General features: G+C 43.1%; 2 protein-coding genes and 1 long non-coding RNA gene across 3 annotated transcripts; 1 reads left to right on the forward strand and 2 right to left on the reverse strand.

Moving 5' to 3' along the window:
• Positions 1 to 8,207: 8,207 nt before the first annotated feature.
• LOC146075689 (uncharacterized) lies at positions 8,208 to 84,927 on the forward strand. Its single transcript, XR_014473615.1, has 4 exons — positions 8,208 to 8,839; positions 37,340 to 37,402; positions 82,161 to 82,255; positions 84,529 to 84,927. It is a non-coding gene; the product is annotated as an uncharacterized LOC146075689 (long non-coding RNA).
• LOC146028698 (cyclin-dependent kinase 4 inhibitor B-like) lies at positions 54,756 to 74,061 on the reverse strand. Its single transcript, XM_083158320.1, has 3 exons — positions 73,936 to 74,061; positions 61,217 to 61,414; positions 54,756 to 55,995 (listed from the first exon to the last, which is right to left on the reverse strand). The coding sequence occupies exons 1-3, from the start codon at positions 74,059 to 74,061 to the stop codon at positions 55,678 to 55,680; spliced, it is 642 nt and encodes a 213-aa protein (XP_083014446.1). The 3' UTR covers positions 54,756 to 55,677.
• On the reverse strand, positions 84,423 to 103,312 carry LOC146075685 (cyclin-dependent kinase inhibitor 2A-like). The gene is made up of 2 exons (XM_083185166.1): positions 102,908 to 103,312; positions 84,423 to 84,791 (listed from the first exon to the last, which is right to left on the reverse strand). Exons 1-2 carry the CDS (start codon positions 103,031 to 103,033, stop codon positions 84,525 to 84,527), a joined length of 393 nt encoding a protein of 130 aa, XP_083041292.1. The 5' UTR covers positions 103,034 to 103,312; the 3' UTR covers positions 84,423 to 84,524.
• Between the last annotated feature and the right edge of the window lie 40,867 nt (positions 103,313 to 144,179).

The following is a 144,179-nucleotide window of genomic DNA, read 5'->3' on the forward strand; positions in this document are numbered from 1 at the left end:
ATTAAGTGATAAAGAAACTTATCAAAAATGAAGGTCCGATCCCACAAAGAAAATCATGGACAATCTGAGAATCTTATTGGATACTTACCATCAAAACGGTACCATAACTGATAAGGAATTAAAATTCTTGTGGATTGCGGAGCCAGTAATCCCGGTCATCTATGTTTTACCCAAAGTGCACAAGGATCCCCTGGCACCACCGGGGCGTCCCATAGTGGCCGGGATAGAGTCGGTAACCTCTAATATATCAGAGTTTATCGACTATTATCTCCAACCGTTGGTCCTCAAGAATCCTTCCCATTTACGTGATACAAAAGACCTGTTACAAAAGATACCCCAATTAGAGTGGGAGGAGGGATACTTTCTCATAACAGCGGACGTAAAGTCCTTGTACACGATTATTAATCATAAACATGGGATTGATGCCATAAAAAGCACTTTATGCAGCAGCACTTTAGATACTAATCTCCAGGAATTTTTAATACAAACAGTGACTTTTATCCTTAACAACAACTATTTTATGTTTAAGGGGGATTTCTATGTACAGCGGGTCGGGACAGCAATGGGCACCAGGTTCGCCCCAAGTTACGCTAACCTATTCATGGGTGGATGGGAGCGTGACTTTATATGGAATAACAATCCATTTGGGGCGAGCCTGGTGTCTTGGACCCGCTACATAGATGATGTGCTGTTTTTATGGAAGGGAGGACGGATTTTATTGGACCAGTTTTGTACTTATTTAAATTCGAACAATTTGAATATAGAATTCACATTTTCTATCAGTGAGGTTACAGTTAATTTCTTGGACTTAACGATCTATGTCGAAGAAGGTCAATTAAAAACAAAGACATTCACTAAACCGACTGATTACCAAAGTTACATCAGTATAGACAGCTGCCACCATAAAAATTGGTTAGACTGCATACCTCAGGGGCAGCTTAAGAGGATAAAGAGGAACTGCACTGAGGATGCAGTGTATAAAGAACAATCTCTCACTATGATGACTAAATTTAAAGAAAGTGGATATAGTACTTCCATTATAGAAAGAGACAGAGAAAAAGTGGATTCTATTGATCGAAATACCCTTTTACAGGATAAAAAACAACCAACACAGAGTGACTTGAAGAAATATGCCTTCATTACGGATTATAGCTGCCAACACAAGAAATTAGAAACCTCCTTTAAAAAAAATTGGAACTTATTAAGAAAAGACCCAATTATAGGGATGGATCTACCAGCAAAACCCTCCTTCATCTACAGGAGAGCTGCTAATTTGGGGAATCATCTAACCAAAAGCATGCATCCCTCAAACACAGGGAGGAGGGAAATAAGAACAAAAGGGTTCCACAGGTGTGGGACCTGCAGCGCCTGTATTAATATAAAAGGAGAAAGGAAGGTAGAAAAAGTCCTTATCAACGGAATTGAGCACCACATAAAGGAGTTTATCACATGTAATGTGAAAAATGTAGTTTATTTGGTGGGTTGTACCTGTAACCTATTTTATATAGGAAGAACCTCTCGACCCCTAAAAATTAGATTAAGTGAACATATCAGGAATATAAAAAAGGGGGTTGAGACCCATTCACTGTCACAGCATTTTAAAACACATCACGGCAGCTCCCCCACACATATAAAAATATTTTTGGGTATAAAATATGTGGAGGGACACTGTCGTAGGAGAGATATGGATGTACAGTTAGCTAAGCTGGAAATGCAGATGATCTACAATTTTAATACTTTAAAACCTCATGGTATCAACTCTGATTTTGAGTTGAAGTGGTTTCTCTAAAGTTTTGGAAGTTTCCTGTATTTTGATGAATTTTAGCTTATGATGCATGTATTTTAACTTATTTATGATACTGATTTTTACTATTTATGTTTTCCCTTAAAGGTCATTAGCATTAGTATTGCTACAAGGTGAGGGCGGAAATGCCCACAAAAAACAACCTATCAGGATTGTAAACGCAGTGATCAGGTGACCCCATGTGGGGCAAAACCTATTATCTCCTATGGACATGGACAGTGGCATTTACTCCTGATCATGTGACTCGTGTGCGGTCACATGACTGAGTCCATAGAGAAGCCCATAGCATCAGCCTGTGGAGGGCGCGATGACGCAAGGAGCGTACGCGTCATCGCGCTAACGACGCGACTGTTGTGGGAAACCCGGAAGTGCCGGGCGGAGCATCAACAGTACGCGACGCCGTGGGACTCCTTCTAGTGACCTGGACAGCGCGATGACGCGGGGAGCGCGCGCGTCATCGCGTCGATGACGCGACTGCTTGGACAAACCCGGAAGTGCCGGGCGGAGCCGGAACAGCGCGCGACACTGCGGGACTGCTATAAAAGAACTCCGGAGATGCACACTCAACATGCCTTGAAAAAGGACCCAGACAGGGTCCGAAACGCGTCGGCCAAGCAAGGGGGACTGGACAGATCGTGGAGGACGTTTTGCCTACTGCTGTGTGCTGATCCTGTTGGTGCCCGGGCCATATGGTGATTATACACATGCGCAGACTGAACTATATTTTATATGGTTCACACTACATCTGGTAATTCCCTTCATGTATTTTGCCACTCTGCACTTGCACTTTGGATTTTACTGTGTGTGCATACATTGATTTCATTGTAATTTTTATGTTGATGTAATTTTATGTTATGTGATTAAATACTGGTATACACTATGTGGATTATGTATTCTCTCCACATGTTCATCTGATTTGAGAGTTGAAGGATACACCAGTATTACTGATACCCCGCAAGGAGGAATCTGATATATTACAAGGGAAGTAAAAACTCTCTATTTTTATAGCGCTGGTGGAGGTTAATCCCACTCCCTTCTTTGCATTCAATAATCCTCCACCTTGTGAAATCACAGGGCTGCTATCAGATCTGAATACATATAACCTCAATAATATAGGCTTTCATAGTCATGTGTACAAAACAAATATTGTGATCTGTAGTTTCCCGCTAATCCCATCTGCAGGAAATTATTTTCAATGTGTCATTAAAACTACAATGTAGCCAAGAAGAAAATACTGAAACAGTGCAAAAAAAATATAAAACTATAGATGCATACAAATTATCTGTGGTAAGACAAATATAAAATTGCATAAATAATAAGTAACAATAAATGCAAGCATTTATGGTCTCACAAGATGTGTGTCCAGTTATAACCCATTTTCCACCTGAAAATATTATTGTTCTATCTCATGTAAACCGCATGTGGGTGACAATTCCACTTATTTGGCTTGATTAAGAGTTGATAGCTAATTAGAAAATTTGCAAAGAAAGCAATTATCGAATGACTATGAATGCATACCATACTCCCTGCACATGTGCGGGCCGATAAAATGCGTATGTTTTGTAAACGGTAAGGGGCCAGAGCTCAACTACCAGGAAGCTGGTTTTTGAGGGTGGTAACTGGCAGTTTTTCTGGGAGTTTCACAAAAAAACACTGTTGTTCCCGTGTTTAGGACAGGCTGATTGAGGCCAGTGCTGACGTCACAGACCCTCCTTTAAGTTGTAGATTAGTGGAAGAGTCAGAGCTACTCACATTTGCACAGACTGCAAAAACCTTTTGATGGTTCGGGAATAGCGTATGGATTTGTGAGGCGATGCCGGTTAGCAATCCTGAATTCACCTGCAAATTTTCACAGGACTGATTTTCTCTCTGATTAGCCTGTGGCTATCTACTCACAGTCGTCTGCCAATTTGCAGATTAACCACTAGGTCAGAATCAGGCCCATTGCTTGGTCTGTCGTATTCCTTTTGTGAAAAACACTGTTCTTCTTCTTTGTGATGACTGCAATACTCAGCATATAATCAGAGTATAATGTGCAGGATTATGGTATAGTGCTGGGGTAGCCAACCCTAGCCCTCGAGAGCTACCAACAGTGCATGTTTTGCAGGTCTCCTCACAGAATCACAAGTGAGCTAATTAGCTCCATCTGTGTATCTTTTAAAATGTGCCAGTGATTAATGAGTGCAGCTGTGCAGCAGCTAGGTTGTCTGGAAAATGTGAACTGTTGGTAGCTCTCGAGGGCTAGGGTTGGCTACCACTGGTATAGTGGGTTGACAATGTCAAGTTCGACATTCACTTGGACGACCTAGTGATGTTGCCAGAAGGTCAACACAAGCTTAAGGTCGACATGCTTTTGGAGTCCATGTCAACATGCACACTGTAAAAGTGTACAGCATCTCCTCGCATGGCTTGCTGGGCTCCGCACAGTAAAGTATGAACCCAATCGGTCTACACCAAAAAAAAGGGAGAAACTCGTGTCAACCATTTGAGTGTCGACTATGTTAACCTTAAGCTTGTGTCGAACTTCTGTCAATACCGACTTATGGTATGTCGACCTATTGATTAATGCCTAAGACCAGGCATGTCCAAACGGATTCAGTACTGAATCCCGGCGTTCAGAATCCCGACGCTGGAATCCCGACAGCCGAAATGCCGACAAGGGGGGGACGTGGATCGCCCCCCCTTGCGGGCTCGCTGCGCTCGCCACGCAGCGGGCCCGGTGCTTCGCTACGCTCGGCACACTAATTTATTCTCCCTCCAGGGGTGTCGTGGACACCCACGGAGGGAGAATGTTTCAGGATTTCGGCCGTCGGGATTCTGAACGCCGGGATCCCGAACGCCGGGATTTTAACTGCATCCCGTCCAAACTGTGCCCTCCAGCTGTTGTGAAACTACTAGTCACATCATGCCTTGCCATAGTTTTAGCATTCCCTAAAAGCAAAAACTGTGGCAATGCATGATGAGACTTGTAGTTTCACAACAGCTGACGGGCCATAGTTTGGACATGCCTGCTTTAGACATTGTCGACCCAAGGACACTGAATTTCTATGTGTTTATTTTTTCTGTATGCCAGGCTTGTCATTACGAGATTTGAATCTGTGTAAATTTTGTAACTATAAATTTCCAGTCTTAGTTTGTTAAACTTGGTAGTAATTGCATTTTGCCCTGCCTTGTGGGCTACCTGTTTTCCATTTATTGTTTCCTTCTCTAGGTGCAGCTCATTATCTGTAATCTTCCAAAAACTGCAGTCCGCATATTGGCACATTTGTGAGTTTGCAATTATTTATGCAAATAAAATGTGTTTGTGTGCTTGAGCATCAGGAATGTGACAATGAATGTCTGTCATGCAGTGCTGCAATTGGAGGGTTGCTGCCTAACCCATCAGCTGTTGCTAGGTAACCATCTTATTTCCCAGTAACTTTGAAGGTCATAGATTCTTGTAAACTTGTATGCACCGTAGAAAAAGAAACAAAAACTCTCTTGAATCATGGTGCCCAGAGTTTCAGAATCTTTTTCACAACGCACAAAAGTTTGTATTCAGAAATTCAGGAGGGAAAAGTTACGTAAGTTGTGTTTTATACTGTATGTCATCCGTAGGGTCAGTTACGTGGTGAGGGCAGTGGTGTAACTCATAGCCCCGGTGCCCCAGCGGTCGCTTGGGGGCATGGTTGCTTACATGCAGGACCAACTCCAGACATATTTGACAATTCAAATGTGGTGAAGGCCGCCAGTTTATCAGAGCTCGCCAATCACTAACCATGGCTGCCATGCTGTGAGCTCTGATTGGCTCACGAGCTGGCCCCATGTTTGAAATGGCTACTGTAGTCAGCAAAGGGTGGGAGAAGTGCACTTTCTGCACTCCTCAGAGACAGCAGGAGGTAGCTGCACCATCAGCCTGACATCAGATGCTGGGCCGTGACGGTCCAAGGTGGATTTACCTGCAAATATCTGAGGGTTTGTTCAGACCTGGTCACAGCTTTGCGAAATTGCAGAGCCCTGGGATCAGATAGTCATCCCCCTGCCAGAGAGAAAACACATCTTGTGCAAGGCTGGGAATCGCTTGCCAAACTCACGCAAATCGGTGATTACAGTAGCTGCAAATACATTTGCAACTCACTCACCATCGAATGATTTTCCCCAGTCTGTGTGTAATAGCAGGTACACACGGTGAGTTATGCACTGTGGGGGTGATTCTGTGAACTTAGCAGCTTTGCGTGTCATCTATGCGCTGCCTGCACGAACAGCCGCCCCTGCTCGCACGCTGAATATCCCTGCACACATGCAAATGGATGTTTAGCATAAATATCCATTCGCAGCCTTGCATGCGGGGACAAAATCATTTGATGGTCGGCGACCATCGAATGATTTTGCAAGCGCTTGCAGATCTAAGACACCAAATGGGTGTGGCGAATTCGCCACACCCATTTGCACCAAGTGGCTGACTGCGAACAGTGGCGGGAGTTGCTCACTCACCAGGCAGTTCGCAGATGGGAGGGAGGGACTGGGGCGGTAGTGGTGCTGGGCCATGGGAACACCCTGTGTTAAGGTTATCCCCATCAAAACTCTGGGCGTTCCCAATGGGTATGCGGGTGGGCCGATGCCCGTCCTGTCTTTGTCCCTACTTATATTTGCAAAGGCAGGGAAAAATCATTCAGTGGTCCCAACCATCTAATGATTTCTCCTGCTGCGGGTACATGCGAGGGGATCTGTCTTCCTAACACATCCCCACACATGGCTGGGGGGACGGCTATTCACTAGGGCGGTGTCACAGGGACTCGGTATACTGCGAGCTTTGCAGCTTGCCAAGTAAATCAGAATGACCCCCTTAGTGTGTGCTTGCGTTTTTGTATGTATTTTGCATGTATGTGAATAAAGTTGTACTATTCTGTGTGTGTTTGTGCATTTATTTGTATATTGCTTATGCAGTGGAACTAAAAGTCCCAGCGGCCCCTTTTATGCCCTGCATGCTGTGACATTTCACCGCTGGCTGTAACCGGCGCTCTAACGCTTGCGTGTAACTTCCGTTACTGTAGATCTAGATGCAGTCGTCTATCTTTAAGCATCTAACCAGATGGGTTTGACTAAAGGTGGTCGACAACAACATGTTGCATCTAGACAGCGTTGGTCTGCTATATTATAACCAAATAATATCCATTTCCATGTTTTACAACCATACTATAGGCAGTGGCAGATTAAGCCTTTGGGGGGCCCGGGGTACTTTAGAGCGGGGGGCCCCCTTGCACTTGTCATTACTGGCCGCACACTGCATGGGCAAATATTATACTGTCAAAACATAGAGTAAAGGCAGAATAAACTTGGTCAATGGTTACCTGCAGGGGATATATATATATATATATATATATATATATAGACAGGGGGTTGGCGGCACTCGGAATAATAATAGACACCATATATATATATATATACACACACCACATGAAAAGCCTGTGTTTGTCCCTCTGCCCCTTACTCTGGAGGTCTCCTAGTGCTGCCTCTGATTAAAAACCCTCCTATGACTAAGCTGCTGCTGCTGTTCTCCATGGACCTGAGAAGCATGTAATGAGCTCCACCAATCAGAGCTCAGCACAAACTTCTCAGCCTCTGTCCTCTGGTGCAAAGTGTCATGGGACTTAGTCAACTCCCAGAAATGCACTGCACACTTGTGCAATCAGTGTGCCTTGCCTCCCGATGCTCAGCACCATAAATCATTGTCACATTGGCAGATAGGTGAAGCTGCAGCACTACCCCACCCATGCACAAAACATTTAGCTAAAAAAGAAAAAAAACAACTTACACATTTTTTTGGTCAAAAATACATGACAACCACAGGGGGCCCCTAGCTAGAGGGGGGCCCAGGGGCACTGACCCCTTGTGCCTCCATTATAATCCGGCCCTGACTATAGGTCTCCCTGGAGATCAGCCAAGATCAAGACAGACAGAAATCCTATAGCAGAAACCTCTGATGTAATGCTTCCAACATTCTTTCCCCTAGCAAAAAGTACGGGGCTTCCCTGGATTAAAAGAAAAAGACATAAAGTACATTAGTTATGTGTTCCTCCCTCAGCCCCCCTCCCCCCACACACTACAACATAGTATTTATACTTTGTATATTATCATGTCATTCCTCACTGATGATCCATACTGTTATGTGGCACTTGCATTTCTGTATCACACACACTATTGCACGGCTTTAGCATTTGGTAATTTACAACCGTTAATAACTGCAACATCTACAGTAGTTACAGTGTCGGCTGCAAGAGAATTGAGTCATTCACTTTGGAGAATGCAGCAGCAGCAGTATGGTACGTATCGCTTATTTGATGTCATTGTATAAATGTGGATACACGTCCAGTATATGATGTGTCAGTGCAGCACCATCCACTCATGGATTGCAGGGAAAGAACAGAAGAATGACTGCTCATGATGTACTAGTTATTTTTGGTGTAAAAGATTATCTGTGAGAGTTTGTATGGAGAAGTTACTTTATGAAATGCTATATTTATAAATGATGGGTTAGATTATTTGTACAGTAATTCCTGTTAACTAAAACTTTATGACTGCAACATAAATTTGATGTGAGCAAACAGTTTAACTGTCATCCCAGACCAGAATGAAGCAAGTTTGCAACAATTGAGGAACTCCAATAAGATCTTGCAATTTTTTTCTATGATGACCTTTGCTACTGCTGCAATCCGAGAACTGTGAGATATAGAACAATTTCGTATTTGTTGCACTCAGAGGCACAGGTCGTGATGTTAGCCAGGAATGCACCTCTCATCGGAAGTGTGGATCGGACTTAATTCATTTTATAGAAAGATTCTCTTAACCAATCAGTGGTCGACACATAACGTATATACTCCCAGTGACTGGCTAGAGTTTGTTTATTTATCTATTTATTTGACTCTGCAACGATGACCAACAAGGAAGGTCTGTCATCTTATAACTTTGAAAAAACTCTGAAGAAAAAGAGAAATAAAAACTGTCAAGAATTAACTACTGAACATCTAGCAATGCTGAGCAGTATGCAAAACCAAGGTATTGTACCATCATCTTTATATGTTCCCAATTATTTGCTGAGGATAATGCATACCTCCCAACATTGAGGAGGTAGGAGGAGGGCGACGTGGCCTGTACTCCTGACGCTCCGTCAAGGCCATGTTCCATTTTCAGCACTGTGGGGGCATGAATAGACGCTGTGCACATGAACACAGCATCTATTCATGGGTGACAGGGGGCTCCCTACTGCCCCCTCCGCTGCAGGACACTGCAGGCCCGGGGTGAGACGTGGGAATGTTTCCAAAAAATGGGACATTCCCACAGAAAGCGTGACAGTTGGGAGGTATGGATAATGTCAAAAAATTGAGTTATTAATTAGGATCAGAAATTCTTTCTGTGTACATATTAGATGATATCGTCCACATATACATATGGATCTTGTAGTACTAAAATATGCAGATAAAGCCAAACACATTACTATAGACACAAGAAAAGTTGTCTCCACACTAAATGTAAATACTCACCCAGATACTGCCATTCTTATTATACAGCAGACACTGAATACATACTAAATCCACAGGAACATCTGGGGTTTTTTATGGATTTTTTTTTCATGTGAGTGTGAAAACATCATAGTCACCATTAGAAATATTTAATCCAGTGGGGAGAGGGCATATGTCCCATCTGAATCGATGTGGATATTTGACTGTAATTTGTTCACGCTACTGCAGAAGGGGTCATAATAGCACCCCATACAGGCAGGACTACACCTCTATGGTAATTATGGGCCACCATGCAGCAACAAAAAAAGCTAATTTAGTAAGCTTGCACATACCTCCCAACATTACCCTCTCCAGGAGGGACACATTGCTCTGTTTCTGGACTTCCCTCATAATGTATGATTGCTATCACCTGTTTCACACAGGTTAATTGATAAGAAAGGTGCTTCAACACAGGTGATAGCAATCGTTAATTAAGAGGGAGAAGTCCAGAAACAGAGCAATGTGTCCCTCCTGGAGAGGGTCATGTTGGGAGGTATGTTGCAGCAGGGCCCTCCTACCTCCAAGTTTGTCTGTTGTTACCCAGTTTGTTCCATCGCTATCTACTATTGTAAAATGCAATGGAATTTGCTGCGCTATAAAAGAAACTGTAAGTAAATAAATAAATATAACATACTTGCCTACCTGACCCTCTCCGTGGGGGAGAAAATACTCTGTTCCTGGACTTCCCCGGTAACGTATGATTGCCATCACCTGTGGTGAGCTAGTTCATCAATAGGAAATGTGTTTCCCCACAGGTGATGGCAATCACACATTACCAGAGAAGCCCAGGAACAGAGCATTTTCTCCCTCATGGAGAGGGTCAGGTAGGCAAGTATGAACTATAGGGCCAAATGTAATAGGGTGAGAGTTTCAGAAAGTGAGAGTTTTTCCCATTTTTTTAAAGCAGCAATCAATTACATGGCAAAATCAACCTGGTTTTGCAGTGTAAATGATTGCCACTTTAAAACAAATGGGAAAACTCTCCCAAAATCTCTCACTTTCTGAAACTCTCACCCTATTACATTTGGCCCATAAATCTCCCTGAAACTAGTTTTTAAAAGTAGGCAAGTATGGTCCCACCTCCCATCTCTGTCTTCACAGCTCACTCTCTACATATACAGCACATTTTAAACAGATCATTTTGCTTTAATTTTCTGTTAAGGAGTAAATTGGTACGCGGAGTGGCCTCTAGTGGTCTTTGGGGGTACTTCACCTCAGAAGTGAGGCCCTCCAACCTCTATAGGTGGCCATACACACTCAGATTTATCTTCAGATCTGGCTGGTTGGAACAAAAACATGGTTATGGATGAGAGCAAATTACAGTTGACCATTTGCTTGGACATGCTGGAAAACTGACAAACTGTCACTCATCCATAAACATGTTTTTGTTCCAACCAGCCAGACTCTGCTCTTCTCAATCTATACCTCCTCTCTTGGCAAACTAATCAGCTCTTTCGGATTTCAGTATCACTTGTATGCTGATGATACTCAAATCTATCTATCAACCCCAGAGTTGTCACCAGTGGTTTTGGGTCGAGTTTCTGATTGTCTCTCTGCCATCTCATCTTGGATGTCTTGTCGCCAACTCAAACTCAATATTTCCAAAATGGAATTACTTATATTCCCGCCAACTAAGAACAGTTACCATCCTGACATCTCCATCACTGTTGACAACTCGATAATCTACCCTACCCCACAAGCTCGTTGCTTAGGGGTCATCCTCAACTCTGAACTGTCCTTTCTTCCCCACATTCAATCTGTCTTCAAATCATGTTACATGCATCTAAAAAACATATCCAAAATACGACCCTATCTCACACAAGACACTACCAAATCTCTTATCCATGCACTCATTATATCCCGCATTGATTATTGCAATAGTCTCCTAACTGGTCTTCCCAAGAACAGACTCTCACCACTGCAATCAATTTTAAATGCTGCTGCTAGGCTGATCTTCCTTGCAAGACGCTCATCGTCTGCTGATCCGCTCTGCCAGTCCCTCCATTGGTTGCCTGTATATTACCGTATTCAATATAAAACACTTCTACTTGCTTATAAAGCTATTAACCATACTGCACCAGCATATATCTCTGCACTTATCACAAAATATCTCCCATCTCGACCACTACGCTCTACACAAGATCTGCGTCTCTCTTCTGCACGGATCACCAGCTCCCATTCATTATTACAGGACTTTTATCGGGCTGCTCCCATCCTATGGAATGCCCTTCCACGCACATTAAGACTCTCCACCAGTCTCCAAACTTTCAAGTGTTCCCTGAAAACTCACCTCTTCAGGCAAGCCTATCATATTTAAGTCCTACATGCATAACCCTCCGAGGCACTTATGTATTATATAGCTTCCCTTCTGGACTTGTAACTGCTATGCTATTACTGGTGCCTGTCCTTATGTTTCCCCCCTATATCCCTATAGATTGTAAGCTTGCAGCAGGGCCCTCCTACCTCCAAGTCTGTCTGTTGTTACCCAGTTTGTCTTATCACTGTCTACTATTGTAAAGCGCAACGGAATCTGCTGCGCTATATAAGAAACTGTAAATAAATAAATAAATAAATCTGAAGATAAATCTTACTAGTGTATGGGCACCTTAAGTCTGTCTGTATTCACCCAGTTTGTCTTATCACTGTTGATTTGAATTGTAAAGAGGAATATGCTGTGCTATATAAGAAACTGTAAATAAATAAATGTATTTTATTTTTTTAACTTTTTCATACTTTACCATCCACGTGGACTACAATCAGGAATGGTAAAGCATATGTCCCAACTTGCCCGCTTTCCGCAGGAACGTCCCAGTATTTTCCTGCATCCCGCCCAGGGCTGGCACTGTCCCGTGGCTGGGGGGGGGGGCAGTTGGGAGTCCTTCCTGTCAACCGGTGACCAGCGGTGAATAGACACTGTGCACATGCACACAGCGTCTAGTCAAGCAACCAGAGGGGCTGGGGGCATGGCTAGAAGCTCACAGAGCCTCTGGGCCATGCCCCAACAGTGTCAAATTGGGGGCATGGCCTAGCAAAATGATGAGAGTTGTAAGCCATGCCCCCTTTCCAGTAGGCCACGCCCCAAATTTCGGGATGTGTCCCGCTGCGGCGTGTCGAACAAAGTTCCATCGGAGCGAGGCACCTGGTCCGAAGCATGGTGAGCAAAGCAAGGGTATGCTTTACACTAATTAAGGTCCATGTTGCCAGGTGTTGACCTTTTCACGTGTCAGCCTTTGCCATGCCGACCTTTGGCTTGTGTCAACATTTCCACCATGAAGACCGATTGCATGTTGACCTTTTGTCTGTGTCGACTTTTCTCCTGTCAGACTATTGACTGTCTATCTAGACACTGTAGACCTTTCAATCCACACCCGTCTCCTTACTGGTCTTCCCTTAATACAGACTCTCACCACTACAATCCCTAATGAATGCAGCTGCTAGGCTAGTTTTCCTCGCCAGATATTCATTGTCTGCAAAACTGCTCTGTCAGTCCCTCCATTGGTTACCTGTGTTCTACCATATTAAATATAAAATACTTTTTTCTTATACACAAGGCCAGAAACCGAACCACACCAACTGCTGCATTACAAATTTGTTTCCAAGTCCTAGTCAGGTCCAATGAGTCTGGTAAAGTACCCATTTTTTTCCTGCTTCTACTACTAGTCTACCCTTGCTTCTGTTACAAGGTTTAAATCATCTGTGCATTAACCTGTGCCCTATTTAATACACGTTAAGTCTGGTCCAGTGTGACCTGTGAATTGCCTGGATCACGTCTTTCCCTAATTAACTTTAGTTTGCTATCTGTGTATTATACGTCTGCTTCAGCCTGAATCTTCATTCAAGTTCAGTCATTTTATACAGGCTTGCCTACGCTCCCGTAATGGCCGGGAGCCTCCCGAAAATCAGGTCCTTCTCCCGGACCCCCCGGGAAGGTGGGCAATTCTCCCACTTTCTGGTGATTACCCCCGCTCCCCCCTTGCCCGCTGGTTTAATTACTGTAAAATTGCGGGTCCATGGGGAGGGGGCGAGGCTTAAATGACGCAATTGCAGCATTTCACGTCATTTAAGCTCCGTCCCCGCTTCACTGCTTGAGAATCACAGCGTTTTCCAGCATGGGGGGCGGGGCCAAGTGATGTCAGCCTTGCCCCCACACCCCTGACGGGCTTCTCCTAGAGAGGTGAAATCCAAAGTAGGCAAGTATAATTATATATTTCCTGCTTGACGCATCATTGTCTTATTTCTGCAATTCACCTGTATATACATTAACATTGTCTATGAATAATAGCTGCATTCAGCCAGATAGATTTTGTATTCTTTCTGCTGTCACTTTTGGTAGCCTCAGCATCAGTCACCAGACCATCAAGTTCACGACTGAGTTCACAAACTCCCAGTCGTGACATTCCTAATCCTGGATTAGGACTAACCCACCGGCTGTTGTTGCACTCCCACAACAAAGCCACTTTGCCAATTCACCACAGCCTGGCTGAGAGCACTCTCTAATCGATCTACACATACATTCATATAAACAAATTCATATTTATTTTCCTTGATCTTTAAGGACAGGGGACCAAACTCCAACTTGCCTCCAGGCTACTAGGATGAATTTACATCCCTGTGTAGCACTACAATGCATAGGCACCAATTGCATGGGTGCTCCAGGGGCTAAGCACCCACAGTAAATGTTAAGCATCCGCCAGGCCCATCAGCACGTCAGCGTGGTGGGCAGGTTGAAGGGAGCGCATGCTGATGTCAAACCACGCAGAAGTACAGCCTGTACAGGGCATAGCGCAGCGGGACATCGGGAGGGAGCTGACCTTACGCCGTGGGTAGAAGTACAGGGCAGAGTGCAGCGGGAGAGTTATCACTATATATGCGTTCACTATGTAAGCAGGGTCTCACAGCCATGCTGGTAAAGAATTGTGCATTTGGTCTGTTATGTACAGTATAGTCATGTGAGTATTAATACTAAATCATTTTGGTGGCATCGATTACTTTTAATGCATTTCATGGTGTGTATCGTTACATTGTGCCGTAAAGTGTAAAAAGGGGGACGATGCTGCCATAATTTGAATATTGAAGACAACTGTGCTGCGTAATATAAATTTGTATTATTTTGTGGCCACGCCCCTTATTATTATACTTTTATTTATAAGGCACCACAGGTGGTACGCAGGGCCGTACATACTGAACACATTAGAACAGTACAGGGTATACAGAACTAGACATAACAGCTACAAAAGAACAATAACAGAGCACAATTGACAGCACAATTCAGCTGAGATATAGGGAAGTGAGCTAGAAGAGATGCAGGTATAGATTGTATGTAAGAAAGCTGTAAGTGAAATGCAAGAAGGGTGCTGTGAGAACAGAAGGGAAGAGGGCCCTGCTCCAAGGAGCTTACATTCTAGAGCAGGGGTAGCCAACTCCAGTCCTCGAGAACTACCAACAGTTAACGTTTTCCTGGTCTCCTCAGAGAATCACAAGTGAAGTATTTAGCTCCACCTGTGGATCTTTTAAAATGTGATAGTCAGTAATGGGTGCACCTATGTACCTGCGAGGTGAGCTGGAAAATGTGAACTGTTGGTAGCTCTCGAGGAGTTGGCTACCACTGTTCTAGAGAGATGGAGGGACAGACAGGTGACATGAGGTGCAGGTAAGGAAACCTGAAGGCAGGAAGTGAGGATGGCAGGGAGGATCAGGACATGAGGCAGCTGGTAGAGAGAATGGGCAAAGTAGTCCTCTCCCTCCTCATATCCTCCTCTCCACCCTCTGCCTGCACCTATGACCCCTAACAGCCCTGCACTGTAGCCCATGCCACAATACATCCTGTTAGGAAGAAGAAAGCATGCAGAGTGAATAGGTATAGCACATGATTGAGGAACCATGGCTCTGGAACAGTGAAGACACTTCCCTATATTTTTGGCTTGAGCACCCACCAGCAAATACATAAATCGGCACCTATGCTACAATCTATGCATATAGCAGACATTGTGGAAATACAAGTGGCATAAAATAAACTGGTGGCACTGTGTGGTACAAATTAAACTAGGGGACATCTTTGAGCTATAAAAAAAACTAGGGCACTACAATGGAATGAAAATTAACTATTTATGCAAGGTGTATAAAACATCCATAGGTGTGCACAGCACATTTAATTAGGTGGTGCACTGTCAAAGGGGTGTGTCAGCACCACCTATGGGCGTGTCTAACACCACCAATCAGGCATGTCTATCAACATCTATTGGCACTCAATACAATATAAAAAGTCTCTAAGCCACACCATAATCTCCTGCATATTTCAGTTTAATCTTCTAATTCAGGCATGTCCAAACTGTGGCCCTCCAGTTGTTGTGAAACTACACGTCCCAGCATGCCTTGCCATAGTTTAAGCATTCCCTAATAGTAAAACCGGTGCAAGACATGATGGGACTTGTAGTTTTACAACAGCTGGAGGGCCATAGTTTGGACATGCCTGTTCTAATTACACTGTGTAGCAAAACATGCAGCTAAAGTAAAAAATATCAATGGATGATGCAGGTATGTAGTGATATGACACAAAGACCAGTCACGCCGAAGCGTGTGAGCAGCGCTAAATGAGGGTGACACACACCAAGCTACAATATAATAAATGTTTTTACTTGTTAAAAATCAAACATATAATAAAGTACAGTACAAAATTCACAATATAAAAACAGTGTAGGTACCATAAAGCCGATTCTTCACGTCACAAGCAGGGGTGGACGTGACAGTTTTTAGTCCAGTTTAGGACACGGGATGTAAACAGTGTGATGAATGGAAAAAAGGAAGGTGGGTGAGCATTTGATCACAGGTAAGTGCACATTACCATTTGGTGGATGATCTGAGTGAGACCACAGGTGGTAGTTGGAATCCTCACCTCATCCTCTACCAGGGTGAGGATTCCAACTACCACCTGTGGTCTCACTCAGATCATCCACCAAATGGTAATGTGCACTTACCTGTGATCAAATGCTCACCCACCTTCCTTTTTTCCATTCATCACACTGTTTACATCCCGTGTCCTAAACTGGACTAAAAACTGTCACGTCCACCCCTGCTTGTGACGTGAAGAATCGGCTTTATGGTACCTACACTGTTTTTATATTGTGAATTTTGTACTGTACTTTATTATATATTTGATTTTTAACAAGTAAAAACATTTATTATATTGTAGCTTGGTGTGTGTCACCCTCATTTAGCGCTGCTCACACGCTTCGGCGTGACTGGTCTTTGTGTCTTCTTGCGGTGGGGACTGACTATCCCCCCATTGAGCAGCAGCTAACACCCCGAAAAACATATCCTGTCAAGCGCCTGATTTTTTTCCCTTGGTCTAGGCCCTGGGAATTCTTTGTTTCTCATGTAGTGATATGACAATGGTCTAGTGCAATTAACAATGCAAAACCCACATAATTGATTGATGGGTGCTTCTTTTAATGGAATACACTTCTAAAAAGTCTTTGGTAAAAGGTAGGGAGGTGTTCATAAGGGTGCGCACAGCTTTAGGGTGTGCCTGTGCACCCCTAACACTCAATGTGTGCAGGCCTATGATTCTTGATGACTTTTGGCTTCTCTTCTGCGAATGAGATGTGACAATTCCTGGTATTATCTCCACATCCTGCCCACTTGCTTAACAGCTGTTTAGCAGTGATCAGTGTATACTCACACCTGCTGTTTGTACTGTTTTATATAGACTAATAAAAACTCTGGGGAGAATATATCTCATCATCCAATATACAAAGCTAGAAATCATATGCATAGGGATAACATTTTATATAAATTGTAAATTCCATATTAGCATGCACAAGCTATTGTTAAGATTTACAACCTATCTGTGAGCATAACATGTCTATAAATTAGCCTAATTCTAATGGCAATTAACTCTAGATATATGTATACAAACTGCTATTAAGGTAACCATACCTTAATAGGCTGATAGACAATGTTTAGGTCAACACCAAAGGGTCCATATTGGCAAAAGCAAAAGGTTAATATGGTAAAGGCCAACACATGGGCAATAATTTTTTTTCATGATTTCAAAAAAAAAAATGTTTTTAAAGGTTTTCATACTTTACATACACATGGAGTATGATTGGGACCAATACAGTGTTCCAAGCACAGTCAGGGCAGGAGACAGTCAGGGCAAGCTTGTGAGGGGCCCCAAGGTTCTGAGGGGTCATAGGCTGTAAGCATGGCTGCGGCAGTGCAGTGCCTAGCAATGGTTTATAAAGGCACGTGCCTGGATTCCTGTAAGGGTACTTGCCTAGAACCCCCTCTGGTATTAGTGACTAGTAATTATGTTTCTTTTGTAACAATGAAAAAACATGTTCAATATGCAGTGTACTAAAAATATTGTGCTCAAGGGGGCGGGGTAGTGGGCCCCCAAAATATATCAGTGTACCGGGCCCCGAGATTTCTGTTGCCAGCCCTCAGCACAGTGGTACTGGAACCTGTGTACCAGTGTACCTGGCCCGAAGCATGGTGAGCCAAGCAAGCTATACGAGGGTAGATGGTACGCTAATTAGGGGACCAGGTGCTCAGGTGCTGACATTGACACCGAAATAATGTGAAAAACATGTCAACCATTTCCTTGTCAACTTTTGCTTGTGTCAACATTTTGTCGATGTTGACTTTGCATGCTGAACTTTTGATATCAACCCAATGACTGTCAACCGCCCTAGACAATGCCTGTGAGCTATATCACGCCTCTTTTGGCTGTATTAAAATCCCCATTGTGCTAATATCATTGACTATTTATTACGAATAACCCTAGGACACTACATATCATAAAAAGGGAAACCATATTTGAGAGCATAAGAACCTTTGGGGTAAAGTGTATCTGTGCATGCCAAAGCCAGGTTAATATTGGCATGAAAATAATCACCGGTTTAAAAACATTGGGCAACTCCTGGTTCTTGTAGACTATTTCTTTTACCCCAGGTTTTAAACCTTTCATATATAATTATATAGACAGTATGCTGTCAGTGTCGCTCGTTTCCCTCAATGGATTTACCTATAAAGGAAATAATGAAATATAGGAGGTCATTCTGAATGACCTACAAAGCTGCAAAATTCACAGCTTTGCGGGTCATCTAAACACCGCCCGCATGAATCCCCCCCCCCACACACACACACACACTTTGATCAGGGACGAAATCATTCGATCATCAAATGATTGTGCAAGCGCTCGCAAACCTAAGTCAGCCTCTGTTGACCTTAGATCTGCGACGCCCTTGTAAGAGAAGAGGGCGGGTGGTTGACATCTACTGACATCAGCTGCCCACCCCCCACACCCGCATCATGGCCGCATTAGCATGGGAACACCTAGCGTTTTTATGGGGATACCCAGGAAACACTGAGCGTTCACATAGGCCAGTGGTTCCCAACCCTGGTCCTCAAGTACCCCCAACAGTGCACGTTTTCCAGGTCACCCGGCAGGTGCACTCATTATTCAGACACATTTTAAAAGATCCACAGGTGGAGCTAATTATAGCACTTGTGATTCTGTGTGGAGACCTGCAAAACATGCACTGTTGGGGGTACTTGAGGACCAGGGTTGGGAACCACTGACATAGGCGCTACCCCTCACCACTGCCCCACGCTCCCCCCCCCCCCCCCATTCGCACTGCACGGAGGTGTGAACGGGACGGCGATTAATCAATTTGCCGCACCCACTCGCAAACGGAGCCTGCACATGCGCATACATGTGTATGGGCATGTGCAGTTCAAAAACATTGCTCCCCTGTGCAAACGTGCAGGGGAGCAAATGAACTAGAATCATGCACATAGTGTAATACTGTCAAATAATGAACAGTTTCAGCATTAAAGTCCCACACACTTTATACGTATGCTTGTACCACAGATGTTGGTCTACAAAATAAATTAAACCAGGAAACGATTACTGTATGGTACATACTATGAACTAGGACACTATTACCAAAGGGGCCACTTCAAATTGTTGCTGTGGGATTCCATATAAAGTAAAGGCAACCATTCAGATGCTAATTGTATGCAGTGACCAAAATAATGATTGCATCCCTCAAAAACATTTTAAATATATTATCAAAAACATTGTTTCCATTGTACAAAACAATTATGAATCTAAAAACATGAAAAAGGTAATACTCAAGTTAGATATATAAAATGTTCATTTGAGCACCATCTACAGGATACAATGAGAATTACATCTTGTTAAATCCAAAGTAGAAAGATTTCTCTATTCTTTTGCCAATCTACCACAACTTCTTTCTTGTGTGTAAAGCCAGAGGCGTAGCTACCGTAAGGCAGCCACCGCGGCTGCTTGGGGAAGCAAGCGCCAGCGGGGCGCCCCCGGTGCCCGGGCACTCTGGTCAGACCCCCCCTAACCCCTCTGCATGCCGCCACCACCGCATTCAGTCCGGCACCGCAGATAGCCTCCGGGCTCCGTCTCCTGCAGTAATGAAAAATGACACGACAAAATGGCTGCCCCCTAATAGCAGACAGTTTTTACGGATGCTAGAGGAGGCCGTCGCCTCCTCTAACATCCCTAAAAAAACTGTCTGCTGTACGGGGACAGCCATTTTGTCGTGTCATTTTCCATTACTGCAGGAGACGGAGCCCGGAGGCTATCTGCGATGCCGGACTGAATGCGGGGCCGGCGGCGGCGGCATGCGGAGGGGTAAGGTAATTTTTTGGCGGGGGGGCGCCACAATATTAGTTACGCCTCTGTGTAAAGCCCCATACACACTAGATGACCCACACCATTGCCGAGAGCGTTAATGCTATTGTCCGTGGAGGCAGTGACAGAATTGAGCATACACACTGAACTATATCGGTAAATTATATTGTTCAGTGACTTCACCAGGACCCGGATTAAACATGCAGGCAGTGGCAGTAGACATTTTTCTCCCCCCTGCCAAAAAGATTCCCACCACAGACCCCGCTTGCGCTGCTCCCCCAAGCCACCATGAGGTCTGCCACATATGCAGCTACGCTACTGCATGCAGGGGGGATTTTAAATGATGCGTGGGAGCATTGTCACAGGGGGTGAATTGGGAAGAGCTTATACCTCTTGAAGATTTGGCATTACTATACCCCTTTCACATTGCACCTCAGACCCAAGTATTACTGGGTTGGTGACGTATGGACCTGGGTCGAGGTGTGGTGTCGACCAACCCAGCAATTCGACCCGGGTTATAAGAAGGGTTAAACCCGGATTCCCTCTTTAGCATAATTGCCTACACTCCTGCATTCTGCGGGAGACTCCCTGAAATAGCAGCAATCTCCCTCTCTCCCTCATTAGTCTAATAATCTCCCTCATTTCACCTAGCCCACATTACACTTACATTTTGGGGGAAAAAACGAATGAGGGATAGATACATTTACATTAGATCATCTGCACCATTTCCCAGCACTTTATCAAGTAGAGTATCTCTTACTAACTGCTTTGGGGCTCATCTACATTTGGATATAAATTATTTGAAAAGATTCCTCTTAGATGTAGCAGTACACACCACGCTTCTAGATACCATGTTCACAATCTCTTGTCACAATCACTCCATATATGGAACTAGACACGCCCTTTGGGTGGAGCATGACACGCCCCCACAATGGGGCGCTGTGCAAAATTTTACTACCAACTATAATCTCCCTGAATCTAGTTTTCAAAAGTAGGCAAGTATGCTCTTTAGAATGGGTGACCCCAGTTTAATGCGAAAGTGCCGGGACCCGGATTCCCGGGTCCAAACCGGCTTTGTGATGTGAAAGGAATATATAAGTAGCTTGTGGTGCAGCAGGAACACATATGTATATCCCGTTTCAGTATCTACCATAACAACTGTTGCTTCAGCCACTGTATTCTGGTTTGGAATGACTTGGAGAGGAACTTTAGTGTGGGGTACAGTGCATTGTATATAAGGCACATTTTCTAACCTATGTAGTATTTATTTAATTCTCTATCCTTGTTCCCATACTTTTATGGTTCTCTTAGTTTGCAGTAAATTTGCAGCAACCAAACACAGCAATAACCTGGAGCACTCACAGACTTGAGTAAAAGTGTTTTCATCATACTGGATACCACAAATATGGCGCCGCAGAAGGCTGCCTCGGAGCTGTGCAGCTCAACCAAACTACATGTCTCCCCTTGTCTCCCCCTGTCCTTGTCCTCGAGTGTGATGACCCTGCCAAGTGTGGTAACCAAGCACAGCAGAGAAGCCCTTCTGAAATGGAGCTCACCCCTGGTGCAGACCACCCATATGAGCCTGACGGAGCGGGACGTGGGCAGATCGGCAGCCCTCACAGTCCATGCTGCCCTTGCTGCCCTGTGCAGAAAGGATGCAGCAAAGTTGAATGGCAGTTGCTGGAAAGTGGACCGGCGACCATGGAGAACCATTCACAGAGGTAGCAGAAAAGTAAACCCCCAGGGCCTACTTATGGGGGCCCAAAAAGGAAGTGGTGTGACTCAGTGCCCACCTGAGAAGATAGCCAGAACTGAGCCCCTGACAACAATGAGGCCAAACCCAGCCAGGCCGCTGGCTCCCTCCAGTAGGAACAGACATGCCCCTACCACCGCCAAGTGGCCTGGAGGGGCCCCCCACCTAACAGCTAGGCTGACAGGAAGATATGTGAGGATCAGGACTCGCAAGAGGGGCCGCCGTGCTGGGGCCCTAGTTAAGTGGAGACGCAGAGGTCACAGATCTGCACTCCCAGCTATCCTACTCTCGAACACCCGATCCCTTGTAAACAAGATGGATGAGCTGTCCCTGCTCATAAATGATGCAAGATCAGGCACTGCTGGCTCATCTATCCTATGCTTTACTGAGACATGGCTAGATGAACTCATTGCCGACTCCTCGGTGATGCTGCCGGGCTACAGTCTCCTCAGGGCTGACCGCGACAAGGAGCTCACCGGAAAAACCAAGGGAGGAGGTATCTGCTTCTTCATAAATGAAGGGTGGTGCACCGACGTAAAAACTCTGAGTAAATCAAGCAGCCCTCAACTAGAGACACTCATCATTAAATGCAACCCATTCTACTCCCCCCGGGAATTTGCCTCAATAGTCCTGGTGGGGGTGTATATACCTCCCCAAGGAAATGCGAAAGAAGCCCAACTCCAACTGGCCACCAGGATAACAGACACAGAACTCAAACATCCGGAAGCACTGCTTATAGTGATGGGCGACTTCAACAGTGCCAACCTGTCCCAAGAGCTACCGAAGTACAGACAGCAAGTCAGATGCCACACCAGGGAAGGACGTACCTTAGACCACTGCTACACCACTATCAAGTCTACTTACCGGGCTATCCCCCGGGCAGCTCTGGGCCTCTCTGACCATTGCATAGTCCACCTTCTACCAACTTACACCCAGAAGCTAAGGTCAGCTAAACCAGTGGTCAGATCAGTCAAAAGCTGGACAAACGAGGCAAAAATGAAGCTTCAGGCCTGTCTCGAATGCACAGACTGGGGAGTCTTTGAATCCTCCGCTACAAACCTAGACGATCTGACCGACACAGTGACAGCCTACATCAGTTTCTGCGAGGACCTGTGCGTGCCAATCAAAACAGCACGCACCTTCAACAACAACAAGCCATGGTTCAGCGGTCAACTCAGGAAGCTCCGTCGGGCAAAGGAAGAAGCCTATCGCAGTGGTGATATTGTCCTGTACAAACAGGCCAGGAACTCCCTAACACGGGAAATCAAGCTGGCAAAAAAAAGATTCTCAGACAAGCTGGCGAACAACCTGTCAACCAATGACCCCGCGTCAGCTTGGAGAGGCATGCAAGCTATAACCAACTACAAGATTTCTCGAACCCCCTCCACCATGCACCAGAAACTAGTGAACGAGCTGAACGATTTCTACTGCAGGTTCGAGAAGGAAGCTACCTGCATCAGTCCTACCCCTGACCGGGGCAAAATGGCTTGCCCACCCTCCTTCCAAAACTGCCACCCCCAGACTCTCCAGGTGGACCAAACAGAGGTAGAAGGAATGTTCAAGAGGGTCAACCCTAGGAAAGCTGGAGGCCCAGACGGAGTGTCTCCATCTGCCCTCAAGACCTGTGCAACACAGCTAGCCCCTATCTTTACCAGGATTTTCAACACTTCACTAGAAATGTGCAAGGTCCCCACCTGCTTCAAAGCCTCAATTATCGTCCCGGTTCCCAAGAGCTCAACTGCGAAAGACCTCAATGACTACAGGCCGATTGCACTAACATCAGTGGTCATGAAAGTGCTTGAACCACCTGAGAGTTGTTACAAATGCTCACCTCGACCCCCTGCAGTTTGCCTACCGAGCAAACAGAAGTGTCGAGGATGCAGTCAACCTAGGGCTGCACCACATTCTACAGCACCTGGACAGTCCAGGCACCTATGCAAGGATACTATTTGTTGATTTCAGCTCGGCATTCAACACTATCATCCCTCACATCCTGGAGCCAAAACTCTGTTCACTAGGAGTCCCAGAACCTACATGCTCCTGGATCACTGACTTCCTGACTGAAAGGAAACAGGCGGTGAAAGCAGGCACATTCATTTCAAACACATGCACAATTAGCACCGGTGCCCCTCAAGGATGTGTCCTCTCCCCCCTGCTCTTCTCCCTCTACACAAACGACTGCACCTCAGCAGAACAGTCAGTAAAAATTATAAAATTTGCAGACGACACAACGGTTATCGGCCTAATCATGGATGGAAACGAGTCGGCATACAGACGGGAGGTGGATCGGCTAACTAAATGGTGTAGCGGAAACAATCTTGACCTCAACCCCCTCAAAACGGTGGAGATGGTGGTGGACTTCAGAAGGAAACCAAATGCCATGCACCCACTCATAATATCTGACAGAGTAGTGTCGAGGGTCGACTCCTTCAAATTCCTAGGAACAAAGATTTCCTGCGACCTCAAATGGGGTCCCAACATCATTACAACTGTCAAGAAGGCTCAGCAGCGGTTGTTCTTCCTGAGGCAACTCAAGAAATTCAACATCCCGCAGGAGCTGCTGCTCATCTTTTACACTGCCATAGTAGAGTCTGTCCTTTGCTCCTCGATCACAATCTGGTTCGGAGGAGCAAACGAGAATGACAGACGAAAGTTGCAAAGAGTGGTGAGGATGGCAGAAAAGATCATTGGGGCGGAGCTCCCCACTGTCCAAGAACTATACCTAGCCAGGGTCAATAAGCGTGCAGGAAAGATCTTGGCGGACAAGCTACACCCTGGCCACAACCTGTTTGAACCCCTTCCGTCAGGCAGACGTTTTAGGTCCATCCCAGCAAAGACGACGAGAACTACAAAAGGCTTCTTCCCAATAGCTGTCCACCAACTAAACCGTATTGAACATACCAAATACTAACTCGAACTTTTCTAGATACATGTGAAATGTATGTGATATATGTTTTTGCCTCTCTTCCCACCCCCTTTGTGTTCCCTGATTGATGCTGCACTGTTACCACAAAAAATTCCAAGCATACGCAAGTATACCTGGCCAATAAAGATGATTCTGATTCTGATTCTGATTGTATAAAAAAAAATATAATTTTTATTATAGATCTGAAAGTGAAATTCAATTGTGACCAATAATTTTCTGGGTGAAAAAGGGGTCTGTTTGCATGATGTTTGCCCATTTTTCATGTTTAAATTGACAGATTTTTACACAAAAACACATAGATACAGGATAATGTACAATGGCTAATTGAATTTGCCCATAATCTATTATTTTTATAAATGATTTTATTGTAGCAATAACATACTTCCCAACTTTATCCAGTGGAAAAGTGTGACCTGCTGCATCGGAGGCACAACTGCGTCCAAAAAAGTGACAGGGCTTCGCAGGGCCTGATTAAGGGTTCCAGCCACCCTAGGCGGTACTTGTTTCCTAGCACGGCCACAATCGCGGGCATCGTGTGTCATTTTTAGTGGTATACGACGCGACCGACGCAATGCCCCCGATTTTCCCATTGAAATGCATTGAAAATAGTCAAAATCGCGTCGGTCGCGTCGTATGCGGCTAAAAAAGCCTTAAATGGTCCAGACGCGATGCCCACGATTTCCCCATAGGAAACAATGTTAAATGGCTCAATGTACCCGCGATGCCCCCCATTTCTCATAAGGGAACAATGTTAAATACCTCAATTTCACCAAATCATCATAGGGAACAATGGTAAATGGGCCAGAAAGCCCCAAAAACACCCCAGAACAGTGAAATGTCCCCCCAAAAGTACTTTACGCCACCCCACGATCAACGCGAACCCTAAGCGTGGCGAGCGCAGCGAGCCCGCGAGGGGCGGCGGTACGCGTCCTCCGACCTTTTCATACCCCCACTATCCACTAGGGCATGGAGTTGAGAATAGAACCCGAAGCGTGGCGAGCGCAGCGAGCCCCGCGAGGGGACGCGGATACCTTTACAGGTAAACGCGTCCCTTCGCGGGCTTCACAGGTATCCGCGTCCCCTCGCGGGGCTCGCCACGCTTCGGGCTCGGTGGCTCGCTGCGCTCGCCACACTATTCTATTCTCAACTCCACGCCCTAGTGGATAGTGGGGGTATGAAAAGGTCGGAGGACGCGTACCGCCGCCCATCACGGGCTCGCTGCGCTCGCCACGCTTCGGGTTCGCGTTGATCGTGGGGTGGCGTCAAATACTTTTGGGGGGACATTTCACTGTTCAGGGGTGTTTTGGGGGGTTTATGGCCCATTTAACATTGTTCCCTATGATGATTTGGGTAAATTGACCCATTTAACATTGTTTCCTATGGGAAATCGGGGGCATCGCGGCTAAATTGAGGCATTTAACATTGTTCCCTATGGGGAAATCGCGGGCATCGCGTCGCGACCTTCGCACCCGATTTTTTTAGTGCTTGCGTTGGACGCGATGCCCCCGATTTTTCCTCACGATGCCCACGATCATGATCGTTGTGGCCGTGCTAGGAAACAAGTACCCCCTAGGCTAATACAGAAGTGGTTACATCCCCTCCCCTTGCCAACCACCAATATTTTCACTCATATTCAGCTAAAAATATGTAAATAGCTTGGGCCTCTGCTCCATTCATATTGCCAATTACCACTTCCTAGCAGTGCTGGCAATGGAGACAGTGGCATCAATCACCGCCTTGGCATTCCTGCTTTGGTGATGCTGGCAATCCCAGCAGGCAACGCTGCTCCCACAGTTCCCCGGGAAGATAGCATGATGCTCGGCCCCACTCCAGCAGCACACAGGAAGCACTCCCAACCCAGGGCAATCTAATATGCTGGTGCTGCAGCCTAATTAGCCTATTGGTTAATCAGGTCCATGAGCCTCGCATGGGATCGCCATGGCATCGCACCATGACCCATTTTTTCATAATTTTGAGATAATGCTCAGCGCTCTATGAACATTTGGGTATGGCCTGGTGTCACAAGCCATCACAACCAGTGTTTTCATCATTTTGGGATCATGCCCATGAGCAGCTAGTCAGCCCTGATCATCCTCTCTGTTAGATGCCATGCATGTTTGAGTTACATCTATTCTGTGATCACTGGCTGCTTTGTAGAAAAGCAGTGATTACTGGCTTTCCAAGCCTGCCACCCCACCCATGGGACACTGTGGCCTACTATTCCAGTAGCAACACCATAGTAAGCTTAAAACCCATTTATGTCTCCCAAGCATTGTCTGGGTATAATTTTGGTACAGGCACAGGGATTTTACTCCTTTTTAATCACCTTTTTTTATTCTTCAACACCTATTTTATATTCAACATTTAGCTATTTATATCCAGTTTATTTGGAATTTGTTTTTATTATTAAATTTATTCCAAACCAGATGAATCATTATATTTAAGGATAAAGGGTTAAAGAAGTATGCACGTTAGGGTGAAAAGTGTATTATCTGTATTTCTGCAAATGCAAAATGCCATCTTGTTACTATGTGATAGTGTTTATTTGTCCCTCTAGGGAGCATGAGACATATCTGCACACCAAAATTATTCAGTCTTTTAGGATAAAAGGAACCCATAATTTCATAGACTGACAGTGGGGGTTCTGTTTCCAACAGCCAAAATTAGACCAAGTTTCAGGAAAAATGAAAGGACTGTTATGGAGAACGCACTAATGGTTATTTTAAATTGTAACTTTTATGAATAAAAGTTACATTTTAAAATAACTATTAGTGCATCCCCCATAACAGTCCTTTCATCTTTCCTGATACAATGGAGTCCATTTATCATTCAATATTTTCAGCTAATCCTCAAACACCAGTTTTCTGGGGTTAGACGCAAATATGAAGTATCACAAGAATGTATCAGACGGGACCGCGGCAGGAATCTCCAATCCCTCCTGCACCATTGTTGGCCGCATCCCCCATTGGTTCCTATGGGGGATGTATCAATATCGCGCAGCAGCACTTTGCATCCCTGGGCTACCGCCTATGGGCTACGGATCGCACTCTCAGTCCAATGTTTTTTATGAGACAGTATGGCACGATCACTATGATCTTGTTATCCCTCTAGGGACAAGATTAAAAGGACAGAGCTTAAACATGTGAATAAGGACTTCTATGATTACACCTGAAACTGGAATTGAATGTACGTAATGTCTATGGTGTGATCTGCTTGAGTAAATCTCTAATTGCAAAACCACACCAGGGCCAATGTTATTTGTGCAGTTAATTGGTGCCAATATTGTTTACAACATATTGGTTGTGACAGAATTTTTGGACAATAATATTATTATTGTTACTATTATTCGTTATACGGTCTCTCAGGGAATCTATAGGATTTTTATCATGAGCAAAACAAGACAAATAATTTACAATCCAAAACATTGAAGAATATACCTAGGGATGATCACCATTGCTGAATCAGCAGTCATACTTGCCACATAAGCAGCGTGTCGACAGAACCTGAATGCTTGCTGCTGTTGGGGGCGTTAGGGAGGAGGCAATGCTAGGGCCCATTTATCATTCAATATTTGCTGCTAATTCCCCCCAAACACCCGTTTTTGGGGGCTAGCCACAAATACTATCACCTGAATGTATCAGGTTATAGTAATGGGGCAATGGTATGTTATTTGATTAAATTAAAGACATAGGCTGGACTTCCGCTTCCGGCTCATGTCTGGAGCAGCCTGAACGGCACAGCTCCGTTACCGTACCCGCATAATTTTACAATTAGGGTCGGCACACAGCCTCCCGCCCACCAGCTGACCTTACCTGCAGTCACAGGGAAGAAAATGGACACATCTCTAGCTCCGGGGACATCAAAGAAGCCCCAGCAACAGAGATCAGAGAAACGCAGGGCTGAAACCAACATGGCGCCGGAGCTGGACTCGGCGCCCCCCTCCCCAGCGGACAGATACAGTGAAGGTAATCTGATGCACCCAGATACCCTGCTAAATAGAGACCCAGCGTCCCCTGCAATATATAAGGATATTATAGACACAATACAGGCTGCTATGGCTCCCTTACTGAATAAAGCTGTTGCTGAAATAACACAACAGCTACAGCTTCTCAATGTCAGAGTCACTGACACTGAAAATAGAATGGGAGTACTCCATCATGATATGCACCTAGCCCAGAGAGACATCATCAAGCTGCAGAAAGAAAACCATCAGCTATGGGATAAGCTTGATGATATTGAGAACAGGTCGAGAAGACACAATATTAGACTTGTGGGTCTCCCGGAGACCATCAAAGGTCCAGCACTCGCAGCATTTGTTTCTACAACACTACCGCAGTTATTAAATATACAAGCGGAATGTAAGGATCTTGTGGTAGAGAGAGCGCACAGAGTGGGACCCTCTCCCAGACAGAATGACTCCCGCCCCAGGGTGGTTCTTTTTCGCTGTATGAATTACCTGCACAAGATGGCAATCTGGAAGGCGTCCCGTAAAATACCTAACCTCACATGGGAGGGGAAAACCCTACGCCTTTTTCAAGATTACTCTGTGGAGTTATCACGCATGAGAAGGGCATTTTCTCCTATCTGCTCCAAGTTGGTAACAGACAAACGCAAATTTGCGCTGCTCTACCCTGCACGCTTACGTATTTTCACTGATGATTCACACCTGGATTTCGCTACACCTGGAGACGCGGAGGAATTCCTGAGGGAACAAAATTCTGGAACACCAGCAGACATCTCAGACCATCAGCCATGATCTCAAATATTACCCCTCCATGTCCGCAAGACCCGAAAAAAATTTTTTTGCCCATCACACTCGCCAAGATGTCAGCTCTGACCCCCAAACTCCCAAAATACCAAGCACCACCACCTGAGGATTTTTCATAACGAAATCCCCTATATATGGGAACTAAAGTGTCACTGACTATATCTCTTCTCTCCATGCCTAAGATTGTTAAAAAAAAAAAAAAAAAAAAAAAAAAAAATCTCAGATTATCACTCCTTCTGATAATATTACTTCATATTTCTCTATTTCTGTTCCTAGTAATTACTATTGTTTATACTTCCATTAAGACCTCCATTCAATTCCATCTAGAATTAGGATATAAATGTTTAATGGTCACTCCTATCTACCCCCCTAGGGTTACGGTTCAAAGATTATGTACCGGTTTAGTTACGAAATGTTGTGCCACAATAACTGGCACGTTACTAATTTACATTTTTTTATCAGCATTGTGCGGAATGTCGTTTTCTCCGTAATATTAGATAGTATGTTATGCATACCCTTTTCATGTGATTGTCAGTCCCCCTTGTCAGGCCATTGTTTGTCTCCCCTTCCCCAATTCCCCTCTTGTTTTCCTAGCTCAACCCAAAGCAACAGATTGAAGTCGTCACATCCTGTTTTCGGTGGACTTAGATTAACCCATCCTGACTCGCATGACTAATCTGAAGATTGGAACCCTAAACGTGGGCGGCTTCCATTCCCCCATCAAACGGCGCAAGGTACTGCTCTATCTCCAGAGGCAAAACTTAGATTTGATATGCTTGCAAGAAACACACCTCCTCCCCCCAGAAGTCCTTAAATTGCAGATGTACAATTGGAGGCTGATAGCCTCGGCCCCTTACTCTAGTAAATCTAGGGGAATAGTTATTTTAGCTTCAAAATCACTCCCTATAGAAATTATCTCAGCACAACCAGACCCAGAAGGACGATTCCTCCTGACCTCCTTAAAAATTCATAACGATGTATATGTGGTATGTACCATATATGCACCCAACAAATACTCAAAACAATTTGTCAATTCAATTATAGGATTACTCACTCCACACTTGGACTCCCACATCATACTTTGTGGTGATTTTAATATGACCGCCCATCCCACGCTTGACAGATCCTCCAGAACCCGCACACAGAGACATAACCCCAAACTAGGCATCCCATATATTCTCCAAGCGCTACATTTAGTTGACACCTGGAGAGCCCTTCACCCTACCGAGAGGGAATATATATGTCTATCCGCAGCACACCATACTTTCTCGCGCATCGACTACATATGTACTTCTCTTTCCATCTTCCCCCAAATTAGAGACTCTGATATACACCCTATTATAGTGTCGGACCATGCGCTGTCCCACATTGTAATACAGACCTCAAAAGAATTATCCCCATACAGATCATGGAGATTTCCTGCCCACCTAGCCCAAAACTCCACATTTCAAAATAAACTACAATCAACGTGGGATGATTTCCACTCTCATAACAGCTCTACATTAGCTACCAATCCCGCTCTATATTGGATGACAGCAAAGTCGGTCCTAAGAGGCTTTATCCTATCTCATGAAAAACAACAGAAGAGAGCCACATATTCACTATATATTCAGCAACAGACTACTTTAACAGAAGCCTACTCCGCATATATGACACAATCCTCCACCACAAACAGAACTAATTATCTACAAGCTAAGGCCATATTCGATGCTACCCTACAGAATATGTCAGATAAACATCAATTTATCTCAAATTACCGCTATTATAAATATGGAAATAAGACTAGCAAGCTATTAACTAATGTTCTGAACTCCACCCGCCCTGCTATGGCTGTAAATCATCTCCGTCTCCCATCCGGCTCCCTTACCACTTCTAATGCTCAAATATCCCAAGCCATGTCAGACTACTACACCTCGATTTATTCAGAACCCACACCAGTTTCCCCCCCCTCAGATAACAATACTCAAGCCACAGACATTGATCACCCAACCCAAGACTGGTCTTCTCTGCAATATACGCAACTCCCACCACAACTCAGCTCTCAACTCACAGCCCCCATATCCCTAGATGAAGTCATCAAAGCCATCAAATCCCTGAAATCCGCCAAAGCACCTGGTCCAGACGGTTTCTCTGGAGATTTCTACAAAATGTACCCAGACAGAATAGCCCCCATCTTAGTTTCAGTTTTTAACTCCATACTAGCCAACAACACAATCCCGCCCCATTTTAACTCCGCCATAATAAAGGTCCTCCCAAAACCAGGGAGAGATCTAACAAAACCAGGCTCATACCGCCCCATTTCCCTTCTTAACTGTGACTATAAACTACTCACCAAAATCCTAGCTGACAGACTAAATCCCGCTCTTCCTTCTATCATACATAAAGACCAGACAGGCTTCATTAAAGGTCGCCAGTCTACATGCAACATCCGTAAACTACTAGCTGCCACCCAACCCCATTACTCAAACGTTCCATCAGACTCCCCTAATCTACTCCTGGCCATAGATGCAGAAAAGGCCTTCGATTTAGTTTCCTGGCAACATCTCTATCATACTATGACTCAATTTGGCTTTCCCCAAAAATTTATCTCATTCCTAAAAACCTTGTATACGAACCCCACATCACAGATAGCTTGTAATGGCTTTTTATCACCTCCTTTTCCTATACAAAGAGGTACTAGGCAGGGATGCCCCCTCTCCCCTCTATTATTTGCCATTGCAATAGAACCTTTAGCCATGGCCCTCAGAGAATCCCCAGACTTTACGGGAATTAGAGTAGGGCGAGTGGAGCTCAAACTAACATTATTTGCTGATGACATGATTCTACTGATATCTAACCCTTTATCTTCCATCCCACATATCCTAAGAATAATTAAATCATTCGGTTCTATCTCAGGATACAAAATTAATATAGATAAAACAGAGATACTCCCACTCTCACCTCCCTCACAGTCATTTTCTACCCATCAGTTAATTTCCAAGTTTAAAATTCAAACAACATACATCAAATATCTAGGAGTCTTAATTACCAGCGACCCTCTCAAACTATACAGGACTAATTTGCCACCCTTACTATCCAAAATAGAATCTCAGTTAGAAAATTGGACCAAACTTCCGCTGTCATTACTGGGCAGATCTGCAGTATTAAAAAGTGTGGTCTTCCCAAAAATCTATTATATATTTCAAATGCTTCCTATTATTATATCCAAACAAGACGTATTACGTATCAATACACTAATGAACAAATTCCTCTGGAACAGTAAAAAACCGAGGATGTCCATTTCCAAACTAACAAGACCCAAAATTGATGGAGGTCTGGGACTCCCAGATTTTCAACTTTACTCCTGGGCTTCTCATTTCCGGATCATATCTGACTGGTTAATGGACAACTCCACTTTCACGAACCCTACAGTAGAAAAAGAGATATTTCACCCCTTCTCTCCTAGTGCTCTTATTCACTCACATATAAAAACGATCCCCTCACACATTCTCAATCATATATTATTTAAGGGCACATACAACTCTTGGATCCAAATAAATAAAACTCTCGACAGGAAACCACATATCACACAATATATACCTATCTGGGGTAACCCTCAATTCCCTCCCTCGCTGACTAATAACATGTTTCTAATATGGAAATCCAAAGGTCTGGACTTAGCAACCAAGTTGTTTGACCCAGGAGGCACTATACATTCCTTCGATACTCTAAAACGAAAATACAACCTTCCGAATTCAAACTTTTACATGTACCTACAGGCCAGACATTTTATAACACCTTTCATCCCTGATATAATCTCTTCTGTAGAACCTGACCCTCTACTACCTCTATTCAATACCCTAAGTATCACCAAATTTAGAACATCTCTTATAATAAACATTCTATTGGAACATAAAAAACAGCTTCCGACATCTCCTCTTACAACACACTGGAGCACTGACCTATCGACAGAGATAGACATGAAATCTCTAATTGGTCACTTTACTAACACAATGAGTATACTTCAGTCTTCCTACCTCCAAGAGGTTCATTTCAAAACAATACACAGGTTATACATAGCCCCTGCCCAGAGTAAATACATGTCTCCTGAAGCTAACGGGGAGTGTGTCAAGTGTGGGATGGCGAACGCAAAATTCTTCCATTGTTTCTGGTCATGTAGGAAAATTCTGAAATTCTGGAGAAAGGTTGTGCAATACATTAATGCCTTATTCTCAACATCAGTTACCATAGATCCACTCGCATGTCTATGTCTTAATTTCCGAAATTGGCCCTCTCTCTCCTATCCTAGTAGTAACCTCCCCTTCCTTACAGTTATACTTACTTTGTCTAAGAAACTAATACTGATCCACTGGATCAAACAATCAACACCCACCATACGTGAATTAAAAGATAAACTCCTGCAACTTCTTCTATTTGATATTAGAGCAATTAAATTTAGCCCCTCACCTTCTCAGAAAAAATTTCACCAAAAATGGAACTTATTCATAAACTCACTAGATCCAGAATTAGTGAAATCAGCCAATATCCCGATCCCTAATGACAAATGATCTATTCATAGAGGATTCGTGGGGACGGAGGAGGGTGAGTTCTCTATGCCTCTGGAGATGAGAGTAGTGACCCTCATAAACAAATCTTTCCTATGTGAAGCAATCCCGAAGCCCTCATGTCGATATTATTGATAGACCTCCTACTGAACTCCCTTCATAATAGTTCAGATACCCACTAAGATCTGGTTCCTGAAGCCCCTGGACGACAACCAACATCTTTCATATATCCGAAATAACCCTTCTCCTTCCCACCTCCCCCTCATGTTCTCTTGTCTTGTCTCCCCCCTCCCCCCCCCCACCTCAGTACAACAGTACTCATGCCGAAAATTCCCCCTTGTTTGACTTTAGTAATTTATATACTGTTGAATGAAAGAACGGGAATATTGTACTTTTTCATAGATGTTGTATGAAAATTTTCTTCTATTCATTACTCCCTAAATATAACTCAAGGTGGACCTAATATTCAATATACTTTAAGTCTACTCATGTTAAGACAATTTGTTTTCGTGCATGTTTATATACATATTTCCTATTATATGCAAAAAAAATCAATAAAAACTATTGAAACCAAATTAAAGACATAGGCTTAAAATGGCTGTACAATACTAGGTGATATGTATGCAATTGGACACTTTTGATGCGGTTGTGGTGATAAATCACATAGAAAGTGTGCAAATTGAATGCATTTGACAACAGCTCGATGTGATGAGCAGTCTTGTGCACATGGCACCGGAGCCTGCGAGTTGCACCTGCTGCAGAAGCGATCTGCTTGATGGCATCTGAGCCGGGCAGGCTTGGCTGGGATCGCATACGATATATTGTATATGAAAGGGCCACATAAGATATATCGGTACTTGTGTAATATCTGGGCGCCTGATTTTTTGATCGGGTCAGAAAAATCAGGTCGATCGCATTGCATGCAATGCGATCAACGTGATTTTTACATAGGATTCAAAGTTAAATGGTCCTGTTCATACCCCCACCATCCAAGTGGAAATGGAGTTGATTTTATATAGCGTGGCAAGCGCAGCGAGCCACCACGTCCTAAGCGTGGCGAGCGAACGCGGAATACATTTTAAGTAATCCGCATCCCCTCGCCACGCTTCGGGCTCGGTGGCTCGCTGCGCTCGCCATGCTATTAACCTTTAGTTAACAAATCCGGCGCCCAGATATTACACAAGTACCGATATATTGCATGCGATCCATTCCTGCCACAGGAAGATAGCGGGCTGCTCAAGGGGGCAACTTCTCCACTCAGAGAAGTCACCTTAGTGTATGGGGTACATAAGTTTGTCCTTGTACAGTTTATGTGATTTATATGTAATTGCATATATAAAATGAATATCTAAAATGTGTAGTGTAGATAGCTAAAACGCGAATCAGCCCGGCACTCTCCTATGTGCATCTACGCCTCTAATGGCTTGTGAACAAACAGCTGCACTCCTCATATTTTTTAGATAAAAAAGTTTACTGATGTGGATACTGACGTTTTGGAGCCTGATAATCCCTTCATGCACACAAGGTGTACAATATATAGTTATATACAGACCAACTAAGCCTTTGTTAACATTTATACACTTGGGAGGCGGATATACCCTTACTGCAAGATCCTGTAGGAACTGCTAGGAAAATCATCCTATGCCCCTACATTTTTCATCAGAAATATATATATATATATATATATATATATATATATATATATATATATATAACCACACAAATGAAACAGCACTCTCGGGTCTTGTAACGATAATAATAAATGGCAGGACCCGAGAGTGCTGTTTCATTTGTGTGGTTATGTTATACGGACTTGTCCGCGTCCCTGGCACCCGGGCACATTGCTCCTTGAAAGAACTCTGAGTGCCGGTACCTGGATTGATCTATCTATATATATATATATATATATATATATATATATATATATATATATATATATATATATATATATATATATATATATATATATATATATATATATATATATAACATATAACGTTAAAAGCACAAAAGAGACCAACAATTGATCAATACTGTGCGATTGTCAACAAGATAATGGCGTTATTTTCTCCCAACTGTTGTTGGAATACGGAAACACTCCAAATCACGAACACGCGCATAATGATCCTGAATAGAGCCCTTTATCAAAACACATTTTTTTTTGTTTTGTATGTGACTTTTATATTTGTATTATCTAACACACTAACACACTTGAGCATCTACTGCTCTAAAATGTTCTGTGCTAGAAAGTTTATTGTATATACCTGTCTACACTATATGCAATAAAGGAAAAGGTAAAATACCAAAAATAAAGAAAACTTTGTCCTGGTGTCAAATGTTTCTCGTTTTAGTCAACTATATGTTTTTTTTTTAAGTTATTTTTTGTTAACAGTCTTTTTATTTCTGACCTGTTCGCGTTGTAATTCGTTAACTTGCATAACCTGCCATTTTAGTTAGAACTGTTCATTGTTCATTAAGAAATACGAATTATTTTATTTTTTATTTTTTTATTTTGTGTGTGTGTGTGTGTGTGGGGGGGGGGGGGGGGTTGTGTGTGTGTGTGTGTGTGTTACATTTTGGTAATGCACATAATACGTTTATTAAAGCTTTATATCGCAATACAGTTACCATGCCACCTGCAATATACTTTATATATAAAGTAACGGCAGAAAATATAGATCTATTTTCTTTTTTAACGAAACAAAATCAAGTTATAAAGGTAAATGGTATTTTTTATTTTTCCATTCAAAATACAGTACTGACAGACGTCAAAAAGTCATGAAATAAGTGGTTGAAGTAATTGAGATTAATATGGAGAGAAGAGTTCAGACAACGTATTTGTGGTTTGCGTGTGTTAGGTATAACGAGTAGGAAAGTGTGTTCGGCACTGTTAATACTCATCACACGAGCACTATCCCTATGTAATGAGTGTGCGTTGTATTTGCTATGTCCGGTGTGGTCTGTGTTTGTCTATCGAAGTTATTACATTTTAGATTTGCAATATTGTTTCCACTATCCATTGTACACTGACTTTTGTTGCACATCAATACTTGTCGGGGTATACTTAAGCATTAATGCCGAGCCATAAATATCTATTGCACATTCATATATTTGTAACTGTGCTGAAGTATGTACTGAACCGATCATGCACACACTCTATGTCCTATTATTATTATTATTATTATTATTATTATTTTTATCAGTGACATATTTGTACATTGGATGCAGATTTCACCACCATGTCACTCCCCCCTTGATAAATGCGGCCCTATGTCTAGCAGTGATCTCGTGTATTATTACTCTCATTCACTCTCCAACGATGTCTTGTCATTTCCAGAACCGTGAGATCCGAGGCTTATCATACACCCGCCCGCATAGAGGAATCCTCAGGACGGGGACGGTAAGAATTCTCAGCACATAAAATCTATCGATATGTTTGTACCCCAATATGAATACGGACTGCATATCAGGTCAGCTGCATTACTTCCACCATACAGTAACTGAATAATAAATATGGCTATCCAATACATACATTTATATATTATTACATTCATATCACATCCCACGGGGTTTAATAATATGCCGCACATTGGCTCTCAGAGCACAATAACTAAAATAGTCACTAGAAAGTGTGTCCCCCCAAAAAAGAGCAACTTATTATAGTTATATATATATATTAATACCAACTTATTCTTCAAATAATGTAAAAGGAGTGGTTCAAAATACGAGTTTCCTTTTAAAGAGCAAACAGTCCACCGTTATATATACAAAATAATATAACATATAGTTTTTCAGCTCAGAATACAATTCATTCTAGGCTGTCAAATATTGCAGGTGGGTTTAAACAAATAAACTATAATAATGAATGCAATGTGTCACCAAACACATTCTGATATGTGAAGTATTATGGATATAGTAAGTAGGTGCAGTATGCAGAAATGTAGAAGACTGGGAAGTGCATTGTATTCATTGTATCTGCTCAAACCAATGTTATGATTTGATCGGATCTCATTCTCAATCAAAATATCAGTTACCGCCATGGACCCTATTTATATATCAGTAAATAGGTGTGAATAACATATCTATTCGATAGAAGGTTACTGCAGAGAGATATGGTGCACTGCTCACTGTCTTTTGCCGCAGATCCATTATGGCTGAACTACTGTATCTCACAATAAATTACTGTACAAGCCAAAAACGGTCTTTCATATCATTGATACTATATTTACCCTGGTCATTACACGCCATTTTCAAGTGAGCACCACCTATCAACCAGTCACTTACCAATAATAGCATAATACCATCACCTATCAGCAAACTCATGGGAACAATTTTTGCACCACTAATGGTATCTGTCATTTGGCACAGACTTATTGGTGACTGTGAATTGCTTAGATCATCAGCAGACAGGGAGGTCTCTTCAACATCTAACTGATTGTAAGCACAGCCAGCAAGGTCAGAAGTGCACTCACAGTATACTTGACAATGGAGTGCATCCAGGAGATAGGATTGCATATTGCAATGCGATCCTGGGCGATAAATTTTGCCCAGATCACATTTCATATGAAATCCTATATTAAATGGGCCCCTAATACATTTAATTCTTATAGACTAATGTATTTTCTCACTGTGAGACACTCACTTTTTTTTGTTAATTAACCATTTCCTGTATGTGTGTAAATAATGCATTATCGGATTTATGCGTAGAATAAAATATCCTATTTTACACACTGCCGTGCTATATCTATATTATGAATTCTTAGATACTTTGGGCCTTATTCTGGTTCACTCTTAGAGGCAAATTCCGTCTCAAATGGACAAAACCATGTGCACTGCAGGTGGGGCAGGTGTTACTTGTGCAGAGAGAATTAGATTTGGGTGGGGTTTTTCTTCAAAGTGAGATCTATATTGCAATGTAAAAATAAAGTAGTCAGTATTTTCCCTGCACAGAAACAAAATAACTCACCCAAATCTAATTCTCTCTGCACATTTTACATCTGCCCCCCCTGCAGTGCACATGGTTTTGTCCATTTGAAAAGGAATTTGCCTCTGAGAGTGTATCAGAATAAGGCCCTTTATCTGCAACATTTGGCAGTAAACATAGTCTTCCCAGCTATTAAACCAGAGATTTGATACATTGTTGACTGGTTGTTACTCTGATTTATTTTAGCAGTTACATTTATAACAGTGAATACAGGGTAGATGGCGCAAAGGGATACTGTGGATACTTGTTACAGTAAAAAATCAATATAATTTTATTTATTTTTAAAAAGAATTTCATAAATTTCATAAAAAGCGAAGGCACCGGCCGGTGAAATTTACATATAATAAAAAAAATATATCATATAAAAAAAACAATTCCACTAAGCATGCTTTTTACACTTTTTTTGATGTGCTTGAAATATTTTTTAGCACAATGTGGTAATTAAAAGGTTAATAGCCACACTTTTTCAATCTTTCACACTTAGAATGCGGATGAAGAGCAGAGGTTAATAAGCTGCAGTTATTAGACTTTGTTAGGCATGCAAGGTGTTAAGTCTCTGTAAAGCAGGGATCAATTGACAGTCTTGTGTAAGACACTATTTAGCTGTGGGTGTAGCTGTTAATTAACTTCCAACAGTCATACTCCACTGCAAAAGGGCTGCTGATTCCCAGCCAAGTATTAGTGGTCAGTCATTTAACCATATCATTTCAAGCTTTCAGATGTTAGTAAGCTTTAAGATTTATAGGTATTGAATAAAGGGGTATACTTAAGGGCCCTACATACGCAGAGATGTGTGCCAGAGATACATAACGGGAGATTCAGCACAAGAGATTTCACTCTTTCAGACAATGGGCCACATACAGAGAGATTAGTGTCAGAGATTCATAATGGGAGATTCAGCACTGGAGATTTGAAATCTGTCACAACTGTCACTACTGCACAGGAATACGGCTTCTCATTAAAAACAGCCATCATTAATGCTGGGATGCAGAACTGTCCACTGAGTACCTGGTTATCAAAACTTGACCCATGAGCACACAACTTTCAAAATCTGCAGCACAAATGTACATTCATAGATGCCCAAGTCTGTACACTTCTGCAGGGTAGTTCTGGCAATGAATGCACCAGATTTTCCTGCTCATCGGTGCTGAAGTAGGGCACAGGATGGCAGGGCAGCCACTGTCATGGGTGACAATATTTAAAAATGAAAAATAAATGTCTGAAAGGGGAAAAAAGAGGAAAAATGGGGTGGGTGGGGGAGATTAAGAGAGAGGGGGTGATGGGAGGGTTATAGAGGGATGGGGTGGGGTGATGGGGTGTGGAAAGCAAAAGTTTCAAAGGATTCTGATATTAATTATTTTGTCCCTTCTAATCCCCCCCTCCCCCCCCTCCCTGCATTTACCGGCTCTGGAGGCACTGGTTCTCCCGGACGCAGCTACTGTAGGTCTCCTGCAGAGCGCTGCTGGATGCTGTGTCTCCCGCTCATCAGCGGCAGGCAGCAGCAAGGTCTCCTGCACAGCGTCATCAACCCCAGGCAGTTGCAGAGTCTCTGCACTTTGGGGCTAGGCTCGAGCTGCGTGGTCTCCTGCGCAGCGTCTCTGGTTCAGAGTTCCCAGCAGCAGCCAGCCAGCGTATAGCGGCGCTTCACCTTGATCACCCCTTAACCTTGCGGCAGCCTGTCAAGCATCAGCCCAGCAGCTCAGAGACAGCAGCGCTTCAGAGAAGCGAAGCATACCTGGGGGCAGTAGTAGTCCGGGTGACTGACCAGGTAACCCAGCAGTGTAGGGTGATTGCAGGCTTCAGGCAGCTTCAGTGTTCGTTCAGAACAGCCCTGCTCATCTGCCCGTGGCCACACACATGGGAGAGGAGCAGGAGCTTTCTGAGCGACTGTTCTCAATTGTACAGCCCGCCCGTTCTGAATCTTTGACAGATTCAGAACGGCGGGTGCGCGCATGTAAATCGCTGTGGGGGCTATATACACAGCGATTTACATGCATTTTCAGGCATTTTCTGAGCGATTTAGTAAAATCGCTCAGAAAATGCCTGAAAATTGTGCTGTGTGTGGGGCCCTTTATACTCCGGGATCCTTTTTGTAATCCAATTTGAGGAGAGGTTTGTAGCAATGCTCACGCCGTGAGCGGGTCCCCGGCCGCTCTGTTATTGTGGTCAGCCTTTTCCAGGACACTCAGCTCCGGCTTCTGGGTTCTCTCACTCGGCGGTGCTTCACGTGTAGCAGTGAGGGATCGTTTAGATGACGCGTTTCCCCGCCTCCTATGGTGTCAGCGGCTTCATCGGATGACGTACGTGTGTCTTATCCCTGTTATTTAACGGGGCATGCGCCGCCCATCTGGGCGTATATTTCTCTTGTTTCATTAGTTCTATGTGTATTTCTATATCCTGCACATGCGCCTTTACTCACTGATCCAAGCCTCGGTTTGGTATCCATTTTCACTTCCTTATAAATCTTTCTTATAAAACCAGGGCTTGGTCTTAACCTAGTAGATTCATTTTATTCAACACAAAAGTGTCATAGATATATATAACGGTATGTACAAAACATTTAAAAGAAACCTTGGTCATTTATTCATTTATATAACAAGTTTATATGTCGCCACTATATCACTATGCCTATTATAGACAATATAGTTGTATGAACACACAGCTAATTGAAAAAGGGGATCAATTAGTACAGAGGAGATTTTTTTATTATTATTATTTGTTCTTATATATATTATTATTATTATTATTATTAATACCTTATAAATATACGCAGACCTGCGCACACATACACACACCCCTTTAACGGGCTGTATATATATGCATGCGCATATCTACACAACTAAAATGGGCAGAGATAATACATGTATCAATAATGAATGATTCGATTTAATAAACCATATATATAAAGAAGTATATATATATATATATATAATCAAAATAAAAATAGAATAACGATATGTGATGGGAACCATCGATATATAGCTAATCCAACTCAGAGAAACATTTGCACACATATATGTCTCAACAAAGATATATAATCACAACCACTTAGGATCAATAAGACAAAATGTGTGCACCAGAAAGGTGCTCTGCTTCCTATTGTTATGCAATATCTGCATTTTTTTCAATATAAACACTTTGAGGTGGTTAAGATGATATTCAACTCTTAAAAGTCTGGTGGTAATTTAAATCATGAGAGCATAAGAGGAAAAAGGGAAATACGGGAAGGGAACGGAAAGGAAGGGGGGGGAGGGTTTCTTTGAGGGGGGGGGGGTTTGAAGGGAAAATCCATAAAAATGAGGACATATACCTAAAGCACCAAAATGAATGTGAGGGTATGGAGCTTAAGGTTAACCAGTCATGGGGTGAGTGTGTATACAGGCATATCCAGGAGAATCATAGGGAGATATTTATCAAACATTATATGCACAGGTTCTAAATTTCGCTAGTAGGGATTATATATTATTTTATTTTTTTATTACAGTTCTTACCAGTTCCATTTTTTCATTTTTATTTTTATTATTTATTTATTTATTTCATCTTGTTTTATATTTTTCATTTTTTATTTTTTATGTTTATTTTTTATCTTTTATCTAAGAAAACTATTTTCATATGGTCAACACAGTCGTAAGTTGTTTAAATCAATAGTGACCCAAGGGAGCAGCGTGGGTGTAGTCTATGAGGTCAGATGTTATTCAATTCGATGGTATCATTTAGGCCATTGGGGACCATCGTTCCTAACTGGAAGATCCAGTAGGCCTCTCTTCTACATATTAGTCCAAATCTGTCTCCCCCTCTTTGTGTTGGTTTGATATGTTCTATTGCTCTAATGCGTATGTTTTTAATGCATTGTTGTTGACAGTGGGATATGTGTTATCACAATTTGTTGATAAATTTATCACAATTTGTTGATAAATTTATCACAATTTGTTGATAAATTTATCACAATTTGTTGATAAATTTATCACAATTTGTTGATTACTATTTACAAGGTCAAGTAGAGGGCCTGAAATCATACATTAGAGATACCAAACACTTTCTCAACAAAATAAAAGAAATAAAATGGAAAGATGGCTATCATCTGCTCACTTGTGATGTTGAGGCCCTGCATTCTAACATACCCCAAAAACAGGGGGTAAAGGTCATCAAACAAATTCTAGAAACAGATAATGGGATCTCGGACCCTCTGCGTGACCTGATCATACAGGCAATCACGTTTATTTTAGAGCACAATTATTTTCTATTTGATTCACATTATTATTTACAGACACGGGGGACTGCCATGGGTTCGCCCCGAGCTTCGCGAACCTATACATGGGTGCCTTCGAGGAGGAGCATGTGTGGGGGAACGGGCTCAGGGGGAACCTGGTCCTCTATGGCAGATATATAGATGATTTATTTATAATTTGGGATGGGGATGAATGCTCACTTAACCAATTCACTAATAGTTTAAATATTAATAACTACGGTCTTAATTTCACCTCCACTCACAGTACATCCACCATCAACTTCTTGGATATTGCGCTCTCCATCAGGAACAATAGAGACTGAAACCTATATAAAATCAGTCGATCAGAATCGATATTTAAATTTTGACAGTGCGCATGCAAAGGGTTGGAAGAACAACATTCCAAAAAGCCAACTAGTAAGGATAAAGAGGAATTGTTCCTCAGATGCTGCCTTCCAAAAACAGTGTAAAAATATAATACAGGCCTTTACGGAACAAGGGTATCCACAGAGTCTGGTTCAAAAAGCATACAGCGAAGTAACTAAGATAAATAGAGAAAGCCTTCTAAAAATAACAACATCTAAAAAGAAACAATGTCAAACAGAGTCAGAAGACAGAAATGTAGCGTTCATAACGCAATATAATAACTGTGCACACAAAATTAAAAAAATTATCAATAAAAATATGTGTATTTCGAAACAGGACGACCTATTAAAGGATGTATTAGGAACAAAAAACAAACTAATTTTCAGAAAGGGAGAAAATCTAAAATCAAAATTAGTAAGTAGTCATTTTAAAAATAATAAGAAAGAAAAGAACAGCCAAGAACCTGCTAAAGAAAACAAAAACTGGTTACCAATCTTACCAGTAGGGTTTCATAAATGTATAAATGGAACTATAAGTGCCAAACCTGTATGTATGGCGACCAGAAAAGTACTGAATTTAGGTCTTTTCATAATAAAAATATATATAAAATAAAGGAATTTTTGAATTGTAAGACCACATACGTCATCTATTTAATAGACTGCGGGTGCGGCCTCCAATACGTTGGCCGGACCACGAGGAGTTTACACACTCGCTACATGGAGCACAGGCGCAACATACTAGGGGGAATAAGAACCCACCCCCTGTCAAAACACATATCCCACTGTCAACAACAATGCATTAAAAACGTACGCATTAGAGCAATAGAACATATCAAACCAACACAAAGAGGGGGAGACAGATTTGGACTAATATGTAGAAGAGAGGCCTACTGGATCTTCCAGTTAGGAACGATGGTCCCCAATGGCCTAAACGATACCATTGAATTGAATAACAATTCATCTAAACGATCCCTCACTGCTACACGTGAAGCACCGCCGAGTGAGAGAACCCAGAAGCCGGAGCTGAGTGTCCTGGAAAAGGCTGACCACAATAACAGAGCGGCCGGGGACCCGCTCACGGCGTGAGCATTGCTACAAACCTCTCCTCAAATTGGATTACAAAAAGGTTCCCGGAGTATAAGTATACCCCTTTATTCAATACCTATAAATCTTAAAGCTTACTAACATCTGAAAGCTTGAAATGATATGGTTAAATGACTGACCACTAATACTTGGCTGGGAATCAGCAGCCCTTTTGCAGTGGAGCATGACTGTTGGAAGTGAATTAACAGCTACACCCACAGCTAAATAGTGTCTTACACAAGACTGTCAATTGATCCCTGCTTTACAGAGACTTAACACCTTGCATGCCTAACAAAGTCTAATAACTGCAGCTTATTAACCTCTGCTCTTCATCCGCATTCTAAGTGTGAAAGATTGAAAAAGTGTGGCTATTAACCTTTTAATTACCACATTGTGCTAAAAAATATTTTCTAAAAAAAGTGTAAAAAGCATGCTTAGTGGAATTGGTTTTTTTATATGATATATTTTTTTTTATTATATGTAAATTTCACCGGCCGTTGCCTTCGCTTTTTATGAAATTTATGAAATTCTTTTTATGAATAAATAAAATTATATTGATTTTTTACTGTAACAAGTATCCAGAGTATCCCTTTGCGCCATCTACCCTGTATTCATTGTATTTTTTCTTTTAAAGAGGGGTTGAGTATCCCCTTTAGACGGCTGCAGGGAAAAGTAAATCTTCCAGCGCTTCTCTATTACCTCTTTACATTTATAACAGCTTTTGTGTTACATTTTGTTTATGATTTGTAAACATTTCAAACTTTTTTCAAAACTATATTGCAACATTGTATTTTAAGTCAATGAAGAGCCAAATTATTGATGTTTAAATGATGTATATGTGTTTTTAAAGCTTTTATTTTTCTCAACAGTTGTTAATCTTAACATTACTTATTAAAGGTTTCTTTTGACTCTGGTTGGTGCATTTCTACAAATATTGATATTAGCAGGGTAACTTTTATTTCAAAACAATTGTGATTATACCTGTGATGCTTCAAGTAGATCAGTTTATGCTAATGAGGCCTACACAAGTCGCGATTTAGGGGCATTTTCTTAGCAATCACACTAGATCACTGAGATCGCTTATGCTGTGTACACACGGGGGCGATAGGGGCTGAAATCGCTGAAAATATGGTCGCTGAGCGACCATATTGCCAGTGATTGGAGTGTGCACCAGCGATAAATCTCCCGGGTGCGCGCTCCCGTTTTCAGCCCCTGAATGGTCGCTGGTCGGAGGAGCATGCTCCTCCGACCAGCGACATCCCCTGCCTCTTCACCCAGCAGTGTTTAAATTTTCATCTGCGACCATCTCTGGTTGCAGATGAAAATGGGACACGGGGCAATATGATTGCTGAACAATATTCCCCTGTGTGTACGCACCTTTAGAAATACCCCTACATCACTATGGCCTTTATTCAGATCTGATCGCAGTACAAATTTGTTTGGAAAATGGGCAAAATCATGTGCACTGCAGGTGAGGCAGATGTAACATGTATAGAGAGAGTTAGATTTGTGTGAGGTATTTTGTTTCTGTGCAGGGTAAATACTGGCTGCATTATTTGTACACTGCAATTTACGGTACTTATGTAATATCTGGACTCCCGTTTTTCTTATGAGACCGCGTCCCCTCGTGGGGCTCGCTGCGCTCACCACGCTTCGGGCACGGTGGCTCGCTGCGCTCGCCACACTATATAAAATCAACTTCATGCGTAGTTGGATAGTAGGGGTATGAAAAAATGGGGTGCATTTAACATGGGAGTCCAGATAATACATAAGTACCCAATTTACATTTCAGTTTCAACACACCCCACCCAAATTTAACTCTCTCTGCACATGTTACATCTGCCCCACCTGCAGTGCACATGGTTTTGCCCATTTTCCAAACAAATTTGTACTGCAATTAGATCTGAATAAGGAGAGAAGGTGGAGAATCTTTTGGACTCTGACTGGTTTGGACTGTGGGCTCCGGGGACGCCTGGGAATTCTATCTATGCTTATTTGTCTGCATTGTTTTTGTAGACCATTCCATCCGGTGAGAGGCTGATGTTTTACACCATTGTTTTATTGTGTTTATATGTCAAATAAACAAAGCGGTATCACACTATACCAGCTTTTAAAAACTTTCTTGCATGTACACTTGATTGCAATTGGACATCCTTGATGACGATTCGGTGACGTTACCGCCCCTGCATGAGCGCCATTGTCTGCTTATTCAAAGCAGACCACTCTAAAGGGTACGAGTCTAAACGTCTCAGAAACATCATATAATTTTTATCTATAACTTGTGTCTATTTAAAACAATATTATACTATTGTGTGTCCCCCCCTCTGTTTTATTTTTTCGGTTAAACATCCTGAAAAAGGGGAGAAACTGTGGGGATCACTACGATCAGCGCCCAGGATTAAGTTGGTATTTTTTCTTTTACTGTACGTTTATTCTGTATGATAGGTGATTCATACGCTACCAACCAGATCCTTGGCTGCAGATAGCGCAATTAACCTCAGAGAATCCTTTTGTTTTTAGATCTGAATAAGGACCTATGTGTGTAGTGGCCATAGTGATAACAATGTGCGGGCCCAGTGTGTCACTTTTGCCCGGCGATTAATATCTAACATGTTGGAGAACACTGGCCCTGACAGATCAGTCAGCACTCAGCCTTGACACATGGCTGTCTGCTGAGTGATCTTGCTGAAGCATTCTGAGCAATCTAATATCACTCAGAACCCTGCAGCATCTCTCCGTGAGTATTCCCCTTAATTTAAGCCCCATACACATTAGACGAGATAGTAAAAGATATCATTAAGGAGGACCCTTCTGAATGATATATTTTAATATGTTGTCTAATGTGTACACTCAATATGATTAATGATGCATGCTCCCGTGCATCAATCATGACCCCCTCCCTCATTTGAACATGTTTAGACAAGGGATGACCCACGCTCCTCATTTTGCTCCCTCCCTGCCGGCATCGGCAAATTTGCATGCTCTTGCCGATGCCGGTACCGTGGCAGATCCCAGCCACTGCTGATATCAGCATTTATGGGGATTGTGGCTAATGTGAGTATATACATCTATGGATCACTATTTATCAAATATAGATTTAATAATAGTGCCTACATCTGCCTAGAGTTATTTTCACTTTATCTTACGACTTTTTTGTATGTTGACTAAAGTTTTTATAATTATTATTTTTACAGTCTCAATGTATTGCTTTTGTGAACATGTTCATACCTAACCTCTATTTAAAGTGTTAATATTAATAACTAAGTTTCAGAATATATTTTCTTGACCATTTATTTGAACATAAGTTTGCACGGTACTTGTTTCCTAGCACGGCCACAACGATTTAGATCGTTGTGGTCGGAAGATAAAAAATCGGATCGATCGCATCGCATGCGATTTGGTCGCATGCGATGCGACCGATCCGACCGACCGATTTTTCACCCGATTTTTTTTTTTTTTCACCCGATTTTTTTCAATTGCCCCCCCAAATGTTACTAAGTGGGCTAGACCCCACGATAGACGTCAACCCGAAGCGTGGCGAGCGCAGCGAGCCCGCGTGGGGCGGCGGTGCGCGTCCTCCGACCTTTTCATTCCCCTACTATCCACGTCGGCGTGGAGTTGAGAATAGAATAGTGTGGCGAGCGCAGCGAGCCACCGAGCCCGAAGCGTGGCGAGCGCAGCGAGCCCCGCGAGGGGACGCGTATAACTTCACAGGTATACGCGTCCCCTCGCGTGGCTCGCTGCGCTCGCCACGCTTCGGGCTCGGTGGCTCGCTGCGCTCGCCACACTATATATTCTCAACTCCACGCCGACGTGGATAGTAGGGGAATGAAAAGGTCGGAGGACGCGTACCGCCGCCCCTCGCGGGCTCGCTGCGCTCGCCACGCTTCGGGTTGACGTCTATCGTGGGGTCATGGCGGGCACATAAAAAATGTGAAATGGGTCATATTGGCCCATTTCACCTTTTTTATCATTTTTCCCTATGTGAGATGGACTTAATCAAGTCCATCTCATCTTGTGCCATTATAATGGCACAAGACCGACGCGATCCTCCCGATTTCAATGTTAAAAGATTTTTTAACATTGAAGTCTATGGAAAAATCGAGTGAATCGGTCGGTCGCATCGCGGCCGATTTTAATTGGTCGCGACCGACCGATTGACCCGATTTCTGTCATTCAAAGGGAAAAAATTGTAAAAAATCGGCCACATCGTGAGGATCGTGTCCCTTAATTAAGAGCCACGATCACTCACGATTGTGGCCGTTCTAGGAAACAAGTACCGTTTGCACAAAAAAAGTTTTTCTGCTTTTGCTTCTACAGTATGTAACTTTTTTTTCTCAGCTTTTTTCTCAACTGTAGATTTGGCCACTCCTAATATTCCTGCTATCTCTCTGTCTCTTAATGTGCATACACATGGGGCCCGATTTTGATTGACTCAAAAAGCTGCGAAAGATCGCAGTTTACTGAGCGCCAGAGAGCCCGTCCTACTGTGTAATACTGCTTTATACTGATAGAGTCAGAATTTCAATACATTTACACATCTTTAAACAGCCATTTATTTAGGAATACAGACAACTGATATTTAGAAGGGAGACACACCCTGGGGCCCCATGGAGTGAGGATTTTTATCCTTTTTACTTCCCACTGTTTGTGTCCTATATGTATGTGTGTCTTTTATATTTCGCAGTATTTTTAATAATATATGAATAAAAGTTACATTTTATAATTCTCTAGGTGCACCACAAAGAGACATTCTTTTCTTTCCTTGATACTCTAAATCTATTGTGTCCTGTGGTAGCACACCCCTAATCTGATACATGTCTAATTGACTAAGATTAACCTACGAGGGGTCCACCCATAATAAACCTCAGATATTTTCTGTGCGACTGGTCACCCCAAAAAACTCTTAGTTTCAATACTAGCGGACTAGTGAGGCAGTATAATCGGAAAAATATTCAAGAGATCATCCGCGTATAAACACACTACATCTCTCCCATCCCCCAATTTAAAGCCACTAATTTCTGGGTGTTGTCTAATGATGCTTGGCAAAGGTTCGATTGCCAGTGCGAAAAGAACAGGGGAATAGTTACAGTCCTTACTGGCGGTAGCGGCGGTGGCTGTCCCTGTTAGGGGGGGTGGGGGGGAATGTGTGTCAGGAATGACAGGGTCTGTATGAGTCTAAACACCTCTGATCCTTTCCTTGTTTCAGCAAGACAATTATGTTCACCTCTGTCATAGAGCTTGGGCTAGTGTTTTGCTCAAAACTCGCACTCAGTGTTTCGTATAGTAAAGGGGCCAGAGTGTCTATATATATTTTTTTTATATTTCTAAAGGTATTCCATCAAGTCCAGGGGCTTTCCCTGATGGGAGCTCTTTTATTATTGAGATCACCTCATCCATAGTTAAGGGAGCCTCGAGACTTGTGCTATCTACTGTGTTTAGCGCGAAAATCGAGAATCGAGAAAAATATAGTGGCCACTGGTATCTATTTTTACCTTGTGGCAAACAAATTATACATTTTTTTGGCTAGGATTGAAACGCCGCTGAATGAAGACATGAAGGGGGCATGACAGGCATATCAAACCCAAGGTTTCCTGAGGGACATCAGTTCCCCCTGACCAAATGGGTTTCGACCAAACAGATAATATCTGCATTATACTGCCTAAGTTGATTTATCATGAGCTACCTCTTGATCTTATCATTTATGCCCCTTATGTTCCAAGACAGTAATTTAATCACCCCACTTTAAACCTATTTTGCCAGCCATGTCTCACCTCATTCCCCATCCAGCCACCACTGTCCGTCAATTTTACCAAGAAGTCTGCCTCCACAGCATAACAATATAAAGTACACACAACACAAATCCCCCCAAAAAGAAAAAGCCCTCCCTGTACACCACCCTCCCAATGGCATACCTATCCCTTCCCAGAAAGAAAGAAAGAAAGAAAGAAAGAAAGAAAGAAAGAAAGAAAGAAAGAAAGAAAGAAAGGACACCTTGAGTAGGGGCTGAAAAAATAAGAGACCACCAAACCATGGGGAGCTCTCTGGCAGATCTCTCTATTCTTATTTAGCTCTTATTTTCCTCCTTTTTTAAACCTAATTAACCACCATCTGATGTCCTCCCAGTGCCCATTTGTCCGACCAGTTTGCAGCTTCATTGGGAGAGAGGAACAAACTTGTTTCACCATTGGCTATAACCCTCAATTTTGCCGGAAAAACCATAGAATACTTTTTTATTTTTCTCATGGAGCTTTTTTTTTTTACTTCAAGAAATTTTGCTCTGTCCTTTTGGACCTCTAGGGCAAAATCTGAAAAAAAACCTACATTTTTGCACCGTTGTGTTCAAGAGGACCATTGGTATGTGTTAACCGCAATATCGTGTATCAGAGAGTGCCCCTGGAGGTAATGGCCAGAGCAGAACCCTGTGGGCCCTTTCCACTGTGAATTGATCAGAGAATGCGGCCTTTTTGAATTTCTCGCTCAGCCATTTTTCCACAAATATTGTAGCCTCTCAGCCTGCCTTCCACATCTTCTAATTTAAACTTCATATCAGTCATCTGCTGGGGCAGTAGATAATTGATTGTTTACATCCTCAATTACGAATATATGATTTTCCGTTTCCTTCATTCTCTCATTAGTTACACTGAGATCAGTTTTAATTGATGAGAGATTAAGAAAATGAGAGATTTGGTAAGAAATCTCCAGTTTTTTTAAAGCGGCAATCATTTACACGCCAAAATCAAACTGGTTTTGCAGTGTAAATGATTGCTGCTTTAAAAAAACTGGAGATTTCTTACCAAATCTCTCATTTTCTGAATCTCTCACCCCATTAAATCTCACCCTCGGTGTCTGTGTGGCATTCCCTCCTTGCGTACATGCATATTGTTCCAACCTGGCCACAGCAGAGGCATTGCTGGACTTCCCCATTTTACCACTGCAGGAGTAGACTTGGTATAGTTCCCTTTTGCAGGGCTTAGTTTAGGCTGTCCCCCGGCAGCGACAATGGTTCTTGATTTAAACAGATATTATTTTCTCTTAAGCCCCGTACACACGGGGGAGATATATTGCTCAGCCATATATGGCTGAGCAATATTTGGCTGAGTTATATATTGCTCAGTTTCTCCTTTTCATCAGCGACCAGAGATGGTCGCTGATGAAAAAGAAACTGCCGAGGGAGCCCGGCATTGCAGATCAGTTGGTCGCAGGAGCATGTTCCTGCGACCAGCGATCACTACAGGGGTAAAAATGGGAGCGCGCACCCGGCGATATATCGCCGGTGCACACTCCCATCGTGGGCAATATGGTCGCTTAGCGACCATATTTCCTGTGATATTGTACAAAATCACCCCCGTGTACACACCTTTAGTCCCAACACATGGTTCCGACAAATGCCAGTATAGGTATATCTTTTGCAGGCAGCACTTTAAATGTGATAGCAGGCTTATTCGCTTTAAGTATCAGCTCAGGCTGATAGTCTACTTCAATCTTGATATGCAGGGCACAACACAACCCAGGGAGACAAAGTCAGGGATGTACTATCCCACACTTATCACTGTTAAGGTGCGTACACACAGGGCAATATGATCGCTGGCAATATATTGCTAGCAATATATTGCTCAGCAATCATATTGCCCCATGTCCCGTTTTCATCTGCGACCAGAGATGGTCGCAGATGAAAATTTAAACACTGCTGGGTGAAGAGGCAGGGGATGTCGCTGGTCGGAGGAGCATGTTCCTCCGACCAGCGACCATTCAGGGGCTGAAAACGGGAGCGTGCACCCGGCGATTTATCGCTGGTGCACACTCCAATCACTGGCAATATGGTCGCTCAGCGACCATATTCCCAGCGATTTCAGCCCCTATCGCCCCGTGTGTACACAGCATAACAGAGTCCATGAAGTATTTTGCAGATCTGCTGTCAATCTGGAGACCCCCCTTTTTGTTAAAAAGTATAAAGTTTATAAAGAATAAAGGAATAATCAGTTGTCATACTGCACCAGTATCCCCGTGGATGCTGCCAGCCCCCTCCAGCACCTTTCCTGGTATTCTGTTATGGCCACTGTGGCTGCTTTGTCCCAGTGCCTGCAGGCACTATATTTTCTGGGCCGCTTGGTCACCACCATGGTTGCATACATGACCCTCTCCATGAGGGAGAAAATGCTCTGTTCCTGGGCTTACCTGGTAATGTATGATTTCCATCACCTGTGGTAAAGCACCTTTCTCAGCGGGTTGGGATCATTTGGTCTATTGCATTATGGTCGAAAGTCATTAGGTCGAATCCATTAGGTCGACATGCTAAAAGGTCGACATGACTCTAGGTCGACATGGAAAAAGGTCGACATGATTCTAGGTCGAAAGGTCATTAGTTCGACAGGTCATTAGTTCGACAAGGTCATTAGTTCGACATTGTCTATGTCGACATTCACAAGGTCGACATGGGGTTTTTCACTGTTTTTTTACTTGAATGTCAACACAGTCGACATGGACACAGTTTAAAGTGCACTGCATCCCCTCGCATTGCTCGCTGCGCTCGCTATGCGTCGGGCACGGTGCCTCGCTACGCTTGGCACACTATTTTATTCTCCAACCACGCCCTAGTGGATGGTAGGGCATGAAATACCGCCTGTCGGCACATGTTGGCTCAAAAAACTGTAAAAAACTCCATGTCGACCTTGTGAATGTCGACATAGACAATGTCGAACTAATGACCTTGTCGAACTAATGACCTGTCGAACTAATGACCTTTCGAACTAGAATCATGTCGAGCTTTTTTCATGTCGACTTAGAGTCATGTCGACCTTTTAGCATGTCGACCTAATGGATTCGACCTAATGACTGTCGACCATAATGCAGTAGACCAAATGACCGCATCCCTTCTCAGCAATTACCTAGCTCACCACATGTGATGGCAATCATATATTACCAGGGAAGTCCAGAAACAGAGCATTTTCTCCCTGAAGGAGAGGGTCAGGTAGGCAACCATGGTCACCACATGTCCATCTGGGACTTTGCTTCTGCCCTGCAAGCAACCAGCCACTTCACGGTATTGCAGTCCCACGGTCACCTGCACTCGGCTGGATACCAGACAGGGACCCGCCGCTTCCCTTGCATGCCTGCTCGGCATGTTCAGTGTGTATGAGGGGTATGCCTCTCGACTCCCGGCGCTCTACCGGTCAGCCCCCACTGCAGTGCTGGAAGTTTCAGCCGCGACCACTGACTGCTGCCTGCCGGGCTGCACACACATCCGCTGCGGGGGATCTGGGCTCGGGATGGCCGTGGTTAGAGGTGCTGTCGTATTCATGCCAGGGAGCTCACACTCTCACCTGCTCACTCCCGCGCTGCCATGGCCACGCACCCAAGCCCCAGTAACTTTTACTACATATTTACCTCCTCTTAGACATCATGCCATGATTTGTGAGTGTATGTCGACCTGAAAAGGGTCAACATCAGTTTTTTGTATGTTACTATCCAAGTAGACCATGTGGACGCATGTTAACAAAGACCTTTTTCATTTTGACCATTTTAACTTTGACATATTCATTTTGTCAACCGTTTAACCTTTTTATTTGTCGACCTATGGCCTGTCAAACAATAGTGGTCGACCTATTGGCTGTCGCACTTTTTTATTGTTGACCTGGCGACCGCATCTCAGGAGCAGGAGAGACACTACTTGGTACAAGTTCAGCATCAGGTCTCAGATGGGTGTATATACGTAACAGCATTTTGTCCCGCCCCCTGCCCCTTATACACTCACAAATGATGGCATCATGTCTAGGAAGCGGTAACTATGTAGTTAAAGTGACGGTGGGTAGCCCGTCACTTGGGATGCACCCAAGCCAGTATACACCGTAATACCAGAGGCAATGTATGCAACAATGCGAGGCAAGTGGTCGTCAAACCTGCAGGCAGGATGGGTTTAAACATATATATTTGCAAATAAAGAAGCAGCACTAATCCAATTAAAATAATCAAACAGTTTATTGAAATGACATGTATAACAATATTGACGTTTTAGAGCCACACAAGGGCTTTTTATTACATACATGTCATGCACATACATACATACATAGTTAAACGATTTACATTATAATGATCGACACAACATACAGTCGATATTGTTTTTTTATTTGAGTTATGGCAAAAGTGGTAGAGGAGCGAAGCACCTTGTCTGAATCATGATGAGAGAAGCGAGCCACGCGAGGGGATGAAGTAGACTAATACCCCTTTCACATTGCAAAAACCTGCTTTCAACCCGTTTTTCTAAACGTGTCTTAAAACTGGTCAAAAGCCAGTTAAACCCCTTTCATATTGCATGATGTAAAGGTATATTGCAATTTAAATACCGTTTTGTACCTTTCAGATTCAACTCGTTTCACCCATAGAAAGCCATACAATGTCATTTTAAATGTTTTTTTCCTGCTTGTGGGCGGGGATCAAGTGTGGTTATCATTTATAGCAAATACCGTTTCTGAGCTGTTCAGACTGCAGGGAAAACAGCTCAGAAATGTGTAGGATCCTGCTTTTAACACGTGTCAAAATACCGGTTTTCTGTAACCGGTAAATTGACAATGTAGCTTTCACATTGCAGCTGGAACCGTTTTAAAGCACTAAAAAAACGGCAATATACCGTGTTACAGCTGCAATGTGAAAGGGGTATAATTTCCATGTTGACCTTTTCCTTCTGTCAATCTTTTTCCATGCTCCATGACTTTTGGGGGCCATCCTAGACAATGTAGACCTAATAACTGTTAACGCTATGTACCAAACCTGGAGAAAGACACATATGAAGTACAAATGCTGGAGAACGTAGAGAATGTTGGGAGCCAATTAACCAACCAGTATATTTTTTGATTGTGTGAGGAAACCGGAGTATCCGGAGGAAACCCACGCAAGCACGGGGAGAATATACAAATTTCACACAGTTAGGGCCATGGTGGGAATAGATTCCATGAACTCAGTGAGGTAGTAATGCTAACCATTACATTGTCCATACCGACCAAACATTTATCATTCATTTAAGTAGCATGGTCATGAATTTTATGCATCTCTCCCATTGTGTCTTGCATTATGAGATGTTTTGCAGAAGACAGAATGCCCCTTAATTGTAGGTCAGCAACCATTTGATCAGAGGCCAGGTCCATTGGCAGATCCCCCCATTTATCTGGTATGTGAATATGTGCATTCCCTTTCAGCAACACCATCAGAGTATCCATGAATCCTTCACGTGCTGCATCATGAGCTGGGGTCCTCCCTGTATCAGGATCTCTCAAGTTGGGGTCTGCAGAATAATGCAGCAGAAGTTCTATCATTTCTGGGCTGCCCATCGTCGTCACCTTAATTTGAGAAACAATATAATATTAATTGTTGTAAGACAGTTAGGTATTCAGTGGTTAATACATAATGCACAGCTTGGTTATTATTTATTTATTAATAGTTTCTAATGTAGTTCAGTAAATTCCATTGCACTTTAAATTGGAAGCACCAGTGGTAAACCAACAGCTAGAGGTAGGGAGGCCATGCTCGTAAGCTTACACTCTGTAGGGAAATTGGCATTGACACACAAAAAGTGATAATGGTCTACCAGATTGCAAAGGTTTTTGGTGGGCTGTATGATATGGTCACATATCAACATTATCCCAGGGTCAGGAAGTTGGGTAAGTGAAGAAAGAGAACATTTGTGAGAACATATTTGGATTGTACAGAGTGAATGTGCTTGGATAGGAAAGCTTATCAAGATTACAGTATGAGCCTTATGTAAGGCCGCGTTCTCGTAAGTTTTTAGGGAACTCTTGAAAACTCTATTTAAATTCACCAGGACTTCAAGACAGATCTTCAAAAACCTTCACACAATATTAATCATACTTGATTTAAGAAATGGGCCTGATTCAGATTAAATAAATTAAGCAACTAGTGCTCTGCAGGTGGGGCAGATGTAACATGTGCAGATAAACTAGATTTTGTGAAATCTGAATTGCAGTGTAAAAATAAAGCTATGGCTACTTACAGAAGCAGCCAATATTTACTCTGCACAGAAACAATATACAATCATTCGCTTCCCTTGCATTGCAACGTAGTGTGTTCCAGATACACAGTTACTTAATCTTGTGCTTTACTGAATCTGGCCCAATGTGTTGGACTATGGTGGAATAGGGCCACCAGGTCGACAATGGGAAGGTCTACATGAACAAATATCGTCATTGGGTTAGGTCGACAGGCACATTAGGTCGACAGTCAAAAGGTCAACATGGGTTTTTTCACTTTTTCTTTTAGCCGACATATGCCGGCAGGAGGTATTTCATGCCCTACCAGCCACTATGGCATGGTTGGAGAATATAATAGTGTACTGAGCGTAGCGAGGCATGGTGTCCGAAGCATGGTGAGCGCAGCGAGGCACGGTGCCCAAAGCATGGTTTACTGTAGTTTACCATATTCAATATGAAACACTTCTACTAGCATATAAAGCTATGAACCATAATGCACCACCATATATCTCTATACTTATCACAAAATATCTCCCATCTCAGCCACTCCGCTCTGAGCAAGATTTGCATCTCTCTTCTGCACGGATCACTAGCTCCCATTCACTATTACAGCACTTTCCTTGGGCTGCTCCCTTCCATGCACAATAAGACTCTCCACTAGCCTCCAAACTTTCAAGTGTTCCCTGAAAACTCACCTCTTCAGGCAAGCCTATCATATTTAAGTTCTACACGCATAACCCTCTGAGGCACTTATGTATTATATAGCTTCCCTTCTGGACCTGTAACTTGGTGGGACTGCTATGCTATTACTGGTGCCTGTCCTCATGTTTCCCTCCTGTGTCCCTATAGATTGTAAGCTTGCAGCAGGGCTCTCCTACCTCCAAGTCTGTCTGTTGTTACCCAGTTTGTTTTATCACTGTCTACAATTGTAAAGCGCAATGGAATATGCTGCGCTATATAAGAAACTGTAAATAAATAATAATGGTGAGAGCAGCGAGGCACGGTGCCCAAAGCATGGTAAATGCTGCCAAATGTGAGGGGACACGGTGCACTGAGCCATGCGAGGGGACGCTGTGCATGTTTTCAGTGTCCATGATGACTGTGTCGACATTCAGGATAAAAAAAATGAAAAACCACATGTCGACCTTTTGACTGTCTACCTTGCCCATGTCAAAAAAGCATGTATGTGATGGATAAATGGCATAAAACATATGTAATATTTTCAGGTGGCAAACACTTTAAGTTACCATTCTATTGTGCATATGCCACCTTCATTGTTTGTGTGTGTGTGTGTGTGTGTGTGTGTGTGTTTGTGTGTGTGTGTTTGTGTGTGTGTGTGTATATATATATTTTTTTTTATTTTTTATGGTCACATAATCAGCTTAGTTTCCTTATGTATTAAGCATTAAAAATGAATTTGCTTTTCTACTTTCCTTTACTACAATTTATTTTGAATTTTTTCATTTAAAAAAAAAAATGTACTGCCTATAAAAACTGATTTGCAATAGCAAAGATGTGTTTTATCCAATAATCCGCAATAAGCCGTTTTATTTAACAGAAACCGTATGTGCGTGTGTCTGTACATCTGTATATCTCTCGCTCTTTGATGAGACTATGGGATGAGGGAAGGAGACAGTACTTCTGTACTAGTGGGTACTCCCATACAGGGCTTTGCCGGAGACATAATCATAAAACGGAAATTAAGAAAAGATTGTCTCTTGTTTGCGCATTTGGAGTAATGTAACATAGAACTTTTGTTAAATAGCGTTAAAATCACCTTACCAGTGAATATAATAATGTTTATAAAGTGAGGTATTTGATTGAAAATTCGTAGCCCGATGTGTTTCTTATGCACTTTTGCAGCAACAATATTTTCTGTATTAATTAATAATTGTATTATTAATTAATATCCGTCTTTTGCTCATCATTCATATATATGTATATTGATCTCAGGTGGTATACTTGGTCAATGTTATAATATTGATAATTTACTGGATGGAGTATAGAGGAGAATTATCAGAACGTTTGGTCTGTCACTATTGAGCCTTATTCACTACATTTCTCTCACCAAAGTGTAGAAATCCTCAGTTGCCCCGAAGGGATGGGGGATTTTGGAGACTATGCCAGTAAAATAAGTATTTGGTATATGATACAATATGTTTGGTTATTCATAGACTGCACCTCAGCTTTAGAACCAAGCGTACATCTGTTATTAGCAATCATTGCTATTCTTGTTACGCTGTCAGGTTCCCATATTGTTTTATATTTATTATTCAATTATTTTCTATGTTATACAATGTACTCATTTATCTGGAGGCTATAACTCGGATGGATAATTTGGAACCAATTGTACATCTGCAGTAATCACTGCTATTGCTATTGTGCTGACAGGTTCCACATATCGACCTCACTGCTGTATTGAGGTAAAATACAGATGTGCATCCACATTGGTCATTTGATGTCACAGACATAGCTATATGATTACCCTTATTGTATGGTTTGCGTATCTGCAGTACAAGACTGGGCTTTATTACGGTCCTCTCCTGACAGTGGTGCATATGTCAAATACACAGACACCTATCTAATCTATTAGATATCTGTCAGTGTATATAAATGCGCCTACCATTAATAATCTGTACGGCCTGTAATTAGCAGCTAAAAAGTTGGTACAGACTGCTAATCTCAATTTCCTAAATCCATATGCCCTAGGACTGGGATCATTTCACAGAGTTACACATCTCGTAGTTGTCAGTAAGTCATTTGTTACATTTAAATGTAGCAACTGTTTCCTTTCACTTCAGGATTTCTGTTCTTTTAGAACTGTAGATCAACAATGTGTCGATATTGTTCCAGGAGCCCTGCCCATTGGCACATTTGGTTGTTCTTATTCAGATGGAGATTGGTATTTACGTAGGAGAACGCCTGGCAAACCATTCACATTTTTATTGCTCAAATGCCAATTCGATTGTGCTGCCTTTCCTCCCGTGTTCACACTGCCGGTGTGATCAACACGGCTGTTACCCGGATTTTAATGCTGCTGGAATTCATATGTACATATATGTGTGTGTGTGTGTGTGTGTGTGTGTGTATATATATATATATATATATGTGTGTGTGTGTGTGTGTGTGTGTGAATATATATATATATATATATATATATATATATATATATAATTATCCAAGAAAGTCCGCACCTTTATACACTCCATGGGTCAGCCGTTTGGTGCTCACTACAAAGGAAACAAATCCAATAATATAGAAAAAATATTTGGGGTACTCCCCAATTGTGCCAAAGAGCGAATTAATTCAAAGACTTTACAGACTGAATACTAAATTTCGATCCTAATGTGGACCTTTGTCACTTAGGGGTGCCACAAAATCAACTGTTATACTCTAGGGCACTGTGATTCAAAAATGTTTGGGAACCCCTGGGCTAAGGATATTTTGTTAACCTATAGATGTCAATAACAGCTTTATTCGGGATGTTTAGTTCTCATTAAATATGGGTTTCCATATTTTTAACATAATCCCACTATTCAGCAAAAAGGTAACGAGAGCAGATAACACAATTATCTTCTCTGTTCATTCCCATCTCACTGACATTGGCACAGTAGTGATCAATTCATTGATTTCTATTATGGTTTAATGTTTTAACTATTCAACAAACACCAAAATGTTAAACTGGCCAATAAAATGTGACTTTACATAATGCCATTTCAGACCGGTGGCACATAAAGAAAATCCAGGGAATGAGGGGAATTTTCCCTTCTGTCACTGTAGAATCCTGAAATAAGTGGTGAGGTTATGTCAAGCTCCGACTGCCCAAAACTGTCTAAACGTATTAAAATGTTAACCTAGGCTTTATAGTGATCTATATAAATTGTTATATATGAGTTGTATATATAAAATGTATTAAAAACCACATAAATACATATAATGCCTATAAAAACATTTGAATACATTTAGATCCTTTTGGGAAGCTGTAGCTGGGTATGCACCTGCTGCTGTCACACTGAAGACCTTGGATCCTTAATATTTGTGGGTACCTCCTGAAAAAATCTGTTCATCGTAAGTAGACCCAAAAACAGAAGCAAGGCGGACCACGTCAGCATCCCTCACATCTCACAATAAAAAGTAATTATTAGCCAAATAGATAATTACTCCTCAGCCCCCCCCCCTCCCCCCCCCAAAAAAAATGTATGAGGATAACATAACCCTCCTTGTAGTCCTTCTAACCACTTATCCTGTCTTCTCTAATTAGACACAACCTCTGTACATTACATCTGCAGTGTATAGCAGTAAGCTGATATTATCTGTACTATACAATAGGATTCATACGGCTGCCACACGTCCAATGTCACCCGCCAGGTGTCTCCATTACCTTACCATCCCCTCCCACCCCCGACACACACACACACACACACACACACACACACACACACACACACACACACACACACACACACACACACACACACACACACACACACACACACACACACACGTTGATAAATTGATAAATCACTGGTGCCCTGTTGATAAATCACTGGTGCCCTCCGCCCTTATCCTGTACCTGAATCGCGGTCCTGCCCCGGGAATTGAGGGCATTTGGGTCGGCTCCGTTCTTCAAAAGATCCCTGGCAGTCCCCACGTCCCCCAGGGCTGCAGCGTCTGATAGTCTATCTGTCACCCTGTGCATGCTGCCACTCAGGCTTAATGAACTTGTGTGAAACACGAGTGGGAACGAGCAGCGTGACAGGCCTGGCTGGTACTTTACAATGAACTTGTCTGCAGCATTAGATTAGCGTTTACTTCAGAGTGTGTCTTGGAAGCAGAGTGACCGTGACCACACGCACCATGAGATATAAGAGGGCGGACCAATGGGATTGCACAAACACTGCGCATGCTTCCTGTTTTCTCTCATCTTTATTTTCAAGAAGGATAAATGTGTTTTTTCATTTCTGCTTATTTCCCCAATGTATGCTTTTTTGTATGAAGTCGAATTATAAATGTCTTTTCTTTACAGTTTTATCTAAAATATATTTGGGGAATCCTTTAATAATGCTATCAAGGAATTTATATTGGCCATAATTCCATGATGTAAGCAAGATGATCACAATATTAGTACTGTGTGTGTGTGTGTGTGTGTGTGTACATTACTTTGCTAGGTGCATCCACTGCATATAAACATACATGATAATAACTCTGCTGTGGTGCTCCAAGCCCATAAGCAATCTCACTCATGAAGGCCAGGTAAAGGTAAGCATGTATTTGTAGCTTTATCCACGAAAACACCCATTTCAGAAATTAGATGCAAATATTAAATACCCCCTATCCTCCCCATGTCTTAATGAGAGACAGCACCGGCTATATCCTATACCCCCTGCTATCCCCCATTGCCAAACACAGCCTCAATCCCCATAAGTTTCTATAGGGATGTGATTTTGTCTGATTTACCAATATGTGGAATGAGGCTTAAAATGGCGGTAGCCCATTGCAGCTTATTGACTACACACCGCACCACAGGCGGACAGAGGGTTCCCCCGGAACCATCACAGTAAGGGGTCCATTTACCATGTAATATTTGTGGCTAATTCCCTGAAAACACCTGTTTTGGGTGGTTAACTGCATATATTAAGTATCCCTGGAATGTATCACAAAGGGACCGCAGCAGGAATCTCTGATACCTGCTCCATGTATCAACATCGGGCAGGATCACAGTGGGCCCCAAGGCTACCACCACTCTGAGATGGTGGTAGAACAATGTAGCCTATGGGGTACAGACCCAATGCTTATGGGTACAGGTAAAATGAATGCCACAGTTCAATACACATTACAGGTTAAATGTCAGTAGTGAGGACTTGAGCAATGTGTTACTAGGGGCTGATGGCCAAAGATGGAGATGAGTATGTAGACTAATGAGTGTTTGAGTATGGGAGAGCTGTGAGTGAAATGTGTAGAGAAGAGGGCTTTGACAACAGGAGGGAAGAGGGCCCTGCTCGGAGGAGCTTACAATATAGTAGGAGGGAATAAATGCCATATATCTCCTGTGCTAGGCAGGGCTGGCAACAGAATTCTTGGGGCCCTGTACAATTATATTTCTGTAAGTGCGGGCACGTCTATGTGATGTCGTGATGTCATGCAATGCTCCACTGGGAACATTTTGGATTGTGAGGAATTCTTTATGGGGCCTCTTGGGATCTGCTGGGACCTAGGCAGGCACCTAAGTTGCCTTGTGGAAAACTGCAGCAGTGTGGCCCTAGGTGGGAGGTGTCATCTGTGGGACAGACTCTACAAGACAATCTGGCTATGGGGGGCTGTGCAAGCTGGCTCTGGCAACCGGACATTGAGAGTCAGCAGTGGCATCTCAAAAATGGCACCTATCTTCAGTTAATCACAGCAGCCAATCGGGAGCACCCTCAGGGGTCACTTCTGATTGGCTGCTGGTTTGTGAGCTGTTATTGGCTCATGGCCAGTGCCAAATTTGAAATGCCATCTTCCAGTCCTTGTGCTCGCAGTCCAGCATTTATGCACAGTGCTGACAGCCAAAGTCAGATTAAAATGCAGAGTCCTTAGGATTGACAATGCCCAGTTTGGATCCGTTGCAGTGTAACTTGTTTAGCAAGGTTTATTTTTTCTATCTTTTATTTACATAGTGGTAATATGTTGCTCAGCACTTTACAGAAAGTATATTTGGATCATCAATATTAATCTGTCCTCCAGTGAAGCTCACAGTCAACATGATATGCTACAAACCTTTATCCGTATCTGTGTCAGTCCAATTAAAAGTGAATAAACATAGTAAGAAATTAGCTTTTTGATTGGCTGATGAAACCCAAGTACAAGCTCCACAGATAGTGCTTTCGTTGGTGCCTTGGTCATGTGTTTGGAGAGAGCAGTCACTAGCCACTGTGCTAATGTGGCCAATGGGAGCATAGTAGCACAGTGAGAATCCTGATGGTGAGCAACCATACAGTGATTTCTCGTCTGTGTGGGCGCATGTAAGCGTAAACATCCACTTGCAGTGTAGCAAGGGGATCCGGACGATGTAGGAGGGTGGTGCGAATCTGCTCGCTAGGCTCTGAAATATACTCATCCTAGCGAGCTGGTCTGAGTGTATAATGCAGGTGGGGCAGATGGAACGTGCATGGGTGCCGGATGACGCTCTGACAGTGGGGATCCCGACAGTCAGTATCCCGATGTCGGGGTCCCGACTGCCGGCACTCCGACAGGGGGATCCAGACTCACAGGGGCTATTTTCCCTTGTGTGGGTCCACGACCCCCATAGAGGGAGAATAGAACCTGTGGCGAGTGTTGCAAACCTCCGGGCTCGCAGCATGGCAAGCGCAGCGAGCCCCCTGTCGCAGGATACTACTATCGGGATCCCCACTGTTGGAGGCGCATACCACACCCACGTGTATAGAGAGTAATGGGGCCTACACACGTAGTGACAGAAGCTTTGTGCTGAGCTAGCTAGCATCACTCAGATTGCTCAGCGCAGATCGCTCAGCACACATGGCTGCACCAGTGATGTGTGCTAAGCGGTTTGTCACAGACAGTGATCAGCATGGGGGAGTTATTTTATTTCTTTGCAGGGTAAATACTGTCTGGAGTATTCCTGCTGACTATAATGGAATAAAAGTGAATCTTACACCATTATCTTTGCATTTATTGTCACTTAGAACATACATATTATGGTCAACATTAGTCTGATATTATAACAATATCTACTAAATTGTAGTTATTAATTGGTGCCAACCAAATTCCTGCCTTTTATCACCATCTCTTCTGGAACTGTATCACCACATTGGGATAATCCAGTACAATTGTTGGTATACAGTATATAGATCGACAGTGTCTAGGTTGACAGTCAATAGGATTGTGAAGAAGAAGGAAAGACTCTATTTTTGTTGGGGCACTCTTAAAAATTAAATGATGTTAGTAATAGGATTATTGTTGATGTGTACTGTAGGACTATACATAAATTGGAATAAGTACTATCAGTGAGTGAATGGGAAAAGAACCCCGTATATAGTTGTTTTTTATTTAAGACTTAGCTTTTATTATTTTAAAATAGGCATACTAATACACACATATAATGACAAACAAAACATTAGATATATACAAATATGTACACAATATTGGAGGGTGTTGTTCTGAATGAGATAAAAAAAAAATCCCTGACTCCCTGCTGAGTAATATGAGGCAATGTATACTGCCAATTAAGTTTCTTCATAAAGTGTAACAATGTATCAGATAAACAGTACCACTATAAAGAATAAAAAATATGTTATTTTTGTCTGCCAGTACTTTGTATCTAGATAGTATCCAGGTGGTCTAATCGGTATCCGGACTATTTGTAGACAACAAGTAGATAGACAGCCATTAGGTGGACACCATTAGTTCGACAACTCAATAGGTCGACATGCTTTTAGGTTGACATACCATTAGGTCGACATGTCATTAGGTCGACATACCATTAGGTCGACATGTCATTAGGTCGACACTGCCATTAGGTCGACACTGCCATTAGGTCGACAGTCAAAAGGTCGACATGGTTTTTTTCACTGTTTTTTGAGCCGACATGTGCCGACAGGCGGTATTTCATGCCCTACTATCCACTAGGCGTGGTGGGAGAATAAAATAGTGTGCCGAGCGCAGCGAGGCACCGTGCCCGAAGCATTGCGAGCGAAGCGAGCGATGCGAGGGGCTGCGGTTCACTTCAAACTGTGTCCATGTCGACATTTCGCCCAAAAAACAGTGAAAAAAACCATGTCGACCGTTTGACTGTCGACCTAGACACTGTCGACCTAATGGCAGTGTCGACCTAATGACATGTCGACCTAATGACATGTCGACCTAATGACATGTTGACCTAATGGTATGTCAACTTAATGACATGTCGACCTAATGACATGTCGACCTAAAAGCATGTCGACCTATTGAGTTGTCGAACTAATGGTGTCGACCTAATGGCTGCCTATCTACTTGTTGTCTACAAATGGTCCCACATCCGTCTATGAATAACCAAACATATTGTATCATATACCAAATACTTATTTTACTGGCATATTATTCAAAATCCCCATCCCTTCGGGCAACTGAGGATTTCTACACTTTGGTGAGAGAAATGTAGTGAATAAGGCTCAATAGTGACAGTCCAAACGTTCTGATAATTCTCCTCTATACTCCATCCAGTAAATTATCAATATTATAACATTGACCAAGTATACCACCTGAGATCAATATACATATATATGAATGATGAGCAAAAGACGGATAGTAATTAATAATACAATTATTAATTAATACAGAAAATATGGTTGCTGCAAAATCAGCGGGCTACGAATTTTCAATAAAATATCTCACTTTATAAACATTATTATATTCACTGGTAAGGTGATTTTAACACTATTTAATAAAAGTTCTATCTTATATTACTCCAAATGGTTACCAATACTATACGATAACACCTTATCTTCATAAATGAATGTCTGCACTGCCGCTTTCTCATTAAATAAACCCTGAGCAGACCGATGTAGAAATCCTCAGTTGCCCCGAAGGAATAGGGGATTTTGAATAATATGCCAGTAAAATAAGTATTTGGTATATGATACAATATGTTTGGTTATTCATAGACTGCACCTCAGCTTTAGAACCAAGCGTACATCTGTTATTAGCAATCATTGCTATTCATGTTACGCAGTCAGGTTCCCATATTGTTTTATATTTATTATTCAATTATTTTCTATGTTATACAATGTACTCATTTATGTGGAGGCTATAACTCGGATGGATAATTTGGAACCAATTGTACATCTGCAGTAATCACTGCTATTCCTATTGTGCTGACAGGTTCCACATATCGACCTCACTGCTGTATTGAGGTAAAATACAGATTTGCATCCACATTGGTCATTTGATGTCACAGACATAGCTATATGATTACCCTTATTTTTGCGTATATGCTGACAGTGGTGCATATGTCAAATACACAGACACATACCTAATCTATTGGATATCTGTCAGTGTATATAAATGCGCCTACCATAAATAGTCAGTCTGCAATTAGCCGCTAAAAAGTTGGTACAGACTGTTATCGTCAATTTCCTAAATACATATGCTCTAGGACTGGGATCATTTCACAAAGTTACACATCTCGTAGGTGTCAGTATTGGCAGCTGTGCTACAGAATGTCACTGGTAATATAACTGGTTTAACAAGTCATTTGTTACAGTTCATCATTTAAATGTAGCAACTGTTTCCTTTCACTTGAGGATTTCTGTTCTATTAGAACTGTAGATCAACAAAGTATCGATATTATTCTAGGAGCCTTGCTCATTGGCACACATGGTTGTTCTCATTATTCAGATGAAGATTGGTATTTATTTAGGAGAACCCTGACAAACCATTCACATTTTTATTGGTTAAATGCGAACTCGATTGCACTGCCCTTTATTGATACTACATTTTCAATCATGCATCTGGAATTCATATTAGTGATGGGAAATCTAGTTCATTTTTGTGACTAGATCATTATGATCTAGTTCACTCAAAAGATTAGATCAAAAGATTAGTTCATCTAGTTCATTTAGTTCATTATTCACTCCCTGACTTAGAGACTCAGAGGAGTGCATGGATCTAGATGAACTAGACTAGATTATTACACACAGAGCAGGCATTTGTAATACTAGCTGATTGTAGGTGTTATAGTCTTGTAAGAATCATATATATATATATATATCAGATATGTTCAATAAATCAGATTATTTTACAAAAGCAGTAAGTTATCCAGCAGCACCCTTATAGTGACATGTTTATTGTTCCTCTGCAATATTAATCCCATTGTGGTTACTATTTAACTTCCATAATATTATGCGAGTAAAATACCCAAATACCAAAATTCAGAGTAATTTAATGTCAATTTTTCCTGCTTTTAAAATACAGTAATTAGAAATAAACATGTCCCTTTGCCCCAATGTAACTGACCTTAGAGAGAGATAAAGTAGAGAGTTTGCAAAGGAACCAGTCAGTTTGTGTCATTTATCTTGCACAGACTAAGATGTGACAGAAGCTGTATTATGAAGGTTCATACATTACCCCTCTTTGTCTTGTGGGTAAACAGAGCTACAGTATATAACATACAGCACACAGCACTGTGTCTTTGGCTGATAGGAAATGTAGCTTGTGACTGGGGGAAGAAAGCATGGCAGCATAGTTCTGCTTCATACACACAATACATATGCCTGAGCACAGCAGTGCCACACATGGAGCTCAGAGGTACTGTACAGACTTATTAATGCTGTATAGTCAGAGATTAGATCAGGGATCTGTATGATCAGTGAACTAATTGACTTACTGAACTATTTGCAGGACTCATGAGTCATCATGGAGCTCAGAGGTACTGTACAGACTTATTAATGCTGTATAGTCAGAGATTAGATCAGGGATCTGTATGATCAGTGAACTAATTGACTTACTGAACTATTTGCAGGACTCATGAGTCACCTACTACCAAAACTGACCCCTTTATGGTTAAAGTAGAACAGTTCAAACTTAATCGCCAGCTTAAGCTGAGGGAATTCTTTCAGTCTAAACCAGCAGAATCGACCACCCTTGCAACGCTTCCTTCATTTCCTGCGGCGTTGAAAAAGAAATCCAAGTTTGAGCCACAAACTTTTAATCCATCTTTAAAAACTTTTGCTCGACTTATTGAGCAGGACATTGGAGCTACACTTAATCATCCTCCTCCTGCCAGGTCGAATCTCTCTAAGAGTGAATGGTCAGCTTTAAAAAAACTAAGCAATGACCATTCTATTGTCATTCGCCCTGCCGACAAAGGCGGGGGCACAGTCATCATGGATACAGCAGATTACGTCCAGGAACTGAATTCTCATTTACAAGACATGGCAACTTATAGTTTGCTACCTCAAGACCCGACTGTCGGGTATAAAAAAGAATTGGACACTATACTGAATAGAGCAGTGGCCGACGGCACCATCGATGCCGACACTAGGGAAGCCCTCACCGTCAGGTTCCCCATTGTGCCCATTATGTATTCTATTCCAAAGGTGCACAAGAACGCACAGAAACCCCCGGGCAGACCTATCATCTCTGCCCGGGGCTCTCTGTACCAGGCCATCTCCATTTATTTGGACTATTTCCTTCAACCGTGTGTACAAAATGATAGCTCTTTTTTAAAGGACACTAACACGCTGTTACAGAGGTTGTTAGCTATTCCTGAATTACCACCTGATTGTATAATGGCCACTGTGGATGTATCTAGCCTGTATACCATCATTCCTCACCAGGCAGGTCTAGATGCAGTCAGATCATTGATTTCCAACAGTGAAAAATACAGAGGCCCTCCCATCTCGTTTTTCATGGAATTGTTGGAACTTACGCTGAAGCGGAATTATTTCCGGTTCAATGGGAAATTCTTCCTGCAGTTAAGAGGGTGTGCGATGGGGTCCTCAGTGGCCCCATCGTTCGCTAACTCTTATATGTTTGGTGTGGAACAGCAGCTGTTCACTAAAAATGAACAAGTTAAAGACCATCTAGTGGTATATCTCAGATACATAGATGATCTCCTGATATTTTGGTCAGGTGATCAAGGTATTCTGGAGAATCTCATTTTGAATCACAATGCATCTGATTCCCCGGTAAAATTAACTTACGTACTGAGCAAAGAGTCTGTACAGTATCTTGATGTTGACATCAGCATCCGAGCCGGGACCATTGTGACCACCCTCTACACCAAACCGACAGACAGGAACAACACCCTTTTGGCCAATAGCTTTCACCCCACACCCCTCAAAAAAGGACTCCCTTTTTCACAGATGCTGCGGGCTCGCCGCATCTGTAGCAAACAAGAAGATCTTATAGATTCTCTCACTAAAATGTGTAGCAAATTTGCGGAGAGGGGTTACTTAAGTAGTGAATTAGAAGCCACCAAAAAGAGGGTCCTTGATATGACCAGGGATGAGGCCTTGGCCCCCAGAACCGAAGAACGCCAAATGGATGATAAAATCATTTGGGTTAACAAATTTAATCCAGCCAGCCAACAAATCAAAAAGGTGGTGAATTCCCACTGGCCCATTTTGACATCAGACACCAGCCTTCCAGCGCTGCGCAATAAAAGGGTCATGAATTCATACACACGAGGGAAGAATTTGAAGGACTACTTGGTGCGCAATGATGTTACATTCCCCCTTCCCAAAGCCCCCACCTTTTTGGGTACCCCCAAATTAGGGTGCTACAGATGCTGTGGATGCATCACCTGTGGCCACATGATCCCTGGGGACTCGTTCCATCACCCCTATTCAGGGAAAAAGTTTAAAATTAAACATAGAGTGGGATGCAACACCAAATTTGTCACCTATTTAATCAGTTGTCCCTATGGCCTTCACTATGTGGGGAAGACTGACCGCACGTTTAAGGAGAGGGCCACAGCCCACGTTTCGGCCATTAAAGCCGCCATTGCATCGGGCCATAGCGATCAACCGGTCGCTAGGCACTTTGCAGAAGCCCGGCACAATTTGAATACCCTAAGGTACCACATCATTGATCATGTCCCCCCACTATCCAGAGGGGGGGACAGATCTTTGCGGCTCCTGCAGCTGGAAAGCCGCTGGATATATAGGCTGGACACCCTGGCACCCAGGGGTCTAAACGAACAGGCGGGCTTATCCCATTTTTTGTAAAGGTTATTCTATTTTCGCACAGGTAGCATTCTAGATTAGCCATCTCTATTCCCACGGCACTCCCCATGTTGACATGTCAGGTTTCAGTAGGTATCTAGATAGTTTCTCTATAGAGAATGATGCCCTACAGTCATAGTTTTCACACAATGGTTCTGTTTCCACTCCCGTGGATAGAATTGTTCAGACGTGTCAGTTGATTTTTAATTGCTTGTTTTATGTAATTTTTGTACTGTGTCACTGTGCAGTTTTTCATGTTTTTTATGTCTTATTATTAGAAGCACTGTCACTTTAAATGCGCCGCCATATTGGCTACGCTAGTAGCAAGTTGGCCTCGCTCATTCATCACTAGATTGTGTTTATATAACACTCGTATTACAGCACAGCACTAGTACAATTAACAGACTTTTTACTGTCTATAAATTTTATGTATTTTTCTTTGTTTGCTTTTCCAATAGATGTGGTATCCGCCCCTCGGGCTCCCGGCCGAGACGCAACTCGCGTGACGTCATCGTTAGACGCCGGAGACGCTGGACCGCGCCGTGAGCTCCGACAGGACCGGATCAGGTATTTAAACTGTTGATTTTGCACTTGTACACTTGTTTGAAGTTTTGTGAACACCTTGATAAAGAGGCAACCAGCCTCGAAACGTTGGTGAAGTTATCCGCCTGGTGTGGTTTCTTTTTCTTGCGAGTGCCGCCGCAACCCCTCCCCGTGCATATTGTCAGCCCAGCGCTGATATAGGACGGGCACCGCATTATTGAATTTCAACGTTATACCCTACCAAGGAGCTTGGAGTGCCGCCATCCCCCCCTCGCATATATATATATATACACATATATGTGTCATTTAAAGACTAAAATATCTTAATATGTATACTTTAGAGCAGAGAAGGGAAAGGGGGGACATGATAGAAACTTTCAAATATATCAAGGGTTTTAACAAGGTACAGGTGGAAGACATTCTTCACAGGAAGAGGAGCAGCAGAACACGAGGACATGCACTGAAACTAGAGGAAGGAAGATTCAGGGGAATTGTGAGGAAGAATTTTTTCACAGAAAGAGTAGTAGATAAGTGGAATAGCCTACCATCAGAGGGGGTAGACGCAAATACAGTAGTACAATTTAAACATGCTTGGAATAGGCATATTGATATCCTTACAAAAAAATAAGGATCAAATATGGTTTGAGGTAACATGTTTAAAAAAAGGGGCAGACTAGATGGGCCAAGTGGTTCTTATCTGCCGTCAAATTCTATGTTTCTATATATATGTGTGTGTATATATATGTGTGTGCGTGTGTGTATACAGAATACATACATACAGAATGCATACAGAATACACAGCGATGTGTGCTGAGCAATCTGTCATGGCATGCAGTATATATCTAGTCAGGGGAAAGGGATGCGCCATTTCAGGAGGCCATACACAAGGAGTGTATCATTAATCTTTCATTAATACCCCTTTTACACCAAAACGTCAGGTTGCACTCGTGTTTTTGGACCCAGCTTCAACCTGGCATTTGTTAACTTTTACACTGGCGCTCCCCCACCCAGCACAGGTGGTTCCTGAGCCGCCGCTCAAGATGACATCATCCCCAAGTGACTATCACAGCCGATAGGCCCAGACCGCTGCGCTGGGGGCAAGCCCAGCACTGAGGTAAGCTGCTGGGCTGCCCCCCTGCCCCTGTGCAGACCTCACCTGGGAGGTGAATGGATGCCGAACACAGGCATCCATTCACCTCCTCCGCTGCTGTCTTCAGAGTACAGCAGACAGCAGTGGAGGCTGTGTGCACCCCTCAGCCCAACCAGCGGATGCTGCGGTCCGGAGGTTGGGCTTCCCCCATTGATGTAAATGGAAGCCGGGTCGGATGACCCAGCGTACCCATTTACACTGCCCTCTACCCAGGTCCTAGCCGTGTTCAACCCAGGTCAGAACCTGGGTAGAAGTCCCGTGTAAAGGGACACGGGGTGACCCATTTACACCGCCACTGACCTGGGTTTTTGCGGCGATGTAAAAGGGGTATAGGTGATCTGGTCAGATCACTAGAAATAGGGCTTTAGTCGCTGAGGGGTAGATTTATGAAGCAGTGATAAAGTGCCTGGTACTTTATCACTTGGCAATCAGCTTCTGACTGTTAAGTTACAGCCTGGGTTTAAATAGGAGCTGATTGGCCGGTGATAAATTACCAGGCACTGTATCACTTCTCCTCCCTTATCACTGCTTCATACATCTACCCCTCAGTGTGTATGCCCCATAAGTGCAGGAGTCTGGTAGAGCGGTAGATAAACCTAGTAATGACCCTGTACATTAATGTAACATTGGTCTTATTACTATCTAACACTGTATATGGTCATATAGGCTGTATCAAACGTTTAATTAATATAAATGAATGGTCAGGAAAAGGTTAAACATGCTGTAATAAATAAATACAGAAATATAGTTGAACCAGTACTACACTTTCTAAGCTCACATTCTCCCATCTCATTATACAGTAATAGTGTGTACACACAGTACTTTTTGCCTTCCGATGTTGACGATATAGTCAACATCGGATCGGAATCGGATGCAGATCGCAAGGGTTTTAACCCTTGCGATTCCGATGCGCGTTCACGTATCGCAAGGCAGAAAGTCTTGTCTGCCTTGACTATATAGTGCAGATCTGCACTATATAGTCAGACTTGTATGCAAATCAGATTTGCTTTAAGATACTATCCACGATCCGATTTGATTATATACCATTGTTATTGTTGTCATAATTTGAGTCACTTGAGTCCAAGAGAATGGGGGTTTTTGGGGAGCTGGAATTCCCCCCCCCCCCCCCTCCATCTGCCTATGTAGCAAAACTATGAAATGGTGGGACTGCAGCAGATAATGAAAGTATCTTCTGCTTTCCCTCCACAGAACATTCCAAGGATCCTTAAAATGTATGAGTATCGCCTGCAAATGACTGTTTATCCAGCAAAAAATTGGTAAATATATAAATGTGTGTGTGTGTATTGAGATCGATGGATGGATAGATAGATAGATAGATAGACACATGTCTCCAGGCTTAGTAAGTAGAACCAAGTACAGTACCAAGGCGGCTCGCACCAGTATCCCTTCCTCACATCCCACAATAACAGAAATGTAATTATCAGCAAAAAAGATAATTAATCCCCCCCCCCAATAAAAAACATGTATGTGGATAACATGACATGACCCTCCTTGTTGTCCTTCTAACGTCTTATTCCGTCTTATCTAAATAGACACTACACTCTGTATATCTGCACTGTATTACTACTACCTGTATAGTTGATATTATCTGTGCTGTATATTAGGATTGTTATGGGTTATACTGTTGCCTGATTGCTCTATGACTTGTAATGGATTATACAAAACGTAAGTACATGTTCTGTAATTCTATTAGTGATGGAAATTATAAGAACATGTGAATAGGCTGCGGTAAAGATAGGCGAGGAGCCCTGTCACTCTGCCACATGTCTAATGTCACTGGTCTCGCACGGTGTCTCGCTCTCTCCTCGCCCCAGCCCCCATGGCTCTGCTTTTCCCCCTGTTGATAAATCACTGGTGCCCTCCGCCTTCATCCTGTACCTGAATCGCGGTCCTGCCCCAGGAATTGATGGCATTTGGGTCGGCTCCATTCTCCAATATCTTCCTGGCAGTCGCCACGTCCCCCCGGGCTGCAGCGGCTGATAGTCTATCTGTCACCCAGTTCATGCTGTTCTCGGCCAGGCTTGAATAGGACTAGATAATAAATAACCTACAAAACGTGTGTAAAGTGTAAACGTGAACACGAACGAGCTTCAATGAGGAAAGGACAGGGGGAGGGGAGCGGAGGGGAGCGGAGGGGAGGGGGTTTTACATCACGTGGTACAGTAACCCGGGCGGGGTTTGCTTTGCTCTGCGCTCATGCAGCTTGTGTGCGGTTGTACTCCTGTAATCGCCTCTCTTTATTTTCAGGGAGAAAAAAACGGCGTTTTTCTTTATTTCTTATTTCACCAATGTATGCATTTTTTGTGTAATGTCAAGTTATATATGTCTTTTCTCTACAGTTTTATCTAAAAATATATTTTGCAAACCTTTTATAAAATGCTATCAAGGAATAGCTGATAGCATACTTGTCATAACTGGTCATACTTCCATCATGTAAAAATAATGATCACAATATTAGGTGTGTGTGTGTGTGTGTGTGTGTGTACATTACTTTGCTGGATGCCTCCACTGCATATAATCATACATGATAACTCTGCTGTGGTGCTCCAAGCTATCCCCATTGCCAAACACAGCCAGAACCCCCATAGGTTTCTATGGAGGATGTTGCCTGATTTACCAATATGTAAAATGTGAAGCCTGGAACCACAGTTATGGGCCCATGTACCATGTATATTTGTGCCTAATTACCGAAAACACCTGTTTTCTGTGTTTAACGCAAATATTAAGGGGCACATTTATCAAGTGCGCATTGACAAAGCGATCTGGGCAGAATATTAATTTGAGAAGGTTGATACATAAATAGTGTTAACTGTTTGCATTCACGGTTCGCCAGCATTAATACAGGATAATTCCACTCACTTGCTGTGTATTCTCTCCCTCCAATTACAAGTCTCTTTTTTTGAATTAATAATTATTTGAGGGTTATTATTGACACATCATTTAAACTTCCTGTTGAATTTTTTAATTAACATATCGCTAGTTGACATTTACTTTTGACTGGCAGCCAGAGACCTACTACTAGTCTCCACCTAAATTGTAACATTATTTATATTTCATCAAAGATATATTGTTGCCACACGGTTACAATAGTGAATCAACTCTGGGGAATCCATGTGTATAATACCCCTTTCACATTGCAGCTGTAACACGGTATATTGCCGTTTTTTTAGTGCTTTAAAACGGTTCCAGCTGCAATGTGAAAGCTACATTGTCAATTTACCGGTTACAGAAAACCGGTATTTTGACACGTGTTAAAAGCAGGATCCTACACGTTTCTGAGCCGTTTTCCCTGCAGTCTGAACAGCTCAGAAACGGTATTTGCTACAAATGATAACCACACTTGATCCCCGCCCACAAGCAGGAAAAAAACATTTAAAATGACATTGTATGGCTTTCTATGGGTGAAACGGGTTGAATCTGAAAGGTACAAAACGGTATTTAAACTGCAATATACCTTTACATCATGCAATATGAAAGGGGTTTAACTGGCTTTTGACCAGTTTTAAGACACGTTTAGAAAATCGGGTTGAAAGCAGGTTTTTGCAATGTGAAAGCAGTATTACAGAGCCTCTTTGAAGCAGTCAGATAAAAAAATTGAATACTCCTATACCCCTTTCATACTGCTTTCACATTGCAAAAACCTGCTTTCAACCCGATTTTCTCATACCCCTTTCACATTGCAGCTGTAACACGGTATATTGCCGTTTTTTTAGTGCTTTAAAACGGTTCCAGCTGCAATGTGAAAGCTACATTGTCAATTTACCGGTTACAGAAAATCGGTATTTTGACACGTGTTAAAAGAAGGATCCTACACGTTTCTGAGCCGTTTTCCCTGCAGTCTGAACAGCTCAGAAACGGTATTTGCTACAAATGATACCCCGCCCACAAGCAGGAATTTTTTTTTTTAAATGACATTGTATGGCTTTCTATGGGTGAAACGGGTTGAATCTGAAAGGTACAAAACGGTATTTAAACTGCAATATACCTTTACATCATACAATATGAAAGGGGTTTAACTGGCTTTTGACCAGTTTTAAGACACGTTTAGAAAATCGGGTTGAAAGCAGGTTTTTGCAATGTGAAAGTGGTATAAACGTGTCTTAAAACTGGTCAAAAGCCAGTTAAACCCCTTTCATATTGCATGATGTAAAGGTATATTGCCGTTTAAATACCGTTTTGTACCTTTCAGATTCAACCCGTTTCACCCATAGAAAGCCATACAATGTCATTTTAAATGTTTTTTTCCTGCTTGTGGGCGGGGATCAAGTGTGGTTATCATTTATAGCAAATACCGTTTCTGAGCTGTTCACACTGCAGGTGAAACGGCTCCGAACCGTGTAGGATCCTCCTTTTAACACGTGTCGAAATGCCGGTTTTCTGTAACCGGTAAATTGACAATGTAGCTTTCACATTGCTGCTGGAAACGTTTTAAAGCACTAAAAAAACGGCAATATACCGTGTTACAGCTGCAATGTGAAAGGGGTATCACATTGCAGCTGTAACACGGTATATTGCCGTTTTTTTAGTGCTTTAAAACGGTTCCAGCTGCAATGTGAAAGCTACATTGTCAATTTACCGGTTACAGAAAACCGGTATTTTGACACGTGTTAAAAGCAGGATCCTACACGTTTCTGAGCCGTTTTCCCTGCAGTCTGAACAGCTCAGAAACGGTATTTGCTACAAATGATAACCACACTTGATCCCCGCCCACAAGCAGGAAAGAAACATTTAAAATTACATTGTATGGCTTTCTATGGGTGAAACGGGTTGAATCTGAAAGGTACAAAACGGTATTTAAACTGCAATATACCTTTACATCATGCAATATGAAAGGGGTTTAACTGGTTTTTGACCAGTTTTAAGACACGTTTAGAAAATCGGGTTGAAAGCAGGTTTTTGCAATGTGAAAGCAGTATTAGTCACACATGGAAGCCCGGCTCATGCTGTTTTTAAACACGCACTAAACTCACTATGTTTGTCTTTAAATGTATTTTTTTTTTTTAATACTTCCCTATTTTAGGTAATTCAAATAAAGATTATATTTTACTCTTTGTGGTTATTTTCTGAGGAGCACCACGCCATGACACACTTTCTTCTGTTCTTGCAATTTCCTATCATTAAATGTGTCAGTGGTAGCACACTCCTGAAAGACAATATTGGTACCATTATCCACTCTCATGAACAGGGGGCCACCCAATTTACTGATCCATTGATATACCTAATCCTGTGCGACAGACTCCCCTATTCTGTTTCCGGAATATTACCGCCCAGGATCGCATTGTAAAATGCGATCATATCACCTAGATGTATTAAATTTAAGGGCACAGGGACAAGGCTCCAAAAGGAGCCTGTCCCTGCGATGCCCGGTGCCGGAAGCCGGGGGGTCTGCGCATGCGCGATTATGCACTGCCCCCCCCCCCACAAACCCGCTGACCGAATTGTTGCTCGGGCAGTGCGGTGTGTAGCCATAGGCTAGAATGGGCTATCGCCATCCCAGAATGGTGATAGCCCAGGGGTGCGAAGCCCTATGGGGGATGCGGCCGGCGGCGCTACAGGGGGATCGCAGCAGGGATCAGAGATTCCTGTTGCGGTCCCCCTGCAATACATTTAGGTGATACTTTATATTTGCGGTTAACCCCCGAAAACGGGTGTTTTAGGGGACTTAGCCGCAAATATTACTTGATAAATGGGGCCCTAAGTGTCCCCAGAATGTATAATGGGGGGACCGTAGCAGTCTCGGATCTCTGCTTCGATCCCTCCTGCCCTGCTGCCGGCTGCCACCTCTATAGGATTCTATGGGAGATGCGATGCTACCCGATATATCAACATCGGACAGTGTCGCAGTGGGCTACAGACCGCAGGCAGGGCAGTGAAGTCAGCAGGGATGGCGAAGCAGAGCGCAGAGAGATTCCTTTCAGAGCCCCTGCACCTGCTTCTGATGAAACCATTGCATAAAACAATGTAATCATGGGCAGTAAATCCTGCCCAGATCGCACTGTATATGCGATCCCTCAATAAATGGGCACATAAGTGACAGCTTTGGAGCCCTTGTCCCTGTGTGTGCTCAGTGATAAATAGCACAGATGGAATTGCATATTGAAATGCAATCCTGCACAGTAATGTGTAGTACACACAGGGCAACAGAGTGGGAGACTTTGCTAAGCATTCAGATAACTCAGCAAGATTGCTCAGCACACAGCACTGCACAGCAATGTGTGCTGAGCGATCTGTCAGGGCCAGTGTACTCTGGTGAGAACACTGGCTCTGAGGGGAGATATAGTAGATTAAACCAGTATGCAGGATCTTAATCGCTGGGCGAAAGTGACGTGCATTGCTATATGGCCCTACACAGGGAGCGATGTAGGGGCATTTCCTAAGTGATCTAGGGGACCATTTACCAAACCATATTTGCCGCTAAATCCCCGAAAACACCGGTTATCAAGTGTAGCCGCAAATATTAAATATCCTCCAAATTTGTATCAAAAGGGGACTGCAGCAGGAATCTCCTATACCTGCTGCGATTCCCCCCTGCAGTGCCGCTGGCCGTATCCCCCATAGGTTTCTACGATGGATGCGAAGCTGCCCGATGTTGATACATCGGGCAGCCCGGCTTTGCATCCCTGGGCTATAGCCATTCTGAGATGGCGATTGCCCATTTTAGCCTATGGGCTACACACCGCACTGCCCCAGTGGCAGTGCGGTCAGCGGGGTCGCCGGGGGTCAGTGCATAACCGCACATGCGAAGACCCCCAGCTTCCAAGTCAACGCTTTGCAGGGACGGGCTCCTTTCAGAACCCTGTCCCTGCACTGTCAGGGATGATACATCCCAACGAAGTGATCGCATTTTACAATGCGATCCTGGGCGGTAATATTCTGCCCAGATCACATTGTAAATGCAATCATGGTAAATGGGCCCCCTAGTGAGATCATTTTGAAAATGCCCTGAAATCACCCTGTGTGTAGGCCCCTTAAAGGCCCCCATACACTGGGCAATTTACCTGCAATGTGGATTATTTTCCTGTGATTGATTAATCACAGGAAAATAATCCAAATTGCAGGTGACTGACAGCAGGTCCAATGCAATGTGTGATATTGTGCGAATCGCACTGGACCCTCCCAGTTGCCCTCTCTGCAGAAGCAATCTCTTGGATTTCTTCGGAGTCCAATTGTCTTGGCTGGTATTTGCAAAAGGACCACCAGTGACCTTCCCGGTGGCTCAAGGGAGCATTGATTGTGACTTCTCCAAAGGGGAGGAGTTGTTGCAGTGTACTGTATGTTGGCCTTGCGATCCCACCCAGATCGCATTGAATATGCATTCTATAAGAAATGTGCCCCTACATGTCTATTCATTGGAATTTTCACAATTAATATTTTTTTTTATAATAACTTTTCTATTACATTTTACAGTTAAACAGAAATAATAATACAATACACAGATATACAATACAGTACATCATTATTTCTTTTTTTAAGGTGACCCATCATGTTTGTATACAGAGCCGGCCCTATGCATAGGCATACTAGGCAATTGCCTAGGGTGGCAGCCTATGCCTAGGGGCGGCAGCTCCTGGGGGCAAATCTAGGGGCAGGGGGGGGGCTAGTCCGGGGGTGCTGGCACAGGCACCCCCTAATTACCAGCCCCCTCCTACACAGACTGCAGCAGCCTCAGTCTCTGTCCACGGCGGCCACTCCAAAGATGGCCACCGCCATGAAGAAGACAGACACAAGAGGTGGGCTTAACCTCTAGTGTCTGTCAGATGAGTGCAGTGTGCCCAGTGATACCGGGCTGGAGCGCTCAGCACTGTTAACAAGGACCTGCCCAGTCTCCTCGCCCATCAGCGGCACCATGGGGGAAGTGACACCTCCTTCCCCCCGCAGCCGCACCGTGGAGGAGCAAGAAGCTCCCATGCATGTTCCAGAACCAGAGCCTCTCAGGGTGAGCTCTGTACAGCCTGGATTCCTCCTGCAGCAGTCCTCCCCTTTGCCCTGTCTTGGGTCCGTTGAATATTTGGTGGTGATATCATCTGCCAACAAAAAATCCTGCCTAGGGCATCACATTGGATTAGCCGGCTCTGTTTGTATACAATAAACATTGTATCCTTTAATAATATATAGATAAAATGGTACTTGTTTGCTAGCACAGCGCCACTGATTTCGATTGTATCCATCAGGTCGGAAAAATCGCGTTGATCGCATCGCATGCCAACCAAATCGCATGCGATGCGATCAACACAATCGACCCGATTTTTACATTGGAATCAATGTAAAATGGTCCCTGAGACCCGATTTTACATTAATTTCAATGTAAAAAGCCCCAAAACCCCCCATTTTAATACTAAACCCCCCCTCATGTTTGAAATGCCCCCCATTGTTAACGCCACCCCACTATTGAAGCCAACCCGAAGCGTGGCGAGCGCAGCCAGCCCGCGAGGGGCGGCGGTACGCGTCCTCCGACCTTTTCATACCCTATTATCCACGTCGGCGTGGAGTTGATTTTATAAAGTGTGGCGAGCGCAGCGAGCCACCGAGCCCGAAGCGTGGCGAGTGGACGCGGATACCTTCACAGGTATCCGTGTCCCCTCGCGGGCTTCACAGGTATCCGCGTCCGCTCGCCACGCTTCGGGCTCAGTGGCTCGCTGCGCTCGCCACACTTTATAAACTCAACTCCACACCGACGTGGATAGTAGGGGTATGAAAAGGTCGGAGGACGCGTACCGCCGCCCCTCGCGGGATCACTGCGCTCCCCACGCTTCGGGTTGGCGTCAATAGTGGGTTGGCGTTAACAATGGGGGGGCATTAAACATACTTTTTAACCATATTCAATGTGAAATTGGCCATATTGGCCCATTTCACATTGTCACCTATGTAAAATCGGGTTGATCGCATCGCGGGCCATTATAATGGGCCGTGACCGACTTGATCAACCCGATTTTCACTTTAAAAATAATTTAACATTGTTCCCTATGGGAAAATCGCGTTGATCGCGTCGGTCGCATCGCGGCCCCTTATTAGGATGGACGCGATCAACGCGATTTCCTCTTTCACCGGCCAATTAGCTGGTGATTGACAGAAAATCAGGTCCATCGCGTTGATTGTATGCCTTAAGTGCCTTAAACTTAAGGCATACAATCAAAGAGATGGGCACCGTGCTAGGAAACAAGTACCGATAAAATATATAAACCTACGTAATTAGATTGGGGGTTGGGGATTACTTTCATATTAACATTTGGCCTAGGAGCAAAAAAAAACAACACTTCAGGACTGGACGGAATTTCAAGGCTTTTTAACCTGTACTTGTCATATAAGTGAAATAAGTGATGAAGAATTTCATCTGTTCAATTAATATACTGTAACACGGCAGTTGGGACTTTGGATGTAATCTGATATTGCCCTTTCCCAGTAATTCAATACTTGATGACTATTATCCGCCATACATCCCAAGGCTGTGAGCGCTATGTTTTTTGTAATAATCTGACTGGTTCCTGATTCATACTGTCTTCTGCAGTTAGGTCGTGAGAAAATAGCACTCGGTTACTTTTTAAATTAGGGCTATAATCATATGCATCAATAGAGAGAGAGAGAAAAAGAGCCTGGTACATGTGACTATATGGCATTCCTGAATCTATCCTCCCAGAGGATTCAGTATTAAATCCCGGCGGTCGGGATCCCGGCGTTCAGAATCCCGACGCTGGAATCCCAAACACCGAAATCCCGACAAGGGGGGGGGGCGTGGATCACCCCCCCCCCCTTGCGGGCTCGCTGCGCTCACCACGCAGCGGGCCCGGTGCCTCGCTACGCTCGGCACACTACTTTATTCTCCCTCCGGGGGTGTCGTGGACACCCCCGGAGAGAGAAAGTGTCGGGATTTCAGCGGTCGGGATTCTGAACGCCGGGATTTACACTGCATCCCCTCCCGGATTGTATATATCCTCCCAATGCATAATATTGCACTTGCCTTAAAAGTAAAACCAAGTTGAGTTGTATGGTAATTTTTGCTTTTCCAAGAAATTATACTGTACATAAAGTGTGATGGCAAGAAAAAATGGAGTACAACATTAAGGAGAGATACCAAACATATTAATAACTTGCTTCTTTTCCAACAGAGTATGTGATGAGCAGCAGATAACATCACCAAAGGCCACAGAGGAGAGAAGTGTATAGGAGGACATGGCTTAGATCAATCTGTATTACAAAGCTGGTAAGTATAAAAATGGGGGGATTACAGACAGGTCTTAAGGTCGAATTTGCATAAAGGTCGACATGAGGAAGGTCGACTGGTCATAAGGTCGACATGGGTTTTTCACTGTTTTTTTGACCCAAATGTCGACACAGTCGACATGGACACAGTTGCCAATGAGAATCGGACCCTCGCATCGCTTCGGGCACGGTGGCTCGCTTCGCTCGCCACAGCTTTAATAACCTCCTCCACGCCCTAGTGGATGGTAGGGCATGAAATACCGCCTGTCGGCACATGTCGGCTCAAAAAACAGTGAAAAACCCATGTCGACCTTATGCCCAGTCGACCTTCCTCATGTCGACCTTTATGCAAATTCGACCTTAAGTCATGTCGACCTTGGCCCATGTCGACCTAGTGGGGTCGACCTGATGACTGTAGACCTAAGTTCATTCTAATAGATGACCGCTTCCCGCTTTGCAAATATTATTCATACACCATGCATGATGATGTTCTTATAAGTCTGACCTTCTTGCCAGTCGACCTAGTGGGGTCGACCTAATGACTGTAGACCTAAGTGTGGTCTGACAGATGTACCGATTCCCGACATAGAGGCTCACTTCCGATTAGATCAGAGGTTCCCAAATACGGTCCTCAAGACACTCTTAACAGTCCAAATTATTAGAATATCCATGCTTAGTACGGGCCTGTGCACAAGAATGGATATCTTTACAACCTGGACTGTTCGGTGGCTTTGAGGACTGTGTGTTTAGGAAACCCTTGATTAGGTGGTTTTCTCTGCATACATTAGGATATGCTATCATTCATGTTGTTTAGGATACGCCATTTGTTCAGATGACTTGGTGTCATGCTGAAATGCTTGCCGGGTAATGAGTTTGGTTTACTCACAAAATAAAAAATATCACATAATTCACATTTTAGTGCCAATCTCCACTTAATTTCTGCTTAGTCCACGCAGCATCACCCGGAGAGAAAAAACCTCTTTAATCTGTACATATGATAATAAAGCACACCATTGAGAATATTTATTTATTTATTTATTTGCAGTTTCTTATATAGCGCAGCAGATTCCGTTGCGCTTTACAATAGTAGACAGTGATAAAACAAACTAGGTAACAGACGAGGTTAGAGGGCCCTGCTGCAAGCTTACAATATGTTACCTTTTCATATCCAAACTCCATACATTAAATTAATTTTCTGATTGGCAACACAATGTTCATTACTTGCAAACTAGAATGTTCCATAACTTTGTACTTCATTATATCTGTTTATTTACAAGGAACCATCTTAAAAAATGTATTATTCATGTTGTTAAAATTCTATTATATTGCGAAGAACGCTCGCTCAGAAAGCTATTCTATTATAAATATATGTACGTATTTCATAATTTCGCTGTTTTGACAAAAAAATGACATTGACTTTCATTTGCTTGCCAATCATGTTAAATATAGCTAACTATGTATATATTTCATGGTTTTGGACAATAATGTTTAATTGCAGTGAAACAGCAAAATCAAATCGGCTTACAGTACATTGGCAGCAGAGTCCTGTTTTATTTGAACCGATACAGGGATAAATAGCCGTAGTTTACAATTGTACAATGCTACTGCACACATTGTAAATAAAATTACCATTTGAAATTAAATGTTGGTCTTGTATTAAGGCAGATTAAAAAATCTATTGTCCAAATTGAGTGTTGGCACCGAACAAGATTACACATAATTTAATCACCGTGAGAAGAGTTGCTTAATAATAATTCCCCCCCCCCCCCCTTCCATAATGTGCAGCTCTCCCTTTACTGTACAGACAGCATTCTTCTATAGTGACCCACACAAGCGCTCCTATTGTGGCTGGCTGTTCTGTACACCTAATCATACCCAAGGTAAGTCCATGGGTACACGACACAAATAATACTTCACCTTGAAATGAATCTTATTTTCATCAGTGTCTGTGATACATATACGTCAAATAGAAAATTGTGAAAAGCTATTTCATTTATTTAGTAGAAATATTGATAGAAGGACAACATTATTTCGAAATGCAGTTTTTTGTTTTTACTAAAATAAATAAATCCTATTACACCTTATCACATTGTTCTAGAATTGAGAAGTGCGGATCGCACATCTCAATTCTAGAACAATGTGATAAGGTGTAATAGGATTTATATATATCTTCATACACATATTAACAGTTGAAAGTCTCCTTATGCATTAAGTATAAACATGATTTCTCGCATGCATCTAAGTAAACGGATTGTTTTTCATGTGTTTGCTCAGAGGTCACTAGATGATAATATTCCTTGCGCAAGAAGATCTTGTATGACAGACGGTGAAGCCAAATCTATGGGACGTCGGCCGAAGTAATCTTCTGGGTATATCAGGCTGGCTCCTCCTCGCATAAGCACAAGAAGCGTGTCCAGGAAGCCTTCCCTGAGGGCATCGTGTGCCGGGCAGGTGCCTGTTGCAGGGTCAGGGACGGTAGGGTTAGCACCATGTGCAATGAGCAGCTGGGCTATTTGTGGGCAGCCCATCATCATCACCTGGCGGGATCAGGAGAAAAGAAAGAAATAATTATTACCACCTAATAACATGTGTACAGTATAACATGCTTACACCATTCATTCAGTAATTATGCAATGGGAACATTAACAAACACACACACACACACACACACACACACACACACACACACACACACACACACAATCTCTCTCTCTCTGTCTCTCTCTCTCTCTCTCTCTCTCTCTCTCTCTCTCTCTCTCTCTCTCTCTCTCTCTCTCTCTCTCTCTCTCTCTCTCTCTCTCTCTCTCTCTCTCTCTCTCTCTCTCTCTCTCAGGGTTTATGAATTATCGTTGTTTAATAATGCAAGTGAAACAGATCATTTTTAGGCCGATATTCAATAACCACCCAAAAAAATAAATATAAGATCATCAGGCGTATGTTCCTGATGTTTAACACATTCGCGGCCGAAAAACACGATTTCCGTGAACAACGTGGCAGATGAAACAATGAAACAAAATTCCTGTTAAGCCGCAGCAAGATTACAAATAGAAATACTGATATCCACAGCGCAGAAAGTGGAACTCTGCCCAGGGTGACACAAAAAGCCTTCAAATACACACAAAGAAAACTTGTGTCCACACTGGCGAATTTCACAATGAAATTGATGTAATTCACCAGCGTTGAATGCAGGAACAAAGGGATACTTTCCAATCTGCATCCACCGCTGGTCGGCCGTTTGTGGATAAAGTGAAATGAATCCAGCACAGTGCACAAGGAATCCGTTACCCTGAGGGATTATATGCCTGTTTTTATCTTTATCATGTCAGTGTACCCAATAAATGTACTACATTTTGCATTCCAAATGGTATTGCACTATATATATATTTCTATCAACTACCCTAGGAAATACTTAAGGAAGATCATCCTGGAGTGGAGAGAGATTGTTTTGACGTGCGCATTACTCTGCTTAAATGTGAGTAAACTGTATAAAAATAAAATCTTCCTCACCATATAGACAATGCTGCACTATGGTCCTTTTGTAAATTTATTTTTAGAGTAAAAGAACACCACTCCAAAGAATTGTTTTCACATCAATTTAATTGTGTAAGTTTTATTGTGAAATTCGCCAGTGGATACACAACTTTTTATTTATGTGTAAACCGCAGCAAGAGCTAGTTTATCGGAGCTGAATAGACCTGCAGCAATACAATTAACCCCCATAATTGATCGGAGGTAATTGAATGTCAACATTATAGGCTGCAAAAAAAACAAAAAAACCCCAAAACTTATCAGTGACCAAATTAATAGCTTGGTAAATGCTGAGAAATAAAATACTGAACTGGTGAGAAAAAAGATCTGGACATGGGATGCAACAGTGGTGGTTGATCACAGGATCCTTTTATCGTTAACCCTTTGAGTGCCAAGGGATTGGTTAAAATAGGTGCAATTATTACCTTATATAGGAAATACAATTTTTTTACACAACCTTTTTTTATTTTAATTTATGTAACAGATGTGAGCGACACTGCCATTTTTCGTGGATATTTTGCGCATCTCTCACAGAGATGTACACACGGGGGCGATAGGGGCTGAAATCGCTGGAAATATGTTCGCTGGCGACCATATTGCCAGTGATGGGAGTGTGCCCCGGTGATAAATCGCCAGGTGCGCGCTCCCGTTTTCAGCCCCGTTCTAATCGCTGGTCGCAGGAGCTTGCTCCTGCGACCAGCTGATTACCTCTGCGGCACCGCCGCATCCCCGGCAGAGGTTCCCTTTCATCAGCGACCATCTCTGGTCGCTGATGAAAAGGAGAAACTGAGCAATATATCTCCCCCGTCGTGTGTACGGGGCTTAAGGGTTATAGACAAAAAAAGTCCACTTCACAACAGCCAGCCAAGTGAAGAACACTTGCCAAGAGGTAGGTCCAGGCCTACCATTAAGAGAAGACTTCACAAAATCAAATACAGAGAGTTCACCAATGGGTGCAAACTATTCATAAGTCTCACCTGACATCAACCCAATCGAACATGCATTTAATTTGCTAACGATAAAACCAAAGGCAGGAAGACCCGCAAACAAACAACCTTAAAGCTGTGTACACACGGGGGCAATATGGGCTGAAATCGCTGGAAATATGGTCACAGGCGACCATATTGCCAGTGATGGGAGTGTGCCACGGCGATAAATCGCCTGGAGCGCGCTCCCGTTTTCAGCCCCATTATAATCACTGATTACCTCTGCGGCACCCCCAGCAGAGGTTCCTTCTCATCAGCGACCATCTCTGGTCGCTGATGAAAAGGAGACACTGGGCAATATATTGTATTGCTAGCAATATATTGCTGAGCAATATATCTCCCCAGTGTGTACAGGGCTTAAGACATCTGCAGTAAAGGCAGGGCAAAGTATACCAAATGAGAAAGCCCAGCATTTGGGGGTTATTCTGATTCACTCGGAAAGGCACAATCACTCTCTAATGGACAAAACCATATGCACTGCAGGTGGGGCTGATGTAACATGTGCAGAGAGAGATAGATTTGGCTGTTTTATTATTTCTGTGCAGGGTAAATACTGGCTGCTTTTTTAAATTTACATTGCAATATAGATATCAGTTTGAAGTACACCCACCATCCAAATCTACCTGTAGCTCTCTCTGCACATGTTACATCTTCCCCACCTGCAGTGCATATGGTTTTGTCCATTAGGGAGTGATTGTGCCTTTCTGAGTGAATCAGAATAACCCCCTTGGTCATATCCATGGGTTCCAGACTTCAGGCAGTCCTATCCTTCAAAGGATTCTCAACAAAGTATTAAAAATTGCCTTTTTACTTATGATTGATTATGATGTTAAATTGTCAAATCAGGTTGGACCCCATAAAACAAAGGACTGTGTAAGCATCCACAAGCAGTTTCTGGGTAACTGGGAAACCACTGGCATTTACCAACTGTAGCTTACAACATCTTGCTTTCTCAGAGTTGAATAGAGCTATTAATGTCTGCTAGGACCGTGATTGCACGGTCATTCTGCCATTGGCAACACTTTTTAATTTGACTGATGCTACTTTGAATTGTTAAGTGATTGCTTGTTATTAATTAATGAATTCATTACTAGATATTTGTATAGCACACACATATTCCACAGTACTTTTTAGAGAATATTTGGCCATTCAGATCAGTTCCTGCCCCAGTGGAGCTTACAGTCTATTTTCCTTACACATATACACGCACACACTAGGGATTTTTTGCCAATTTATCCTACCAGTACATTTTATTTTTTGTGTGTGTGTGTGCGCGTGAGGGGGGGCCTATTTACCTGCAGAAAACTCACTGGGAAAATAAATAAACTCCACACAGAATTTTTTCCTACTTTTTAAGTGAAAAGGAAAAATACAATGAAAGTCTCTTCAGGGAGTGGACACAGAGAAATCCTTATATGAGGACACACATTTCTTAGGCTTAACTAATGATAGTTTGAATCTAGGCAGTACTTTAAGGTTGGACAGGAACAGAATAGAAAATAATAAAAGCTTATAAAAAAGTGCTGGGCTTCCGACTCTTGCTGAAGACATCTGCTTTCCCTCTTTAACTCATTGATTGAATGGACTGTTCCTCCCCAACCCACTATTACTGTAGCCAAAATGGTGATTTTTTTCTGAAACCTGAGAAGGATCACATTTATGTAAAAACATTTAGACCTATTTTGCATTTAAACCAATATTTTCAATTACTTACTATTTTTTTTGCATTTTTACCTTCAATGCTTTTATACCACAAGTCACACACTATTACGTATGCGATTTGCAGAAAATGTGCGATTTTGGCAGTTTTTTACCATAAATCACAAAGGTTTCAAAATCGCACCCTATTAAACATCACCTATTGTATTAGTGGCAACAGTGGGTTCAATGTCAATGTGATTTAGTATAAAACAGGAGGTGTCACATATCACATTAAAACAAAGGTGTTAGGTTTCAGATAACTGACAGTGCAGATACTACAAATATGAGTAATACTGTATAAGTGGTTTGAATGGAGTCCGGAAAAAGTCAGAGCAATTGAAGAGAACAGCTCTAGAAACAACAGAACTTTGTGTCAGACAGATTAGAAACAAACCACTAGGGAAAGTGCGCCAATCCCTAAACAGGTGGGGAGACTTGTGAAAAAAAATTGTTTTTATGGAATACAATCACACTCAGAAAATGGAGAATAGTATACCTGGATAAGCAGGAGATTAATGGTCCCCATACACTTGTGCAACTTCTCAAAGGGGAGAAGTTGTACGTGATCCCCCTCGAACCAACGGGATCTTCATGAGTGTCAGGAACATATGCGATACGTTGCATGTCTTCCTTTTGCATGTGATATATTGCATACGATCTCAGCAAGTGTTGCTGTTGGCTTTCCTATCCGGTTTTGGCACAGCAGGTTGACGGGGGTTTAGATTGACCATGGTATGGTCGACCACCCTTAGTCGACCCGGCTTAGTTAGATGCATGAAGGTAGTCAGCGGCTGCTAGAGTGGCAGTAACGCTAGTTAGACACCAGCAGCTGATCGGTAGTATCAAGGTCAACGGACACATGGTTAATGGGACTTTTTTCAGGATTTGTTGGTGCTGAATGTTACAGGGGTCCCCTGGGACACTGTACATGTGCACAGTGTCCCCTTGCATGGATTGCTACACTCGCCATGCTTCAGGCACAGTGTGTCACTATGCTTGGCACATTATTATTGGGGCATCACAGATGGTGAAATGGGCAAATCCATGTGCACTGCAGGTGGGGCAGATGTAACATGTGCAGAGAGTTAATTTGGGTGGGGTGTGTTGACACTGAAATCCAAATTGCAATATAAAAATAATGCAGCCAGTATTTACCCTGCACAGAAACAAAACAACTCACACAAATCTAACTCTCTCTGCACGTCACATCTGCCCCACCTGGAGTGCACATGGTTTTTTGCAATTTTGAGAACAAATTTGTACTGCAATCAGATCTTAATAAGGGCCTACATATAATGGTTGGGGGAACAAAGTAACATAACATTCTATGGGGCATATGTCATAGGGCTTAAGTTTGCCAGAGGTATAGAATAAAAAGTGGCGATTGCTTCTAAAAAAAGTCTGAGATCATCTGGAATCGTGCACCTCAGGCAAACTCGGGCCCTCAAACAAATGCCCTCTATTTTTCCCAAGTTCCTGCACATTTGTTTCTCCATCACGTGTCTAAAGGGCCATACACATGGGGCAAATTCAGCCCCATTGAAAAGCAATCTAATACTAGATCACGTATGCTGTGTACACACGGGGGCGATAGGGGCTATAATCGCTGGAAATATGGTCGCAGGCGACCATATTGCCAGTGATTGGAGTGTGCACCAGCGATAAATCGCCGGGTACGCGCTCCCGTTTTCTGCCCCATTGTAATCGCTGGTCGCAGGAGCTTGCTCCTGCGACCAGCTAATTACCTCTGCGGCTCCCCCAGCAGAGGTTCCTTTTCATCAGCGACCATCTCTGGTCGCTGATGCAAAGGAGACACTGGGCAATATATTGCTCAGGAATATATTGCTAGCAATATATTGCTGGGCAATAAATCTCCCCCCGTGTGTACGGGGCTTTAGAAATGGAGCACAGATTGCTCTGTGTATGGCCACCAACAACAGCGATGCATGTTCGCATGCGCCGCTATTGCCTCACTAGATTTTGATGGCATGCAGTATTAATCTAGTAATTGGCAGTGACAGATTGCTCAGCACACATTGCTGGTTCAGTGCAGTGTGATGAGTGATCTGTGCAGAGCAACTTATGCTTAACAAGATGGCTCAGCACAACATTCCCATCACCATTTGTATACAGGTATTTAGGCTGTGTACACACAGGGCAATTATTCTGGGTGATTTTAATTACATCGTCAAAAATTATGAAAGTGGTAACAAATAATTCGATTCAATACGAACATAAAACAAAAACAAAACAAAACAAAACAAAACAAAAAACAGCTGAAAGTAATCTCTGAAAAAATCTCAATGCATTCATACTAATCATCATTAGCATGTTTATGATCATTTGAATCTATGGCTCATCAGTGAGTCTTGGACACTAATTCTGTTCAAAGCATAAAAAAAATAATCTTCATACAAGTACAGTGAGTCATGAATACAAATTGACACTATAAATGTATTATGATTTATTTTCTTACTACCTGTACAATCTTGTGAGCTATAAACATTTAATTTTAGATAGAATACGTTTTTTTTTGGTACTTGTTTCCTAGCACGGCGCCCGTCGCGTCCCATCGCATACCATAACTTAAGGTATGCGATGGGACCCGACCGACCCGACTGACACAATTTTAGCCGTTTCCTGTACAATTAAAAAATCGGTCGCATCGCATGCCATTATAATGGCATGCAATGCGATGCGACGTGACTGACCCGATTTTGCCATTGGACCCAATGTTAAATTGTACTGGAGACCCGATTTTACATTGGATCCAATGTTAAATGCCCCCCAGACCTGATTTTTAAGTGTATACCCACCCTGATGCTTAATTATGAGGTCATATGCCCCCCCCATTGTTAACGCCACTCCACGATCAACGCCAACCCAAAGCGTGGTGAGCACAGTGAGCCCGCGAGGGGCAGCGGTACACGTCCTCTGACCATTTCATACCCCAACTATCCACATCGGTGTGGAGTTGATTTTATATAGTGTGGCGAGCGCAGCGAGCCACCGAGGCCGAAGCATGGCTAGCGCAGCAAGCTCCGCGAGGGGACGGCTAATACCTGTGATGTAATGTGCGTCCCCTCGCGGGGCTCACTGTGCTCGCCACGCTTCGGCCTCGGTGGCTCGCTGCACTCGCCATGCTTCGGGTTGGCGTTGATCGTGGGGTGGCGTTAACAATGGGAGGGCATTTGACCCATCAGGGTGGGTATACAATGAAAATTTGGATCTGGGGGGCATTTAACATTGGGCCCAATGTAAAATCGGGTCTCAGGGACCATTTAACATTGGGTACAATGTAAAAATCGGGTCGGTCGCGTCGCATCGCATCGCATGTGATTTTTCAGACCCGATGGCATACAATTGAAATTGTGGGTGCCGTGCTAGGAAACAAGTACCTTTTTTTATAAAAAACACAGAAACAGTAATCAGGGAAAAACTTGTATCAAAAGTAATTACAAAGCAACACAAAATAACACTGCCAATCAGCTGTATACTGTACATAAAATGTTGTACCCGACATTAAAGTGAAAGTAACTCACTTCAAAGGCGGCAACAAATTTTAAGGAGTACACTCAAGTCATCAGGCAAGTATCTCTCAGGGCTAATACGTTTGGTAAATAGACCCAAGGCTGCCGTCCTAATGAGAATAATTTCGACTTTGATCTTTTGCAGTAGACATAGTTCATATCTCCTGATCTAGTCTATTATGAAACAGCCCTTATACATAAAATCATGTGGCAGATACAGTGTATGCACAGTTTACGTTAGAATGTGCTTGATAAATAGAACCAGAAGTTCCAGCTTGCCATCTGTGTAGCACAATATGCAAAATAAACAGGCAGCTCTGGTGCACTGCTCAAACAAATATACAAAGCATTACTTTCATTAAACGTCAATAAATAAGAAAAATCCCCATATCGCAAACCTTATGGGTCTGAGGTTACAGTCAGATATGGAGAGAATAACAGCAGATGATGAAGATATATGCAGCAATTCTCCATCATAAATATGGGAGATAACATTTGCTTCACACAGTATTCCCTGAAAATACCCTGGGTATTTTCAAGGAATATCCTTCAAAAATGTAATGGTAAAAGGGCCCATCAGACACAACGAACAGAGGAGTTGTATTTGATACATTAACAAGAAACATTGTATGGAGTTTCTAAAATACAGCTGAACACTGAACAATTTACCACACATATTAACATGCCGAAACACAGGGAGGGATTTTCTAATACCTCCCGCAGCACATCGCCGGCACTCGCAGTTTTAATAATCTCATATGTTACTGCATATGCGATTATTAAAACTGCGAGTGTCGGCGATGTGCTGCGGGAGGTATTAGAGAATTATTAACGCCAAAGCGATAATCGGCGATGTGCTGCGGGTCCCCCCTCCCTCCCTGAACCCTCACATGGCTGTGTGAGGGCTCCTTTTCGTTCTCCCTGCACCTGGAAGCTGTGCAGGGAGGAGGAGATCACTAGTCCGGGCAGCACAGCAGGAGGCTGCCCGGACACAGGTGAGGGGGGTGCGTCGCGAATCGGCGGGGGGCGCAATGGGCGGCGGGGGACGTGAAGGTAAGCCCATAGGCTTCCATGGGTTTACGCCATCTAGAACTGGCGTAACCCCTCCCAGTAAAGCCCCGGCCGGTGGGGCTTTGCTGCATATGAAAATGCGGTAAAAACCCCGAAAACAGGGTTTTTACCACATTTTTAGCTTGCTGAATCTTGCCCACAGTGTGCAAAAATTGTTATATAAAACAGGTTCATTGTATAACTGGGAATTATAGCCCTAGATAGCTGCGTCTTCTGGTACCTTCGTGGGTGGTATAAATGACGCTTGGAGTTTGTTACGCAAAAGGTCTGGGTACTTGTGTAGTTTCACGGCGCCAGCATGGCGACGTGAAACTACACAAGTACCAAGGTCTGCACCAACCCTGCAATATGCTTATTGTGATCTCTAGGTTTCTGCTGTTTTTTTTATTATTATTTATGTGTGGACTTATACTTTCTGTAATGATCAAATCCTTGTACAATGTACCAAGTTTCTGATGACTGTAAAGCAGGGTTGCCGACTTTAAGATTCTCCTCTCCGGGAGAAGCCCGGAGAGGAGAGTTTCAGCAGCCGCTCAGGGGGCGGGGCTTACGAGTGACATCACTAAGCCCTGCCCCCATGCTGTTAAAGGAGCGAATTCACGGATCTCCGTGCAGGGGGCGGGGCTAAAATGACGCGATTTTGCTGTTTTAGCTCCGCCCCCTCCTCTGAGACCCGAGGATTGCGGCATTTTAATGCCGCGATCCGGGGGTCAGCGAGGGTCCCCCCTGAATCCGGGAGGGTTGCCCACCCTTCCGGGGGCCGGGAGGGGGTACCCGATTTTCGGGAGACTCCCGGAAATTCCGGGAGGGTCGGCAACCCTGCTGTAAAGCAACTTTTGAGTCCTATGGGAGAACAGCGCTATATTAAAAAAAATCTTCTATTTTTTTATTATTACAGAAGGGAGCAGGGAGACCGGCACTCAGGTCTGCAGGTGGAGCCCAGATGACTTGCTCAGGTGCCCTCTTTACAAGAGGGTGTGAATCCTCAAGGAATATAGCGTGGGGAATAAGCGGCACTCAGAGGCTGTGCAAACGGTGAAACCAAGTGGAATATTTATTCCATGTGCAGAGACCATACGTTTCGGAGCTCGCAGGCTCCGTCGTCAGTGGAGCCTGCGAGCTCCGAAACGTATGGTCTCTGCACATGGAATAAATATTCCACTTGGTTTCACCGTTTGCACAGCCTCTGAGTGCCGCTTATTCCCCACGCTATATATATATATATATATAGATATATATATATATATACATATATAGGTACTTTCCTAGCACGGCGCCCACGATATTCAGTCGCATGGCATTTTTTCATCGCATCACATCGCATGCCATATGGCCGTATGCGATGCGATTTTAAATTGTATAAGCCCCCTAATGGGTTTATTCAATATTAAATGTCCCCCAAATACGATTATAAATTGTATAAGCACCCGAATGGGTGCTTACAATGTTAAATGCACCCCCACGCTACCCCAACTGAGAACATTAACGCTTTACACCGTCGTACTGGGCTCCGCCCCTTTAACCTATGAACGCATTTATAGCATGTAATATGGTTTGTATTATATGGTGCTGCTGTTGGTAATAATGCAGCTGTGCTACCCCCTGGCTTTATTGATATATACCGTGTTTCCCCGATAATTAGACCTACCCCTATAATAAGCCCTACCCCAGATTTTGAAAATAAGACCTATGAAATTTCCCATGTATTTTTTTGCAGTTGTCAAAGTGTAGCCCTGCTCAGCCCTGCTCAGCCCCGCTCACCTCGCCTGTACGGTAATACCGCGGCTCCCGTTCCCAGGGATGCATTGCGGTAGGCGCGGCGTGACGTCACGCCGCGCACATCACACCGCGCACATCACGCGGCTGCTGAACAGTGCACACAGCGCCGACGGGGCCATCAATACCGGTACTGTACCGTACGGAGATCCAGTAAACAAACAGGTGGGGGCATGTGGAAGATGGATGACTGGGATGGGAATTTTGAGATGGTGGACTGGGGCATTTTTTTAAAGGAGCAGTGGGGCATTTTTGTCAAGGTCTATTAAAATAAGCCCTCCCCCGAAAATAAGACCTATGGTCTTTTTTGAGTGAAAAAAATAATAAAACAGTGTCTTATTATCGGGGAAACACGGTATGTATACATATGCCAGTGTTCCTGGTGGCATTGCCTGTGCACCCAGGCAGGGCTGTCAGCAGCAGCACTTCGCGCCACTCCTCCTTCCTTCCCACACTAAGGTAATTTCCCCTGTGTGAGCGCACATGACAGAGGTGACAGCCCTGTACCCTCCGCCTGCTGCAGCAGCCAACACCACCACCACACCTAGCAACACAGCTGACAGGACGTGGCAGGACATTCCAATGGCTGTTGCTGCCGCCGAGGAGGGCAGCAGCAGTACAATAGCAGCTAGGCTGCAGGTGTGGCTGTAGCATCATTGATTCCTCACCCAAGGGGTGGGCAGTAGTCCTAAGCACTAGCAGGGTGCACTGAGAGGGGCGCAACTTGCAGCTGTGCATGTGTCCTGGGCGGAGGTAGTGGTTGTGTAAGTGATCCTGCATGATGATGGGGCTGGCAGCGTGGCCAGCTCATGCACTTAGTGCAAGCATGCACCATGTATGGGGTACCCCCAGCATGAAATGCTGCTATTACAGGAGCACAGCTGGTGAGCGCATGGCTGCAGCCCTGTGCCTGGGCACACAGGGCAGGAGTGATGTAATAGTGGTCCCCCCACACAGAGAGAGGGGATTAGACACAGAGAGGGGATTAGACAGAGAAAGTGGGGTGAGAGAGGGAGGGTCAGGCAGAGAGGGAGAATGAGAGAGAGGGGAGTTCTGGGCAGAGGGAGAGAGAGGGGTGAAAAAGGAGGGGGCAGACAGAGAGAGAGAGAGAGAGAGAGAGAGAGAGGTTGAGCAGAGAGACAGGTGAGAAAGGGGTAGGGAATTGAGCTTACAGAGAGGCGTGAGTGTGTGGGGGGTTAGGGACATAGAGAGAGAGGTTGAGCAGAGAGACAGGTGGGGAGGGTGGGATGGAGCAGACAGAGAGGGGTGAGTGTGTGTGTGTGTGTGTGAGGGGGTCAGGCACAGAGAGAGAGAGAGGTTGAGCAGAGAGATAGGTGAGAAAGGGGGAGGGAATTGAGCTTACAGAGAGGCATGAGTGTGTGTGTGTGATACTCAGTGGGACGCCGGAGCGGGCAGCGGGTGCTGACGCTTTAACTAGCTGGCGGTGGCGGCGAGTGCTGACCTGGTGGGACGGGCAGTGCAGTGGCGGGTATTAGATTTTTAAAATACCTGTCAAATGACTGGCCGTTCTCTGATTGGCTGAGAGCTAGGCCAGTCATTTGACAGGTATTTTAAAAATCTAATACTCGCCAGTCCGCCACTGCACTGCCCGTCCTGCAGTGCTGCTGATCACAACGCCCGGCCAGGTCAACACTCGCCGGCGCCGCCAGCTATTTAAAGTGTCAGGACCCGCTGCCCGCTACGGCGTCCCCCATATGAGCGCTGCTGGTCCCACTGCTCCCCCGGTCAGTCTGGAGGTCGGACGTGATCTTATGTGCTGACCGTCCGACCTCCCTGTTCCGATCCGATGCGCGATTGGATCAGATGTCACACATCTGCGATTTTGGGACGATTTCACCCAAAGTGCCTAAATCGGATGAAATTATCCCAAAATCGCCTAGTGTATGGGGGCCTTTACTTTCTGGTTGAATACCCATTTCCAATTTGGTACTTGTATATTATCAGGGCGCCCACGAAATCGGCCAAAAATCGGCCGCAAATCTCATGCAAAAATCAGATGCGATTTAGCAGCCGATTTTTGGCCGATTTCCGGCCGATTTTCCGCGTTTTCCGGCTGATTTGCATGCTATACCATCATTGCACACCGTCCACTAGCCACGCTTCAGGCTGACTTGATAATGGGGGTGGGAACTTGTTTCCTAGCACAACACCCCCGATTTCAATCGTAGTGCATCGCATCGCATGCAATATAGCGGCATGCGATGCGATGCAATTCGATTTTTAATTGTAAAAGCACCCTGATGGGTGCTTACAATGTTAAATGCACCCTCATTGTCAACGCCACCCCCACTATCAATGCCAACCCGAAGCATGGCGAGCCCCCCGCGGAGCGGCGGTACGCGTCCTCCGACCTTTTCATACCCCCACTATCCATGTCGGCGTAGAGTTGATCTTAGATAGTGTGGCGAGCGCAGCGAGCCACCGAACCCAAAGCGTGGCGAGCACAGCGATCTCCGCGAGGGGACGCGGAATACATGTATGTGGATAGTGGGGGTATGAAAAGGTCAGAGGACGCATAACGCCGCCCCTCGCCGGCTCACTGCGCTCGCCACGCTTCGGGTTGCCGTTGATAGTGGGGGTGGCGTTGACAATGGGGGTACATTTAACATTGTAAGCACCCATCCTGGTAGGTCGAAATCCTGAGACATTGGTCTTAGGCCCAACCCTGGAATTTAGGCTGGTGAGAAAGGGGTATTAGGGAGCCAATCCTGGGTTCCCAGGTATCCAGGGATTAAGCATTTTTCAATCCTGATTTCCGAGATTGAAAAAATACGCAGGGATTGGCTTCCCTAATAAATTGGAGCCCTCTCCAGCTTCTAGACTGGTAAATAGATTCCTGAGCTATTCCCAAAATAATTATTTTAAAATGTACTCCTGTTAAGAGGGCATGCATTGCCTGGGTTTATCATAAAGGAGTGGGGATAGATTATGATAGATTACATAGGTAGGAAATAATAATAATAATAATAATAATAATAATAATAATACCACTTTCCCACTGCCTAAACGGGTAATGACCCGTTATTTAAAACAGGTTTTTAAACAGTTAAGAGCCATAAAGACCCTTTCCCACTGCAGCTTTTAAATGGTAAATTTACCATTTAAAAGCCATTTTTGTCACATTCACACTTCCGTTTAAAAATCCGTTTAACCCAAAGTAATGATGGGGGGTTTAAAAAAATGGCGTGGGGTCCCCCCCCCACTGCCGTAACCAGCACCAGGCTGAAGAGCCGGGACTGGTATTAAAAAATCAGGAAAGCAGGCAAATAGGGCTTCGCTGATTTTTAAAAACCAGACCCTGGCTCCTGCAATGGGGCTGGTTTCCAAAATACCAGGAACCCCGGACTCTGCAGCCCTGGAGCCCCGGACCCAGGACCCCGTACCCAGGGAACCTACCTACGGGCTCAAGATAGGTAAGTATCAGTATGTGTGGGCTTTGGATGTGTTAAAGTTTTATTTTTAATGGGTGTCAGTGTGTTTATTTAACTACTTTTACCGTGTAACTACAAGTGCCAGCGGACCCTTTAATGCCTTGCATGCTGGAGCCTGGGGCTGGTTTTAAAAAACCAGCGAAGCCCTATTTGCCGGGTTTCCTGATTTTTTAATACCAGCCCCGGATCTGCAGCCTGGTGCTGGTTATGGCAGTGGGGGGGGGGGGGGGGGGGGGGGACCCAATGCCGTTTTTTTAAACGGGTAGAACAGAGCCATTCTCACTGCATAGAAAATGGCTCTGAAACGTGTAGGACTCTGCTTTTTAAACGTTTTGAAATACTGGTTATCATTAACCGGTAAATCAACTATAATGGCACTTTCCCACTGCAGCCTTAAACATTTTGAAGAGGGGAAAAAACGGCAATATACCGTTTAACAAGTACGGTGTGAAAGGGGTATTATTGTGTAGCACTTTTCTCCTAATAGGACTGAGTGCTTTACATTTATATTTACAGCACAAATACAAAACAAGCAGTAACAGTGAATATTAGTGAAATTGGTACGTTTTGAAACTATAATTGAAAACCAGGCCTAATTGGGTACAGCACTTTTGATTATAATTAAAGTAATGCCTTTGACAAAGGATCTTAGTAATACATTTACTGTATACTGTTTCAGGAAAAATAGGAATAAACACAATAATTTAAAACCACTGGGTACCAACAGACAAATAAATACAGCATAAGGCCCAATGCTTGTATGCTTACAGTATATTAGCACATCATATTAATTTTCATTAAACTGAGATAGACTGTGTGCCACAGCTCTACACCAGTGAGGGTATATAAAGACTTATACACCCAGGTCATATAAAAAAAAAAAAAATACATATATTTTCTTGCAGACTTGCCTTCAGTGTAAAAATTCTAATACTGGATATTCAAAGCAAATACACTCACAAAATCATGTACAGGAAATTCAAAAGCACTTTCAGTTTCTGAAGCGAGTTTCAGTTTCTGAAGGAATCTGCAGCAATAAACAGACAGACATTAATTGCCACCTTTATCGTTGGAATGGCATCAGTGTTCAAACCATCACAGAGGCTACTAAAGTACAGTACATGGGAACATGACCGATTCCATTAGGTACAAAATGCTCTGTTCCCGAGCTTCCCTGGTAATGTATGATCGGCATCACTTGTGTTAACTAGTTTAATAACTGTATTATTCATAAGAAAGGCGTGTCAATCATATAAGAGGGGAGTCCTGGAACAGAGCATTTTATACCTAATTAAAAGGGTCATGTTGCAGAGTATGTGGGAAACTACCTTAAGTTAGTGCGGTGACACACCTCCTCTCCACTCCCTTGCTCTACCTCGCCAGGCTTGTGCAGGTGTCAGATCATGTGCTTACACACACACAGAAAATCTTATGGGTGCAGCTGTACAGTACACTGTTGCGCAGCACAAAATGTCAGGAGTAAAACTATAGATTTGTCCAACTCCTCATTAACAGTATAATTACAGATACGCAGATCAGACAGATGATGTGTATATTGTAACCTATTTAATCTTCTAAATGCTGCTGGCACACGGCAAGTTCGCACTTCATAAAAAAAAAACCACTATGTGAACATTTTGCATGTAAGGATAATATATTACATGATAAACATAGGCGTGGAAGTCCTGTGCCGAATATCAAGATCGTTAACATTATTAACATGAGGTGTTTGGAGCGGCATAATGTAACATCAATTTCATACAATTGTAATCTGAATTCATCAACATATTTACTTTTATTTATTTATTTATTGACAGTTATTCATTCATTTTGCTGACATACATTACACAAACACACAAATCAAATCAAATCGAATAATTAAATCAATCAATTAGAATTAATGGGTAAATGTCTCACCTTCGCCTCTTAAGTACGTGACATATTATCCAGTATATACCTATTACATCTGTGTATCTATGATAGTAACTGGGGTACCACTCCCGTACATGCATACGCATAAACAGTAACATCAACCATTACACTCACAGCTATGATGTCTGTACCCTGTGTATGAAATTGTGTACCTGTTTACTTACACATATAATACTTACTGATTACTATTTGTTAACTTGTGTTTATTTTCGGCTTGTATCGTACATTATATATTTTATGACCATGACAAATATGTGGTGTTATTCATATATTATATATTATTCATATTCATATATAGCCAAATAATTACAATACATAATTCATGTACAATGTGTAATAAATATCTACATATGTAAAGGTGTAGATCAAAAACCTGTATACTAGAATTGGTACAAGTGTAAAATATTAATACTTCATTTCAGAGATTCTTTTAATGAACAGTAAAGGCACACACATACAGTCTAACATGTGCAAATGAATTGTAGGTAGCAATGTGAATGTAATCCGTTAAAACGTCCTTTCAGTTGATTTTGGTAAGTTTAAATTTAGCTTCGTCTGAACAAAATGTAACGAAGCAGCCAAAACAAAGAAAATATAATTAAATAAAAATAAGAAAAATGTTATCTATGTATCTTTGTATAAATCACATACATTAACTATTTTAAAAATGTCTATATTTAAAATTCATCACTAAACATTTAATCATATGTAACTATAGATCTGATCTAAGAGGCGGTCATATGAGTTGTATAATTAATTCTCTAACTATGCAATGCTGATAAATATGTCCATATAGCTATATTGCAAATAACTAAATATCTATAGATAGATAGATAGATAGATATATAGATAGATAGATAGATATGTAAACATCTATTTATAGATGTGCGGATCTCAGCCAATCAAAAAACTATAAAACAGACGAGAGAGGCTTAATTATCAACCTCTCAGTGCTTTTTATGTACTATCTGCAGGACCTAGTGCATTAAAAGCGGTAAAAGCTTGATAATAGACTCTTGCCTGCTCTGTCAATTTGGGAGTGCCGGACCCTGTATTTCGTGTGTATATGTGTGTCTGCCTGTCTATCTCTCTCTCTCTCTCTCTCTCTCTCTCTCTCTCTCTCTCTCTCTCTCTCTATCTATTTAGCAAGCTATGTATGTATGTATGCATATATATATATATATATATATATATATACAATTTATTTCTATAATCTAACTAACTAGCAAGCTACAATATGTTTATCTATCTATCTATCTATCTATCTATCTATCTATCTATCTATCTATCTATCTATCTATCTATAGATATACATATATATATATATAGATATACTATATTATCTATCTCTCTCCCTCTCTCTATAGCTATATATAATCTATCTATCTATCTATCTATCTATCTATCTATCTATCTATATATGGATATATATGGATATATATATATATATATGAAACTGTAAATAAATAAAATAAATAAATGAATCTATATATATATATATATATATATATATCAAAAGAAAGGGTACCCTTTCACTGCGCTAAAGTAATGTTAAAAGTTGGGCAGCAACTATGCATGTTCCCCCTGTTAGTGGGGAAAAAGGGGGAAAATGACAAACAAGAAACAAAGTGCGCCCTATTTAGATATGTCCACCACCATAAGAATTTGTGACAATATAAATCACAATACAACAGATTTATTATAATATAAATATAAAAAGATAATAAAACATTCTGTTCATCTGTGTGGAGTCATATATTCAACCACGGTCAACAGGGTGTCCTTGTACTGTTGACCGTGGTTGAATATATGACTCCACACAGATGAACAGAATGTTTTATTATCTTTTTATATTTATATTATAATAAATCTGTTGTATTGTGATTTATATTGTCACAAATTCTTATGGTGGTGGACATATCTAAATAGGGCGCACTTTGTTTCTTGTTTGCCATATATATATATATATATATATATATATATATATATATTTATATATATAGTCTTGACAAAGGACCGGCACTGCCCACCATTCCATGTTTTAGCTTGCCCGGGTGCTCCTTCAGTAGTGAGGTTGCCCCCGCACACATACAGCAATCATAAAGAAGGACGTCACTCCAGGTCTTGGTGCAAAAATACCGTGGTTTTACTTGTGCCTACGGCGTTTCGGGCAAAGCCCGTCTTCAGGACATACTCCGAGTATGTCCTGAAGACGGGTTTTGCCCAAAACGCCGTAGGCACAAGTAAAACCACGGTATTTTTGCACCAAGACCTGGAGTGACGTCCTTCTTTATGATTGCTCTATAGAGAGAGAGAGAGAGAGAGAGATATTCACTGAGATAGATAAATAGATCTATATATATATATATATATATATATATATATATATATATATATATTTATAGACATATAGATAGATAGATAGATATTCACATATAGAGATAGATAGATAGATAGATAGATAGAAACTGATTTTCACTTGCTTGTCACAGGTTCCAAACTAGGACTACATATATTACTTGCTATGCGTGTATTCTGGTTGAAGTGTATTACATATACTGTATGTTTTGTTGTATGTATGTATGCACATGATATGATTCTGATTGTACTAATTCCAGTGAAAACACATAATATGATCAGCAAATGACTGACTTGCGTCATCCCCAAAGTCACTTACCTGAATGGGGGTCCTTCCATAGGAGTTGGTGGAATTGGGATTTACCCCACCCTCCAGCATCTCTCTCACCCGCTGTACCTCTCCCCTGGCCGCTGCCGTGGATAATCTGTCTGCCTCAGAGGCCATGGTACACTGCCATGCATGTATAAGTGAGAGCTCCTATAGCTGGTACATCAGCAGCAGCACCATATCCTGTCCATACACAGATCGCCCTCTGCTGTCATCATGGGCAACATGCTTCACACAACTCAGAAGTATCGGTGGCAGTTATATACAGTACATGGTGGATATCCATGTATCACTTCCTCTCACAGCCTGGGTGCTGCTGCTGCTGTTTAGCCCAAGTCATCTGTGGGCGGATTGTCCCCTACTAGACGCGCTGCATGTACTGACTTGCCCATGGATGTCACACTGGTGACTGGGGAAATAACAGCTGATTGTCTATTTATATCTGCACTAGTCACCTGCCCTCTGCTGGAGAAACGGCGATATGAACGCTCTCATATCAGACAGTGATGTCATTGTTTAGTAAAAAAGGACGACTTTGAACTTTCGGGTTCCTGTGTCCGTGTTTTATTTTGGCAGCAGCCAGCTGCTCTGCTCTGTTCGGAGGTAAACGTTTCATATGTTTTTACACACACTGATGAATGAGGTACAAGTATCATTTAACTTTAACATGTGCAGCTAGCAATACTAAGAGATGATGCATAGGAAGGTACTTCCTCATCTTTGCGGCCACAGCTTACGCCAGTTATGTTAGTCGTGTTCAGAATAGCACCATTGTCCCCTCACAGGCTCACTTCGCTCTCCACACTTTGGTCTCGGTCTCTCACTCTGCTCGTCACAACTTTACTAAGGGTAGTAGATGGTGGCGTGGACCGAGGATCTATTATATAATCTCCCTGAAACTCGATTTCAAAAGTAGGCAAGTATGAACCATGTGCACTGCAGGTGGGGTAGATGTAAAATGTGCAAAGAGAGTAGATTTTGCTGATGTGTGTTTTAAAACGAAATCTAAATTGAAGTGTAAGATAAAGCAGCCAGTATTACCCAGCACAGAAACAAAATTTGCTAAACAAATGTGTGTGACATCACTAAGCCCCTCCTACATTCCACAAAACACCACACCAAAATGATTTAATTTGCGCAATTGTAGCCCCGCTTTCTAATTGCATATAAACAGTATGGGAGCACTCTTGTGATGCTGCTGGTCTAGAATAAATAAATAAACCAATTATTTATACTTTATTATGTTACAGACTGCAGCCCCCCCCAAACACAAACAACCTGACATATAATACACTTGCTTTAAACTGCTTTTCTGATTAGCAATATTGTAGCTAGCAATTAAGTATCAGGAGCTTTGATACTTTATAACATCTATAGTATCAACAACATACAGGTTTGATCATGCAATATAATAAAACTTTAGGCTTTATTGTAGGTGTAGTGAAATAGTTCCTTAGGGAGTACTTCCATTGCATGTAATGAATGAATAGAGCAATTGCACCATCCGTTATAAATATTTTGTGTTCCCTTCTTTCCTTTAAAAGTATGAATATAGCCACAATTTGTATCAAAGAAAGTTCCCAAGTGTGAGTTTTATCTGTACCAAACAGTTAGGTGTGTCTGCATTAATAATTACCCACTGATGGGTCACAATGTGTCAGATCCAGGCGTTTAGGCAGTGGATATCACCGCATAGGTGTCTGCCTCCAGCACTTGGCAATTTACCAGTTCCAGGTAGTCAGCTCAGGGTGGTCAGTGGCCGGAGCCTCTGTTTGTGCCTCTGGGTCTGCTTACAGTGCTAAGTGATTTTTGGCTTTTCCCAGGGTTGTGCAGCAAGTTATTGTAACTGCACAGACCTCCGCGATCAAAGGTTTATTTTTGCACTGTCTGTAGCTCTTGGGGGTAGCAAGCAGGGATTTGCTGTGCTCTCCTAGCCAGCAGGAGCATACACGGTGGTGCAATGTTGTGTATGCTACTGACCGCTTGTGACGTGGGCTGACGCATTTCTCAGCTCACCACGATGTGTAGCCATTTCTTCAAGAGTTACACTAGAACAATTTTGCACAATTTTGGCTGATTCCGACCATTCGGGTCGATATATATTGTCAGAAAAGTGCCACATCGTATGTGTTTTTCATCCAATTCATATCAATCGCATGAGATATATCTTATGCAAAAAAGACACCAAAGTACAAAATCATATGGAATCACTCCCAGGAAGGTCCAGGGGGAGTTCTAGGGAAATTGCATCTGACTTCAGTTTCAGATATATTTGTAGTGTATGAAGGCCTATAAGTATAGCAGAAAATCAACAGCAGTTTGCTCTCAATGGTCTGCATGTACACCATTAGAACAAACTTGCGTTGTGAAAAACCTATGGACCTGCTGTGCGAATTAGCAGCGCCCAGCGAACAGGTAGATGCTTCCCAGCTATAATGAAATCCCACATTGCGGATTAATGTGCTTGCTGTGTATACTGCTAGTGAAGAATTTGCAGCTGAGCAAAAATGTAAAAATCCATTTGGTAGAGGCGCACCATTGAATGATTTTTCCATTGGGCACCAATCATCGCAAACTCAGAGTATCCAGAGACTTATGCGGCTTCTGCGATGAATACAAGCATATCCATCTCAAAGCTGCCCTCCCTTAAAATACTTGGGGATGCCTGCCCTTTGCTAGACACGCCAAGTGATTTTCTGACACACCTGCATTTTTCCTGGCACTCCCACTAAACGGGCAGTCACCACCCCCAGACGCTGGCTTTCTGTCAATCACAATGTGAATGTATAGCAAAGGAAAAAAGTATCATTATTTCTTCGCTAGCTGGTTTTGCGCACACGTATTGCAGCCTAGATACATGTAAGTAAGTTTTATTTATATAGCGCACTTTCTCCAACAGGACTCAAGCAATTTACAGACATCAAAACTATGCACATAAAACATATGATTTTGGTAGTACAGCAATAGATAACCCTCAAAGATATAAAAGAAAGCAATGTAGACACAATGTAGTGTTGTTGCAGGCATTTTGGATAATAACTTAATAACTTCCATTAGTTGAGTATTCCACCCTAACAAGGTACCAGTTGAGGCAGCCATCTTAGGCGCACTGCATAGGATTACCCTGGGTGGAATAGCTTATCCCTAGAATAAATGAGTCAAAATGTAGTGAGTGCTGTGTAGTTTAAGGCCCCAATAAGTCATTTCCATGTTTTTTTCCATCCCATCCACAGATGAGGCAGCCATGTTGTGCGCACTATGAAGGTTGCACTGTGGTAGGTGAGCTATATAAGGACCCAATGCAGATATGGGAAAATGGATGCTTGTGTAGTAGTATGATATACAGTGTATGGAAACATCCACGTGAAGCACATCCTACCCACAGAGGAACCATCTGAGGCAACTAGCTGGGGTGCATTGTGTAGGTAATCGCTGGCAGGGTGTGCAATCAATGGAGGTATACATTACAGGAATAGCACACTGTGAGGTAGAAATACACTGTTGGAGGAGAACAAAACAAAACCGACATGAAAAAAACATCTTTGGAGGGGACCATGAAAGGGGGATCATTTTGGATTCATTATTTTGATAAAGTCATAAATGTTATGGAAGCTGAACGGTTGGCTGTGAGAAAGTTGGGAGCACATTCACATATGCTGGAAGTGATGCTACATAAGCTTGCCCTAGAGCTCTGTCGCAAAGCCCCCAGCACACCCTGAGGAGTAGGCCGGGGGAATTGCCAGATTAAGCCTTCGGGGGGCCTGGGGCACTTTAGACAGGGGGGCCCCCTTGCACTTGTCATTACTGGCTACAAACTGCATGGGAGAATATTACACTGTCAAAACACAGAGTAAAGGCAGTATAAACTTGGTCAATGGGTAACTGCAGGGGTGTGTGTGTATATATATATATATACCACATGAAAAGACCGTGTTTGTCCCTCTGCACCAACTCTGTAGGACTGTAGGAGACCTCACAGTCCCAGTGCTGCCTCTGATTAAAAAACCCTCCCATGAATAGGCTGCTGCTGCTGTCCTCCTTGGACCTTAGAAGCATGTAATGAGCTCCACCAATCAGAGCTCAGCACAAACCTCTCAGCCTCTGCCCTCTTGTGCAAAGTGTCATGGGACTTAGCTTCCAGTAATGCACTGCAGACTTGTGCAGTCAGTTTGCCTTGGCTCCCGATGCTCAGCACCATTAATCATTGTCACATTAGCAAATAGGTGAAGCTGCAGCACTACCCCACTCCCATGCACAAAACCTTTAGCTAAAAAAAATAAAATAATGTTTTTAAATACATGCCAACCACAGGGGGCCCCTAGCTAGAGGGGGGCCCAGGGGTACTGACCGCTTTTGCCCCTGCTTTAATCCAGCCCTGGGCCTGGGAACAGTCCTGGTGTTCTCATGGTAAAGTTGAGGAGAGGCCATATAATGATCCTGAGTTTTGTAGTTGTAATGCAGTCATTCTGAAGTAATGATTCAAGGAAAAAAGGAAAAAGTACTCTCCTTTGTTTGGGGGCACGCTTATCATTAAAGAAAAAAACTTTAATTTGTAATGGTTGTAGAATTTAAAACCAGCGGCGTAGCTACGTTTTGGGTGCCCCCCCCCGCCGTTAGGGGGGGCGCCCCCCCGCCGCCCATGCAAACCCCCCCAATCCCCTGCAGCCTTACCTTTCGCGCTGGTCCTGGCGGCTCCATTCTTCTGCTGAGGACCACCACAAAATGGCCGCCCCCATACAGCAGACAGAAACTGTTTCTGTCTGCTGTATGGGGGCGGCCATTTTGTGGTGGTCCTCAGCAGAAGAACGGAGCCGCCGGGACCAGCGAAATAGGTAAGCCTGCGGGGGATTGGGGGGAGGTGTAACTATAGCACCGCAGCCCCCGGCGCCCCCATATGCACAGCGCCCCCCCCCCCCGCGGTGGCGGGGGCTGCGGTGCTATAGTTACGCCACTGTTTAAAATGTAGCTTTTAATACTTTACATTTAAAAGGCTAATAATCGACATAGACATAGACAGACTACACAAAACATAGAGAAGTGGATAAAACCACTTAATGAACTGAATAGAGTTCTTCCAGCAATATGTGGCTGGTGTAAGTTTTAATATCAGTTTATGTGGTATAAATCCACGAATAGTAAGCTTGGTGCACTTATTATTTGATATTGAGACACTGGTAGAGAAATGGATAAGTATATAATTAATTAATCACATCCATACAATTAGTATGGTGTGTATTGCCATATATTATTTGAAAACAAAAATGTTCAATTAACGTCAGATGTTTGACCAATATAACATTCTAACGTCTATAGACAAGCAGGAAACGCCGTGGTAGCCACTTAATGTAGTGTGGATAATAGTTTGTTGCAGGTAAGTGAAAAATAGAGACTTCTTTAGTAATGTCAATTTGTTGTTTGCCTTCTGGTTTCATCCGGTAAAATGCCAGAATAACACTGCTATTGATTTTAAGCTGACTCTTTATAACTAGACACTTTATAAACTAGACACACTAGCATCCTAAAGGACTGGCGTCCAAACATATACTGATTAAATAAGCTTACAAAAATGTGTCCATCCTGAACACTACCCCACCCAGTAATCCTCCCCCTCCAGCGAAAGGTGTTAATCAAATCTAACAAATGTAACTAGGGTTACCACCTCATCCCTTTAATTCCGGACACATATTAATTACACAGGTTCTGTGGCTATCTGACTTCAAGACTCCATGTCACCTGGTTTAATCAGCCACAGAACATGTCTAAATAACATGTGTCCAGAATTAAAAGGATGAGGTGGTTACCCTAAATGTAAGGTCAGTAACTCTATCCCTGTACTTCAAAGTTCTTAGCACTGATATAAATCCCCAATAACATTTTTTTTTTACTTTTGACCCATGCTATGGAATCACTACTATGGTATAAAAACACAGTTTTGCAAAAATACCGCAAACAGCTGTGATGATCTGCAGTAAAAAAGGGAAATGGTGATCAGTGGCAATGAGAAACTGATCAAAAGTTTCATACTGGTAAGAGGACACATTCCTGCATGTAACCGTTCTGAGATTGTTCAAAAATAAAAAAAACATGGCTTTCTTCTGTCTGACTGACTTTACAGCTTTGAGAAATAAGAAATCCTTGTTAAACCAAATCAAACAAGCATCAAATCAGGGTCAGGTATTAATTATGGGGGATTTTAATTTACCCGACATTGATTGGGAAAACGAAACCGGTAAATCAGCAAGAAGCAATGGGTTCTTAAGCTTACTTAAAGACCAGTTTATTACACAAATGGTAGAAACTCCAACTCGTGACGAGGCACTCTTGGACTTAGTATTAACAAATAACCCAGACTTAGTTTCAAACACAAAAGTAATTTAACAATTAGGGAACAGTGATCACAATATGGTTTCACTGGAAATCAACTTCAGTAAATTACATCAAAAAGGATCTGCAAAAATACTAAACTTCAGAAAAGCGAACTTTGAATTATTCAGGGAAGCCCTAACAGGAATTGGGTGGGAAACAGTTATGGAGGGAAAAAATGCAGAGGAAATGTGTGATACTCTAAAAATGGTGCTTGATTCACTAACTATTGAATACATTCCTAAAGTAACTAAGGGTAAATTCAACAAAAAAAAAGCCACCATGGTTAGACAAAAAAGTAAGGTAAGCTATCAACAAAAAAACCAAAGCCTTTAAATTCTATAAAAATAACTTGAATGAGGAGGCGTTCGCAAAATACAAAGAATCAAACAAAACTTGTAAAGGGGTAATCAAAGCAGCTAAAATATTATATGAAGAGTGCATAGCCACTGAAAGCAAAACCAACCCAAAGAAGTTTTTTAAATACATAAATAGTAAACGTTTAATTAAGGAAAACATAGGCCCACTAACTGATACTAGTGGAAAAAGTGTTACTGAGGACAAGGGAAAAGCAAATCTGTTAAATGAGTTCTTCTCATCAGTATTTACTAAGGGAGAGCAGATTGTGGAATGAACATTTACCACAAACGGGACAAATAAGCCAGATCTCATTGTGGATTTCACGCCGAAGGAAATAATACTGAGGCTAAGCAAACTTAAAACAAATAAATCACCAGGGCCAGATGGGATTCATCCGAAGGTATTAATGGAATTAAAGGATGAACTAGCTACCCCCCTACAATATATCTTTAGCAAGTCACTATCGTCAGGTATAGTACCAAAAGATTGGAGAATAGCAGAGGTAGTGCCAATATTCAAAAAAGGCAAAAAGGAAGATCCCGCTAATAACAGACCCGTTAGTTTAACATCAATTGTGGGTAAACTATTTGAAGGATTTTTAAGGGATAGTGTCCAGGAATATTTAGACCATCACCGTCTACTCAGTACTAACCAACATGGGTTCGTGAAAAATCGTTCATGCCAAACTAATCTACTAGGGTTCTATGAAGAGGTTAGCAAAAACCTCGATAATGGAAATGCTGTAGATGTGATTTTCCTAGATTTCGCTAAACCATTTGATACTGTCCCACACAAGAGATTGATTAATAAAATGGAGAACCTAGGATTGGGTGAAAATATCTGCAGATGGATAGGGAATTGGCTATGTAATAGAGAACAAAGAGTGGTTGTGAATGGTGCCGTATCAGATACGATACCGGTACTAGGTGGAGTGCCCCAGGGTTCAGTTTTTGGGCCCATTTTGTTTAACATTTTTATTAACGATATTGGGATAGGGTTACTCAGCAATGTATCCATCTTTGCGGACGATACAAAACTTAGCAAAGTCATCAAATCATCAGAAGACATCACCATGCTTCAAAATGATCTTGCAATTCTAGATGAGTAGGCAAAAAAATGGAAGATGAGGTTCAATGTAGATAGATGTAAGGTTATGCACCTTGGGAGACACAACCAGTGTGCAAGTTACAACCTTAGCGGAGAGGAACTGGGTAATTCCATACTTGAAAAGGACCTAGGAGTCCAAATAGACAGCAAACTGGGATTTAGTGCCATTGTAATGTAGCTACAAAAAAGGTCAACAAAATTCTGGCATGTATTAAGAGGGGAATGGAAACTAGGGACTCAAGGGTAATTATGCCACTGTATAAAGCATTGGTGAGACCTCACCTCGAGTACGGAGTGCAGTTCTGGGCCCCACACTATAAAAAGGACATTATAGAATTAGAAAAAGTCCAAAGGCGAGCAACAAAGCTTATTAGGGGAATGGAGAATTTAAGCTATGGGGAGAGATTAAGCAATTTGGGACTATTTACATTGGAAAAGAGACGTTTAAGGGGGGACATGCTCAACATGTACAAGTATATCTAGGGCCAATATAAGGAACTGTCACACACCCTCTTTTCTACTAGAAAGGAATCTAGGACACGAGGGCATGAGTATAGATTAGAAGAAAAAAGATTTCATTCTGCTAGTAGAAAGAATTTATTTACGGTCAGAACAGTCAAACTCTGGAACTCTCTTCCCAGAGAGGTGGTAACGGCTGGCTCATTAAATGCGTTCAAGGCAAAGTTGGACAAACATTTACTGGAGAAAAACATCCATGGGTACAAATAAGAAATATAATCTGTCTGTAAAATATCAGAACCTACCAAATCAGCAATGGATATCTATACCAGTTTGAACTAGATGGACGCAAGTCTTTTTTCAGCCTTACCTACTATGTAACTATGTATTAGTAAACACATTGGTTTTGTCATGGAATGAGAAAGTCTGTGATCCATATCGGGACCCTTGGGCTCTGTTAGGTGCATGAGTGATGTGAGGATGATGTAATATGGGCGTGCTCATTGAGTGATAGTAAATGAGATTAGATAGTCAAAGGCTAGATCACAACCTCCGACCCTATATAACCACCAGGATACCAGACTGGAATCCTGAAAGCCTTATCCAAACCTAAATAGGTGAAGGACACTCCATACAGAAATCACAGAGCAGAATAGGACTGAACTTGGACTCCTTCTCCTAGTATGCACAAGCAGCACCAAGAAAGATAAGAGTTGCAGTGCAGATAATAAATATAAATAATGAAGAGGCTTAGAACAGTATTGAAGTATTGACTCAGAATTGAGGTCGAGACTCAGAACTGGACAAGTACACCAGAACCACAGTGGAGAGGACTGATAACCCTTCAACCCAGGAATGAGTTCCCAAGTAGATGACATGCAGAGGCAGTTAAGATGGTGGCACTGTAGGTGTAGAAGAAATTGCTGCATAAAAATACACACAGGGTAGTGTTGAATTTGATATCAGGGGGGAAATTTACTAATATGAATTCGTAAAAAATAGGTGTATTCGTAGGCAGAAATACACCTATTTTTTACACATTTGTATTTTCGGGATTTACTATCCCAAAAATACAGCAATTCGTATTCCTAAAGATGGGACATTCGTATTTGTATTTACAAATACGAATGTCTACACCATCGATAGAATACGACAGGAATCACCATTCAAAAGAATGGTGGTTCCTGATTTACTAAGCAGCCGTATTGATAATACGGCTGCTAATTGGTGTAAAACAGGCACGAAAATACGACAGGAAAATACACCTTGATTGTCCTGTCGTATTTGCTTTAAGCCTGCACGGATCAGTCAGATCCGTGCAGGCTTTAGTGTAAAAAAATAGGAAAATAAATAAATTAAAAAAAAAAACACGGCGTGGGGTCCCCCCACAGCTTTAACCAGCACCAGGCTGAAAGAGCCGGGGCCGGTAATTAAAAATCATGGAACCCGACAAATAGGGGTTCCCCGATTTTTAACAACCAGCCCCAGGCTCCAGGTCTGGGGCTGGTTCCCAAAATACGGGGGACAAAATGACTAGGGGTCCCCCGTATTTTAAGAACCAGCCCCAGGCCAAACCAGCCAGCGGGGTAATACCACAGCCGGGGGGGAGACTGTCGCCCCCCCCCCGGCCAAAGCATTCAGCCCTCTGACCAGTCAGCCTGGCCAGGGGCCCTGGGAGAGTGGGGACCCCCCCAATAAAGGGCTGATCTTGGTGTAAAAAAAAAGATTAATAAACTATTGTTTCAAACTGTGGAACTATGAGTTCCAGCAAGCCTCCCCCGCAAGCTGGGACTTGGAGAACCACAAGTCCCAGCCTGCGGGGCATTAAAGGGCCCGCTGGGTCTTGTAGTTCCACAGTAAAAAAAATAGTTTAATAAATACACACCTGAAAAAATAAAAGTTTAATACATACATTACACACATACTGATACTTAACTATCTTGATCCCGTAGGTAGGTCCCAGTGTCTTGATCCGGTGCCTTGTCCTGGTTCCGGATCCATGTCAGCATTCTTCTGCATGTTGATCTTCATGTCGGCGTCGGCGTCCGGTCCGGGGTCCGAAGAAATCCATGGTGGACCTGTGGAAGGAAATCCTACTCACCCATGTCCTCTATGGAAGTTCTTCTGGCTTGATCCACAGTAGTCCAGGGCTTCTTCCTTCTTCTTCCATCTTCTTCCTTCTTCTTCAAGCTGCCGGTGACTCCGGCAGCTCCCCGCTGCGGACTGAGAGGCGCAGAGATGTTTCCTCCTCTGCGCCTCTACTCAGAATGATTTCTGGCCAATCAGGAGCCGACTATCTTGGCTCCTGATTGGCCGCTAGGCGACCAATAGAAATCATACTGAGAAGAGGCGCCGAACACGAAACATCTCTGTCGCCTCTTGTGCACCATGTGATCGGCTTTGTCTCTGACGTACGTTTTGCAATAAAGCTTGTTCACTCGGCAGTGTCTCTCCGCTGTACCAGTATGTCTTTATGTATGTGCGGGTAGCCAATCACGGATTACCCCCGCCTTAATTACTAGGATTATCATTGATCATTGATCTACGATTTATTCACTTAATGGGTTCTGGTATTTATTTTTTATTAATTAATTTCTGAAGTTTTGATGTACTTTGTAGTAATCCTACCCATTTCAATTCTGCATGTTGGTTCTTAAAGAGACATTACATTAAAAATTATGAATTATTATATGCTTTGTAAATCCCCCTCCGGAACACGACTTTGCATACGACTGCAGTCGTAGGAAATATACTAATACGAAAAACTAGGTTTTTCATATTAGTAAATTTCCCCCCAGATGACTGGACTGGTATATAGGAATGGTACTGAAGCAGGATATCCAGATACTCAGAGAATGCTAGCTGGAGCATAATATGAAAATATATTGAAGACACTTGCTTCAGCAGGATATGCAGATATACTGGAGATGTAGCAGATGCAGGATATGCAAATATACTGGAGATGCAGCAGATGCAGGATCTGCAGATATGCTGGAGATGCAAGAGTAGGAAATGCAGGTATACTGGAGATGCTTCCAGGTTCACAAAATCATACAGGAGATTAAGACCCATGTCCACATTCTATATGTATTCAGCAGCTGGAGATCAATGTCAGTAAACTGAAGAAAATAAGCTACGCAGGCAGATTTCTTGAGAATGAGAAAGCAACTCCTGTTTACGGAAATATGAATCTTACACGTCTGTCACTATAATCCACAATAACATGATGAGTCACCAGTTTTAACTAGTATCAAAGTTAGTGTTCCATCTGATACCATGTTAATTTTTAAAAGGGAATGTTTGGTATCAATTTAATCTCAATTGCTGGTGATGTAAATTCAATCTTACACGTATTTACAGCTAAAGGATTTAGGGGGTAACTCCTGATAGGCTGGCTCTTAACTAAGATATATTGGTAAGTGCTGTTATCATGTAGCCTTACAGTAGACAATTATATGGCCCATATTGGGTGCTGTTCTCATACAGTGTAGGACTTCCGGTATCAGAGAAGCCTTGACGAGGCCTAAAAGCTTATCATATCTTTTGCAAAATATATGTAACTAAGATTGCCTTCTATTATGTTGGTTTTTCAAATCTTATTATAAATGCCCTTTTGCTGTGCTGAGGGTTACACCCCCTCCCTTGTAGCACCTGAGGGGCAGTACTAGTTTGATAGAGCATCTCTCACATTGTTTTTACATATTGTCAGCTAGAAGAGACACAGGGGGAGATTTATGAAGCAGTGATAAGGGAGGAGAAGTGATAAAGTGCCTGGTACTTTATCACTGGTCAATCAGCTTCTGACTGCTAAGTTACAGGCTGGGTTTAAACAGGAGCTGATTGGCCGGTGATAAATTACCAGGCACTGTGGGGTAGATTTATGAAAGGGCGATCAGGGGAATCTGCGCTATCCCCGTGCGTTATTGCAGGGGATAGCGCTTCCCCTGATCTATGACACCCACCGAGCGGGTGTCTTTCGTGCGGCAGTGCGGGGCAGGAGGCATAGCGCAGCTACGATATTTTGTGCTGCGCGTCTGCCTCCTGCCTAATTTATGAACGGTCAGCATTGCTGACCGTTCCGCCGCCTTCAGCTGTCGACTTCGACAGCTGCAAACGGTGATGCCCTATGCCTACAGCAGGGACAGCGCTGTCCCTGCTGCTGGCTCTGAGCTGCGCTGGGATCTCGCATGAGTAGCGAGATCCCGCGCATGTGCAGTGAGCCAGCCGGGGGAGAAGCAGACAGGGCGTCAACACGCTGTCAGCTGGAGGGGACATTGCCGGAGGGGGGAGTTAGCGCTCCCCCGCTTCGGCCGGCAAGATGTTGATACATCTTGTCGGTGTCCCCTCCTGCTTCGCCTCGCTACTGAGGCGAAGCAGGAACTGTTATAGCGGCGCTCTTAGTGCCGCTATAATAAATCTAACCCTGTATCACTTCTCCTCCCTTATCACTGTTTCATAAATCTACCCCTTAGATAGACCAAGATAGTGGTATGCAGCAGAGTCCTGATTCCCTGACCTATCATGTAATAGGGCCATCTTAAGAGCATTATGGGCCCCTGGGCAAAGCAGTGCAGTGGGGCCCCTAGCTCACAAGAATGTAAATTATCAAAACAATTAAGCTTATATTATTTATGGGTATCTGCATAAATTATATATGCAGATATAGGATTCTGACAGTCATTACACCAACATCAGAATCGCAACTGTTAAAACCTTGACAGTCAGTATTCTGACTGACAGGGGCTATTCTCCCTTGAGGGGGCCCACGTCCCCATAGAGGGAGAATAGAATAGGTAGCGAGCTACCAAGCCGCCGTGACCACAGCTTGGCGAGCCTGCTTGACCTTCGTTGCACTTGCCCTGCTGTCTGTGTACTGGAAGTTGGGATTCCGACGTTGGACAATTGACTATTGGAATCCTGACTGTTGGCATGCTATACGACACCCCATCATGCAGCTTTAAAAGCTGAGCTTTTGTGTATGTAATTAACCTCCTTTTCTTTCTCTTTACTGCTTTCATTGTTGTTTCATTTCTCCTTTCATTACTCATCTTTCACTTTCTTTCTCATTGTCATTTTTTTCTACCTTTGTCTCCTATCCCTGCTCTCTTGCTCCATATCAGCCTTCTTGGTGCTTGGAACAGCTGCAATTGTGTGGGACCAGCATGCAGGAAAGCTATGTCCCTCCTTTTCCTCTGTGAGGAGAAAGAGGGACAAAAATTTATTAACTATGACTCAATGGAGAAAGACAGGTTTCCTTGTTTTATAACCCTGTGATAAGTACGCCATCGTTAGATAGTGTAATCACAGGGATCTCTGAGATATGCCTGCCCATGCACAGCTTTCTCTGGCTGTATGCAGAGAAAGCTGTGCTGAGAACCGGCCAGTGTTATCAGCTTTGTGTTTCCGATAGACACTCAATCAGATCACTGTAGATTAAAGAAAAAAATATTCAAGGGTAATTATTACCTACTATTAAAAATGGGCACAACCATGGGTACCAGGTTCGTGCTCACTTATGCCAACCTCTTCATGTCCCATCGGGAGGACAATACTATATGGGAAGACTTGGTACCCTGACATAGATTTATAGATGATATTATTTTTATGTGGAAAGTATCAGAAATGGATCTCAAGTCATTTTGCAATAAGCTAAACAATAATAATAAAAATATAATTTTGAAGTTTGAGTCAGTATAATATAAACTTTTTTAAAGTAATGATTTACATAAAAGATAATAAAAGCCACATAAAAGGTTACCTGAAACCATCATATTTAAACAGTCATATCCCTAGAAATATATACATATAAATTTGCAGTAGAGAAGATCAGTTTAAAACCAAAATGTCAACCATTGGATATTTATAATACAGTTGTATATGGAAATAAGAAAAACAGATCATGTGCATACAGCTGCTATGTTTGTCCAAATCCCTGTGAAGGTCCCTCACCCCTTCACCAAATAAACATGCAGAAATAAAGGATGTGTCACAGCTAAGGTTAATTGTGAACCCAGATGAGGACGAGCTGCCAGTGGGCTAGAGTAGCGAGTACAGAAGATAGTGGGTTTAATAGAAGACTTGCTCATAAGACAGGAGTGGTTTACAGTCTTTGACTAGAATGAGCAATGCATGGATTAGTGGAAGACGTGAAGCTGGATTTCAGCAGAGCAGGATTCCAGATCACTGAAGCTGGGGATGCCAGCACTGCAGGAAGACTGGAAGACGTGAAGCTGGTTAACAGCAGAACAGGATTTCCACATGACTGAAGCTGGGGATACCAGCAATGCAAGATAGTCTTTATGTCTGGATGCTGGGGATGCCAGTAATGTGCATGTACTTAACAGAATGTGAGTTTTGGATAAACTCTTTGGCAAGGGTGCAGAGTCTAACTGAACAGCAGTATTCACCAGGGACCCCTGCAAGGAGGCTGCGTCTGAACAGCAGGTTGCAGCCCCTTGCTAGAAGCAATCACATTAGAGTGAAGAGGAATGGCTGAGGATAGCAATCACTAGCAGGACAGGATAGCCGGATAGCTTGAGCTGGGGACTCCAACAGGTCAGGTTAGCTGAGTAGCTTGAGTTGGGGATTCCAGCAGGTCAGCATAGTTGAGTGGCTTCAGACTGAGGATACCAGCAGGGCAGGCTAGCCAGATAGCTTGAGCTGGGGATTCCAGCAACGCAGGATAGCCAGGTAGCTTGAGGCTTGGGATTCCAACAATGCAGGAGAGGCTGGTAGCTTGAGGCTGGGGATTCCAGCAGTGCAGGAGAGCCAGGTAGCTTGAAGCTGGGGATTCAAGCAATGCAGAATAGCCAGATGGCTCAGAGTCAGGAAGTGCAATAGATGGTAGTTGCACTGTGTCTTTATTGAGCTAAGCAAGGCAGGAGCTCCTTATACGCTGACAGACAGCATTATACCTCCTGCTCGGTGCTGATTGGCTGGAATGCAACTCTGAACCAGGAAGTGTTATGGCACTGTCCATGAAGAGAACTGGCGGGCAACAGTGGCGTGTTGCGGCCTGCAGGGATGTGCAGTGACTGGGCTGACATCTGTGATAGAATGCTGCAATGGCAATGTGGGAGTGCCAGCTGGGATATCGGAAGACAGACAACGCTTAGGATAGCGCCGCAGGTATGATAAGGCACGGTTCTGGAGCCCTGTGAACCTCCATTTTGTGACAGGATGCTAATGACTTATCCAGTGCTGTGTTAAAATATCTTATTAACTGGTGGATGTTTCTCTGATTACATAAGTTCCATGATCTGCTCAATTAACAGGTATTACCCAAGGTAAAATAACTTAAAAAACAATCATAAAAGCACAGTAAAAATAAACACAATAAAAATATCATCAGTGAATGATCCACAATAACCATGGGATAAAATGAGAATAACCCAGAGGGGTAACTATTACCAGCAGGGGAGATCAGATATATCCCGGGCATATTACTGGTGTCCGCTCTGCTTCAGTTTGGAGGATTTATTACTTGTCCTACAACAAATGTAAATGATTTATTAGAGGGCAAATGTGGTCTATTTTATGTAGAATTCTCTTCAAAATCTTTAAAAACTAGACTCTTAGAGCCAGGGGCGTAACTAGAGTTTTGTGGGCCCCATAGCAAAAAACTCGAAAGCTCCCAATACGCAACATGAAAAATAAAGACATTAACTGCAGCAGGGTGCAGGCGATAGCTAGCTGGTCCTTGGGGGCCCCCCCAAGCCCCTGGGCCCCATAGCAGCTGCATCCCCTGCACCCACTGTAGTTACGCCACTGCTTAGAACACTTTAAAAACATTAAAAAGGTCTATGTACACATCGGGGAAATTTACTAAGAATACGAATATGAAAAATCGTATTCATATTCTTAATACGAATGAATACGACTGGCGTAGTCCTATTTTCATTCGTATTCCGGAGGATAATTTGCTAATCAGTTGTATTTTACTAATCAGACGTATTTGACTGGTCCGGGTCCGGTGTCCATGGCTCCGTGGTCCGTTGTCCGAAGAAATCCCCTATTTATTTTGTCCCCCGTATTTTGGGGAACAGACCCGGCCCTGGAGCTGAGAATATTCAGCTTTTATATGTGAGTTTGTTATGCCTTATTTAAAGATACCTTTACACACTTGATATTCCCTCTTTATGTAATTGGGGTTTGTGCCTCTTTTCTTTTGGTGCTATTGCTCCACTGAGTGCAGTACACAAGTTTATTGGTGATACAGTATGGAATACCACCTAAAGATAACTTTATGCACCAGTAACCACACATGGCATTGGTGGTGGGGGTTAGTGGTGTGTAATTACGATGGAGATGCCTGGTGGTGGTGGTGGTAGGGGTGGAGATGTTGCCGGCAGCGCATGCACGGCACATACCACGGAGTGCCTTTGCATGGACAAAGCTTACTTACAAGCTCTGTCCCTGCATGTGATAACTGATACATCTATGTGATGTAATCATTTATCGTATTTTGGATTTAGCCGCTATTATCACATCACATCCGCATCCTCAGATGTGAATGGTAATAAATCCTCTGGGGCAGATGTATTAAGCCTGGTGAAGAGATAAACTGGAGATAAAGTGGAAGGAGATAACGCACCAGCCAATCAACTCCCAACTGTCATATTTCAAACACAACTGATTGGCTGGTGCTTTATCTTCTTCCACGTTAACTCCAGTTTATCTCTTTGCCAAGCTTAATACATCTGCCCCTCTGTCCCTACACTTTAAGTGTTTTAGCCTCCACCTCCCTTCACTCGAAGTCTTTCGGCCTCCCCCTCCCTCCCTTCCCTTCTCTTTTCTAACTTCCTGTTTATTTTCTTGAAAAATACTATATATTATTATTAATTTACCATTCAGCATACTAAACCTCAGACCTTGGTCAATGAGGCATAGTTAATTGCATGCATGTTTTGTTCCTATGAACACTTTCACATAGGAAATGCTTCATATTTGGTGATCTTTTCTCTCTTTTTAGACCAGAGCCTATTTCTGTAGGCTCTGTGGAGGAATATAGAAAGGTAGTGGGCTGCGCTCACTGCTGTGGGTACACACCGTTGTGTTGTGGCTGCGGGTTACTGATGAGAAGACCTGTCTCATCCAAAACAGTTAGGGTAGATGGGGGTTGTAACCTCCGCTCAATTATTACTAATACACACTACTATTACCACAGTCGTGGCAGAAAACTGGTACACCTGTGTGGGTGACTGGTCGTGTGTGTAACCATAGATGTTAAAAGAAATGTGAGAGCAAGAAAGCAATTTATTGGTTCTCTACACCAGCCACATACTTAAATTGCATACACTAGATCAGGGGTCCTCAAACTAATTTGCTCTGGGACCCCATTAGACAATAAAAATAATGACAGGACCCCAGCAAGTTATTGCATAAGGTCATCATGTCACATGTGTAGTCAGCAGACAGCACATACATGGCAGCATTGTGGAGGCACAAAATTATGTGAGGAGTCTAACATAACAGACAACTCAACAGATTGTTCAGACTCCTTGAATCACTGACTGAGATTAGAAAAGTCATCAGCCTGATGGTCAGCAACATGGAGTCGCGACCCCATGCTGAGCAGGTTGGAACCCACTTTGAGGTCAGGACCCACAGTGTCTGAGGGCTGTCTAGCAGCGGGGAAGGGTATTGTCCAGTTTTCCTCAGTGGTGTAGAGAACCAATAAATTGCTTTTTTGCACCACATATATCTCTCACATTTCTTTTAACATCTATGGTTACACACACAACCAGTCACCCATTTGTGGAGGAATAAACCGAATAGAAAACATTCTATATATGCCTGTCGCAAAAAAACTCTCTCTCCACTTTATTTTATAGTTTTCTAACAAAAGTTATCTTTATATTATATTATATTCATTGTTCACTGTTTTTGTCAGCTTAGTTGATATATTTTTCTTCCATAAGGGAACATCCATTTTTGCAAATCATGGGGGAGCAAATATAACAATGCATCATGGGTCTCATTCAGTCAGGGGATGGGAAAAGTATAAGCTAAAAGTTTTTTTTTTTTTTTTATTAAGCACACTGGGCAGGATTGTCTAATAACTACAGCCGCACCTCGCCGGCAATCGCATTGTTAATAATCGCATATGCACTAACATATGAGATTATAAATGCAAAGGACAGCTCTTGCGTTAAGAGCTGTCCTTTGCGTTGTGGCCAGTTATGTGCAACGGATCCCCCCTTCCCTCCCTGGACCCTTACCCGGCTGCTGCTGCTTGGCCAGGGCTCTGCTTCCTCCTCCCTGCACCCGAAAGCGGTGCAGGGAGGAGGAGGTCACTGGTTCGGGCAGCACAGCAGGAGGCAGGTGTGTGTGTGTGGGGGGGAGGGGGCTGGCGCAGATTGACATGGGGTACGCGGGGCGGTGAGGTACGCTAAGGGAAGCCCATAGACTTCTATGGGCTTTACGTCATCTAGAACTGATGTAACCCCCCCTCCCCCCCCCGCAGCTAAGGTGAGAGGTTACGGCATTGCATTACGGTGCAAGTAGGAATACCTGTGTACAAGATATATTACATGTTTATGACAGCATTTGAACTTTAGACCTGAAACAGTTTCACTTATAAGTGTCAACAGTTTTGTCAGCTGTTGTAAACAGATAAGGTTTAAAGTCAGATGTTTTTGTGTTTTTATATGAGATAATATTATTAATATTATTTTCTATTTGACTGCAGTATTGGGTGTGGTATATTTCACGACAGTCGGGATTCCGACAGTCATTACTCAGACGTCGGAATCCTGACTGCACAGCGGGGGGAGCGCAATGAAGCCCCTTGCAGGCTCGCTGTGCTCGCCACCTATTTTATTCTCCCTCTATGGGGGTCGTGGACACCCACAAGGGAGCAGTCAGGATTCCGACTGTCGGAATGACTGTCGGAATCCCGACTGTCGGGGAGCCATCCGGCACCCGCAGTTTTATTCAGTAGCTGCAATGCAAATATGTATTACACATAGGAAACTTGCATTTATCTATAAAAGGTAGTGTACTTAAAAGTAGGATACATTTAGTAAATTTTTCTAAATACTGTAGTGTAGATTAACATATCTCAGTTGTGTCAAATTTGTGCTATACTAGTGTTCTTAAAAAAAGATGAAAGCATGAAAATGTAATCAATGACTATTATTATTATTATTATTATTATTATTATTATTATTATTAATGTGTAATAATAATAATAATAATAATAATAATAATAAAACCATAGTGTTTGAGTAATACTTTACTGCAACATTATAACCACATGCAAATAATTCACTGCTGATTTTTTTTGGAGGAGGAATATACTAATGTATTGAATTCGGTAATGTATTGAAATTGGTAATATTATTAACTACTATTAATTAATTGCTGGTAATTATTCTGTATTGTTATTTTTTGACTTTCATACCATGTTTTTTTAGTATATAGCTACATTTTGGGCCTCACAAGCTGATTTTATTGGCAATTAAATACAGACTATGAAATAATCATGAATTACATTGTAGTAACAGTGCTTTTTTTTGGGATATGGTCATTTTGTCTACAGCACGATGGTCGACAGTCATAAGGTCGACACCATTAGGTCGACATGGAAAAATGTTGACATGGGTCTAGGTCGACATAGGGAAGGGTCGACATGGTCGACATGGGAAAATGTTGACATGGGTCTAGGTCGACATAGGGAAGGGTCGACATGGTTCTAGGTCGAAAGATCATTTGTTCGACAGGTCGTTAGTTTGACAGGTCATTAGTTAGACAATGTTTAGGTCGACAGTCAAAAGGTTGACATGGGGTTTTTCACTATTTTTTGAGCAGACATGTGCCAAAAGGCGGTATTTCCTGCCCTACCATCCACTAGGGCGTGGTGGGAGAATAAAATAGTGTGCCGAGCGCAGCGAGGCACCGTGCCCGATGCATGGCAAACGCAGCGAGTGATGAGAGCGGATGCAGTGCACTTGAAACCGTGTCCATGTTGACTGTGTTGACATTCAGGTAAAAAAACTGTGAAAAACCCCATGTTGACCTTTTCACTGTCGACCTAGACATTGTTGAACTAATGACATGTCGAACTAATGACCTGTCGAACTAATGACCTTTTGACCTTTTCCCATGTCGACATTTTCCCATGTCAACCTAGACCCATGTCGACCTTTTCACAAGTCCACCTAATGGTGTCGACCTAATGACTGTCGACCATCATGCTGTAGACCAAATGATCCCAACCCCTTTTTTTCTGGTCATTAATTTTATGTAATTTAGCATAGTACATTATTTAGTAAACACAATATTTCAATCTATTTGAATAATTAAAATCTTTGAATTAAAAACAATATTTTCTGTCTATAATAGTAGAGCTCTACGATGCACAAGCATTTTATTGGTACTGTGGGCCTAATTCTGGTTGGCTTGATAAGCAGTGAAATTCGCTGCTTACCGAGCACTGAAAGGCCACCCCGCTGAACATCCAACCCTCTCACTGCCAAATCCCCTCAGTATCATAGGAGAGGATGTTTTCGCTAAAACATTCCTTCGCATGCCTTCATTGCGGAGGCACAACATGATGGGAGGAGGCTAAAATAACAAAAAACAGATCTTTCAGATTCCTTGAATCACTGAGATTAGAAAAGTCATCAGCCTGATGGTCAGCAACATGGAGTCGCGACCTCATGCTGAGAAGGTCGGGACCCACTTTGGGGTCAGGAGTGAACCCATAGTTTGAGAACCACTGCAGTAGACAATTGGGACTAAATTGTTGTGCATGTTATTCCTTATCCCTACATAAACCCCGCCAGAAAAGCTAGAATCTCCACCACAAGGTCATTCCCTTTAGCACCAGGATTTTAGGTTCATGCTGAGTTTGCACGTAGAGGGTGACATTTAAGGATGAGAGATTCAGAAAGTGAGAGATTTGTGAAGACATTTTCATTTTATTTTTATAGCGGCAATCATTTACATTGCACAACCAGTTTGATTTTGCAGTGTAAATGATTGCTGCTTTAAAAAAAAATTTGAGATTTCTTACCAAATCTCTCACTTTCCGAATCTCTCTCTCTATTAAATTTCCCCCAGAAAGTCAGTAAGTAATTTCCTCATATTATACGTGCACTCCTGCCTTCTTCTGTAAACAGTTTATATGGCTTTATCGTAAGGGCAATTAGCTGCCTTTGTCAAATATTTAATTTCCATAGCAGTGATATGTGATCAGATTATGGGAGACATTTATCCAGGCTTGGAGATAGATACAGTGGAAAGAGAAAAAGTACTAACCAATGAACTCATAATTGTCACAGTACAGGTTGTGTTTGAAATATGACAATAAGGAGCTGATTTGCTGGTACTTGATTTCTGTCCATGTTGTCACTTTCAAAACTTTCACAGCTCTTCCCCTATGTCATGTGGATGCTCTTCAAAAATGAATTTAAAACGGATGTGGTATAGCTCACAGACAATGGGGGTTATTCTGGTTGATTCGCTCGGATGCAAAATCACATCCTTGCCGGCCCACCATTCGCATGGCGTGTACGTTAGCATGGCACGCGACTGGATGTTTTACATAAATTCATTCGCAGCCTGTGGGGGAACACCACTGACCATCGAATGATGTGGAATGTGTGTATGCACTTCTGAAGGAAGAGGGCGGGCATCTTACATCCGGAAATGTCAGCTGCCCACCCCCCCCCCCCCGCACCTCTGTCATTGACCCATTACCATGAAAACGCCCAGTGTTCTCATGGGAACGCCCATGAAACACTGGGTGCTATCATATGCTAATTAGCCAGCACGATGCCCCCGTCCCCCTGCGTCTGCAAGGTTGGGTGCATGCACACCCACCCAGCACATGCGCAAACAACAAACATCGGCCCCGTGCGAATAATTGCAGCCCTGAATAAGGTCCAATGTGTAGTCAAACTGTCAATAGGTCAACACCAAAAGTTAGACATGAATTAGTTAGATATTGACAAAAGTTAGACATGGATTAGGTAGACATTGAAAAAAGTTAGGCATGCATTAGTTAGACACTGACAAAAATTAGACAGGCATTAGTTATATATATTGACAAAAGTTAGACATGCATTAGTGACATGCAACTGTGTTTATAGTCTGTGGTTTGGGCACCTAAGGTGCCAAAACCCAGATGTTCAGACACCCCTGCGGCAAAATAAGATGGGTTGAGCTGCTCTCCGCGTCTAAACCTGATGATGCTTTCAGACACGTCAATTGCTAACAGGCGATGCCCATTAACATAGGCCCCCAGAGAAAGCACATGAAAGAATTCCCCAAAAGTTTTCACTATTTACATACTGCCCCCCATAGTGCCATTTACATAATGCTTCCCCATAGTGCATATATACGTAATGCCCCTGTAGTGCATATATGTACTGCCCCCTGTAGTGCCATATATGTAATGCCCACATACATAATATGTCAAGCTGAATCAGATCTATTTAGGAGGGGTCCACCATAAAATTTACCTCAGATATTTTCTGTGCGACTAGTCACCCCCCCAAAAAATTCTCCAAATACATAATACCCCCCATAGTGCCATATACTTTCCATAATGCCCTATTGCCCTATGTCATATACACCACCTCTGCTTCTGCAGATCTCCTTCTGTGTCAGTAGCTCTGTTCCCTCTGTCGCTGCTGTTTGTCAGTCACTGTGACAGGTGCAGCACCGGCAGCAACAGGAAAGCAGCAAGAAATTAACATAGGCGCCCATCAGAAAGCACAGGAATTAATTCCCCCAAATTGTTGACTATTTACATACTGCCCCCCATAGTGCCATTTACATAATGCTTCCCCATAGTGCATATATGTGTAATGCCCCTGTAGTGCACATATGTACTGCCCACTGTAGTGCCATATATGTAATGCCCATATAGTGCTATATACATAATGCCCCCTGTAGCACCATATACGTAATGCCATTGTAGTTCCATATACGTAATGCCCCCCGTAAAGCCATATACTGTGCATAATGTCCTAGGTCATACGCACCACCTCTGCTTCTGCAGATCTCCTTCTGCGTCGGTAGCTCCATTCCCTCTGTCACTGCTGCTTGTCAGTCACTGTGATAGGCGCAGCACTGGCAGAAACAGGAAAGCAGCAAGAAAAATGCTAGCCCTGGTGATGGGGGTGCCAGACATTAGGCTGTGACTGGGCACACCTTGCACACCCTGTGTGCATACCTATCCTTAATAGTATTTATATGTGGCAGAGATCTGGCCATTTTTTATGTTATCTTAATATTAATCTGTATATCAAAAAATGGCCCCCTTTGGAATTGGAGACAAAAAAAATCCTTAAAAATGCCCGCTGTATTCCACTGAAATCAATGATAAATAGAGGGATAGCCCTAAATTAATATATAGCTAGTTTTACTACACCAGTGCTTCTCCTGCTATGTTGCGCAGGAGCAGCAGACCACCCGTATGGGTCTGACCGAGAGGGAGGTGGGCAGATCAGCAGCCCTCACAGCTCACTCTGCCCTTGCTGCCCCGTGCAGAAAGGATGAAGCAAAGGTGAATGGCGGAGGTTGGAGAGAAAATACAACTCCTGGAACTCCCTAACAAAAGAAATCAGGCTAGAAAAAAAGCAGTTCAAGCTGACAAATGACCTGTCCACCAATGACATCGGATCTGTGTAGAAAGGAATGCCATCTATAACCAACTACAAGAAAACACCAGAACCCACCGCCATGTACCATTGCAGGGTAGAAAAAAGTAGTCCCCTGTGAACCAAACTATACCCTCTATGCTGTCCCAAATGTTGACTGCCAACTCCAGTCACTTCAGGTCACCCAAGAAGAGGTGGAGATGTTCAAGAGGGCCAAACCAAGGAAAGCACCAGGTCCTGAAAGGGTATCACCTCCTTCCCTGAGAGTATGCGTGGGTCAGCTTGCCCCCATATTCTCCAGGATCTTCAACAAATCACTAGAGCTACGCAAAGTTCAATCTTACCTCAAAAGCTTCACTATTGTTTCGGTCCCTAAGAAATCCATTATCACAAATCGCAACAACTACCGGCCGATAGCTCTGACGTCTGTAATCTTGAAAATGTATGAGCCCCTGGTACTGAACCACCTGAAAGCTGTGACTGGCCACCAGCTCCAGTTCACCTACCGGGGATGCAGTCAACCTGGGCCTGCACTATATTCTGCTGCACCTGGATATACCTGGCACCTATGCAAGGGTCCTGTTTGTTGACTTCAGCTTGGCCTTCAACACAATCATCCCCAACATCCTCCACCCCAAACTACTCTAGGCGTCCCTAAAGCTAACTGTTCATGGATTGTGGACTTCCTGACATAGAAAACAGGTTGTAAAAGTGGGGAAATTCACCTCCCAAGTGCGGTCCATCAGCACAGGAGCCCCCCAGGGCTGTGTACTTTCTCCCCTGCTCTTCACCCTGTACACCAACAACTGCACCTCAGAGGCACAATCAGTAGAGATAATCAAATTTGCTGATGGCACTACCATCATTGGCCTCATCAAGGACTTGGGCAAAGTGGCCTAGAGACGAGAAGTGAACTAATTTGCCCGGTGGTGCAGCAGCAACCATCTAGAGCACAACCCACTCAAAACCATTGAGATTGTAGTGGACTTTAGGAAGAAGTCAGTTAGTGTTCCTCTGCTAACAATTGCTTATTGTGTGGTGTCGCTAGTAGACTCCTTCAAGTTCCTGGGGACCACAATCTCTCAGAACTTTAAATGGGGGCCCAACGCTGGGGGCCCTCCTCCTCTTTTTCTCCACTGTTGTGGAGTCTGCACTGTGCTCCTCGATACTGGTCTGGTATGGCTCCACCAGTGAGAGAGCCAAATGCATACTTTAAAAGGTAGTCAGAACTGAAAAGAAGATCATCAGGGAGGAACTTGTCCAGGACCTGTGCTTGTCCTGAGCAAAAAAGCAGGCAAAGAAGATAGTAAAGGACCAACTACATCCTGTCTATGGTTTGTTTAACCTGCTGCCATCAGGCAGATGCTACAGGGCCATTCCCACAAGGTCAATCAGAAGCCTAAAAAGTTTCTTTCCTCAAGCGGTTCACCTGCTGACACATGAACTCCTGAACATCTCACTGTCTAGTCACACCATAACCCTATGCACATAATTTTACACTGTGTCCACATGGAATATCTTTATGTATGACTGTACATGTTCACCCACCTGTTTATATTGTTTATTGTTTATATTGTATACTGTTTACCTGTTTACTTGTTACCCTCCTGGCAGTTGCACAGCAAACCAAAAACATATTCCTAGTATACGCAAGTAGACCTGGCCAATAAAGCTGATTTATTGGCAGTGACATGCGGACTGCAGTGCGGATGCAGCTCTGTTTGGTACTGGGATATGTGCTGCACCCCCTGTACCCTCCTAGTGATGCCACTGATAGCACCTGCCCCTTCCAACTCTTGGTGCCATTTCAAGAATTATGAACAGCTAAGAGTGCTTCTACTTGTGGCTATTTTAGTTGGCATGTCATGCCATGTTTGGCAGATTGATTGACTGACATAAAATAATCCTCATACCTGACTTTTTACTTGTTTGTTTCTGTGTTCTTAGTTGTTTCTGGGGCAGGGTGATGCCTTTAGTATTTGTCCTGTTCATTAAATATTTGTTTTCTACTCTGTAACCATCTGTCTGGTTGTCACACAATTATTCATCCACTTTAATTGTGTTACATTTCAGTCTTCACAGGGGATCAGAACCCCACACTTAGGAGGGGGGAGTAATAAGACATGGAAAGGAGGGTGCGTTCTCTATAATATTGGAATGCTGTTGGAATACAGCTACCTCATAGATTATTTAGGTCAATTAGGCTGGAACATTATTACCTGTCCATGCTTTTTGTGGTCATCATGAGTAATATTAAATACATTTGTGATCTCTTTTTGGCAAATAATGTTGTCTACATTATTTGCAGGATAAGTCAGGTGTTGGGTTACTTACTAAACATGGAGAATATCAACCAACAGGTGCCTTATAGTAAAAACATCTAAGTTTAGGGAACAATGCTTGACGTCTTATTGATGCCTAATAGTGTATATTTTTTAAGGAAATAAAATAAATTGGTAAAAACATAGGTGCAAAAAGGATGTAATGGTTAAGTGACAGTTGCTGAAACCTGGTGTTCACATCTTAAGATAATAAACCCTTTAAATTGTATATAATCACATTTACTGCTTTATTAATATTGCTTGTGATTTGTGGTTTAATTACAGCCAAAGTCTAAGGGCATGAATCTGTTGAGTTAAGTGATTTTTTGCTATTGCACAAAAACTCTTGTATGACGCATGTGTCACACTGTGTGTGTATGCACAAAAGCCACAGCTACAATTAAGACACCTGGGGTGAAATTTAATAGGATGAGAGATTCAGAAAGTGAGAGATATGGTAAGAAATCTCCAGTGTTTTTAAAGCGTCAATCATTTACACTTCATAAATCAAACTGGTTTTGCAGTGTAAATGATTGCCGCTTTAAAAAAACCTGGAGATTTCTTACCAAATCTGTCACTTTCAGAATCTCTCATCCTATTACATTTCACCTATGGTATCAAAAATGTTTTGGAAAAGTGCAGAACATGGGTAGTGACTGGAAGGTGACTATTCTTAAGGACTTTACCCCCCTCAATCAGAATGGGTGATAGCTAACAAGCATGGAATAAATTAGGCCTTAATTTTAGGGGAGAGCTTTGCGGTAGAATTTTCATGAAATCACAGACATGTAACCGCCAAAAACTGCGTCCAACTTCGGATCATGCCATATGGCCCTTATTCTGGATCACTCGCAAAGACAAATTCTCAAATGGACAAAACCATGTGCAATGCAGGTGGGGCAGATGTAACATGTGCAGAGAGAATTAGACTTGGGTGGGGTTTTACTTCAAATTGAGATTTATATTTCATTGTAAAATAAAGCAGCCAGTATTTTCTCTGCACAGAAACAAAATAGCCCACCTGCCCCACCTGCAGTGCACATGTTTTTTTCCATTTGAGAAGGAATTTGCCTTTGCTAGTGAACCAGAATAAGGGCCTATGTTCTTGAATGATTTACCCACTCCTATTTTTTGTAAAATGCCTTATTACTGATATATACTTAATACATCACTCAATATTTTACAGCAAGAATTTGTTTCATAGTTAGTTGCTGATATAATTCCTGCAAGTCTGGGTCTCACTGATGACTCAGTAGACAAACGCTGAATACTCGATCAGTATTTGAAGTCTTGCGTCTGCGAGAAGAACAAACAAATTCCACAGACATAGTTCCTAAACATATTTGGCCCTTACCACCCTGACACTCATCGCAGATAAAATCAGTCTGTGTTTTGAAGACACAGATGGAAGGAGCATTGTTTGCATTGCATGCTTTTGTTATTACCACATTGTATAAATGTCTCGCCATGTGTTTTCTGGATTTCTCAAGAGATATGAATGGTGTCTTTGATTCAGATTTTCTCCATTATTGATAAATTTAAAATAAATGTACTCAGTAGGTGTCAGTTTGCAATACTTGTCAATATTCAGGAAATACACTATTAATGATGTATAAAATATTAAAACACTTGTAATATCGGTAATACATCTAATCTATTTATTCTTCATAGGCTTTTACATGGTTTGATGGATCTGGACCAAACATGGTATACATATCTTTCATTATCCAACTCAAAATACTGGCTGAGTTTACACAACAAAATCCATCCATTCGGGGCCAGTGCCATATATCTTAAATATAAAATGTATTGGTCTGTTTGTTTGTTTGTCTGCTATGAATTTGGGCACCCCTGCACTGATTATGGTGAGTCCAGTTGGATCCTGACCAGGTTTTACAAAGGTTATGGTCAGACCTCAAGGTGGAATGTACCAGCTAAAGCTTTGACTCAGGGGGCCTGTTCAGGGTCTTTACTTGGATGGCTTTGGAGATAAACTTTACAGAGTAGTAAAATCCAGAAGACATTCTATGGGGTTGAGGTCCCAGGCAGACTTCCCATTGGTGTATGTTATGCAGGACTTTGACTGAGGGAGCCTGTTCTGGGCCTTCCACTGGATGGAAAACCTCACAGTGTGGTAACATTGGTCCAAAAATAAACTGGGGGGTGGTGGTCCAAGTCAAACCTCTCATTGGTGTATACTGGGCATAACTTTGACAAATGGGATCCTGTCCTGGGTTTTCCACTGGATAGAATTGGAAGAAAACTTTAAATAGTGGTAGAATTGGATCCCAGAAGACATACTAGGGGGTTGAGGTCCCTGTCACACTTCACATTTTTTATGCTGGGTAGAATTTTGACCTGTGAGCCTCTTTTGGGTCTTCCACAGGATGGATTTTGACAAAAACTTCACAGAGTAGTAACATTTGATCCAGAAGACATTCTAGTGGGTTGAGGTCTCAGTCAGACATCCCATTGGTGTATGCTGGGCAGAACTTTGACCTGGGGTGCCTGTTTGGGTCTTCCAGAGGATGGATTGTAAATAAAACTTCACAGTGTAACATTGGATTCCAGGAGACAAACTAGGGGGTTGGGGCCCAAGTTGAAACATCTGTTGTTATACACTGGGCAAAACTTTGACTCAGGGAGCTGTTTCTGGGCCTTTCACTGGATGTATTTAGAGAAATGTGCCACGGAGCTGTAACACTGGATCTTAGAGACATACTAAAGTGTTGGGGTCACAGTTAGACCTCCAGTTGGTGTATACTGTGCAAAACAGGGAGTCTGAGCATTCCAGTGGATGTATCGGGATGAAATCTTTAATAACCTATAATAACTGACAGATATAACCATAATTCAGTGACCTGAAATAACTGACTAAAATAACCATAATTCGATTAATTTAAATAATTGACAGAAATTATATAGGGAAGACAAAAAATGTTGTGTAACACAAAGCCTTGGAATGACAACATCTATAACAGATGGAATACTTTAAACCCATGTCTCAATGGAAAATTTATAAAAAAAACTGAACAGTATGAAAATCTGGAGATCAGGGCTACTGACAACTTTACAAAAACAACACTGGGCAGCCACCTCAAGAGTGTGTTGCAAGAACTATTAAGTTACTAAGGGGTAGATTTATTAAGCTTGGTGGAGTGATAAAGGGTCTGGTTTTTATCACCAGCAAATCAGCTCCTACCTGTCATTTTTCAAACCAAGCCTGTAACTTCACAGTTAGGAGCTGATTGGCCGGTGATAAAGTACCAGCCACATTATCACTTCACCAAGCTTAATAAATCTACCCCTAAGCTACAAATTATTTTTGATGACAGTAATATCCAACTCATTGATAACTTAATAACTAGAAAATGTAAACCCAGCTAGTACTTTAATCAATACAATAACATATTAATTCTACACCAGAAATATCATATTGTGTATACTTCCCAAATACATTTTCCTGGATGAACAGAATAACCCATAGCATCACAGTCACAAATGTTTTTTGAATAGGTTCCTAATCTGACTAAAGGCTCCCATCCACTAGGATGAGGCATCGCATTCGGTACCTGGCATGTGATACCACGCCAATTCACCCGGTGGCTCCTAGAGGACAGGATCGCATACGATACAGTGTATACGGTCCTTTTGCATGCAGTGTATCATATGCACTCCTAGCAGGGGCTACGGGCGGCAACAAATATTCATTACAGCCCATAGGATCTGCGAACACATTGTAATCGCAGGCAAATGACATGCGAGTTATCACTTTTCATGCATCCGTCACAGCAATGTGTCAGATTTGCATAAAAAGTGGCCATATCACACTAGTGGATGGGAGTCTTAAACCCCAAGTGGCTCTAAACAACATACTGGTTGGGGCCCTTACTCTTCTTACCTTTTGTCCAAAACTCTCCAAATAACAAGAGCTGCTCAGTGACCACTGGGCCATAGGTGGGAACTCAGCCTACTTGATGTATAGTCCAGCTGAAAACACTTTTTAACTTACCCTGGCAGTTTCATTTCTCTAACTGCTTTCTCAAACCCCTTTCCTTTCTGCTGTAGTCTCTTAATGACTCTTCCACAGTTCCATGTTACTTGATTTGTGAAAATCCATCTAGACATTTTTGCAAACAAAGGGGTCTTTTTATTAAGCATTGGATGGAGATAAACTATCAACCAATCAGCCCCCATCTGTCATTTTTCAAACACAGCCTGTAACATGATAGTTAGGTGCTCATTGGATACTATATATTCTTCCACTTTATCTCCATCCAAGGCTTAGTAAATGGTCCCCATAGCCTGTAACATGGCAGTTAGGAGCTGACTGGTTGGGAGTTTATCTCTCTCCACTTAATCTCCAAGGCTTGTAGCTGCAATGCTTTCTGTTGCCTGGATTCTATCTTTCTCTTAATCTGTTTCCATCTGTCTCTCCAAGAGTGCTCCCCCCTTCAGTGGCACACACAGTACTCAGAAACCCCCCTTGCGCCTTTTCTTTGCTATATGTGCCACACTGGATGCAGCCACAGATTAAATAATTAATATCCCTGTACATACAAGGTGCCCGTGCTGTGGTCCAGTCCCCCTCTGCTTCGCTGAGCTCTGAATGGTGCATTGCAGCATGCAGCCGGGGAGGGACAGGTGAACGTGCACAGTGCTTAGCGCCATGGACCCATCCCCCCTCCGCTATGCTCTCCCCTGACTTTCAGCTGGACACCGCAGTGGGCAGCCAGGGACAGATTGCACACGCAAAGTGCCCAGTGCCACAGTTCTGTCCATTATCCTCTCTGCTCCCCCCTTCTTTGAGCTGGACACTGCAGCAGGCAGCCAGGGACAGGCTGAAAGAGCTGCTAGTAAGAGTGGTCGGGCTGGTGAGCTGCTTCCATCCCTTCTTTATGATCCATGGGGCCAACGTAGCAATGGCTCCCAGTGGCCTACAGTACAATATGTGAGAAAGTTGAAGGACTGTCCAGGTGATTCAGGTACAGTGCCATGCCAGTATATCCCCCAGTGCCATGCCATCACAAATTTTGCTGCCTGTACCTGATATCATGTAATCTTCTGCTGTAACAGGTAAGTTTCTTCCTGTACATTTTATTTATTTAAATCATTCTCTGTTTCTGCCCATCTGACTCTCTGCACTTTTATTGTCTGTGCCAACCTCTCTTCCTTTCTCTGTCCCAGACTCTCTGCCCATCTTCTTTCAGTGCCAGCCTTTATGTCGTGCTTCTGTCTGCAACATCCTTTCTGCTAATCTTCTGCATGCTTCTGTACCTAAGGTGCATGTATACAAACAAGAAAATGTGGAAACCCCCTTTTAAAAATCCTGCGTTTGCCACTGCCCTTCCCTAGGCACTTTCTCTTCTCTCTCTCTTTCCCATCTCTGTCCCTGTCCCTACACTTTCTCCAATGCATCTCTGACACTAGTGGGAGGGTTTGGAGTTCATACAAACTGTCATCACATTCCAACGTGGTGACATTTTCATTAGCAGTCAGTTTTATTGCAGGAAAGTTTTGTTATTATATTAGTACTTTTCATTGTAGGGAAACTTTGCATTTAGCACTGTTGAAAACAAAGTAATAAATACAGTATCAGCTGTTTTAAAACAAACAAAATATAACCATAGTAAAACTAAATGATGGACTTCATTGTTCTGTTTGTATAAAGTGGCAATCATGATGTCTTATGAGTCACACTAGCAAATAAATTATCATTAGGTAGAAGGTCTGCTAAAAGAAAAATCTATTTGTACGAATAAAATGATTTTTGCCCCATTGTGAAGACCTACCCTCGCGCACCCTCCCACGATTCACGAACCCCGGCAACACCCCTCCCACAATTCAATGACCCCCACAACCCCCCTCCCGCAATTTGCAGACCCCCCCTTCCCGCGATTCATGCCCCCCGCCTGCGCGCCCCTCCCGCGATTTGCGGACCCCCGCCCCTCCCGCAATTCGCGGACCCCGCGCCCCCCCTCCAGCAATTTACAGACCCCCTTCGGGCAATTCCACCCCCAGCGGACCCCCGCGACCCAGCTCTCGCATTTCACGTACCCCCCTGAGAATGGGGGATCCTGCATCGCCACAAGCAGGTGCCGCACCTAGGTGGGAAATTCCGCCCTGGCTGCTGCGCTGCAGGTTCCCCCACTGCTAGAAGTGTCCCCACGATCCCCTGCACCAGTGCCACAACTTTTATCAATGTCTTGCCCACATACCACTATTATACAGCCTCCTGCTCTCATACACCCCCTTACTTCCTACCAGAGCGAGGAGACGCTCACCCACTGCCAGGAGCTGCATACTGTCCTCCACCCTCCTCCAGTTCTAGGGATGCCCAACGACCATCAATGATTTCAAATCATCGATGGTTTATGGCCGATGTTGAATACTTTTGCCATCGATGTGGGAGGACCAGATGGTGTCCCTACATCGATGGCAAAGGAGAACCGATCAAGTTTCAAATTTTTTTATGGTGTGGGACACGGAGCATAGCTCCGCCCCCCACACCCGACAGTCCCGCTACCGCGTTCTGATTGTCCCACGGCCTATTCAGTCAGATATAATGAATGACCATCGATAGCTACAACAATCAATGGTTATCCAAGTAATATCTTACTACTATCGAAGGCAGGGTGCAAAATCACCATCAATGCCAACCATTGATGGCGTCTGCACCAATGCTCATCCCTACTCTGCAACAGGCAAAAACCTTTACTACCCCTCATGCCCACACAACTCTATCACTGCCCTACCTCCTGTTCTCCTGCCCCGTAACTTCTGCTAGTGGGGACCCGCTCACCCTGTGTTTCCCACATACCCCTATCATGCTTTACCACCCAGCCTCCTGCTCTCATGCACCCTATCTCCCACCCAGTAGGAGGAGACACTGACTCAGGGGCACCGTCCTGCACTTCTGTGCTGCCACACTAGACCCTCACCCACTGGCAGAAGCTGCACAGTGTCCCCCACCCTCCTCTTTAGTCCCTTGTATGCCCACACACCATTATCACTACCCAGCTTCCTGCTCTCCTGAACCGTAGCTTCCACCACTGGGGAGTCGCTGACGCTGTGTTGCCCACATACCCCTATCATGCCTCATAGCCCAGCCTCCTGCTCTCATGCACCCTAACTCCCACCCAGTAGGAGGAGACACTGACTCAGGGCCACCATCCTGTACTCCTGTGCTGCCACGCTGGACCCTCACCTACTGGCAGAAGCTGGACAGTGTCCCCCACCCTTCTCTTTAGTCCCCCTCATACCCGCACACCCCTATCACTACCCAGCTTCCTGCTCTTCTGAACCGTAACTTCCACCACTGGGGAGTCGCTGACGCTGTGTTGCCCACATACCCCTATCATGCCTCATAGCCCAGCCTCCTGCTCTCATGCACCCTAACTCTCACCCAGTAGGAGGAGACACTGACTCAGGGCCACCGTCCTGTACTCCTGTGCAGCCACGCTGGACCCTCACCCACTGGCAGAAGCTGCACAGTGTCCCCCACCCTCCTCTTTAGTCCCCCTTATGCCCACACACCCCTATCACTACCCAGCCTCCTGTTTTCCTGTATCGTGACCTCCGCCAGTGGGGAGCCCCTGACTCAAAAATACCCTACTATACTATTGCATACACACACACACACACACCTAAACAACACGCATGCACACCCCCCCCCCCACATCCACAAATGTCACTGTACCATCCACACTATCAATGTACATCTTACTCTGTAACCGCTTTTTAATTAAACAAAACAATACACGCCCCCTTCCAAATCATATGCTCTCTATGTAACACATTTCACCTATAACTCAAGTTGCAATACAGGGAATCTTTCATACAATTCTAACCATATTTCTCACAATACAAACGTTCACAAATTAAGGGGACACAGTCCCTTACGACGGTGTGAAGAGCGCCCGTAGGGTGCCATGAATCACCTAGTATCATAATAGAAAGCATGGTGCATACATTATAGTGGATTCAATTGTTTGTCATTTCATACAAAATTCCATGAAGAGGTTAAAATAATAGGGGGTTCATTCATTCAGAAACAATCCCTTCATGAAGTTTTTTTTTTTGTGAGATAAATTGTGCCTATCTTGATGCAATCTGAACTTCCAATTTTTACTAAATATATAGGGTGGTATTCAATTCTGTAGTTATTGACAGCATTGAAGGGGGTCAGATCCTACTTTTTTAAAAAGTCAAATCTATTTTGTCAGAAACGGCTGCGGCAGTGGCATAGCTAGTGTAAGGCAGCCCCCGCTGCTGCTTGGGGGACCGGGGCTGCTTGGGCGCCGGGTCCCGCCCGGCGAAGATTCTCTGACAAGTCAGTCACAAACAAATTACAATACATACATATGCTGTGTGTGGCTGCTGGCTTGCCGCCTGCCGCTGCTGCACAGGCGAATCGGCCTTGGCACGGGTGCAGCCATGACAGTCTCACTGTCATATCACATTGCATTTCTTGATGGACGGGCGACTGTCCGCCTCAGTCAGGACGCACTCTGACCAAATAGTGGCGTTGTCCTGTACTCCAGCGGGCCAGTAGAGAAAGGGGAGGAGTTGTCCTGCAGTGGCGGGTTTAATATGTTTCTTTTTTTTAACATTTGTGACTGGCAGGCGGAGATGTAACAGAGTGCAGGGACATGGTAAAATGGGATGCAGCTGCCGGGAGGCGGTGCGGACTGCGGGTCACAAGAAGCAGGGCAGCAGGGGGTGGAGTGGATGGAGAGAGAATTGCCTGGACGTTGCTACGTAGCACTCGCGAGGGGAGACGGACGGATGGAGCGGAGCATGCTGGGAGCGGAGTGCAAAATACAGCAAGCAGTGGGGACGGACAGAACTACTAGGAGTGGGAGCAAAGTGAAGGGAAAGGGTAAGCGGGGGAAGGGGGAGATGGAGCTGCGGACAAAATTTTTGGCAGAATTTATTTCAGAATTGCAGAATTTATAGTTACGCCACTGGGCTGGGGATTGTTGAATTCACAGATTTTTTCAACAATCTGAGGCAGTTTTCGCCAATCCACGGACTTTTCGCCACTCGCAGGGGCAAACGCAGGATTTTCAGAAGGGGGTTTCCAGAGAGGGGCGGAGCAAAGCATGGAGATGGACACTTAGGTGACCCAGTATATGCCGAGTCAGTTAAAGTATTATAGATAGACCAAATGTATATAAATAATATATATACATATATATATATATATATTTAACAGCAGTGTAAACCCCTGGGCATAGCAATGTATTGGGGCCCCTACCGATCCTCCAGCGGTAGGGGGTGCTATGAGTGGAAGCTTTGATGTCCCGCAGGTGGTAGGGGGTATTATATCAACCGCTCAGCATGTAGGGCCTGGATCAGTAATTTCCACTAATTACCCCTTTACTGCACAGATGGTGGAAGATGGGGTGGAAGAAGGGGGCATTGGGCTGAATGAAGGGGCCCTGATGCAAAACTTCCAGGGTGGTAAAGGATGTTTAATACGCAGAGGAGGGATGTTTAGTGGAGTGAGCTTATTATTCAGAGTTTTCTGGTGGGAGGACAGCTTGCTTCACTGCAGATATCTCCAGTTCCTGGAACTAGATTTCTTACCTTTTAATGGAACTAAAAACTAGAGAATCCCACCTACCAAATGGTAATGGGGACTAGGGGATCAGAGTTCAGGAGGCAGAGCAATCTGCCAATGAGAATATAAAACTACATACCAGGTGTGTGGAGCTGGAGCAGTAACCAGCTGCTGGAAAGCTGAAAGCTTCTAGTGTTCCTCAAAGAGGGAGAGTCCCAGCTTTTGAAATATACCCTCAGAAAAACTCTGTCAGACAGAACCTGAAATATCTGACTGGGAAGAGCAATTAACAGGCTTGGATGGGGACCACTCCTTTGAAGTCAGATATCTCCGGTTCCCCAGGGCCGATTTTAAAAATTCTTGTACCCATGGAAAGAGGGGACCCTCAGCTTTCAGACTAGGGCACATAGATTCCTGGGGGGGGGTTTCTGGGTACTCAGAACCCCCCCCCCCCCCTGTGTGCGCTGCTGACTCGCCAGTCAGAACATTGAATTCCGACTGTAGAGTTACTGTCAGAACAGACAAAAATACCCTGGGATTCTGACTAAATACCTCCCCATAGTTTCTATAGACAAAATCGGAAGAAAAGTTAGCACAAATAGCACAGCTTGCGATGCCAACATATGCTGGATTCTCAAGATAAAATAGACTGTGCAGACAAGACAATTTTGACTATATTATATACAGTCTAGTGTTCTAGCATAGTCAAAAAAAGACCATAGTCAAAATCTCAAGTAAATATAGTCAAGATTGTATGGTTCTTGGCTCTGCGGAGTTCATGAGAAATTGCAGTCAAAATAGTACATAACCTAAATCTCAACGTGTGTATGCACCTTTACCTTGGTATACGTAGTGTATATTACACTGCATGACAGATCTGCTGATTCATGAGATAACCAATCCTAAACATGGTACATTTATGCTGTATTACTTTTTCAAAATGTAATATATAACAAGTTAAAAGTAATACCAATGGCAGACTGAAACCAAACAACAAGATTATGTTATAAACAGGTGTTAAAGAATAAAAATTACTTGCTATGTACGCTCATTTGCAAATTTCACAGTTGTATTACAAAAATGGTCACACATTAGTCTAAACTAGTGCAGTATTTTTTAATCAGACCCCTGACTGAGTTCTCTAATGCTGCTTTCAGACCGCATCTCTGGCTTTGACCCTGTATTTGGAAACGTTTCCAAAAACGGGTCTGCCAGATAAAACCCCTTTCACACCGCAGCACTTAAACGGTATATTACCGTTTAAGTGCCGATTTTTTGACACTGGCAGACCCGTTTTTGGAAACTTTCCAAATACAGGGTCAAAGCCAGTGCAGCCTTCAGCCCTCCCCTCCGTGCAGCTCCCCCCCCCTCGCGCGTGTCGACCGAGAGCGTGTCGACGCCCCCCGCGCATGTCGACGCCCCCCCACGCATGTCGACGCCCCCCGCGTGTCGGCGCCCCCCCCCCCCCCGTGTCGACTTACCCCGTGCCGGTACCTCCGTTGCGGATCCCGGCACTGCAGCTCAGTATGCTCGGAAAGCACTTATGAAAAAAGTGTCTTCCAGAAAATGGCTGCCCCATAGGAAACCCAGTTTAAAAAAACTGTCTTTCGTATGGGGGCAGCCATTTTCTGAAAGACACTTTTTTCATAAGTGCTTTCCGAGCATACTGAGCTGCAGTGCCGGGAACCACAACGGAGATACTGGCACGGGGTAAGTCGACACAGGGGGGCGCCGACACGCGGGGGGGGGGGGGGCGTCGACACGCGCGCGGGGGGTGTCGACACGCGCGCGGGGGGGGGGGGGCTCCAGTGCTGTGAATACTTAATGAGCGCTCATTAAGTATTCACTGTGCTGAATTTAGGACCCAGCTCATTGGCTGGGTCCTAAATACCGTTTCAGAACCGATTTTGAGCCTAAAATACCGGTTCTGAAACGGGTAGGACCCTGCATTTTAACCGGTTAGAAAAAACGTTTTTTTCTAACCGGTTAAGTGGTCCTGCACCTTTCAGACCGCACACATTACCGTAACGGTAAAAAAACGGCAATATACCGTTTTTAAAGTGCGGTCTGAAAGGGGCATAAGTAAGGACGATCTACAGTGTCTAGGTCAGGCATGTCCAAACTGTGGCCATCCAGCTGTTGTGAAACTACACATGCCAGCATGCCTTGTCATAGTTTAGCATTCCCTAATAGCAAAACTGTGGCTAGGCATGATGGGACTTGTAAACAACAATTGGGCTTTTGGAAATATCACCGCGCCTCAAGACTGCAGCACAGAAAGTACCCTCAGGGATTACCAGTCCCAACAAACAGGAAACAATGGACCTGTTATTAGAATAAGACAGCGCCGTTGAATTTACCCTACTTTGTCCATGATGGGACTTGTAGTTTCACAACAGCTGGAGGGCCATAGTTTGGACATGACTGGTCTAGGTAGACAGCCATTAGGTTAACTCAATATGATTGACATGCATTAGGTTGACAGGGACAAAAGTCAACAGATAAATGATAGACTTTTGGTAAAGGCAACACATACTAAAGGTGAATATAGGGTCAAATGGTTAACATGCCAATGATCAACACAGAAATGGTTGACACAAGTATATCAACAATCATTGAAAATGTGTTCCCTTGGTGGTTTGCTTAGCTCATTATGCTTTGGGCAAGGTGGCCGACTAAGCTCGTCACAGGCTACTATTCGGAATCATAGTCCATTTGGAAAGTTCATGGTGTAATGGTTAACACTGAGGACATAGGTTTGATTCCCACTGTGGCCATAACTGTGTGGGGTTTGTATGTTCTCCCCGTGCTTCTGTGGGATTCCTCCAGGAATTCGGGTTTCCTTCCACACTCCAAAAATGTACTGTTAGGTTAATTGGCTGCCAACAAAATGAACCCTAGTGGAATGTGTGTGCTTGTAAATATAATAGGAAATAAGCTCCACTGAGGCAGGGACTGATGTAAAGGGTCCAATATTGCTTTAGAATATGTGTGCGTTATATAAATAACTGGTAATAAAAATAGTAAAACAAGCAAAATCTCTAAAAAAAACAAAAAACAAAATCCTGTGTTGACCATTTTTGTGTTGACCATTATAATGTCAACCTTATAAACCTTTTGACCTTTTTTACCTTTTGATCTTAATACATGTCAACGGTATGAGATCTATTGAAGATGGGATGTAGCCCATAGTAACCAAATCGTTTCTTCTATTATCTTCTGGAAGGTGCTAAATAAATAAGAAGTAAAAATTGGTTACTAAGGGCAACATCCCATCTTCAATGGAACTCCCATCTTAGTAAAGTTACTCCTATGTGTAAGTTAAACCAGCCAGTATAAGATGTTGCATTTGGCCAGTCAGCTTTCCACCTTCACAAGCCCTCAGAATGGGGAAGCGCTCAGGTAGGCTAGATCCATTCCCATAACATAACTGAATTCCTGGAATTACATGTATGAAAGGAGGAGTTCATGGTTTAAGGGTTTTTTGTACAATTAACAAGCAACAAATTTAATAGACTTTGATCTTTAGCCAAGTTCTGTGGAAGATTTTGAAAGCTCAGGTGTAAGCTCTTCATACCATTCTAATGCCAAAACATGCATTGCAGTAATGTTAAGCAATTGTGTTACATAATAAGTTGTTACCAGCAAACTAATTCCTTGTAATATCGCATTGCTTTGGGCAGTGATACAGTCAGCATTTATGAAAATGGGTTCCAAGCATTCCATTAGTTTTATATATCCAGCTAAGTGATGCGCCAAATATGTATGAAACCACAGGAATTTAACAGCAATCAGGTTTTTAATAGGTTAGGGAAAGGACAGCTGCATTTAATATGTGAGAAAACATGATCGTCTCATTAGCTTTATACAAACATCTTTTTTATCCAAATTAGGAACATGGTGACTTTGAACAAAGCAACATTAAGAAAGAACTGAATTGATTGTCTCAAAACGTAGAGAAGGTGACAGATGGACTCTGAGGTAGGGTTATGGAAATATGTTCCTGGTTATGTAAAGCATTTACTCATTACATATATTACATTAAAAGGTTCCTGTTGTAGTCTCATTTCATTTTACATACATTTTCATATCATCACGGGCCAGTCTTGCAGTGTTGCCGGTAACAACCTACAGTAGGTGAGCCAGTGGAGGGCGCAGGGACCCGGAAGCTGGGTGGTTTAAGATAACGGTAAGTCATGCACAGGGATACGATGGAAACTTCTGCTCGATACACAGAGAATTAGCGTAGGCCAAGACAGAGGCGCAGAATCTAACCCGGCAGTGGTTTTCACCAGTGACCCCCGCAAAGAGATATGGACTTCACTGAGCTTGACGGGCAGGTTGCGGTCCTCTGCCAAGGTTTCTCTGTGGTGAACTGGAATAGTGCTCAGAAGAATATGGAGTGAAGATGATAGTGAAGTACTTTAACCATCGATGATGGGTCGATGGCACTGAATGCTGGATAGCAATGCGGGAGGTAATTAGGATACACAGAGAGATAACTGAAGAAGGGAGGCAATGATTGAGCAGGGATGAGTACCAATGAAGTGACCTAGGAGCCTTCTGAAGAAACCGCCAAATTCTATGACGGAGAAACGCGTCAAGAGACCCCCTGTTTGACTGACAGACTGCCGATGGGTATGGACTTTTAAAACAGCAATCAATTGAAAGCTGATTACATCGCCCCTTATTGCTCCCGCTGTCCAGCGAGCCGGTAACAACTGGGAACTCCAAACCGCACATTTACAGAGCAGAGGGTGACCAACTTCAGCAGCGGCATTAAGACTGCAAACGGGTGTCCGCCCCCAGCCGAGTGTGTGTGGATTACCCGCAGACGCAGCTAAGTGAGCAGGTCTCACGCTGCGGTCTGCCCTCCAAACAGCAGCCGCTGCACCCTCAAGCCTATCGAGGCAATTACCGTACAAGTTGGTATGTAATTCTTCAACATCATTATATATTCTACGGGCTGTATCATCTAAGTAAAAGCGCTACAATTTGTTACCAACAATAACAGTTTCACCTAAATATCTACTAAGTTACCAATTGTGGTATTACATACTGGAGCATCCCTTGGGCATTACAGCTAATTGAGTATTGTCTGGAAATTTATTGCTGGACTTTTAAACGGACTGAAATAGTTCACTATTTAATCCTCCCCACGGCTAATTCTGTCTAGTCATTTTATGCACTGTATTTATTTTATTATTGATTGTGTATATTAATAAATGAACAAACCTATTTAAAATTTATTAGTGTCGTGCGCTCTCTTAAACAATATATTGTTTAAATCTGCCCAGGTTTCTCTGTGGTGAACTGGAATAGTGCTCAGGAGAATATGGAGTGAAGATGATAGTGAAGTACTTTAACCATTGATGATGGGTCGATGGCACTGAATGCTGGATAGCAATGCTGGAGGTAATTAGGATACACAGAGGGATAACTGAAGAAGGGTGGCAATGATGGAGCAGGGATGAGTA

Source organism: Crinia signifera, chromosome 1 (assembly GCF_055691185.1).
Source record: "Crinia signifera chromosome 1, ASM5569118v1, whole genome shotgun sequence".
Lineage (NCBI taxonomy): Eukaryota > Metazoa > Chordata > Amphibia > Anura > Myobatrachidae > Crinia > Crinia signifera.

Excerpts from the sequence above, each read along its gene's own strand:
- LOC146028698 (XM_083158320.1), bottom strand. The coding sequence starts at position 74,061 with ATGAACTGGGTGACAGATAGACTATCAGCCGCTGCAGCCCGGGGGGAC. Across the intron at positions 61,415-73,935 it reads GGGGCAGGACCGCGATTCAG|TACCAGCCAGGCCTGTCACG; the intron begins GTACAGGATGAA and ends TTCATTGTAAAG. Across the intron at positions 55,996-61,216 it reads GGGGCAGGACCGCGATTCAG|GTGACGACGATGGGCAGCCC; the intron begins GTACAGGATAAG and ends TCTCAAATTAAG.
- LOC146075685 (XM_083185166.1), bottom strand. The coding sequence starts at position 103,033 with ATGGCCTCTGAGGCAGACAGATTATCCACGGCAGCGGCCAGGGGAGAG. Across the intron at positions 84,792-102,907 it reads ATGGAAGGACCCCCATTCAG|GTGATGATGATGGGCTGCCC; the intron begins GTAAGTGACTTT and ends TGATCCCGCCAG.